The sequence below is a fragment of the Vitis riparia genome, chromosome 4 (assembly GCF_004353265.1).
Source record: "Vitis riparia cultivar Riparia Gloire de Montpellier isolate 1030 chromosome 4, EGFV_Vit.rip_1.0, whole genome shotgun sequence".
Taxonomy (NCBI): Eukaryota; Viridiplantae; Streptophyta; class Magnoliopsida; order Vitales; family Vitaceae; genus Vitis; species Vitis riparia.
The window spans coordinates 1,475,265-1,588,998 of NC_048434.1; the positions used below are offsets into that span (position 1 = coordinate 1,475,265).

At 31.2% G+C, this 113,734-nt stretch overlaps 11 protein-coding genes and 1 long non-coding RNA gene across 13 annotated transcripts in view; 7 read left to right on the forward strand and 5 right to left on the reverse strand.

Moving 5' to 3' along the window:
* Positions 1-3,509: 3,509 nt before the first annotated feature.
* On the forward strand, positions 3,510-5,008 carry LOC117912327 (protein BIG GRAIN 1-like A). Its single transcript, XM_034826879.1, has one exon. The coding sequence runs from the start codon at positions 3,681-3,683 to the stop codon at positions 4,956-4,958; it is 1,278 nt and encodes a 425-aa protein (XP_034682770.1). The 5' UTR covers positions 3,510-3,680; the 3' UTR covers positions 4,959-5,008.
* A 5,174-nt stretch (positions 5,009-10,182) lies between these two features.
* LOC117913661 (serine/threonine-protein kinase STY46-like) lies at positions 10,183-13,297 on the forward strand. Its single transcript, XM_034828699.1, has 6 exons — positions 10,183-10,398; positions 10,869-10,930; positions 11,034-11,121; positions 11,202-11,745; positions 12,784-12,926; positions 13,013-13,297. Exons 1-6 carry the CDS (start codon positions 10,183-10,185, stop codon positions 13,205-13,207), a joined length of 1,248 nt encoding a protein of 415 aa, XP_034684590.1. The 3' UTR covers positions 13,208-13,297.
* Positions 13,298-25,329: 12,032 nt separating this feature from the next.
* Positions 25,330-29,536, forward strand: LOC117912173 (mechanosensitive ion channel protein 10). Its single transcript, XM_034826666.1, is given in 6 exon segments — positions 25,330-26,316; positions 26,319-27,240; positions 27,331-27,451; positions 27,903-28,196; positions 28,283-28,485; positions 29,061-29,536. Coding segments are annotated over 6 exon segments (2,280 nt in total). The 5' UTR covers positions 25,330-25,856; the 3' UTR covers positions 29,341-29,536.
* Positions 29,537-29,831: 295 nt separating this feature from the next.
* LOC117912176 lies at positions 29,832-30,512 on the forward strand (the record flags this gene model as incomplete). Its single annotated transcript, XM_034826668.1, has 1 exon — positions 29,832-30,512. A coding segment is annotated over one exon (519 nt), but the record flags the coding sequence as incomplete, so codon positions are not given.
* Positions 30,513-30,518: 6 nt separating this feature from the next.
* LOC117912175 (thermospermine synthase ACAULIS5) lies at positions 30,519-34,991 on the reverse strand. Its single transcript, XM_034826667.1, has 10 exons — positions 34,744-34,991; positions 33,943-34,009; positions 33,764-33,858; positions 33,326-33,428; positions 33,017-33,105; positions 32,550-32,706; positions 32,319-32,394; positions 31,337-31,395; positions 31,099-31,235; positions 30,519-30,840 (listed from the first exon to the last, which is right to left on the reverse strand). The coding sequence occupies exons 1-10, from the start codon at positions 34,890-34,892 to the stop codon at positions 30,762-30,764; spliced, it is 1,011 nt and encodes a 336-aa protein (XP_034682558.1). The 5' UTR covers positions 34,893-34,991; the 3' UTR covers positions 30,519-30,761.
* A 5,683-nt stretch (positions 34,992-40,674) lies between these two features.
* On the reverse strand, positions 40,675-44,756 carry LOC117913386 (40S ribosomal protein S3-3-like). Its single transcript, XM_034828350.1, has 6 exons — positions 44,646-44,756; positions 44,199-44,346; positions 43,242-43,413; positions 41,864-41,918; positions 41,656-41,787; positions 40,675-41,545 (listed from the first exon to the last, which is right to left on the reverse strand). The coding sequence occupies exons 1-6, from the start codon at positions 44,673-44,675 to the stop codon at positions 41,375-41,377; spliced, it is 708 nt and encodes a 235-aa protein (XP_034684241.1). The 5' UTR covers positions 44,676-44,756; the 3' UTR covers positions 40,675-41,374.
* Positions 44,757-50,700: 5,944 nt separating this feature from the next.
* Positions 50,701-56,799, reverse strand: LOC117913169 (peroxisome biogenesis factor 10). Its single transcript, XM_034828115.1, has 11 exons — positions 56,498-56,799; positions 56,069-56,100; positions 55,007-55,096; positions 54,331-54,425; positions 53,990-54,200; positions 53,656-53,725; positions 53,482-53,560; positions 52,909-53,042; positions 52,308-52,399; positions 51,745-51,833; positions 50,701-51,665 (listed from the first exon to the last, which is right to left on the reverse strand). The coding sequence occupies exons 1-11, from the start codon at positions 56,703-56,705 to the stop codon at positions 51,563-51,565; spliced, it is 1,203 nt and encodes a 400-aa protein (XP_034684006.1). The 5' UTR covers positions 56,706-56,799; the 3' UTR covers positions 50,701-51,562.
* Positions 56,800-57,352: 553 nt separating this feature from the next.
* On the forward strand, positions 57,353-59,641 carry LOC117912399 (NAD(P)H-quinone oxidoreductase subunit U, chloroplastic). The gene is made up of 5 exons (XM_034826967.1): positions 57,353-57,733; positions 57,937-57,998; positions 58,072-58,161; positions 58,316-58,456; positions 59,442-59,641. The coding sequence occupies exons 1-5, from the start codon at positions 57,478-57,480 to the stop codon at positions 59,535-59,537; spliced, it is 645 nt and encodes a 214-aa protein (XP_034682858.1). The 5' UTR covers positions 57,353-57,477; the 3' UTR covers positions 59,538-59,641.
* Positions 59,642-65,781: 6,140 nt separating this feature from the next.
* LOC117912868 (E3 ubiquitin ligase PARAQUAT TOLERANCE 3-like) lies at positions 65,782-78,130 on the reverse strand. Of its 2 annotated transcripts, XR_004651050.1 has the most exons (16): positions 77,877-78,130; positions 75,894-75,981; positions 72,251-72,308; positions 71,765-71,901; positions 71,121-71,191; positions 70,952-71,030; positions 70,733-70,863; positions 69,818-69,988; positions 69,391-69,708; positions 69,122-69,169; positions 68,970-69,013; positions 68,212-68,302; positions 67,932-68,124; positions 67,711-67,842; positions 66,552-67,286; positions 65,782-66,211 (listed from the first exon to the last, which is right to left on the reverse strand). XR_004651050.1 is itself a non-coding variant. In XM_034827634.1 (15 exons), the coding sequence occupies exons 1-15, from the start codon at positions 78,043-78,045 to the stop codon at positions 66,629-66,631; spliced, it is 2,388 nt and encodes a 795-aa protein (XP_034683525.1). In that variant the 5' UTR covers positions 78,046-78,130; the 3' UTR covers positions 65,782-66,628. The 2 variants fall into 2 exon arrangements, 1 of the variants encoding a protein (XP_034683525.1); XM_034827634.1 differs by having other exon boundaries at positions 65,782-67,286.
* An 895-nt stretch (positions 78,131-79,025) lies between these two features.
* LOC117913513 lies at positions 79,026-83,365 on the forward strand. Its single transcript, XR_004651102.1, has 2 exons — positions 79,026-79,203; positions 83,104-83,365. It is a non-coding gene; the product is annotated as an uncharacterized LOC117913513 (long non-coding RNA).
* An 8,549-nt stretch (positions 83,366-91,914) lies between these two features.
* LOC117912192 (transcription factor MYB123-like) lies at positions 91,915-93,763 on the reverse strand. The gene is made up of 3 exons (XM_034826692.1): positions 93,550-93,763; positions 92,811-92,940; positions 91,915-92,685 (listed from the first exon to the last, which is right to left on the reverse strand). The coding sequence occupies exons 1-3, from the start codon at positions 93,680-93,682 to the stop codon at positions 92,151-92,153; spliced, it is 798 nt and encodes a 265-aa protein (XP_034682583.1). The 5' UTR covers positions 93,683-93,763; the 3' UTR covers positions 91,915-92,150.
* A 19,619-nt stretch (positions 93,764-113,382) lies between these two features.
* The window catches only part of LOC117912374 (transcription factor MYB1-like), a 1,173-nt gene continuing 821 nt past the window's right edge, over positions 113,383-113,734 (forward strand). Inside the window, exons 1-2 of the mRNA XM_034826938.1 lie at positions 113,383-113,579; positions 113,684-113,734. The exon at positions 113,684-113,734 is cut by the window's right edge and continues 79 nt beyond it. Of these exons, the coding sequence (XP_034682829.1) occupies positions 113,447-113,579; positions 113,684-113,734 (184 nt within the window). The 5' untranslated portion in view covers positions 113,383-113,446. The remainder of the gene's footprint in view (positions 113,580-113,683) is intronic.

The following is a 113,734-nucleotide window of genomic DNA, read 5'->3' on the forward strand; positions in this document are numbered from 1 at the left end:
CAAGTCTCGATATAGATTAGCTGTTGTTCCATTCACGTGGGACCCAACACAATTAATAGTGTCCGTACATTATTGTAATCAAAGGGTAAATAATAAAAGAAATTTAGTTGTATTTACAAGTGGGAAAGATTAAAAACAATATAATGTATATTTTTTTTTGGAATATTCAAAGTAATTTTTTGGAAGTGTACGATTATTTATTTATTTATGACATGCTCCTTGAATATTTATTATTATTATTATTATTATTTATAATTCATATTTAGTAAATTAAATGTGCTAAAACAATTTCTAAATTAAAATATTTTAACGAGAAATATTTCAATTTTTAGGGTATGTTTAATTCCCCAAAATTTGAGGGAAATAAAATATAAAGAAAAAATGAATGTTTAATGTTAATGAATTATTTTTAGATATTTCTATTAAGTGATTTCACTTTTTTTTCTTTTTCTATACAAAGATTAATAATATAAAATTTTGTTTTTCTATTAAAATATTAAAAATATATAATTTTAAAACAAATTTTAATTATTTTTTATTTTCTTTTATATTTTTTGTGATAAACCTAAAATAATAAAATTTGTCCTTCGCATTTCTTTTAATGCTTTCCTGGAATCAAATATACAACATTATACTAGTATGAAGTAGACATTACAAGTTTAATTACACATAACGACAAAAAATATCATTTGAACACCAAATTTTTAGTTAGATACATTCAATTTATATTGTATCATTACAAAAGGATGAAAACAAATAAATATCAAGATCTTTAAAGAAATCAAAATTCTTAGCTAGATACATCGGTTTCAAACTTTAAATGCATTTGGATGAATAGACCCTACTTGAATCTCAATCTCCTAAAGATCGATCAATATCAAATATGTGGAAGTACATAAATCATTTGTCTACATATCGGTGTAAGGTAGAACCCACATTGCTTGAACCCTAATATTACCTCCAAGGCCAAAGTAGGTTGAGAAGGCAATGATGGAGAGAAGATAAATGAGCTTTCAATGTCAACTTATTTTTATCAGCACTAGAGAGGGAGCAAAGAAGGTGATGTGTGAGTAATGGTATAATAAGTGATGTCCAGTGAAGTATAAGCATGATGAGAACAAATTGGAGGAAGCCATGTGACATTGGCAAGGATTATGGGGGCAAATCCCTAGCATCCTTGCACCCCCATATGCAAAGGTAGGGTTTGTTGGGTATTGGCTTCACTCCAAGGCATCCTTTTCAACTTATCTTAATGTGAGCATTAAGTTTTCTAAATGCTTTGAGAATCAAACCTTGAATTAACAATTAGGTTTGGTTCATAGAATTGATATATTCTATTATCATTCTTTCACAACTCTTCCCGAGCTTTCTTTATTTGTCAATTTCATTGGAGGCTTTAATCGAAATTGACTTGATACTCATGGTCGGGTTATTGTCCAACAATTCAAAATTTTTGCTCAAATTGATAGTTAATCGTAATATTAGTCTTATTCTATAAGATTTTTTTTTTCTTTTATCAAGCTTAGCTGAAAACCTGAAGAAAGTTGTGTAAAACTTGATATTCATTATCAGTTTTGTTGAATAACTTATTTATATGTCAATTAGCAAAAATATGCTCAAAACACATAACTTAGAATAAAAAAGATAAGATAAAAAAATCGATGTGATTGATTTTAATAATTGATTATCAAGTTACATAATAAAAATGATCTTATATACATTGACACATGGCCTCCATTAGGCCTTGGGTTTGATATGATTTATTATTATTATTATTATTATATATTTGGTGACTTTTAATATGGCATTGATGAGGGTTTAATTAAAACCTCCACATTTAAGATGAGATGGATAAACTTGAAATCAAATTGATTAAGTGGGTTGGTATGATTAAAAAAAATGATAATCTTCCATAATAATTAATGGCCTTCGAGCTCCTCCAATAAATTTCCCATGATTAAATCCTAGTTTCCATTATTAAACTTCATCTCTATCCACTTACCCATTTTCTTTTGCATTCATGAGTCTTCTCTTTTTGCTTCATGGTTTTGAAATCCCAAAAGTCAAAATACAAACGGTAAAATTCCCTAGTGTCAAACTTGAGGACCATTAATTACCTTTGAGAGAGGTTAAATGGTAAATTTTTGCACGCTCCCCCCTTAATCTTTTATGATTAAAGGTAATCTTCAAGGCTCCTCTAATTATTTTCTCATCATTAATATTTACCATATAGTTTTTACCATTTTGAAATTCAAACCCTCAAATTTTACCATGAGAATCACTGCATATAAAATTAAAAGTACGAAAAATGTGATTAAAGCATAAAAAATATGGTTGCTATGATAAGTATCCAAATAATTTGACAGTATGTAAAAATTTGATGTAATATATTATAAAATTTTATAATAAATTAATTTTTGTATTCCAATCATTTCGTGACTTGGAAGATTGAAAACGTTTTTTAAAAATATTTTTATTTTAATTAAAATTGTCCAAATTCGCACCGTGGAGTCACTCAATATCCTCTTTATAGTGGGTCAAACATGCATGTGCAATGTTTATAATTAATTGTACATTGCACAATAATCCATGTTTTGATTCCTAGCATGAAATGTATAATTTTCAATTTAAATGACAGCTTATAATGATTTGATTTGGCTGCGTTACCATATGAATAGATGCAACAAAATAAATCAAAGCAAAACCATATTATAAAAACAAAATTATTTCCCATAACCAAAAATAGAATACTAACAAGATTAAAAAGAAAAGAAAAGAATCTTATTCCTTTTTGCCCTTTTCAAATTTATTATTATGTCTTGGCCTTATTATGTTATCCTTTAATACGTATATTATAATTTTGACAGCTCATTAGTATTTCACAACCTATAAATTATTATTATTATTATTTTATGTAATAAAAATCTCGGGCCGTCCATCTGAAAGTCAATCTTGAAGGCAGATGTGATGAATGGCCAAGATGAATGATGGGTCCATGGGGTATAGGATAAAATGATGGTCATCTCCACATTGGATCAGAAATTCCAGTTCAGCCAGCCTTTAGAATTAATAATTCACCTAAATTCACTTCATCTGTTCACATTCCTTTGCTTTTCTTTCCAAAAGAAGGTACGAACACAGCAGCTAAAATGAGTAGCGGTACACTGGATCCTGCCCCACATCAGCAGGTGGACCCCTCAGATAGTTCTGCTCTAAAGGACGGTCAACATTTGACGATGACACTGTTGTGCACGGTATTTTTTATACACTTTACCATACACTAGCATCACCCATACGTTCACACCATCAAAGGCTTCAAATTCGAATTCGGGAGGTGAACGCGTAAAGGATACATGATGTCATTTGCCCGTTAAAGGAGGGGTAATTTCGGAATTGAAAAGGTCAGTCGGATGCCACGTCATCAAATGCCACGCTGTCAGCGGCTCCTATGAGGAGGGACATGCACGCGCAAGTTCCCGTTATAAAGCTTCTCCAGTCGTTTCCCTTCTCTTCAAGCTTCACGTTCAAGGCGTGTAGTTTTGCTCTCATTACTCTCTTTCTGCTTTCTTTCTCACTTCCCTGTATTCAATCTTTCTTCAATTTCAAGCAAGTTGATCTAGTTTCCGATTTATTGCTTACTTTTGATTTTTATTTATTTTTGGAATTGATCTCATTCGGAGATGAACAAGTGGGAAAAATCATTGAGAGAAGATAAATCCAGTCACGAGAGGAAGAATCCATCTTTCTCTTCGAGTCTTCTGGATGAAATTTATCGTTCGATTACCGATGGTGACGAGGATCACAAAGAACTGCATTTTTACAGAGAAACAATGGCGAAGAAGCATAGTTTGAGAGGCAGCAGAGGCGTTGGAGAGGAGGAAATGGCGAAGGTTCGTGGAGCGGGCGTGACGGACAAATGGATGGAGAAGAAAGGTAGTGAGAAGGTTGTTTCGCGACATCAACGGCGGTCGTTTCCGGAAATTGATAAAAAATGGCAGTACTATCAGGATCCTCTGTTCTTCAGCTCGAGTTCTAGCTCTTCTGATTCCAGTTATGGAGGATTTTCGTCGTCGGAGACGGAATCGATGAAGTCCTTCTTCGCTCCGCCACCAAGGCCTAGACCGATTCGAACCTCTCGTTTGGAGAGGTCGGAGCAGGCTTTGTCCTATGGACAGAGCGAATTTCACATGTTTGATGACTATCGCCATCACTCTGCGATCACAAGAGAACCGTCAAAGAGCGAAGAAGAGATTAGCAAGTCGAAATCGAGAGCTTTGAAGATGTATGGCAACCTCAAGAAGGTGAAGCAGCCAATCTCACCGGGAGGCCGACTCGCGACGTTTCTTAATTCACTTTTCACTGCAGGAAACACTAAGAAGTCCACGAAGACCACATCATCAGCGGGAGGTTGCGAGGATTGGAGTTCCGAGAGGAAGCTTAATTCGCAGCCATCAACTTGTTCTTCAGCCTCCTCATTTGCAAGATCATGTTTAAACAAGAATTCTCCTTCCGTAAAGGAGAAATCCCGCAATGACGCGAAGAGGACAGTCAGATTCTTCCCGGTTAGCATTATTGTGGACGAAGACTGTCGGCCATGTGGCCGTAAATGCGTGTATGGAGAAGAAGGCTCAACTCAAATGTCGGCATCCAGAAAAATTACCAAAAGAAATGAAGAAGACCTCAAATTCCAAGACCAAACCAGGCGAGTCGAAGCAGCTTCCAGAGAATTACACAGAAGCTTTCATCAGAAGAAAAACGATAACATTTTCAATAATTTTCATGTCAATTATGACGAAGAAGACGAAGATGATGATGCTGCAAGTTGTTCAAGCTCTGATCTATTCGAGCTCGATCACCTCGCATTAATCGGTAATGACAGGTATCAAGAAGAGCTTCCAGTGTATGAAACCACTCATATAGATACTAATCGCGCCATAGCTAATGGCTTGCTTGTGTAGTTTCCCAAAAATATTTCACCAAAAAAAAAAAAAAAAAGATTGTTATTATATATTTCCGTGAATATCATCTTTTGAATTAGTACAGTTTGTTCTTGCTTTCAGTTTCTAGACAGTTTTTTTTTTTTTTTTTTTTGCAAACGGAACAAAAAGAAGAAAAAAGTGTGAGAGAAGAGAGTGATGGCGAAAACTCTGAAAAGCATGAACCGGAGGGGTGATGATCAGATGATTTTGATTACAAGTAGGCGAAAAAAAAAAGGGGGAAAAGGAAAGAGAAGAAGGGAAAATGAAGATTCGAGATCGTAATCAGAAGCAAAATGTGAGGGTGATGGTAAAGAGAAAGGCAGATCTTCGCCCATGGGAATAGAGAAAGTGAGAGCTTTTGCTTTCTTTCACAAGAACTGGATTGGTCCTTACTTGGAGATAGCGTTATAGCATCTATCTCCAATTCCAACCCCTTCAAAGACCAAGTAAAGTGCACACTGGTTAAATTTTGGGACCTCTCCCTCCAACGCAAAGGGATGCCTAGATGCTATTGACCGCTGGACTCTGTTTGGAACTCAAGAAAGAGTGGGAAAGCAAAGGAAAGCTAAATTTATCTTTATAACAATTCATCTTTCCATTTGGTAGAAACCTTAATGGGAAAGAAAAAGAAATTAAGGAAAATCTCAAAAGTGTAAAGTTTTGGGAGAAAATAAATTTTTTTTCAATTACACCTAAAAACCTTTTCTAAGTTCCATAAAACATTTGGAATGTTGAAAGAAATTTATTTATTTTTAAATAAAAATATATAGGAATGAAAAGTTTGAAAAATGTTATATAATAAAAATTTATAATATATTTATTTATAAGAAAAATGTTATTTTTTATAGATTATATCTAATGATAGTTTAAGAAAAAATCTTACAATATTTTTTATCTTTATCCAAATTAAAAAGTAAAAAAGCTATATATTTTAAATATTCTTCACAAAATTGGCCGAAGCTTTGGCATAAAGGGCAAGTATAGTGCCCCTCAAGTAAAATTAAAAAAAATGTGACCATGACTACCGTGGTTTGCTTTTACTCATTCCTAACTAAAGGCTACCCAAATGAAAATACTTTTAGATGTGTTGGCAAATCATCCTTAAACTTTAATAGAACCATGTTCAAACTTGGGGAACTATAAGCCTACAATGGATTGAAAGACATGCCTTTAAAATATAGGACATTAACCCTTAGAATTCCAAGTTTTGGGATCATCTAAATTTTAGATAAAAGCAGGAGAAAAGTCCAGAAATCTTTATCAACACGGGCATGATGATTGAATAACCTAACCAAACAAAATAATTATATTATTATCATGATAATTATGATACACTCTTAATAAATAGTCCAATTTCGATATGTATCGAATAATGTTATTTAAAGTCTTGTTACATAACCTAGTTCTAAAATAATGTTCGAATTACCATAATGACAAAGTTTGAGTTCTAGAATATAAAATAATGATACAAGTGAAGTTCCAATAAATTTTTAAGTCTACCATTTAGAACTTAAGTGAAATACTCGAGATGTAATAATTTATAATCGATGAGAACTAGTTTTAAATTAAACATGCTCAAGTATGGATTCGTCGGTATTAGACTTAATAATGACCTACAAATATAACAGTGCTACGTAACCAACATGTCATGCAAAGGCTACTAATATGAAATCATTTGAAGTACTATTTATAGTCAAAATGTAACGTGATCATATGATTAGAAGCTAAAAACAAGATTTAAATTGTATTTGTTTAAGGAGGTAGTGGAGTTATAACTTAATCGAATAGTACACCAGGGTAGATAAATATTCCAAATTTGTAATGCCCTTTTGATGCTCAATTATTCAAAGAGGTCTGTGTTAGATAAACATGAACTCAATATTGTGGTTGGGATTAAAAATCTTGCAGGGATTATTCCTCTGATGTTTCCTTGAAGATTCCGTACAGTTGGTGGAGTGGGGAAGTTGCCAGCAATGATGAGAAGAATAATGCTTGTGGGGTGGAGGGGTTTGAAGAGACAACCTAACTTCTAGGCGTTGACCCTTCTTCACTCCTAGCTATTACCCCCATTCTTATAACAAATTCTCATCATATTCCCCACCATTTTCTTAAAAAGTATTTACCCTCTTATTATGTAAATTTTTACTCAATGATATTAACATAGAAAACTCCCAATTTTTTTTTTTTTTTTATCACATCCTTCGGTTCATAATAAGAAAAAAAATAAAAAATCCCGATGTTCCTAAAAATTGATGTTTCTGAATAAATATATTTTAAAATTATTAATATCATAAACTCGTCATGACAAATAATAGTAGAGTCGGTTCCTCAAGTATAAATAAATAATACGTCATTTATATTATTAATAATTTCTTTGATACTATACTTGTTTGATTTATAAATTCTTTTTTATTTTTAATGTGGATTTTAAGTTAGAATTAGTTCGTAAACTTACAAATTTACTCTTACAAGAACCAATACCATACCAAGAAAATCAAAACAATGAGATTATCTTCTTATTAGAATATTAATGATGGTATAATTTTTTCCTTTTACAATTATTTAATTGTTCTAATCCAGCAATTAAAATGGCACCACCAACTTCTGTTAAGAGGTGGTTACAACTTACACGTCACCTAACCAAATTCTTATCATATTCCAATCAAATTCTATAAAAGATGCCCATGGCCATGAAGCAAAAAAATAAAATTAAAAATTAAAAATTAAAAATAAAATATAAATTGTTGGTACATATCTGAATCTCTTTCAATTCCAAGTAGAACATGAAAAAGTTGGAAAAGATGGGGCCTTAAGAAATGGACCACTGCCACTATTTTTCACTTTTAATTGCTTTACAAGTGTGGGTAAAAGACAAATCTATCTCCTTGGCGATCCCGAGACAGAGAGTTTCCATCGCTGTTACAGCTTTTCTTTTCTCATATAAAGCCGAGGAGGAGGAGATCACACTCCATCCATCACATTCAAACAAAAGTAGCTATTATGCCTACGTTTCATTATGTTTTCAAAAAATGTTTTTTCACAACAGTTTTCAAAACTGTTTTCAATTACTTTCACTAAGAAAATTTTCTCTATGTTCCACTAAGGTATTGTACAGTTCAGTGCAAAGTAAAAGTTGATAAAGTATTTCTCGTGTTTTCAAATATTCTAAAAAATTTCAGAAAACTATTTCCCATGAAAAATTTTCCAATTGTGTGTTTTATGTTTTTTAACTGTTTTCAAAACACAAGCCTGTTGCTTTATTTGATTCCAATTTTTTTTAACGGTAAATGACATTACGTTATTAAATCAGTTTCAAAAAATGGTTTTTCATTACCCTTTTTAAAAATAATTTTTATTTTTAATAATAAAATTCTATTTGATAACTCAAATATAAAACAATAATTTTTTAGATTTATACTCCAAATAAAAAGTTTGTAAAATAGTTTTTATATTTTCAATTATTGCTAAAAATATTTTTTAAAAACAACCAAAAACACAAAATTTATTTTTTATCATGTATATAAATAATTCAAAATTTAAAACAAATTAAAAAAAAAAAATTGTCTTTGTTTTTGGTACATCTTCTTCTTGTTATAGTACTTTCCGTGATGAAAACTGACCTTTGTCATCACCAGTTAAGGCCATTGCATTCAATTGATACTGGTGCACATAAATTGGGAGTAAGTTAATATTGAATTCAACTACTATATTCATTTGCCCATGGTTTTCCTACACCTTCCTTTAGAGCTTGGTTGGTTCAACCACCAGCTTCATTATTGTAGAGTACCAAAATTTTCAAAGAGGCACTGCCCCAATTCAAAATGACGTACCAAATAGCTAAATGAATTCAACAAAGCAATAAAACCTTTTGACATTTCTTAGCTAAATAAATACATAAGAAATTGTACGATATGGAGTCAAAATTAAAATTCCCTTTCCAATCTATTTTACCATTGGAATAAATTTTTTTAAGAGGGACATTTCTATTATTATAAAAGGAAAAAGCTTATTATAAATTTTTTTCATAAGAAATGTATCTTCGATAATTAGATGATAGATTATTAGTTTGTTATATTGAATATTCTTATGCGATTATGTACGATAAAGAAAAAGATTTTCATTGAAACAATTAATTTTTTTTAAGTAATTACGGTTTAAGGATATAAAAATTCCAAGATTATAATACACTTCAATAATAGTGAAACCTCGTCTTAATCTCATTTGAGGTCAAATTACATAAATCATGGCGTGTTTTATTTGTTTTCATCGGTTTTTTACAACAATTTCATTTAAACTATTTATAATAAAAATAGATTAAAGGAAGCAAAACACATCCTTAAATTCCTCTTTTTTAATTGCATGAGGCTAAATAAAAGGATATTTTTGTGATTCGTGTCCAATTTCCTCACCTACTTTTAAAAAGAAGAGACCGTAATTCCTTTCGAAATGAAGGAATTGAATAAGGCCTTTCGTACACGTAAGTTGTATTCAAGAGGTCAATAAAACAATCTTAAGAGCTCCTGGAACACCTATCAAAACTTTTGAGTTCCGGGATTCTCCCCAAGCATGATAGGTAGGTCTATTCCTCTCGAATTATAGCTCGGATTGAAAATTTAACAAATAAAACAAGAAGCAATAATAGGGGGTCTAGGGGGACTCCCCTGTTCTAGGGGGGTACGGGGTAGGTGGGCGCTCCCCCGATTCATAATAAGGTCATTAGTTGGGGGGTCAGGAGTTATATATTCCAACTCTAGGGTTTTGATTTTTTTTTTTCTTTTCCCAACCTAATATCACAATTCACCCTCATTCTCATTTTCAAAATAGCTTCATGAAAACAATTTGATATGGACCATTTAAGACATTTGTGCACCATAGATTGGTACAAAACCTTGCCGCCCAATTGTCATTCTCACCTCCCACGTCCAAACCAAAGGTTTGAAAATCCATAAAACAGTCCGTCAAATCTTTTGTAAGTATAGGGTACCCCAACAAAACTACAAAGAATCTGCACGCTTGAACCCTTATGGTCACCCACATTTGATAAATAATAAGACTTGGCCTCCTCACAAGCTCCGCCCTCATCTGTCCTTTTCCCATCATACACAACAACAACAAAACATTTAAAAGCCCCTGCAGGCTTGGTATTCCTTTCCCTCCCGCCCAACTCCAATAATATAACTACTCGGGTTCCGGCCGCACCACCATGTATACTAATGGCAATACCAACAAGAAGACCGCCATTTTCAGCCCACGCATAACGTCTCCCGCGTCTGCCTCTTCCTCAGGCAAGCAAGGAAAGCATGGCACAGCCCAGGGCCAGATGTGTTGCTTTGGGAAGTGTGTGAAAATGGGTTCCAGTGTTTCACAACCCCACCAGCAAAACCAGCAGGCTACAGCCAAAGTTGAGCAGCAGCAGGAGGTAGGGCCATTGGAGTAGTTTTGCTTGGCAGATGGTTTGGGCCCTGGCTGTGAAAGAAGTGGTTCAGGGCTGGACACACATGGGTTCTAGTTGCCAGCATGCTTGGGCCTAGGCCATGTTGGGTTTCAGTTTGTCAGACCAGTTTGGCCCCCAATAGGTGTGCTTGTGGGCGTCCTGCCATGTAGGGCCTTGTGTGAGCCTTATTTCTTGGGGCAGTTGGTGCGCTTAGGCAGAGTCATTTACTACATTTTTTTAATTTTAGTTAGAAATTAAAAATAAAGTTAAAGATTTTTCTGAAGTTTTAAATTAAAATAGGGTTTGAAGGAGAAACAAATTTTTTTTCTCCAAGTCTCTTTATCACTTGTCCTACGTATCAAGTCTATTTCTACGTACATCTCCTAAAATCATACAGCAAATCATGTGGTTTTTTTTTTTTTTTTTTTTTGTGGGTTTCAAAATGGGGAATTCAGCGGCATGGAGAGCAGAGCAGCAAGAATGGGAAAAGCACGGAAAAACCTCAGAATCGTCCAAGGTAAGGTCTTGAAAATAGGATATTTCCTTTGAAATATTTGACAAGAAAAATAATTTAAGGACAATATCCACTTTCCTCCCAATAATCTCAATGTCAATGCCAGTCCTCGGACCCCCACACCTGTTCACCACCAACTAGAAACTCTCATCGATGAAGCCAAGAACAGCGGATGGTACATTGAGCCCCATGAGGTCTGCCCCAACAAATGTGTTATTGCTTATCCACTAAAGTTTTTTCACCTTGATTTTGACTGAGGCCTTGGTAAAAACAGATTGAATTTCAAGAGCTAGTAGCCGAAGGAAGCACCGCACGTGTCTACAAAGGAACATGGCGAGGCCTGGACGTTGCAGTCAAATGCATATTCCCCGAATACTTCCACAACAATGAAGGAGCTGTCCTCTTCTTCACCCAGGAGCTCGACACCTTATCGCGGCAGCGCCACAGATCCGTGCTCCAACTCATGGGCGCCTGCCTTCGTCCACCAGACCACGGGTGGCTGGTGACGGAGTTCTTGAGCACGACACTGAAGGAGTGGCTGCACGGGAGGGGGGAGAGAGGAGAAGAGAGAACAGCCCCTCTCCCACCGTTTTGGGAGAGGTTGGCGAAGGCCCTGGAGATTGCGGAAGCGATGCAGTACCTGCATGACCAAAGGCCTATGGTGATTCATCGCGATTTGAAGCCAAGTAATATATTTTTGGACGATGCCAAGCACGTAAGGGTTGCAGACTTCGGCAATGCTCGATTCCTGTGCGACGGAGAAAAGGCCCTCAGTGGTGAAACAGGCAAGAAATATTATTATTATCACACGTATAGGGGTTACAATTCGGGTTAGGGAGTCATTTTCGTGTAGTGACAAAGTCCGAGCATTCTAATACATAGCTCAATCCAAACCTAAATAATAATTATGTCAAAAAATGTAAGCTTAAATACTATTTAATTATTAAACAGGTAACATCGTGTAACTTATTTAATAATCAGATTGAGTTATCTCTTATATATATGATTAATGTATCAATCAGATATATTTATGACTCAATTAATCTATTTATTTAAAAATAAATTTAAAATAAGATTAAAAATATAATTAAGTAAATAATAGGATTATTAAATAACTCAATTTAGATCAAATTCGTATATACGCGTTAATCCAAAAATTACTTATTTATTAAATGGGTTAAACTCAAACTCATTTAGACTCGGCTCAAATCCGTAAAAATGTATTGAGTTCGTGTTATATTAATGAATCGTATCAAACTTTGTTACCTTTTAAGATATGTCTTGACTTTTTAATTATAACCCTCTATTTTTAAAACTTGCTTATACTCCATAGAATACATGAGTGGTCAATTTTTTCATTTGAGTTCAGTCACCATTTTTTTGTCTAACAAAATTATACTCGTGAAAAACTTTCTAATTTAAAGTGTTCTTTTTTCTTCATTTTTTTCCTTTATTTCCTTTTCTTTTTCTTTTAAATTTTATTTTTTTATAAAACAAAAACAAAACAGACGCTTGCATCCGACGCGACTCGCGAGCCATGCATGCCGTTACATTATTTTTGAAGGGATAGAGATGGAATTAAAGGAAGAAGAAATAAAATAAAGAAATAAGGTTAGGGTTATTGACCCAAAGATTAAAAAGGATATTTTTGTTATTTCACATTTAAAATTTATTTTAAAAATTAAAAGTAATAAAAGATTTTGACAGGTGTTTAATAATTATCTTTTTTATTTATTTATAAAAATACATTTCCTCTATCCATGCACTTAACCTTATTCATCGTCTTCTTTTTAATCCACACCTTTCCGCCCTATACCTTATTGCTTTGCTCAGTAATAATGTTTTGGTTTTTTCAGGGACTTTCGTATACATGGCACCCGAAGTGACTCGGTCTCAGCCTTACAACGAAAAGTGTGATGTGTTCAGTTTCGGGATCATCCTCAATGAGCTCATCACCGGAGAATATCCGTACGTTGAGACCGAGTACGGACCTTTCCAGGTATAAAAACTAAATCTATCTTTCAAAATGGGCATTGATCGTATTTCTAATAGATATTCAACTTTATTTTCCTGGTACCCAAACAGATCGCATCCGGGGTGTGTGGACAGGAGAAGCTAAGGCCTGCACTTCCAAAGAAAGATGGGCAAATAATGAAAGAGCTCATCCATCTCATTCTCCTTTCATGGAATGAAAATCCTTCGATTAGACCATCTTTTGCAAAAATCGCCTCCACTTTGAAGAGGATTCAGAGCAAACCCTTTGAATCCATTCCCATATGATTACTACGGAAAACCCAGTAATGGACTGATAATTAAGAGTCTTGCAAAAGAATTATGGTGAATTATTAAATTTATAGTTGTATCGTGACATCCTACATTGATTAGGGGAAGATGTTCTTATCACTATACGTGTAATAGTCTCTTATTAATTATATAAATATATTTTAAAATTATGAGAATCCTTAGAGTAAGAGTAAATCATTGTGTTTAGTTTTAACATTAAAAAAAATGAAAGAAGATCAAATATAATTAAAATTTGTTAAAAATTTATGTATTTTAAAATTACTTAATTTTTATGTAAAAATGATTAAATGAGTTTAAAATAGCATATAAAATTAATTTATTATTATTTTTTACTGTTTTCTTCAAATTTTAAGAAAAGCAAATATAAATCGAAATTTGGGATAGGTTACCTATAAAGATACCTAAAATTATTCAAAACGATGACAAAGAGTGAATAAATAAATATCTATGTGGCATTTTCTTATTTTGTTTGTATGCATCACATTTTCTCTATTCAACAAATACATCAAATATACATAATAAGGGCATGTTTGGAACATTTGCATTGCAAATGAATGAAAATAAAAAATAAATTTTATTTCTTGTTCATTCATGTGCTTTATTTATTAAAAACAAAAATAAGAATAAAACAATTTAATCTTATAAAAATTGTTCAACCCATTAAAAATGAAAGTAAATTATATAAACCAACCTATTTTATGATTTTGATTTCTATATTTCACATATTATCTTAATTCATCACTTTTCTTATTTTTACCACATTTTCTATATCTATCCATTGGGGTGTAATAATGTCGCTCTTAAACTTAAAGATGACTCACCTAAATGATGGCTCTTAGAACAGGGTTGTGACGTGTGATGTCGAATGCCATAAAAGGTTTGGTTTATTCTTATTGAATATCAATTGATTTTTAAAGGAAATGATCAAGGTTCGATCCAACAACTGGTATCAAAGCCAAAAGTCATAGGTTTGAGTTAACGATTCAAATGAATTGACAAACAATTCAAATGGTATCAACCCATTAAAAATGAAAGTAACTTATATAAACCAACTTATTTTATGATTTTGATTTTTGTATTTCACATATTATCTTAATTCATCACTTTTCTCGTATTTACAATGTTTTCTATTTCTATTCATTGGGGTGCAATAACGTCGCTTTTAAACCCAAAGATGGTTCACCCAAATAATGGCTCTTAAAACAGGGTTGTAACGTGTGATGCTGAGTGCTATAAAAGGTTTGGTTTATTCTTATTGAATATCAATTGGTTTTTAAATGAAATGATCAAAGTTGGATCCAACAAATCGGATCAAAGCCAAAGGCCATAGGTTTGAGTTACGATTCAAAAGAATTGACAAACGGGCAACGCTGATAATCTATCATGGCCTGAAAGCCCAATTATCCACTGAATTCGGGCAAAACATAGAGGTCCATGTGACAACCCAAGGCCTTCAATCTTGGGCCACAAAAGATTTTGGCCCAAATCTAAAATAAACTTGGGCCCTTGATCATGCCCCAAATCTTATAACATGGGCACCTCAGAAAATTTCTTCTGAAAATAACATATCCATTATTTCAACTGGTCAACACATAAAAATAAAGTCGAGAAGTGATGGAAGTGATAGACGGACAGCAAAAGCATTGTTAGAAATTTTTTTATAAAAAAATCGATGCATGAAAATAATGAGGTGGGTATGATTTTGAAAGCTTTGGCCTGATGCGACCGTCATAATCCTAAGATTTTTCTTACTTTGTGGAAAAGTCAAAGCACTATTGGCAATTAAAAAAGATTGAGATGCAGTGTCACACTAGTGTTTTTGGTTTATAAATAATCATCTTACATCTTTGATAAGTTTGAGCTTATATATTAATATTACTATTTTTTAAATAATCCAATTGGTTCTCATTGTACAAAAATTTAAAAAAATAGAGATTTTTTTTTTAAATTGTTTAAAATAATGTGTTAAATTAATTAGAATATGGCTTGAATTCAAAAGGGGTAAGGAAAAATTATAGAATGTGTTGTTTCGTTCATTCTCTTTAATTTATTTATTTATTTATTTTTAATAAAAATAGGTATGGTACATCTCTCATTTTTATTTAATTTTTTTATTAAAAATAAATTTTTAATAAAAAATATAATTTATAAAATCTTGTTTAGTATATAAAATTTTATTTTTTTTTATGAATATTTGATTAAAAAAGATGAAATAATTCTTAAATTGTAAATCTAACTCTTCTCATATATATTTTTTTTATTGAAAAGTAACTCAGTTTTAATATAAATATCATTTACCATTTTAAGTATTTATAAGTAAGTTTTAAAAGAGAGAGTAATTTTTACAAGAAAATAATGAGGACGTTTTTATCTAAACAAGGCCAAAAAATGGTAGAAGATCAAATTTAAAAAATTGGGTTTCCAAAAAGCCCTTTAATCAAATAACCATTTCTTAAAACAAAATTAATAGAATAATCTAAAAGTTTAGGATTAATAGATTAAAATGAATGAATAGATACCAAATTTGTAAAACCAACCTCTCTTACTTGTGAACTTAAATAGTAACCTATTTTTTTATATAACCTCCCAATATTTTCGATTTTTTATATGTGTGTTTTAAAATAAAATAATATTTTTTAAGAAAAAAGTGAGGATATATTTGTATAAAATATGTATTTTTTAGGGTAAAAAAAGAATGAAATGTTGGATTTACGTATAGAGATGATTTCATCCATTTAAATCAAATACCCTGAAAATTTATATATATTAAAACCTTTCATATCCCTTATAATCAAATAACTCGAAAGTTTATATATATTGACTCATTTTTATATAAATACCTTTTAATATTTTAAGATTATTTACATAAGTATTTTAAAAATAAATATTATTTTTATTAAAAGAAAATGAGGGTATTCTTTGGATATATAAATTGGAAATGATTTCATTCCTTTTAATTAAATAACCCAAAAATTTATATATATAGTAAATTTCACGCCCCTTTTACCTGTTACTATACAAGGTAAAGACTAGAGAAGTCTTTATTTAATATTGTCCTTCTTTATAGGACAAAGCTGGAAAGTGAGGTATCCCAATCAATCAACCAAACCCACAGTCAATAACTGCACACTACTCGAAAAAATAAATAAATAAAAGAGGAGGACGAAGAAGAAGGACGAGAGGCGGGTGGGTCTCTATTAAATAAGTTGCCTCTCCTTTTCTATCCTTCTCCATCAAACTCAAAAATGAACAAGGCAAAGGCGGCTTTAATACGAAAGCCATTTCACTTTCACATTTTCTCCATATCATTTTTTATTTTATTTTTTATTGTTTTCAAGCCTTTTGTCGGTTGTCGTTTTGTAGTTTGGTAGTGGTTCTTTGATTCCTTGTCGACCATGCTGATAAGCTTTCAAAAATTGGTTTAATTTTTTCCTTTCACGAAAAACAATAAAATATAACAAGTATAAACAAATGATATTGAAATATAAAATTGTAAAATCTAAAAATATACACGTGCCAGTGTTAATATTATCTCTATAATAATTATAAAAATTATTTTTTGATATTGCAATAAAATTCTAATTTTTATTTGTAGTAAATTGAAGTTGAAAAATTATATCAGATTTGATAGTAATTTTGGTAAAAAAAAAAAAAATTAAAATTTTTTAGTTTATGTGGAAACACATTTTATGATTTTCTCAAGCTAGTTGCAAGTTTAAATTAATTACTCTCAAGAAAGAAAATTGCAATTTACTTATTATAAATAATACTTATAATTTACTGTAATCTTTTCCCTAATTTTTCTAGACTTCGTTTGCTCTCCGAAATTTTGAAAGAAAATATAAAAAGAAAAAAAAATGAAGAGAAAAGGTAAAATGAAATTAAAAACAATAAAAAAATAAAAAATAAATTATATGCAAATATATAACTCATTTATAAGATTAAAATAATATGTAAATATATAAGTTTTCAATTAATTTTAATTATATTATTTTATGGTAAAACCAAAAAAAAAATTTATTATTAATTTTTATTTCTCTCACATTTTCCTTTAATAAAACATAAATTGGGCACATTTACTTTCTAGTAATTTAAGGAAAAGAAAATAAAGGGCAAAAGTCAATAACAGAAGAAAAGGAAAATTTTGTAAAATCTTTATCTTATTTAATTATTCATAAAAATATTGAATTCATGAAGAATGTAATTTCCATGAATTTTCCTTGCATTTTCTTAAAGAAAATTATCAAAAAAATCTTTTAATTCTTTTCTTATTATTTTGCTTAGTGGGTGTTTGGTAAATGAAGTTAATAACTTAAAGTAACTTAAAACTTAATTCAAGTTATTAAGTAAATTAAATATATTTGATAAAATAATTTAATTATATAACTTAAAATAATAATAAGTAAAAATGGTTGAGTGATTTTTAAGCTCATATCTTTATTTTACATTTTTATCTTTATTTACTTTAATTGTCTCTATGATTTTTTTTACTACTCCATAATCTCTATTGTTATTCGATTTTTTTTATCTTAATTATAATTTATAATAATAAATATGTTAATTTAATGATTTAGAATTAAGTTTTAAGTTAATTTTATCAAATAATTTTAGTACTTAAAATAAGAATTATGTAATAAGTTTTAAGTCAAAAACTTAAATTGAACTTAAGTCCTTAAATATAAAAATATTAAATTTTACCAAACAATCCTTTAGCTATTTTATTTTGATACCTTTTTTTTTTCATCATATCCAAACTATATATATACTATTATACACACACTAGAATAACACTCACAAAGTAAAATCTTCTTAGTCCCTTTTATGCGTAAAAAAAAAAAAAAAAAAAAATCTAATTAATGATGGCCAGAAAGGTAAAAGAAATGAAAAGAACATGTCGTGTCTCATCTTTCTTTCTGTATTTTCCCTATCACTGCCACATCACATGTCCAATCTCTTGATTAGTGTTCCTTTCAATTAATTACCCTCTTATTTTAAATGATATCGTAATTAAAAACTTATTCATTTTTAAATTATTAAAATAAATTTAAAGCAACGTAGAAATAACAATGTCCTTCGGTCACATTCTTTCATCCTAGTTGTACTATTGACTGAGTTGGCTGGTGGTGACCAGATAACAAAAAGAATTAAAGGGAAAGAACAAAAAAAAAATAAAAATCCTTTTATTCAGTCCTCCCTTACCATGATAAAATGAAAATTATGATAAAAATTATTAAAAAAAAAAAACGTTGTCTTTGCATAAAAGTTAAAAGGCTTGGAATGTGTTAAAAAGCATGGGACTCGGTGTCGGAGAAAAAGGAAACAAACATGGCTGAAGAGGTGTTAGAGTTTCATCTGAGAGTTGAGGTGTTAGAGTTTCTCTCTTATTTAAATGTTTAAGTAAAGTTATATTATTATTTTTATAGTTGTATTTTAGATAATTTTATATTTTTGAATTTAATTTAAAAGTAAAAATTATAATTTTTTTATAATAAAAGTTTGAATTTTTTTTTTAAAAAAACCTTCTCATATAAATTAAGAACAAAAATATCTTTTACCAAAAATAACATCATCTTAAATTTCCAATTAATTTTTTTTTAAAGACATATTATTTAATATTTAATTATTTAAGTTGATTTTAATATATTAACATGTTTATTTATGTCAATTTTCAATCATTCTTACCTTCATTAATTTTAAACAATAAATTTATTATTTGTTAAATATTTATAATACAAACCTCATAAATTCATAAAATAAAGGTAAAAAAGGGCTTTGAAATTTAGAATATTTAATCATCTTGTTTTTAAGTCATGTGATTAAATTATTTCATTAAACACCACAATATTGTTAAGATTATTGACATATGAAAAAAAAAAAAAAGGCATATTTTACTTCTCAAAAACGAATTCAAATTGGACCATATATTCTATAAACATCTATTTTTAAATTTAAATTTAAATTTAAATTTTATTTTAGTTTTCAGAGCTACTTTGGATCATCTTTCACCTTCACTTGTTTTAATTCCTTTAATTATAAGCACATGTGACTTTGATTCAATCCTGAGACAGCGGATCAACACAGGGCCCAAAGAGAGAAAGGGGCAGATGAGAGTCTTAATTTATAATTTCGTATTTTCCAATGGAGAATTGCATTGATAACAGGTATCCGCATAAGGTCTTTTATAAGACATGATTCATTGTATGATACTTATAAGTTGAAATTTGAAATTAAAGTACTACTTTATCACGGAATTGTCTAAAAGTCATCATCAATCATGTATTAATACACGTAGATATATAATCTCCTAATTTTATAACCAAATCTTATTTGTCTGTACTTTTGTAACCTAGTTTCATTTAATTGTGTTATCTTTAATAAATGAGGTTGGTCGAATACATTGAACATTGCCTCAAAATAAAAATATCAATCGGTTTAAACTACTCAATCTCCTAACGTGCTTAGCTATTAATCGTGTGTGTTCCACCAACCGATAACATTTATTAAACTAACTTTTTTTTTTGTAGTTTTTGAAGTCTAAGATAGATGATTGATATCTAAGCATTTTTCCTTAAAGTTACGAGTTGAGCCATACGATCTAAATAATGTTTTTATTCTTAAGGCAATGCTCGAGTGTGTTTCATAGACCTCATTTATTAAACCGACTTTTTTGGTAGTTTTTGAAGTGTAAGATAGACAATAATTAAAGTTTTGAGTCTTTTGTTATGGCTTCATATTTTCTAATAGAGAGTTGCATATCCATGAAAGGTCCCAACTTTTATAAGACATAATTCATTGAATATGCCACTTATACGTCAATTTAAGTTATGGTCATTGAATATGCCACTCGTATGTCAATTTAAGTTATGGTTTTACTCTATCACTGAATTTTGTGTGTGTGTGTTTGTAGGTATCATGAAGCCATCATCATCGTGCATTGCTTTATATACACTTTAGATCTCATGATTTTTAATATGAATCTCATTCTTCTATACTCTTGTACCTTGGTTCTATTTTATTGTGTTACTTTTAATAAATGAGGTCGGTGGAATACACTGGAGCGTTGCCCTAAAAATAAGAATATTATTCAATTTGGATAACTTAATAGTTTAAAGCGCTTAGATGTTGGTTGAGTGAGTTCCATTAATTTTATTTATTAAATTAACTTTTTTGATAGTCTTTAAAATTTACGATACACTATTGATACCTAAGCAATTTCCTTAAAGTTACGAGATTGAGTTATTTGAACATGTTACTATTTTTATTTTTAGGACGATGCTCAAGGGTGTTTTACTGACCTTATTTATTAAATCAACATTTTTTTCTTATAGTTTTTAAAGTCTAAAATAGAAGATGATTAAAGCTCTTTTTGAAAGAGTTGAAGTAGTCACAATGCTCCATGAGCTAAATGTTTGTATTTTTTTCATTTGCTTATTAATTAATTAGAAATTAAAATTGAGGTTTTTGAATCACCTAATATTTATCATTTTTATTGTACTTAGAATCATAAAGAAAATGATTAAAATTCATGGATTTAAGGCAAGCACATTTGGATATGGCAAATGGATCAAAGAATTTAGGAAAAAAAGCTCATGCAAATACTAGAATAATACTTGCAAAGCAAAACTTTTGAACATAAAGGGGGTTGAGACTTTTTTTTTAAATTCCTTCTTGGATTATTGAGTTAGATTATATTTTATTATCGGAAAATACTAAAGAAAGAAAAAAATATGATTTTCTCATGTTTAGTAAAAATATCAAAGAAAGTCAAATTTAATTTAAATTAGTTAAAAACTTATGTATTTTTAAATTATTTAATTTTTATATAGATAAGTTAAAATAAGTAAAATAAGTTTGAAGTAGCAAATAAAAATAATTTATCAATTTTTAATCTATTTTTTTTATTTTATTTTACTTATTATTTTCTTCCATTTTTCATTTGCATTTTCTTTCCCTTAAATTTTCCACAAGCCAAACATAGCCTAAAGGTTAATCACTTTTGAGTGAAAAATAGTCCACCATGTGCAATATTAATAGAAAATATAATAAAAATGAAATGGAAGATTTAACTAAGATATGAATTAAATAATACAAAATTCAAACATGTCTTTATCTCCTTGAATGGTTCTTGGATAATTTAAGAAAAAAATACGAAATAAATAAAATAAAAATAATAGAAATTAAAAATTATTTTTACATGTTTTTTCTTATCTCTATAAAGATTAATTAATTAATTAATTTAAAAATACCTAAGTTTAATGGAGGAAGAAGAGAATAAGAAATGGAAGTAAAATTAATTATTATATTTAGAAACTAAATTTTAAGAACATTTTCATTAAAGAGAATGGTAATATATTTTTCAAAATTTTAATAAAATAAAAATATGTTTTATAAATGATATTTGAGGGAAAGAAAAACATTTTTCTAATTCTTCATAATATAGATAAATTAGATTGAAAATTACAAGAATTATAATTGAGTTGTTTCTTTGGTAGCGTCGTAATTCTTTAACATATAGATAAATTATTTTGAAAATAGTACCACTCATAATTGAGAGTTAAGATTCTTAAAAAGTATTTTTTATTTTTAAATACTATTTTAACTATTAGAAAATAATAATTTTTCCTTTTTTAAAAGCTCTTTATTAACTTATCTAAAAAATTATTTCTCTAAGATCATGATTAACTTCAATTTCAGTTACAACTATGACAAAAGAATATAAATGAATGTTGGGAACCAAAATGTAGCTGTCTTGGGAGTGATGAAATTATCTTGTGAGAGAAATTTCCAAGCATTATCCTTGGTGAAACTCTATTATTAGAAGGCCATTATTGGACCCGTTAGTGGCAAAAACAGCTGTCATGCTTTTGGTAATCAAATATGGAATTGTCTTGTTCCTTCACTAATAGACAATTATACAATAATTTAAAAAATCATTCACTTTGAATAGCCTCTTTGCTTAGATGTTGAAATAAAATCACACTATATACTATTAATTGTTTTTTTTATTTTCTAGCTTAATTAAAAGTTAATAATTAAGTCAGTGTTAGGTCAAATCAACTTAATAACTTAAAAGTGACTTAATGACTTAATGAAATAACTTAAGGTAATAAGTAAAAAAAAATTAACTTATTCTTAAGCCTATATATTTATTTTATCTTTTTATCCATATCTATCTTAATTATCTCTATGATATTTTTTACTATTCACAATACATTTATTATTACTCGATCTTCTTTGTTGTAGTTATAACTTATGATAATAAGCATGTCAATTTAATGATTTAAAATAAAATTTAAATTAATCTTATCAAACAACCTTAACACTTAAAATAAAAATTAAGTATAAGTTTTAAGTAAATAATTTAAAGTATAATTTAATTTAAAGTCAATTTAAATTATTAAGTAATAAGTATTATGTTTTATTAAAAATATAATAATTTTTAATATATATTATTTTTAAATTTAATAATTTTCATAGCTAATCCTAAGGGGTAGCTCAGTTGATCCGGTCTTGGGTTTTCTCCCCAATGGTTGTCAGTACGAGTCCCCTTAGAGCCACTAAAGGTAACTTCAGGGCTCCGTGGATAAAAAAAAAAAAAAAATCTCCACGGCTCTATCGGTTTTCTAGAGAGTTGAGTGATGATTTTTTTTTTAATAAGATTTTAATCCACTACTGCCACGTGCCTTTTATTCATTTACTCACGAGGCAAAGGACAAGGCATTAATGCAGGTGCAGGACCCTCATAAAATAAAGCAAGCGAGACTTCGGAGCAGACTTCGGAGGTTGTTGCTGTTCATGTTCTCACGGAGAATTTTCCTTACACACAGGGATAGAGAATATAATAAAATAATAAATAAATAAAAAATAAACCTCAAAATGTAACGAAGGGTTCAAATAAGAACATGAAATAAATGACACGAGAGCATAGACCATTGTGGCCCATGAGCTTCATGCTTGTGTTTTTGTATTTGCTTATTAATTAGAAATTTCGATTATAATTTTTTTAATCACCTACCATTATCATTTTCTTGAGTCCTTTAATCATTGTCTTGTAAAATTTCTACAGGATGAGAATTTGGGAAAAGAGCTTCTGCAAATATAATACTCGAATAATCCTTAAAATGCGAGGTCTATTTGGTAACGATTTTAGATAAAATTTTCATTTTTCAAAATAAGGAATGGTATGATATGCATAATAATTAAAAAATATAAAATAATTTTTATTTTTAAAAATATAAAATATGATATTTTCAAATAATATATTTTAGTTCTTTTGATTTGTTTTTACTTATTTTTTTAAAGGATGTTTTAAAAAATAAATATAAAAATTAATTAAAAATAAAACATTATATATAAAAATAAAAGTTGCTTTTAAAATATATTTAAAAACATTATTGGAAAGTATCCCAAATTTATAGTTAATAAAGATTTCTTTTTGTAAAGAATAATATAGAGTATTTCCTAATATATTATCATAATATTAGATTTCCTTATATAATAAAGAAAGTTGTTATAAATATTTTATATTATAATGCAAAAAGTTATGAGATAGATATAAACGATAAAAACCATAATAATAGAGATATGACGAAAAACAGAAGATATCTGGTAGAGCACGAGGGTTTGTGGTGGGGTATGAATATAATAATAAGAAAACATGGGATGTTTTGAGAATTTAATAATTGTATTTGATTTTATCTTTTGTAATGTTTTCTATTATATAATCAACTGATTTTATCTTATTTATAGATATAGACATTCTTAGTCGAACCATATTAAAACCTCTTATGCTATGGTTATATTATCTTCATGTTGTATTCTTTATCTAACGTTATTTACATTAAAGTTTATGCATACACAATAAATACAGAAAACAAGTTAAAAACATTCAAAAATTTTAAATAAACTTTTGTTTTATAAAATATTATAAAATTATCTTTAAAAACACTTCTCATAATAAAATATTTTTCATATTCATACCTTAGGATTAGTGACTTCACGTGGAAAAAGACATTATATTTCAAAAAAAAAAAGAAAAAAGAAAAAAGAAAGCAAGGCATTAAAAGTAATAAAGTTGAATTCAATATCAAATTAACTTTTAACAAGTCAAAAGTTTTTAAAAAAAATAATTTTATTAAAGGCATTTTTTATTTTATTTATTTATTTATTCTAAAAAGGTGAATACGAATCTAAGATAATATTTGTTCATTTCAAAAGCTCATTGTTAACTTATATGAAAATAATATTTTGCTTCAACTTCTAAGTTTTAGAAAATACAAAAAATTAAAGAGCTACAAATGGGAACCAAATGATGGAAGAAAATGAAGGAGTTGTTGGTACTTGTAGAAGAAATTTCCAAACCTTGTCCTTAATCAAACTCAAATAATAGACTGACATTGTGGTACAAGTACTTAGCAAGGGGAAACATCTTTGGGCATGAGAAATAGAATTTTTTTTGCCTTTTATGTAAGAGATAATTGTACAATAATTTTCAAAATTATCCACTCTCAATAATCTACCTCTATATTTTTTTAAGTTAAAAGTTGAATTTTAAAAAAATAATACTTGATTAATAAAATAATTTTGAGGCTTAGCAATATTATTCACTTATATATTAATTTAATAAATATACTTTTTTTTTTGTGGGGAAATTATTTTCGAAATTCTTTTTTTTAAATAAAAAATAATTTTCTAACTTAGATGTATTAATAATATTTTTAAAATTTATTTCCAAAATATATTACTTTTAGAATAAATTTAAGGTATTTTTAATTATTTTTATATAAGATTCTAAAAATTAATTAAAAATATGAAAAATATTTTGATGATTTTTGTATTATATATAAGCATGTAACATCCAAAAAAAAATTATTTTCCATATTTAAAATTTTGAGATTGAATTTTGTTTGAGAACTAGTTTGGGAAAGGCTTGTAATTTCATTAGTCACTTTTTTTTTTTTTTAATTCATTTTTATTTTATTTTATTATTATATATATATTTTTTTTATGATCATTGCAGCTTCGGCATCTCTGTCTTTGAATGAAGCCAATGATTCAACTCATAATATAAATTAAATAACTTATGACCCAACAGCCAAACACCATAGACCATAATGCTCCATGAGCTTCACACTTCTGCTGGCCAACGTTGAAAAACCGAAGCATTGATCCTCAATACTCCCACCGCGCGTCTCACTCACCGTTCTCTTTCTCTTTCTGCCATCTTTCTTCTTCAGTATCATCGTTTTCACACGGGTATCCCCGGAATCTGGCCGGAATATTCTGTTTTTTCTTGGACAGTTGCCGGAAAACTGACGCTGTCCTACAACCTGGCGTGCTTGTCTGTACTTTCAGTGTCTTCTACTATTTTTTTTTCTCTATTTTTGTTGATTTTCTTGAAGAATCTTTCTTTCTATTTGGGGTCCCCTATTTTGTCACTTTCTTCCTACATCACCTGTTGAATATATACTGTATTTGATCTCAACTTTGCTTGAGAAGTGACTTTTCTTTTAATGTAAAAAATCGGGGTAACGTTTTTCTGCCAGGAGGGAAGTGTTTATGTGGTGTTTTTGCAGCTGGGTAGAGAAAAGAAATAGTTTTGAATGTACTAGGGTTTGGAGGCTCAATGTCGGAGAAGAAGGAAACGGGCGGAGCTGAAGTCGTCGTGACGATTTCAGCTGAGAGTAAAGAGGCTAATGCCAACACAAAAGGGTCTTCGCCTATGGATTCGGAGACTTCAGCTCCAAGACGGAGCGGTCAGGGGGTGACGGAGGCGAAAGCACAGCCTCACTGCCCTTCGCCGGAGATTGCTGGATTCACCGGGAGCCCGCACAAGCCTCCGAAAATCCCCACTTCGGAAGCCCTAGCTCGCCGGCGGTCAGTGGCAAAATCGGTGTACTCGAGGTCTAAATCGAGATTTGGAGACCCCCCAGTTGATATCAACCATTTTGAGAATAATAATGGGATACTGCAAGAACAGATTGGTGGGTCTTCGTCTTACAGGTCTTATAGGGCGTCACCCGGTAGCAAACCCGGTAGTAGAGCAGTTTCCATCAATCAGAGAACTCCGTTGATGGCGTCTCCAGGTGGGTTGAGGATGATGATGAGGAGATATACAAGAAAGTGAATAGTACTGAATGGAAAAAGGAGAAGCATAGGAGAGTGAAGGTTAAGGTTTTGGTTGAGTGGATTGCATCTTTGGTGATTTTGGGGTTCTTGGTGGCTAGTTTAACCATTGACAAGTTGGAGAAAACTATGATTTGGGGCTTGGAGCTCTGGAAATGGTGTGTGCTTGTAATGGTGATCTTCTCAGGTATGTTGGTTACCAAATGGATTATGAACTTTATTGTTTTCCTGATTGAAAGGAACTTTTTGCTGAAGAAGAAAGTTCTGTATTTTGTTCATGGTTTGAAGAAGAGTGTTCAGGTCTTTATTTGGCTGGCCTTGATTCTTGTTACATGGGTTTTGTTGTTCAATCGAGGGGTTAAACGATCATACACTACCACCAAGATTCTGAATTCTGTGACATGGACTCTAGTTACTCTGCTCATTGGGAGTTTCTTTTGGCTGCTGAAGAATCTATTGCTAAAGATATTGGCGTCTGCTTTCAATGTCACTACATTCTTCGATAGGATTCAGGTATCGGTTTTCCACCAGTATGTTCTTCAAACCCTTTCAGGGCCTCCACTTATGGAGTCAGCCCAGATGGTTGGGAGAGAACCCAGTGCTGGTCGATTGAGTTTTAGGAGTATAAAGAAAGGTAAAAAATCCAAAGAAAAAAAGTTGATTGATATGGGAGAGATTCATAGGATGAAGCGAGAAAAGGTCTCTGCTTCGGTCATGAAGGAATTGGTTGATGTGATATTGAGTTCTGGGCTTCCCACAATATCGGATACCCTTGAAAGCATTGCTAAAGAAGGTGAACGGGCGGATAAGGAGATTACTAATGAGATGGAAGCGATCGCAGCTGCATATCACATATTCAGGAATGTTTGTCAGCCTGGTTTCACGTAAGAAATTCCTCCTTTCACTCTTTTGATGTTCTGGTTATTTTTCCCCTAATGTGGCCTTTCTTGAAGCACCTTTATCTTTGTGATTAGGTACATTGAGGAGGAGGACCTTTTGAGATTCATGATTAAAGAGGAGGTGGATCATGTGTTGCCACTGTTTGAAGGAATGGAGAATGGACGAATCGAAAGAAGAGTACTCACCAACTGGGTGGTAAGGCCTGTTGAATTCCACCTTGAAATTCAATTTCTTACTGGTTTCCTCATCTCTTAACGCTATGTAATGACAAAAAATGTGTTCATTCAGCCACTGAATCCTTCCTTCTCATTTTCAGATTGACATGTAACTTAGGAAAAAAAATATTATGAATCTATGCAGTTTCTTCAGCCTTTTTTATTTATAGATGCATACATAATACTCCATTGAATTTCTGAAAAGCTAAGAAGAAACAAGATTCAGACAATTTGAACTATTTGGGAAAGTCAGAAAAGCGAATTCTTAGCTTAATCCTGTTTCAGTTCTGAGTCGTAATCATGTAGTATTTTCAGTAGTATGATATTAAATTGTTGCAGTTTTGATTCAATGAGACCACATACGGTAGAGGAAGCTTTGTTTGTGGGAGAAAGGCCCGCACCCAAAATTTATTACCTTCTTATTCCTGCAGGTGAAGGCTTACAACGACAGGAAAGCACTAGCACATGCTCTAAATGACACCAAAACAGCTGTAAAGCAATTGAACAAGGTTGTGACAGGGGTTGTAATTGTTGTCGTCCTCATTGTGTGGCTTCTTTTGATGGAAATTGCAACTACAAAAGTTCTTGTCCTCCTCTCGTCCCAGCTTGTAGTGGCTGCTTTTATGTTTGGAAACACCTGCAAGACAATTTTTGAAGCTATCATATTTGTCTTTGTGATGCATCCATTTGATGTTGGTGACCGTTGTCTCGTTGATGGTGTCCAGGTAACTCTCACAAGACATGTCTTATTTGGTATTGTTGGGGCTACTTCTTGATCATTAGCTCTGTTTGACACATTGTATCCTGACAGTTGATAGTTGATGAGATGAACATCTTAACAACAGTCTTCTTGAAAATTGATCGCGAAAAGGTGTACTATCCAAATTCTGTTTTGGCTACCAAGCCCATCAGCAACTTCTACAGAAGCTCGCCTATGGGTGATAATGTGGAGTTCTCTATTGCATTTGCGACCACAGCAGAAAAGATCGGGGCTCTAAAAGAAAGAATAGCAAAGTAAGTTGACTCGCACCATATTCATCCTTTTCTCCTATTGACTAGGGTATCAAATTTAGGTTTATTGGTATTTTTCTCTCATTCTGGGGTGTAATGCAACATGAATTTATTTATTTATTTTTTCTGATAGACGTCCTGCTAAAAAAATTGATTGAGCTAATAACTTTGAAACAACATGAGTTTTTTTTTCCCTTCCAAACAAATCAGTTCCACCACCTTCATCCAAGCTAGACCCGATATGGTTCATTCTACTTATTTGCCCTTGTATAAAATTCAAATTCGGCCTAGGGAAACTGAACTACTAACATTGTGGTTGCCCTGCTCTTTTTCTCATCTAGGAAAACATCTTTGAAAGAGGTAGTATGTCTGAAAAATCGCAAAATTTACCTTGTTTTTACAATTGAAAGATTGATCTAAGACTCTGGATACTGGCCTAGTATCCATCAAAATGAGGAATACCAGCCTTGACAGGAGCAGCCAATGGATCCACAAAAGGAGTGCTATGCATTCTGAATACATTTTGATGTAATTATACTACTCAATTTGGAAATTTTCTTATCAATTTCTTTTGCCAGGTACCTGGAGAGAAATCCCCAATACTGGTTTCCTGCCCACACTCTGGTAGTAAAGGAGATTGAGAATGTCAACAAGATCAAGATGACTCTATTTGTCAATCACACCATCAACTTCCAAGACTATCCAGAGAAGACTAATCGGAGAACCGAACTGGTGTTAGAGCTGAAGAAAATATTTGAAGACCTAGATATCACATACTACCTCCTGCCCCAAGAAATTCACATCTCTAATACCACCACGCCAGCCACAATACACGGGCATGCCACCAAACATCTGTGACCCACTGGATGATTGTTGCTCATGGCTCAATAGACTCCATTTTCCTCTTTTTTTTGGTTGCTGTTGATTAGCTACTAGTGTGTACTTCTTCCAATGTTCTCCCTCGAGACGAACTTGTATCAGACTTTCAAGTCCCTGACTAGTGTTTCCTCTCATTAAATTCTAATTTTTGTGCCTCATAAGTATTTGTTTTGCAGAGACTGGGTTTCTTTTGTGATAAACACAGGAGTCTTTATTCTTTAAGGGAACCCAGAGCAAAAACCATTTGAAAAACCCTTCTCATACTATGGATTCTTGGATTTATTATGGGATTCTAATCTTTTAGGAGCATGTCATGGGATATTACAGTGGCCAATGGGGGATGATTTGTTACCATGCGTATCCCAAAGGAGCCTATGTGGCATTTGAAGAGAGGTCCATTCAAACAAGATCAATCTACAAGGATAACCTTATCCACCAACACCGGGTCGAGAATATGCCACGTAGGATAACAGTTGGGTGACACATCAGCAGAAAATCTCTTATTTCCACCTCTCATTTCCTTCTCTCCAATCTTTGTCTATCTATCTAAGCACCAAGCCCCATTCTCTTCCCAACAGCAACCACTAGAGCATATCAACAAAGAAGAATTGGAGACAATGGCTAGTGTTTCTATGGCTATGCGACTGACTTCTGCAAGCCAGAATAGGCTGCTCCAGAGGCCAACCTCTGAAGCCTTTTTCCAGCCACTGCAAGTGAAGCCATCAAAGAAGGCTGTGGCAGTGAAGCCGAAGTCCAGGGGCAGTCGGCTTGAAGTGAAGGCTTCTCTCAAAGAGAAGGCAATCACAGGTCTGACAGCCGCCGCATTGACAGCTTCCATGGTGCTGCCTGAGGCGGCTGAAGCAGCCTCCGGCGTCTCCCCATCTCTCAAGAACTTCCTGCTCAGCATTGCGGCCGGCGGCGTCGTCCTTGGTGCAATCGTCGGAGCTGTTATCGGCGTCGCCAACTTCGATCCCGTCAAGCGAACCTGAGAAGATGAATCCCGAATTTCTGTGAATTTTCTTCTTTCTCTCTCTCATCTTGTCATTAGTTTCTGTTGCCTAATTTAGCAATCTGCAAAACTTTTACCCATATGTATATGGATCTCATGATTTGAATTCAAAGACTCGTTGTTCTTAGAACACTGCATCAAAGCCAGATTCAATGGAGGAATGCCTCATGATTTATTCACATATATAGATAAAGCTTTTCATACAGTTTTGTTATCTGGAGTCCTACAACACCCACAAGAGAAAGCTAACAACGTTTACTGTATAAAAACAAAAGCTTCTATGAATTGTTGTTTGATTGATTTTCTTCCTTTTTAACTGCTATTTTCATCTTCAACCCTTCAACATATCTTTCTGTACAGCAATTCCCCACAACCCGAAAACCTTTCTTCTTCAATCGCGGTAAGCCACCCCATGTCCATGAATGAACCTCGCATCCTCTTCAGTGTAGATATGAGTTTCATGCAACAGCCTGAAACAACAGCTGGGTTAGAAACTCAAACAACTTAAACTATGTTTGGTTCCCGGGAAAATTAAAGGGAAAATGTAAAGAAAAGACAATAGAAAACACAAGTTAAAAAGGAAAAAAATTAACAAATAAATTTAAAGTTAATAATTTGAATTTTCATTATTTTTCATATTACAATCCTTTAGTTTTTTTTTTTCCTTGATACTTTTCTAGAATCAAACATATTCCTGATCTTATAATCTGAAAGGTTTGTGAACTTACGATAAGGAAACACTCTTGTTCATGGTGGTGGAGGAGATGAAGGAGGCACCATTCAAATATAGCAATTCCCCGTCGATTCTTTTGTCGATTTTCTTGTCTATTTCATCAGCGTTTATACAGAATGGCTGGTCTGAGGCCTGAATTGATGGAAATATATGAATGAATATAATCAAATACTGATACTGACGCTGATATTCATTCAATCCAATGGATTTAAGATAAGCTTGTGTCTACTCACCATCACCCAACCCCATGTATCTGCAAAAGATGGAACATGAGCTGCATATGCAACCACATCTGCACAAACATAGAAGAACCAACCCTTTAATCTACAATTAATTTATTTAAAAAATGAAATTACCAAGAGTATTTATTTGAAATGTTTTTAACCAAAGTATTTTCTCCAAAAATATTTTTGGAAGAATCACTTATTAAATACTTATTTAAGAAACATTAAAAATTATTTTTCAAAGTTTTAAAAATATTTTCTAAATTTTGTCAAATATTTATTATTTTTGTTTTTCAAAAAACTCTTTTTTTATTATAAATGTGTTCTAAAATTATGGTCGAACAGACTTTAAGATTATGTTTGGTCCCAAAAAGTACTAAAGAGGAAAAGAGTTTAAGAAAAGATTTTCTTGTATTTGGTTGTACCATGGAAAGTATAAAAAAAAATCCAATATAATTATAATTAATAAAAAATTATATATTTTAAAATTATTTAATTTTTATATAAAAAAGTGTAAATAAATGAAATGACTTTAAAATAATATATATAAATAATTTATTAACTTTAAATTTATTTCTATTTTTTCATTTCTTTTACTTTCTTTTTCTATTTTCTTCCCATTTTCTACAACCACACATAACTTCAGGGATTTTGATTTCCATCTTCCCTTATGGGGCTTTCCATAAGAAAAATTCTAAGTTATCAACTCATTGAACTTGCAATCTCAATCATTAAAAGCATATAGTAAAATTTAAATTATTGAGCAGGCATACAAATATGTGATATTATGGCACAAATGAATGGTATCAATGTATAAAGTAATGAGACAGATTCAAAGTAATAAAATCAAATTATACATGTGGTATGTTGTGATTGGTTCGATTTCTAAGAAGTACTAATTTGGTATCGAAATGGACCCTTTCTATAGTCTAGAGCTTATCAATGACAAGACCTGAAGCTTTTGAATTTTGTGTAGAGATAAGAAACTTACACTTAAAGACCTGCTTAATTGTGTTGTATATGGATGAGAAGACCTCCTTGTGGGTAAAAATGCCTGCAGGTCCAGCCTATAAAGTGGCAAAATTCTCAGAAATTTGGTCTCAATTTTTATGAAGCAAAAGAGAAAAATATAATGTCATTATGGCCATGACAACAAGAGAAGTAGTTCTTGACGATTGGCAAAAGAAAACATGAGCAAAATAAAATGCAAAGAAAAACCCACTTGAGTAACAAAGATGCCATTGACATTGAGCTTAGGCTTGAGGATTCGCTCATAGAAGGATTTTGTATAGAGTTGATAACAAGGCCCTCCTTCAACTGGGTCTGCTAAATCTCCGACAATGATATCGAATTTCTCGCTCCTCCTTTCTAACTCGGCCCTTCATGAACAATTTCAAGTTTTATTAAAAACATGTTCAATTACAGTGATATGTCAATTACAGTATATGCTCATATGGGCCAATGGGCTTGTAATGGCCCATTTATTGATCAAAACAGCCCAACCCGCTGAAACATTAACCCAAATGGACCTACATTTGGGTTGGGCTGAGTAGGTCAATGTGCAACCTGACCTTATTAAGGTCTGGGCCATGGTGCAAATTTGATGAGTGTTTTGAACACTGATCTAAACAGGCGCAAGCCTTAGAGTTAATTAAATAGCCTTTAAAATCAAAAGGGCAAATTGCTTACTTGGCATCATTGATAACCAGATTGAGCTTCTTGTTTCGGAATGCCTCTTGATTTACTGTGAGATATCTACGGCAAAAATCAACCACCTCCTGCAATCAACGGCAAGAGATCATAACACGTGTCTCAAAAATTTTTCTGTTTCCTTCCATTCCTCAAATTTTCTCGATAACCAAACAAGACTGAGTCCTTGTGGGAAGGAGAAGATTTGTATAATCTCAGTATGAAGTTTACAATCAAAGATAAAGATAGGGGGTCAGTGTGAACAACGATGAAGATTGAACCACGTGGGCTGTGGACTATACTAATTACCTGGTCGATATCACACATAACCACTTTTTCTATGGAGTTATGCCTCAGTACTTCTCTCGCAGCAGACCCTTCACCACCTCCCATTATGAAGATAGTTTTTGGGCTGTAAATAAAAAAATAAATAATGGGATCTCAAAAATCTTAAAAGTGCTTTCAAAAAGTAAAAGGATATATTAATTTAATAGCACCCATTTATTTATTTATAAAAAAATATATGCAATGAAATTTATTGAATACTCTTTTACACAATCAAATTTATCTAACAACATAATCTCATCAGAATATTCCATCAAATCCAAATTCCATCCATTCCTCAGTTTGTCACAAAAATAATATTTTCTGAAAAAAAAATTCAGATATTTTTCTAAAATATTCACCATACTAATACTTTCTTATAATATCAAAAAAGAAAAAAAAGAAAAAAAAAGGGAAACTGACTTTGGGTGGCAAAGGAGAGCTGGATGAATCAAGCATTCATGGTAGATAAACTCGTCGACTTCAGCACTCTGCATCTTCCCATCAATCACCAGGGCCTAAATCCAAAATCCAAGAGAAATGAATATGGGAGATACTATATATAGAAAAATTAAAATAAAATAAAAAATAATAAAAATCACCTTTCCAAAGTGTTTTGTGTCCAAAAGAACTATGTCCTGGTACTGGCTTGTACCCTTATGCAGCACACTGCGGAGAGACAATGGTTATGGAGGTTTTCAGTTGATTTTCTTTCCATTATTCTTACTAAAGATGAAGGAAAACTATAAAAGAAATGGGGAAAACTCAATAAAATAAATGAAAACATGTTTTCAAAAACAAATTGTTAAACTACCAATTTTTCATTTTCCTAAATGAAAAATTCATACTACGTTTTAAACATCATCGTAGGTGCCTATAGAGAGATAGTTGATCATATGTAAATAAATGCAAATAATTTTTATTATTGTAGAAAAACAAATATGCAAATTTTGAGTAACACGTGATCTCTTATCAAAACTTTCATGTTAACATGGGTAGACGTGACCTCTCATCAAAACTCTCGTGTTAACACTAGTAGAGATAGATAGTTGATAGCCAACCAAGGGAAAACAAATGCAAATAATTTTTTTTTACCTGAGGAACAAATATGAAAATTGCGAGCAACACACGACCTCTCGTGGAAGCTCTCATGTTAAACTACCAATTTATTTATTTATTTATTCTCATGTAAATTATAAATTTTTTTAAAAGTTTAATCTTGTAAGATTTGAATTCAACATCCTATTTAGCAAAATAAAAAATAAAAATAAAAAAGGAGATGAAAAAGAACCTACAAGAACCCTTTAAGCATGCATGCATGGCCATGACAGAAGAAAGTAATATGAAGATGATGAACATGAAAGAAGAAAGTAATATGAAGATGATGAACAAGGGATACCCACCTATTCAAGGCAAAGGACCACTTGAGATTGTCGTCAATGACTTCTTCATACCAGCAACACATGTGATTTTCATCGATTTTTTTCCCGGATTCATTGAGATTAATCCCGGAGACGCCATTGGAGTGGTAGAATTCAACAGCTTCACCCATCTTCAATGAATAGAAAAAGAGAAGAGAAGAATGGAGAAGAAGAAGCAACTTTCTTTATGTGAGTAGAAGAAGAAGAAGAAGAAGAAGCAACTTTCCTTATATGAGAAGTTTGTGTTGAGCTACTTGAGCCTTTTATAGAGGTAGTCCTTTTATAGAGGTAGTCCCAACATGCGTGTTTAGTTGTAATTTTATAAAGTGTTTTTAATATCTTTAAAATATAAAGGATAAAAAATTTCAAGTGTTAAAAAAATTAAAAACACTTCATAAAATCATTATCAAACGCACTCTTATACACTTTAAGAGTGTGTTTGATAGTGATTATAAATCATATTTCTAATTTTTTTAACAGTTAAATGATAAATTTTTTTAAGCATTTAAAATGTTAAAAACGCTTTCTAAAATCGTTATAAAACGGATTCTAAATATCCTAATAAAATAATGTTATAATTTCCATGTACAAATCTTTCCACATTTTCGCATAGTTTTTATTTTATTTTTACCTTTATTAATTAAAAAAAAGTAAGATAAAAAATAATTATTGATCTTATACAATAAATTTATGTTTAAAAAACTGAATTTTAATATTTTTAAAATATTTAATTACAGAATAATATTTACAAAAGACTTTGAAAAAATAAGATATAAATTTATATTTGAAAATAATTATGATCTTAAATTTTTGGAAATATAGTATATAAATATTATATTAAGAAAAAATTATGGTATGAAAATATAAATTTTAATTAAATATGGTATTATATACTGATGAAACCTGTTGTCATACATGTCGGCACATGACATTGATTGGATAGAAATTTTAAGAGACTGTAGGTAACGCAAGGATTACCCAAGGAGCATGCGCATTTGCGTGACCTGGAAATTATGGAAGGCAATTATAAAAAATAATATAAATAAAAGGAGGGAGAACACGTGGTAGATAAAGAGTAGGTCTGGTTGGATATAACAGGGGGAAATGTTAAGATGGGGCCCACTGGCCCGACATCACAAATCAAGTTGGGCTTGGTGGAGTGGGGCCCATTACTGTGCGATGGGGCGGCCTGTCGAGCGTGGGCTGACTCCACTAGTTTGTGGAGAGCCCACTCTAACACTATACCCTCCATCATATCACCGTGCCTTTGCGTGCAGTTCATCTGTCTATTACTTGTCCAATGACCAAAATGCCCTTTTTATCTATTTATTTTTGGTTCGTAGGTTCAATGAATGCCTAAAGTTATATAATTCCCCCTTTTTTCATAATTAGAATTATGTACGAATAATAAATTGGGGATAATGAAAGACTTTGGCTTTGTCTCATTGTCATTAATGGATTAGAACATGGTCACAACAATTGGTCACTTTTTGTCAATTGTAATGAGAAGAAAAAGAATGATTTTATTCGTATATTAAATTAATATTTCAATTTGAATTATATATTTTGGTATATATTAGTATGTATAATTTTATTTTTTAGCTAAAAATTTTCTTATTTTAAAATTAAAATGGTATGTCATGTAAATATTATACACTTTAAATTCAATAAATCATCACCACATGAAAATATATTTATAAAACTAAGAAAAGTTCATCATATTTATGGTATCATAAATTTTTTCTCATAATCGATATGAAATATTACAATTCTTAATTATAACATTAAGTTCCAAACATACATGCATGTTAGAAAAATGTTTCTTCTTTTTTCTCTCTTTTTAGTATTTTTATTTTAAAATTATTTATTATATCAATGAAATTTTCAATACAAATATATTAATGTAAGAACATAAAGATTAAATAATTCACACACAAAATATAAGTGGTTCAATCAATAATGTTTACCCCATTCTTTGTATATGCTAATTGAACTGTAAATATTCTTAGTTCATCGATTATCTTTTACTGTTCTTTATAATCACCACATATATAATTTTCATAAGTTGATCCTTATTTTACAACCTTTTTTCCTTCATAACTTGTAATATTTATAAAAAATATTACCAATACTCTAATATTACAATAACATAAAATTTAGAAAATACTCTTTAAAAAAACAATTTGTATTTGAGATATTTGTCAATGATTTTATATAAAAATATCTATTTTCTATTAGTTACTTATTTTATTTATTTAATTCTTTGGATCCAATGTTTTATTTAAAATTTTTTGAATTGCATCTTACATCCAACCTCACAATTTTTGTGCTTTAGGTGTGCCCTTGCCCTTGATGATTGTTTTCCACTACAAAACAAAACCCATATATGAAAAAATAAAAATAAAAAATCTCATTGTTGAAGAGCAAATGAGTGGTCTATGTATTTGAAAAGGGCAATGTGGTAAATTAAAAGAAAAAAGTGCAGAGCACCAAGAAGAAGTGCTTAGTTGGGTTGCTAGCTTTTCTTGTAATGGGGAGACAAGGGGGTACAAGAATTCTTTTAATGAATCCACAAGCTGTTTTTTGGACATTTCCTCGATAGCAAGATCGGCTCACAAACAATCATTTTCAGGCCTTTGCAAAATTTAAAAAACCTTTTTTTCACTTTTCTCCCTAATCTCCAAGTCAATAGCTTAATAATAATCCAAAGAGGGTGACCTCCCACAACAAGTCAAAGCTTTTTCCATATCCCTTTCCAATTTTTCATTTTCCTCCTCAAAGGGTCAACCCTGACTTAGGTTTATATAGATTTCAATGGCTTATAATCATATATGATTTTATTCTATATTAACTTTTAAGCCAAATAAAAATGATTCATGAACTTAATTATTATGTGTATTCATTTATTGAAAATGTCACCGACTTTTGTGAACCGTGTTTAAAATAGTCTCATGCATATATTAAACACAACGCCTGACTTATCTACATTCATCATCTCCAAGTACATTTCATGATTAAGAACACCAAGGTTGAAAATTAAAATTAGTACATTTTTTGTTAAATTATTTTAATTAAAAAGAATGATACCCCCTTAAAAAATTTTGTGAAATTAAAAATATTTATGTAATATATTGTATTTTTACCCAAAATAATTAAAATAAATGAAGTTCATAGGAGATGAGTGTTTATGTATCAATCAAAATTTTGGACTCTACGTAGAAGTAATGAAATGTTAATTGATAGATGAATAGAGACACTTAGGTCATATAGCATATAATTGACATGTTATAGAACGTCTCATATATATATCTAATTGAGCTTAGAAAAAAAATGTTTTTTTTAATTTAAATTAAAGTTTATTTGATAATAATTTTAAAAAGCATTTTTTGTTTCGTTAATATTTGAAAAAAAAATAATTTAATTTTTTAATTGTTAAAAAAGTTATAAGCACTTCATAGAATTGGTAAGTTCTTAATAAGAAAAAATTTAAAATTTGAGTCATAAAAAGAATTAAAAAAAAAAAACTCGAAATTAGAACAAAATTATTTCATGGCAGCCCACTCATTATCATAAGATGGAGTAAATGTGGTGGGGTTGAGAAAAATGATATAAGAAGGGAGTTGGGGACAAACTCATGTCAATTTTCCCTTTATTATTATTATTATTATTGAGGGTATGTGGAGGGTGGGCTGTTGGGTGCTCAAAATCTTCTACTTTAATAGATCTCTCTCATTGTATGTGTCAAAGTGTGGGGCTGAGGAGTGACATGCCGTCAATTTGTCTGCACACGTGCTGTGAGTGCTTGGAAGATGACCAATTCCATCATCTCATACGTGATAAGGTTGGCGTCTGCATTTGCCTTTCACTTTTAAAATGTGTTTGTGATGCCATAAATCCTCCTCAACACCCCCACCCCCACATTCACATGCCCATACATCAAACTCAACCAACAAAATTTATATATGAATTCTACTGTTTTTTTTTTTTTTTTTTTGCTTTTTTTATTGTTTCTTTGAATCGGGTAAGTGGATGCGTGTACGCACAAATTTTCTCAAAAAAAAAAAAAAAAAAAAGGAAAAAGAAAAGTGTGGTCAAATTAGATTTCATTGATTTGAAAAATGGTATGAGTATAATTTCTATTTTATCATCCAATTTTCTCTTTTTGGTTATTAACCAAAAGTTTAAAATAGGTTGATTTCATATTGTTTGAACTTAATTTAGCTTTAAGTGTTAAGTCAGGATTTGTTTTTTTTTAAATTAATTTTATGAAAACCTTTTGAAGTTTAGTGTAAATACATTAAGTCGTCATAAGTTTCAAATTTTATTGGATACGTTGGATGTATTTTATATACAAATTTTATTTTTTAAAGAGTTAATTTTTAGAGAATTATTAAACATTCCAATCTTAAATATTTTTATTTGAAATCTCTTTAAAAAAATAAATATTATAAATAAAATAAATTTATAAGAGTGCTAATTGATGAAATTTAAAACCAGTGATGATGGAATGTACGTCTAACCTTAGGAAGTTTCAATGAAATTATCAATTTTTTTTTGTATGATTTAGATGTTGAAATTACTTGAATTTTATAACTTGATACAACTTGAATCTTATCTTAAAATTTAATGTGACTTGAAACTTAGTGTGACTTGAAATTTAATTTAATATGAGTTTTGATGTAACTTAAATATTAGTATAATTTGAATCTTAACATGATTTGAGTTTTGACTTGACTTATGATTTGATATGATTTAAATTTTAACAAAACTTTAGCATGAATTTTACTTGGACCTTGACGGGCTTGAGTTTTGCCTTGACTTCAACAATGCCAACTAAAGGTTGAGCAACTTGATCTATAAATTTTTCCTGTTTTAAATGTTATGAAGGAAGATTGCTTTTATCTATAGATATATTTCATATATAATTTTTTTTTTAAAATAGTTATTCTTTTTAGAGAATTTTTAAACATATCTAATTATTTTTTTTTTTTATAAATTTTATAATAACTGAAATTTAACTGTAATGGTTAAGTCAAAAAAAAATTTTCTGGAAATTTTTTATAATTTTATATGATGAACATATTATATTTTACTTTAGTACTCTATAATTCATTTAATTAATGGTACCGAGGAGTCATATGGTTGTAATAAATTAAGTTATGTTTGGTTTTTGAAAAATACGAATATATATATATATATATAAATGATTTAATATTTATAAATAAAAAATTAACTTTAAATTAAATATTTAAATATAATATTTATATGTAAAAGTCAAATAAGTAAAATATTTATATGTAATTAAAATTTAATATTTGATTTTATAATATTTGGTTTTTATAGTATTTGATTTTACTATAAAATTTTTTAATATAATTAAAATAAATAAAAAAATGATAAAATTTTAAATTATTTAATATTCATATGTAAAAATTAAATAAATAAAATAAACTTAAAATAAAATATAAAAATAATATATTAACTTTAAATTTATTATTTATTTTCCTATATTTTTTTATTTCTTCTTCTTTCACTTTTTCCTCTATATTTTCTCTCTATTATTTTCACGAACAAATACAATCATAAATTTACCCAAAAGCACTTCAAAAAGAAAAATCATTTCCTCATATTTGAGTATAACAATACCAAAAAAATAAAATATAATTAAAATTAATTAAAAACTCGTATATTTTTAAATTATTTAATTTTTACATCTAAATGTTAAAATAAACTTAAAATAACATTTAAATATAATTTATTAACCTATTTTTTATTTTTTCAACTTTTCCTCTCAAAGAAAGTCAAAAGGATTCTTATAACCACAACGTCCCACGAAAAAACATATATTAAATTCCACCTCCCATGGATTTAGTAACATAATAAACTCCATTCCAACAACCAATTCAAAAGACCTAACAGCTGTCAATAGTTCCAATACTATAATAACAGGGAAGCATTATCCCAAGAATTCATTACAATCATGTTCACCACAATAGATTGTGCGTTTACCACAAATGCGAGTCGACATCACTTCAAACGATGCCCATAACACAACTTTGTCTGGGCAACAGTCCCTTGGTGGCACCACAATACCACCAATTCAGTGGTGGGTGGGGATTGATCCTCTCAACTATTATTTTCCCTTTTACAAAGAATGAGCACATCACGCATTTTGAGCTTCATAATCGGAGCATGCACATGCAATATTGGCTGTTCAAATCGCCATATTAGAATATATATCACTGGAGCATGACTCAATGACTCAATGACTCAATGGTGATAATAAAACAACTGACAACATCCAACAATTTGCCACTTGTGTTTGATATTATAGGTAATGCAACAAGTTGTGATCAACTAACCCAGAAACCTCAGTGCTGATCGGGCACCATCAGATTCAAACCAAACATTTTTTCATCAAATTCTGTAATGTAAGAAAAAAAGAAGCTTAAATAGCATGGAGAACAAGTGATGTACTGAAGATATCCGCAAGGTTTTAAGTCTCAAAAAGGGGTGGCTATTGTTCTATTGCTCGGAAAACGGAAGGTTAGGCTACTACACTAAAAGATAAAGCAACCTATCATTCCAGACTTGAAAGAACCCAACTCAGGTTTTATACTACGATTGGGGGAACCTCAATATTGGTTGTGAGCACTGGGGGAACATACTCTTCTTCTTCCTTGGGTGTGTGAATAGTCACCAGATCAGGCAATGGTGTTGTGGGGCCCTGCTTGCCCTTGGGATCCCAGTCGAGCATGATCTTGACCTTGATACCAAGGACGCCCTATACACCATAGAAAAGGAAAATCAGCCGGGATTCAACAAATAAAATGATGAAATCAATATGTGGCAGCTAACAATTCAACCAAAACCAGGAGACATTATAGCATGTACCTGTCTGAGGAGAACATGCCTCACAGCTGAGTCAATGTAATCCTTAACAGGTTGACCAGAGGAGATCATGTACCCATCCTTAAACTTCATTGACTTGGCACGCTGAGCACGGAGCTTCCCACTCACAATAACCTGCAGAAGAGAGATTAGATTTTCAACTGCTCACATGAAATGGTAGATGAAAACATGGAAAGCTCTATAGACAAACCTCACATCCTTTCGCCCCACTTTCCATAACAAACCTCAGAACACCATAGCAAGCCCTAAAATCAGAATCAGAATGCAGTTCAAGTATTAAAACCATATTTCAAAAAGAGAAAAATAAATCTAATTGCTAACCTAAAAAATACTTCTATGGGCATATCAAGACGATTCTACTAAAATGTTAGCATGAAACAGAAAATTGTCCTCCATTGCTTGTTAACAAAGATGATATTTCAAAAAATGGACAACATAGGACCTAAAGATATATCCTAGGGATAATTCTACACATATAATGACAATAAATGCCATCATTTAACAGATACGGAAAATTGCAGATTGTTGTTTATTTTTGGAAAATATAAACCATAAACCAAACAAATATAAGGCAGAGAAGAGTAGAAAACAACCTGTCTTCAAGCAATGCCCATAGATTCTAATACATAACTACTAAAAGCAACACTAATTATTAACTAAGGGGAAGGGCAATGAATACAGAATAATTCCCCCGCTGCATGAGACAAAAGAATAAGCGCCAGGTTACATGCTGGTCAGCAGCAGTAACAGACATTTTCCATCATAACTTTTGCCACAAGGAATATGAGCATTATTCCTTTCCTTGGGCTTTGTAGCAGGGATGGAATCGATGAATATAGTCATCCTCAGACACGAGCAGGTATTTGTGAATGACCAACTCGCTGTAAAGATGACTTAAAAGAAGTCCAAGATGTCATGCTATACCAACCTTACATGGACACATCAGGTTCTAAATTTATATAACCAGATAACTACAGCATAACCAGGTATTGGTGCATCGGAACTATGAAATGTCTGGAGGAGAGTGATTATTGCTCCTGCCATTCATCTTCCTCTTCTTTCTTCTCTTGCCTACCATCTCCCTTCTTATTCTGTCCTTTCTTGCCACATATGCTACATTGCTTCTCAAAGAACTAGCCACACAAGCCAAAAGAAAAAAAGGAGAGGCTTCTATAGACTTTACACAAGTTGGGTTGGGTATGAAAAAACTTGCTGAGACTTTTCTTTAAGGGATAGTGTAGTGCGTAAGTATGCAATGGATAACAGAGCAGAACACAAAACAAGTAAAGATGATAAGGAAGATAAACTGTGAGAGCAATGATCACAATGAGAACTTAAGATAGCTTCTTATGTGACAGTAATAGTGGCCAATCTCAGGTTTGCCTGAATTCAAAGCACCAAATCATGATGGGACTTCATTTCATTTGGGTAAGCATATCAATAAAATTTTATTAGTTGCACTAGCTGCTTCATAGGTCCATTAATGATTCAAACCGATTTGAAAATACTGTATCTAGTAGCATGGTAGAGCAACCAAATTAACATCAGATAACAAGAACTTGATTTACCTCCGAACAGCAAGTCCTCCAAGAAGCTTGTATCGCAGTGACTCTGCCTGAGCAATGGCACAGAGGCCCCTATTGTTAACTTTCTCAGCATAAAGCTCCACACTGTTTTCAGGAAATTTAAACCTCTTCTGAACCACTGAAGTCAGCTCCCTGATCCTTTTTCCCTTTTCACCTGAAAAATAAAATAAAATAAAAAATAAAAAATCAACCCATTCAACCAATAAAACCCTATGGTTAACAGCATGAAACCACATTTCTTCAATGCCGAGAAACAAGTGACAAGTAAACAAAATGCAAAATTGAAGCCTACATAACTCCCCCCAAAAGAAAAAAAAGTTCAATTCCATGTTTTCTACAATGAATTTGCCTGTGTTCCGTATTCTAATTTATTTAGAAACTAATGCTCAATTTTGTTGCAAAGAAAATTGCCAGGAAGAAAAAATATGAAATTTAGATCTATATATTATGCCACTTTGGTTTCCAAACAATCACAGAACTAAAAGCAAAAGGTCCCTAAAGAAATGAAAAATCAAAAGTCAAAATTTTAATACACTCTCACTTCCTATATTTTATCAGCAACAAGTGGAGTTTGGCTAGCCGATTTTGTAAAACACTGGAAATATTTTCCCCTTTTCTGTAATTTTCTAAGCAATCAAAATCGAAGCATAATTACAGACAACAACCCAATTCTAAAATTTCTTTAACTAAACTTCAGATATGTTTTCCCCTTTGTTCCAACGTTTTCCCAGCAATCAACAAAGAATATAATAATAATAATAAATTTCTTTAACTAAACTTCAGATATGTTTTCCTCTTCGTTCCAACGTTTTCCCAGCAATGAAACAAAGAATATAATAATAATAATAATAATAATAATAATAAATTGAATAATAATAATAATAATAATAATAATAATAATAATAATAATAATAATAATAAATTGAAAAGCAAAATTACCGAGAACATTCTGAGTGCGAGTGGCACGAATGATAATCTCCGTGCGCATCGGAGTAACCCTAACTTCGACGCCCGAGTATCCATCCTCAGCAAGTTCTCTGGTCAACACCTCATTCAGCTCCGCGAAGAAGACTCCATCAGCCACAAACTGTTGAAAAAAAGTCAATGCCAAAACAGCGAGATCAAACACCTTCCAAAAATAACAATCTTTGTCCTGTTAGGCTACCGCGAAACAAACGAGGGAAAAAAAAACTTTGAATCATTAATTGCCCATCATTAACCGGATTTGGCTAGAGATGAGTTCCTCACCTCTTTAATTCAAAAGGTTTTGAATCAGATTCTTTCCATCAGTTGTAATATAAGTAAATGAGAGAGTACTCTAAAATTTTCTTCGTTTTTCTGTTCCTAGTTTTCTCGGGAACCAAATGGATGGAAATAGTTACTGACCTTTCGCTTCTTGCTCATCTGCGTCGCCATGTTTGCAGAAACTGAGCTTCGGCGCTTTGGGAGTGTTACTCACCAAACCCTAGCTCTGCGTGGTAACGTTGACGCATGATTGAAATTGTATAGAAGGAAGCGTATAAGTGAGTGCATCGGACGGTCAGAAAAATGGTATAATGTTTGGACGGATAAGATGAAGGTTTTGGAATTCTAGCGGACAACTTGGGTTAATTAAAACTTGATCGAAAATTAATTAACTATTTGTCACACTCCTTTCAAAAAATAAATTTTAACGATAGTAGTTAAAAATGGTTATTACTTATTTTTATAAATAGACTTTCATTGAAAACTTAAATGTGAAAAATAATTTTTAATTTATTTTTTTATGAAGATATTACATGTACAATATAAAATGTTTTAAAATATTATTTTAAAAATATTTGAAACATCTTAAATTTATTATAAAAAAGCTTTTATTAAAAAAAATTCTCTGAAAATTATTTGTAGTATAAATTTATTAAACATTTTTCCAAATTAATTCCCTAATACACTTTTAAAAATTAGAGACAATTATGCTTAAGGGATTGTCGGGTCTGAAAATTAGTCTCCAGATGTTACAGTTTGCATAATTAGTGTGATAAACCCTAAATGATGAATAAACGGGAGATTAGAGGTTCACAAATGTAAAACACTTTTCTTTTTGGTTTTAATGTGAGGTTAATGTGTGTTTGGTTAGCAATTTTGGGAGAACCTTTCCCTTAACTTATACACTCTGAACTAGTGATGTGTTCTTTGACATGACAAGTGATAAAGGGCAAAATTATCTCCCACTTTTTATATCCCTTCACACTGATTATTATAACCCCTTGAGACTAATTTTCAGCCAAACAACCCCTTAACCATAATTGTCCCAAAAAGCAATAAAGGAAATAGAAGAAAAAACATAACAAATTTTGCTTTGAATTTATGTTTTATGTCACGAAATATGAGATGAAAAAGAATAAGTTTTGCATATTAGATTTTTACTATACACAGTTTATATTGGAGATTACAAAAGACATAATATGAAACTAACTTATTCCTAAATCAGAAAGCTATCTAACTGAATCCCTCAATTTAAGGGATTTTAAATTAATTCTCCTATTCTATTTACAATTCAATTGCAATCTATTTACAACTCGACACTCCCCCTCAAGTTGAGGAATAAATGTCTTCCATTCCCAGCTTAAATACAAGATCGTGAAACATTGAATTGTTCAACCCTTTTGTTAGGATATCAGATAATTGATGTTCTGATGGAACATAGGACATACACACTACTCCTTCCTCCAATTTTTCTTTGATGAAATGTCTATTAATCTCAATATGTTTTGTCTTATCGTGTTGTATAGGGTTATGAGCAATATTGATAGTTGACTTGTTGTCACAATAGAGCTTCATAGAACCATCCCACTTGATTCTCAAATCATCTAAAATAATCTTCAACCAAAGTAGTTCACACAATGACCCTAAACTCTGATTCTACAGACGACCTTGCTACCACATTCTGCTTTTTACTTCTCCATGTTACTAGATTACCTCCAAGAAAAGTATAATACCCTGTAGTTGATCTTCGATCCACTAGGGAACTTGTATAGTCAACATCGGTGTATGCTTCAAGAGCAAGAGCATTGTTTTTCTTGAACAAAATTCCTTTCTCGGGATTGTCTTTCAAGTAATGCAACACCCTATAAGCAGCTTGAAGATGAGGTTATCTTGGATCATGCATGAATTGACTAATCACACTCACCGAGTAGGCGATGTTTGGCCGAGTGTGAGCAAGGTATATGAGCCTACCAACCAACCTTTGGTACATTCTTTTATCCACCACTAGTTCTTCTTTAACTTCTCCCAACTTGTGGTTTGAATCCATTAGGGTAGAGACTAGTTTACACCTAATCTTCCATGTTTTTGCCAATAAATCAGTCACATACTTTTGTTGAGAGATGAAGATCTCTTGTGTGGAATATGCCACCTCAATACCGAGGAAGTACTTCAGTTTCCCTAGTTCTTTTATCTCAAACTCTGTTGCTAATCTCTACTTCACTTCATGTTTTTCTCTCTCATCATTTCCAATCACTATGATGTCGTCAATATAGACTAGAAGAGCAGTTACTCCCCCTGCAACCGAGTGTTTAATGAAGAGAGTGTGGTCACCTTGGCTTTGTTTGTACCCAGACTCTTTCATAACTTTTGCAAATCTCCCAAACCAAGCCCTAGGAGATTGTTTTAGCCCATAAAGGGTCTTTTTCAGCTTACGCACCTTGTTACTTGTGTTTTCCTCAAATCTCGGTGGGATGTTCATGTAAATCTCTTTATCTAAATCACCATGAAGAAGTGCATTCTTAACATCATACTATAAGGGTTGCCAATTGTAGTGGGTAGCAGGTGACAACAGGATTCTTACAGTATTCATTTTTGTAATTGGAGCAAAAGTCTCCTAATAATCAACTCCATAAATTTGAGTGTACCATTTGGCTACCAATCTTGCTTTATGTCTCTCAAGAGATCCATCAGCCTTATATTTCAGTATGAAAATCCACTTGCAATCAATAATGTTTTCTCCTTTCAATCTTTCAACAATCTCCTATATTTTATTCTTTTCTAATGCACTCATCTCCTCTCTCATAGCATCATTCCACTCCCTTTTTGTCAATGCCTCAGAAATAGTGTTAGGAATGATAATGGTGTTTAGACTCACAATGAAATTCTTATGGGCTGGTGATAGGTGCTTAAGAGACACATAGTGTGATAGTGGATAGAGTGGTCGGTTAGTGCATTCTCTAGTGCCTTTTCTGACAGCAATGGGAAGGTCTAGGTCTAAGTTGTATATTGAGTTAGTGGAAGTTTCACTAGGTTGTGTATGTAAAGGTGGGTCTGATCTTACTGTAATTTCATTCTCAGGGTCTGAGTTGGATTCTTGGACATGCTTTTGTTTTGGAATGACCTTTTTCCTTGAATACACCTTAGGAAACTGTGGAAAATTGCGAGGAGTGACACTGGCTGGAACAGGGGATGACACGGTTTCAGTGGTAAAATTGGGTGACTCAGGTGTAATTGGCTCGGATGACTTAGGTTCTTCATCACCATGGATTAAGACATGAGGAAGGTCAAGAGGTTGAAATGACTCACAAGGACTATTTTTCATCATTGAAATCCCCCCCTGAAAAGAGGACTTGGGGAAAAAAGGTTTATTTTCTATGAAGGTGACATCTACAGATATGTAAAATTTTCTAGTTGAAGGATTGTAACACTTGTATCCCTTTTAAGTGGATGAGTAACCAAGAAAGACACATTTTATGGCTCGGGAGTCTAGCTTGTCTCTATGTTGGTTGTGGACATGAACAAATGCAATGCGCCCAAATACCCTAGGAGTGAACCCATTTGAGGTTCTAAAGTGTGGATAGAAACTCTTAAGTATCTCTATGGGGTTTTTGTTGTCTAACACTCATGAGGGAATTCTATTTATCATGTGTGGCAATATGAACAACTTCCCCTTATAGGACTTAGGAACATTCCCTTGAAAGAGTAAGGCTTGGGTTGTGTTGAGTAAATGCTCATTTTTCCTCTCGGCTACCCCATTTTGTTGGGGTGTGTTAACACATGATGAGTCATGGAGAATGCCCTGTGATTGAAAATAGGATGACAAAATCTGGTTGAAGTAATCTCTAGCATTGTTTGTCCTAAATTTTTTTATTTTAACCCCAAATTGGTTTTGAACCATTGAGTGGAAATTAGGTATAACAATTCTAACATCAAATTTTTGTTTAAGAAGAAAGATCTATGTAACCCGAGTGCAATCATCAATTAAGGATATAAACTAACGAGCCCTAGAAACATTAGGTATAGTCGAAGGACCCCATATGTCACTGAATAAAATGAAAATGATGAGAACTTCTTTTATTGCTAATAGGAAAAGATACATGAGTATGTTTTGTCAATTCATAAGTTTCACAATGAAACTCATAAATATCTAATCCATAGAACAAATGAGGAAACATAACCTTTAAAACCCTAAAAGATGGATGACCTAGACGTAGGTGATACAACCAAATGGTATATTTATTTGAGGAATTGAGAAAAGACAACGACAAATTATTACTAGTTTTCTGAGATGATTCAAGGTGGTAAAGATCACTCATTTCCTTAGCAAGTCCAATCCTCCTCCTCGAGCCTTGTTTCTGAAAAACACAATAAGAAGGGAAAAAATAGCATAATATTTAAGATCGTGGGTAAGTTTTTGAATGGAAACAAGGTTGGTCGACAATTTTGGTACATGGAGGACATTTTTAAAAATACGGGTAGGTATGATGTATATGTCTTCGAAACCTACAACGATAGCTAAAAAGCCATTGGCCACTGCAATTTTCTTGTTACTTGGGCTTAGGGTATAGGTATGGAAAAGTTGAGATTTGGAGGTCATATGGTCTGTGGCATCGGAGTCTATTATCCAAGAGTCATCATAAACCCTGTGTGAGACATTTATGCAAAAAGAGAATGAAGGTGTACCTGAAAGATCCAAAGAACAAGTTCCAATAGGTTTGTCAAGGGGTCCTAACAAACTTCTCAGCTTCTCCATTTCTTCACTATTGAACCCGCCTGTTGCTAAATTTTCCTCAGTTTTGGGCTGCTCTGCCATGTGTGCTTGAGGCCTTTGCTGCCCTCCACGGTTTCCTTATTCACGACTTGGTGGCTTACCATTCAACTTCCAACACTTCTTTTTTGTGTGCCTTGGTTTCTTGCAATAGGTCCACCAGAGATTGTTCTTGTTCTCCTTCCATTGATTGTCTTTACCTAAGTGTTTAGGCAAATCATTCTTTCCTTGCTCTGAATATTCTATTTTTGCAACTAGGGCTGATCCATCCAAGGTTTGTGGTTCAAGCATAACACTCTTTCGGCTTTTCTCGCCTCGAATCAGTGCTGCCACCTCATTAAAGCACGAAACCTCCTGCTTGCCAAGTATCTGGATTCTCACTTGATCAAATTATGGGTTAAGCCTAACAAGAAAATAATAGACTCTATCTTGTTCAATAAAATGCTTTAGAACAGCGGCATCCTCAGGACATTTGGTTTTTATCACCCTATAATGATCAAGTTCTTGCCACAAAGCTTACAATTGATTGACATATTCAGTAACTGTTTTACTTCCCTGTTTTGTAGCAATCATCTTCACCTTAACCTCATATGCTTAAGTCGCATCTCTAGCTTTTGAATAAGTTTATTGGATTGCGTCCCAAATATCCTTAGTTGTAGCCAAGAACATACATGTGTTGCTAATCCCAGGAGTCATAGAATTCCATAGCCATGCCATAATCATAGAATCTTTTTCATCCCATGCTTCAAAACAGGGATCTCCTGGTTTCGGCCTTGTACCCATAAGATGGTTGATCTTCCCTTTCCCTTTCAGCACAGTGCGAACAAGTTGAAACCATTTAAGGTAATTTTTTCCATCCAACCTATACACAGCTTGAATGTTTTGCAATTCCTCAAGTTGTTGAGATTGAACAATCTCCTTCGGTTGTGTTGTAGTAGTCGTCTGAAAAATCTGATCTTTTGGGAATTAAGGCAGATCGCGAAACAAAAAACCAGCAGTAATGAAGGCTGGTAAAAGAACACATGAAATACTCTGTTTTGCCTTCAAAAAATAGAGCAAAACAAAACAGAGAAAGAAAACGTGAATAAAAAAATATCTAGCTATGAAGGCCAAAAAAATGGTGATGAAAACCATAATGATACCCAAGTTTTAAAAACCTACTGCTCTAATACCATGTCACGAAATATGGGATTACAAGAGACATAATAGAAAACTAACTTATTCATAAATAAAAAAAACTATCTAACTGAATCCCTCAATTTAAGGGATTTTAAAATAATTCTCATATTCTATTTAGAGCTCAATTACAACCTATTTACAACTGGACATTTTATGACATGCATTTTAAAAATGTGTTTGTTAAAAATATGAGTAACTTTGAAATAAGACTGAGAATCAAAATCTTCTATTTTTCAAAATAGAATTTCAAAAATGCAAATCTCGAGTTTAAAAGTTCTATACAAATAGGATTTTAATGTCCAAGAAGCTTAGGGATTTAACAGAAGTCCATCCGATAAATACCCATCACTCTCGCAAGGCATAAATTCGAAAGGAGAGTCGCACAGAATGTTTGTTCAATTGCAACCCAAATGGGCATTTGACTAAGAAAATTTTCTCTTCCAGTGTGTGGACAAGCACAGAAAAAAGGATAGCTAGAACCAGGAAGGGGAAGTGGCCAAATCTATGTCAAACCTCTAGCCAAAACTTAACAGGGGAGAGTGATACAAGCTGCTCAAATCAGGAGCCCGAAGAAAAATATCTTGTAACAGGCTCGAACCCGTGGCAGAGACCATCATCAGTAACCTGTCCAGAGAACCATCCAGCAATGCACTGGATCCGAAGGGTGCCCGTAAGTTAATTATTTCACGTGGCGTAGTTGAGTTTCCAAACATCTGATGAAGATTGCCATGGATGAAATCCGAGGAGCCTGCAACAACAACGTGCTCAAGAAAGCATTGCCCAGTATGTAGACTTTGATGTGGAGTGAACTTCCACTCACCCAACCAATCATGGAAGAGGCACTCCCATTTCCCTTCCCCAGAAGCTCTAACGAAAAAATGTCTCTACCCTCCACCACTTTATGAGATCGCGATGCTTGATGATGGCTAAAACGACAATAATCATTGCCACCCTGCTGGGGATTACAGCTTCTGCTCAGCTTTATTCTGAGATGAGTAAGTGATTGCTTAAAAATGCATCATATGTTTGTACAAGAGAGGACAGCTGCGTGGCTCCAACCCTTTGCTCTCCAATTGTGCTTATTAGCTACTGAGATCGCCATGGTCAAGTACTAGAAGTCTGAATGATATAAACAAACTAGGCTTGAATGAGTCAAGGGTGTGCGGCAGAGTGGACATTCAGGCTTTTCATTGCACCATTCCATAATGCAGCTCCTACAAACAGAGCAATGTCAAACACACAAAACACAAACACACACGTGCACATATTTTTCAGGGTGTCGAGAGTTAGTACCAACAGAATACATGACCACAAGGTGTGGCTGTTGGGTGTTGGCGATTACTCAGGCAGAGCGTGCATTTGCTGACCCCACTTGCTTGAGACTGCATGAATACAATAAATACAGTTGCAAAATCAAATTAGTGGGATTCTGGTCATGTGCTCTGATAAGAATCCAGATTGCCAATCTCAATATGGACATTGAGCCATTTCTAGAATGAGCATGCATGTTTAGATAGAATGACATTTTGTGAGGCCATAAAGGTGTTGAGCATTTAAGCGAAATCGGTTTTAAGGATAGAACTTTCCTAAGTTCCCAAAACAAAAGATATCAGATTCAGGCTAGAGCTCTCAAAAGTTTCTTTGCTATGTGGAATTCATGTTTAAAAACCCGATATTCATGCCCTTTTTTTTTACTTAACTAGAAGAACTACTGCCCATGTTATTTTCAATATAGTGAAGCTTTTTGGTAATCTGCGCAAAGGGAAATGGCACTATACACCTTAATGATTGAGCAGGCACAACATAATGAAATAAAGTATATGATACAGTTTTTATGAGAGAGTTGGAAAATCTACCTCTACATATGTGGAATCAGAGACCCAACTTCCCTTATCAGCATTGGCTGCTATCAAATTGCCTTCTTCATTTAAAACAGGCAAACCTTGCCCTACAGACCAATGGATGAAAAGGCAAATTAAAATTATAGTAAAATAATGACACAATAGTACACATGCCAGGAAAATCTCCTTTGGGGCTGCAGTGCAATGAAGAGGATAGCTAACATACTTCCCAACATCCAGAACTCAAATTCTTTGTTGGCTATTTCAGGTTCTCCATTAGGCTTTGCTATAAATGTAAGAGACTTATATTTGATATTCCTAGTTGTGGTAGTGGAGCTGACATGTCTAAACTGTGAAGTTATTGTGTCAGACAACTTTTTATATGAAGTTAATGCAAAAGTACAAGGATCAGAATGAGACACTGTCATGATGAGACCGAAAATCCACAGAAGTCCATAATAATCAAAATAACAAGGGAGAACTAGTGAAGATGCACAAAAACAGAGGTTTTTTTTTCAAGAAGAAATAGCATCACTAGGGTCATTTGTATAGAAATGTGAAGTAAAACTCCAGTAAATGAAGAAGATAAAGTAAAACGAGTGTATAATCAAGAAACCTGTTGCAGTTTGGTGAGCCCCTAAGGGAGTACGATGAACTGAACTTGCAATAGAAGATAAATTCCTGCGCCGTAATCCTTCAGCGGCAATGATACATAGCTGAATTAAAAGGAATACTCCCAATATTTGATATCTGCACCCAAAGCCAATATGATAAGTTGGAATGTTTTAGTTTACAGCAGCATGGAATGTTTAGCTGCCATGGATAATTCAGTGTTTGTATAAAAATCCAGCACTTACATAATATTAATTTTTCAAACATGCAAAATAAGAGAAATCACCCAAAAAAGAGCCCAGCACAATCAACTAGATTGCACACTAGAACCTTCAACTAACACTCAATATGTTCCCACAGAGTGAAGCACAGAACATAAGACAAACTTTACATGTTCAAGTTTCCAAAGCCAAGAAAATACAACACACAGGAACAAGAAGTACTGTTGAAAGAGCTCTTCAAAAAAATGCATCAAACAAAAAACTGATGTCATTTTTCTTGCCTACTTTGGCAAAAATCTTCTATGAGAAAATTCTTAAAAATCTTATATATATAAATATAAAATTTAACTCCTTACCTAGGCCTTTGATTCAATGATTTTCCGATGAAGACGTAACGAATGCCTGCTGCACGTTTCGAGATATGATAATATAAGCCTGCAGAAATACAATGCATAAAACAATTAGAATTCTCCCAAGACCTTCACTAAAACTTCCATTGAATATATGGGTCTTTGAGGCATAGTAAGAACCTTCAAAGTAGAAGAACATTAGATTAGTACGAAGAACCAATTGCAAGAACTCGCGAGCTAAGGGAAGTACCTGAATACAACAGCAGAAATAGTACCTAAGAAATCAGGCATTTTCAGACGATAAAACAGGTAGTGAAGTGGTTACTTTAAGTTCAAATAAGAATGAAAGAAAAAGTTGAGCGCACTCTGCAAAAGTTCATAGAACTGTTAACCCAAAGCGTGAAAATATCTATGAGGTTTGTTTTGAAGGATGCTTGAAAGAAGAAATTTAAATTATAATTCAGAAAACATGACACCAAATCATATCCCCAATCCATTAGGAAGATAAGTATACCACAGGCCACCTCTGAACTGCATACAACCATGATCGATTGAATCTCTCCTTCAACCTTGAAAGAACTGAAAGAGATGCCCCTGATGCCGAAGAAGATGGAATTTCAGTAATTGCAGAAGACTGAGCTTGACTGCTCCCAGGAACATTGTTTCCATAAAGCTCATCAGCCTGTGCATCAGCAATGGCTATGCCACGGGCCGCAACTCTAGAGCTGCAAAACAAATAGTTTTGTGTTTTCCCAGTGAATAACAACCACATTGCTTCATAGATTACTGTGAAATAAAACTACATCAAAACTAGAAGTATCTAAAATGAAGAACCAAAATGAAATATCATTGAACCTGACTCTTTCTGCAATATAAGGAACTGAAGTCTGGTATAAAATGAAAAGAGCACGCCTGGCTGGTGTTGGCGAAAGTCCATAAGGTCCCGCAACCTACAAAACCCACAATGAAAACGTTGGAAATAGATCAAACAATACAATATTCATGATGGGAGTTGAAAGACTATTCATAAAGTATGATTAATATTTTTCATTCAAACAAGGATGGAAAAAAGTACATTTTTGCTCAAATTACACAAATTCCATTTAACATTTTAAGTTTTCACTAAATTGCCTATGCTTTTGAGTTCCATAGTTCAGTGCATATCACAATCGTATTTAATTGTTTGATAAGGAGCAAAAAATATAAACCTATCAAATTGTGTGTTCTAGGTCGGTGAAGTTTTACTAATTGACCCTATTTTTTTTTTTTTTTTGATAGGTTTACTCATTGACCATATAAATCACATAAGATTTCTTTAGTCATACCTGAACTAGCATTTCCAAATGAAAAAATATCTTTTGACAAGCAAATTATAAGGGATAACTATGTTATTTAATGTACAAAAATCATGGTGTTGATACGGGTTTCATTTTTTGACATTATTATAAGTCTGTGCTGTAACAACTTAAATGGATGAGCTACTCTTTAAGTCCCAAGTCATAACTGATAAAAGAAACTAAGGCTTGCATACCTGAGTGATGTCACAATATTCTTCACCCAGTGTCTGCTGCCCTGAACCTGTTGTTAAGATATAATAAAGCATCTGCCCCAAAAGTTTTGTCTGCAAAATGGTAGCCAGAAATATAATAATTGAACATCCAAATTGACAATGTATGCATGGCCTGTGGTAAAAAAAATACCGAAAATATAGACCAGAAACAGGGCTTGGTTTTAAAGTTGAAATTTTAGAAAATAAAGAATAAAAAACAAGAAATAAAAGAAAGAAAATCAGAAGAAATAGAATCACTCAAAAGCATTTATTTTCACATCACAGAAGTAATATGAATCATTTAAAAAGGACTCTCCAAGTGACGGTCTACACTTGTCTTACAGAAAATTAGCAAAGGTGCACCACAGCTAAGCAAAATGACATTCCATCATTCCTTTTTTTAGCAGTTCCTGTTTTTTTTTTTTTTCCTCATTCTTTCCAAGAACCAACCAGAAAGTGAAGGCCTCCCAGGTAGCAGAGCCCCAGAGGTGAAAATGGGCTTTACAGACATGTTTATTTTTTGAAAAATGAGAACAATAAACCTGTTCAGTTTTGCAATATTTTCAACACTTTGCAAGATGGAAGACAACACTACACTGTTTCCTGAAAATTTCATGAGACGATTTTAAAACAGTTTTTGAACTCATGTTATGAAACATTTTTCTGTCATTTTCATTTTCATCTAGACAGAAAACTGCTCTCGTTCTTGCTACCAAACAGGTCCTAAAACTTATAGTTTGTCCTATATCACCAAAATTATGATTGCAGTATTGAAGTCACTCATTTCAGGGCATGACTTCAATAATAAGATTGAACACAATACTCGCATCTCTATTTCATTTTTGTTCACCTACATACGGACAAGAGCATAACAAATGGATCTCACAAATCTAAATTTAAATTGTTAGAAGAGCTACAAACGAGTTGATAAAGATTGTAAAGTATAATGCAAATTTAAAACCCAGGAAAAAGGTAGAGGAGAAAAGGGAAATAATGTTCAATCATACATGAGGGCAAACAAAATTCCAAGTTGGAAGGACATACCTCGCTCTGGTAAGCTACAGCAACTCTTGTCCCTGAATGTAGCACAAATTAGAGAATGAGAAATTAGTTTTTCTTTTTGAAAGTTTAAAAGAAAATCCAGTGCAAGAACAAAAAATAAATAGATTATTCAATAAGTTCTGTCTGTTTGAAGGAAAAATGAAACCAAGGATAACTGAATCAATATTCTGATAAATTCTGAAAAAGGATAAAGCTTCACCGATCATAGAGATTTATCTCCAGGAAAATTTTCTCCAAGAAAAAAAATGTTCTGGAAAATCTACCTATATGGAGTCTCAAAAGTGATGAAAATATTTCCGAAATATTTCCGCGAAATAAACGGAACCAGAAAATGGAAGTGAAGTGAAAATTTAAACAAAAAAATATATATATTAAAAAAAACCCTAAATTTTGGGACTGAATAGAAGAGACCAAAGAGATGGCGAAAAGCGTCGCGACAGGCTTCGTAGACGTGGGAGGCGTACTGGTCATCCTTCTCGGCAGCTCTCATTATCTCCGGCTGAGCCGCCAGCGGGAATCGCCGTGAACCGGACGGTTCTGCGGCTGTGGTCCGGCCCACTTCTCCGGTTGTGTCTCTTGGGTCGACCGAACCGGATGTCTCGGGCCGTCCCAACCCCATCTCTGTCTCCCTTCACAACTCTACTCTCCTCACTAACTCTGGGGAAGATCGTATGAAACACAGAACTTGGAAAATAGTTTTGCGGGTGTTCAATAGATAAACCCAAACGCAAACGCAAGAAGGCATGAAATCGAGATGCAAGACGACGTCGTTTTAGAAAACTGGAATCTTCTTAAAATGATATTACCTAGTTATTGTAGCTTGGAGGCTTTAATTATGTATGTAGGAAACCAAATAACTGCGAAAAAAATAGACTTTTAGCAATTGTTTGGCACTTATCATTTTTCCCCTCATTATTGTAATGGAATGTAAGCGGTTAGAAATACGAATGATTAAAAATAAAACATTATCAATAAAATTTATTGTTAAAATATATTTAAAAATATAAAAAATAAGTTAAAAATATTTCAAGTTTTTAAATAAATTTTTATTCTACTAAACTGTTCTGAAAAACACTTATTTTGGTACTTCTTTTTCCTTTTTGTGAAAAAAGGAAAATCGTTAAGAATCACGCCTTTAATAATTGAAAATAATAATAATTAAAAAAAAAAAAAAAACAGATCCTCTGTTAATCAGTTTTTTGAAGCAAAAATAGCTTTAGATATAAAATCCTCGCTCTGGTGAGCACTTCGTTTATTGGATAACGTTCCACTGGTGAAAAAGGCTCTCCTATCTCCACCAAAGAGCCAAATGAGCCAAGTGAGAGTGCCAGACCAATAAAACCCCCCAAAACAAACTCCAAAGCTTTAACACAAACCGGTTACCAGAGCCGATGGCTGTGACTTCCACTTCCGCCACCGCCTCCCTTCTCCGGCCAAATTTCAGAACGTCGCCGCCACAACACGGCGGCCAATTCTCAAATTCAATTGCTATCGCGTTCAAGCCGCGAAGATTCCGGATAAGGAGCTCCGGTGATGCTCCGGTGGAAACTACAGATGAATCAGACTCAAACAGTCCTGTTGAGACTCCGAAGGGACCTCCGTCTTTGATCTCGGCTTTGAATGTTGAAAAAGCTCTTCGCGGCATTGGTAAGACCGAAAATTACATGAACTTCAAACTTTTGTTCCTTTTTTTCTCGTTTCCGGATCTTAAAATTTACGTTGATTCTGAATTTAATTTTTGATTTGAGTCTACAACATCTGCATCGGATTGATGGATCTGGATCGGTAGTTTCTAATCAGCCTTTTGATGATTGTGCATTTAATTGATGAAGTTTTTCTTTAGAATGCAGCGATTACTGATGCAGATCACTACGGCATGCTTGGACTTCAGAGAGAATGCTCATACGATCAAGTCAGAGCGCAAAAATTTCATATGTTGGTCTATTGTTTTGGTTCTTTCTCTCATATTGTTTTTCATTACTCAGGTTACATTTGCATATAAGAGAAAGGTTGAAGAACTGAAGAGTCAGGAATTGGATGAAGAGGAAGCTAACAACAAGCTTGGCCTCCTAAAGGTTAGTTGTAGGCTTGTGGCCTTCTAGCCTCTGTTTTTGCATAAAGCGCTATTCCTTTAACTTCTGATTTTGAAATTCGTGTAGGAAACACACAGCATTAATATTTTTTGAATTTGAATTTGTGATAAGAATAACATTTTCATTCTGTGCGTAGGAATCATATTCGATTTTGTCATCTCCGAAAGAGAGAAGATTATACGATTGGAGCTTGACCAGAAGTGAGAAACCAGACAGATATGCCTGGCCTTTCGAGGTCGAGAAAGCAACAACTCCCACAGAGGAGCCTCCTGCTCAGGTATGGCCAAAATCAATTCCTTCTCTACCTTCTTATTTATTTATTTTAATTACTATTATATTTCTTTTTAATTAGATAGCCCTAGATTTGATTTTAAATTTAAGAGAGGAATAATGTTTAGGTAATTTCTAAGTCATTTTTTTGGTTCATGTCCTGTCAATTTTTCTCTTCAAATGTTCTTCATACAATCAGGTTAGAAAAATTGGAAGTTTTAACTTTTTTCGTTGTTAAACTTTTATGCATGTCTCACATTTTAATGAAAGGAAATTTAATTGGTAATTTAAAAATTGACCTTAAAGAAATAGTGTTTTATGGTCTATTTGACAATATCTTCATCCGCAATTTTCTTAAAAATAATTTTCAACAAAAAAGAATGGCCTCAAAAAAAAAAAACATTTTTTAAGAATAATTATAAAAATGTTCTTATTTATTTTCAAAAATAATATTTTTTTAATAAAAATTTAAATATAAAAAATAAGTTGAGAAAACTTATTTTTTCACAAAAATTTTATTCACTTACAGAAAATTCTAAAACTCGAAGTATACGCAATATTTTCAATGATTCCTTGAAACAGTGTATAAAAACCAACTAAAAGTACATTAAATTTGCCCTCATAACAAATTTTTAAAATCTATTTTTTATCAAAAATTTGTCAAACCTATTTTCCAATTAAAAAACTATCTTTCTGTTTAAAATAAAATAAAACATTGTTTTCAAAAACAATTTTTATATTAGATATGTTATATAACGTTCCACTGGTGAAAAAGGCATGTTATATTTTCCAGACACTCACTAAGTTATGTTATATTAGATATATATTTTTCTACAAAACACAATTTCCCTTACATTTATCACAAATCCAATCATCCAAAATTAGGGAAATCGAAATTGAATATTAATTTATACTCAATGGAAAAACGGAAAAATAGAAAAATAGAAAACTTAGATCGAAATTCTCAAAACCTTTAATACATTTCATTGCAGGAGCCGGAAGATGTGAGGCCTACCATTTTAGTGGGATACTTCTTGTTTGCTTGGTTGATTTTATCCTTCACATTATCTATCGCTCTCAATAGATAGGAAAAATTTTAAAATGAAGATGTAAAATTCATCTCTTGGCATTACAATTTTCCATTGTTTTAATATTTAAAAACTATCCATGAAGGGCAGTTTGTAACTTAAAATCTTTCTACACTAATTCTAAAAAAATTGTAATTCTTAATATTAGTTCTTAATTATTTTAAAAAATAAAATTTTGCATAAGATGAAAAATATTTTTCTCAAATTATTCTCTATAAATATAGAGCACCTACATGCAATATATATATGTAAATGTTTATCATATTTTATATTATTACTCAAAATTATCTAAATAAATAATTAAAAATACTTCACATTTTATTGAAAAAAATAATTATTTTCAAAACAAATTCTTAAAAAACTATTTTTATTGAAAGTTTGTTAATTTTTTAAATCACAAAAAATAGTTTTCTATGGTTTTCAAGAACCATTTTTGGACAGATCCTCAGCTTAACCAAAAATTAGGAAAAAAATGACATAGTACTAATTAAAACAATTTTAAAAGATAATAAAAATTAAAAAAAAAAAAAACCATTAAAGAATTTGGTAAAATTGTTTATGACCATTGCCATCCTTTACAAACTTTTAAAAATAATACATACACAAGATAAATGCCCCAAACTCCGTGTAAGTATTTGCATTAACAAATAAAGAAAGAATTTTGATAAATTAATCATTTTTCCTCTTGAACGGTAGCAAACTGAGTCATGGCCTTAGATTGTTGTAGCAGTCGCCCTTAATTGGGCCACGTTTGGGTACAAAATGAACTGGGCTTAGAACATGTAACATGACCTGGTTGATGCTTTCAAATTACTGATTTCTAATGTCACATTTCAAGTGTGCTTATAGTAAAAATATTATCAATTATATAAAATATACCATAACATAAAAAATAAATAATTAAAAAATATTAACAAAAATGTCAAAAGATACACTTCATAAAAAATAAAAATATACAGATAATAAAAAACCCAGTTATATAAATAATAAGGGATAAAAATATTTTAGTATAAATTGTTTTTTTAAACCTAAATCTTATTTTTAAAGAATATAAAAAGTTAAAATGCTAATTTTAATTAAAATCTAAATTTTAAATAAAAATTTTTTTTTATTAATTTATCATTTGTAACAAATTTAAGCTTTACTTCTGTATTAATTTTACTTGTAATTTATTTTAATTGTCTCGTTGCATACATATTAAGTTTTAGTCCATCCTATTACTTAGTTTTATGCAAAATTTGACTGACACTCGATTTACCTCCTTCTTAGTAATAAAACTAAATTAAGTTGAGTATACAGACATTTGGTTTTTATATGAAAATAAGAATTTGGCATTTCCAACTGTATGCTTTATTGAGAAGAAACAGTACCAACGAAAATGGTTTTACAAAGAAAACCAAGTGGAATCTATTTTGACCTAACCAGAGGCTCCTTGCCCCTTTTTTAGACAAAATTCCTCAGGTGCAAAGATTGTTTGGCCTTTTCTAATTCATATACTACCTTCCTCCTCGTAATTTATCCCCATCCAAATTCTAGAAAAAACTTACTTATATATATATATAAGATATATCCAATAGTATAGTTCCAAACAAGGCACTAAAACTCTGAACATCGATTTTTTTTTTTTTTTTGTTGGTTAATTTCTTAATAATCAAAACCTCTGTTATTCACTATTTTCATGCCAAATGATCTCTAGATCAAGCTTAGATTTCTTTTAATTTAATTATATTTATATCTATATATTTTCGAAGGAATAAGAAGGAAGGAAGGAAGGAAGGAAGAAGAGGTGGAAAAGGAAATGAATATTTTAGGTATATAATATTTTGGATGGTTTAAGTTTCTTATAAGGTTTCAAATTTTCGGTGGACTGAAAAAGGAGTTTATATTACTATTTTTTTTAAATACAATAATATAAGAATAGATATAAAAAGTCATATATTTTATCCTATTAAAAAACATATTCCATATTTTTAAAGTAAAGATTATTTTTCCTCATTTAGAATTATTTTATCCATTTAATTTTTCAATTGATGTTATTTTTCACATCAAGACAAATGAACTTCCTAGAAGCCTCAAATATCCCCAAACAACTTCCCAAGGACAAAAATGCACTCACCTAAATGATGGTGGTGTTGAATTTCATAAAAAGGTTTTACTCTTATCAAGAAGGACATTAATTGATTTTAAGATGAAATGGTCAAACCCAATTCTAGAAAAACCATCTCAACCCAAAAACCTAAATACATGAATGTGATAATCCTTAGCTTGATAACACCAAAAAAAAAAAAAAAAGTAGTAATAGTAATAATAATAATATTTGAAACATGCACAATTGTGTAAAAAAAAAAAGTGGTAGGAGATTAGTCTCATAACCTTTTTCATTATATGTATAAAGCAACTAGGAAGGGGTCAGAATTTTATACCCATATTAACTTTCCTTTTGGGCTGTCACAATCAATGTTTTGAAACCCAGAATGAACCGACCGATCCTAGTTGGCCTAAGTGAATTGATTTGCCATCAAATTGGTATTGAGTCGTTCAAGCCGAATAAATCATTCAGTTCCAACAAGTCCAAAATGACTACCTACATCTTAAATAGCTTAATAATCATAATTTTTTTATAATTATTATTAATTTTATATAATATAAATCATATATTTATGATATCATTTATTCAACCGTAATTTGACCACAACCAATGAACCAATGAAGCAATAATTTTTCTAATTCAATTATTGATCTGAATATGGAAATATAGGTCATAATAGTGGCTAAACCTCCAACAACCATATACCCATATTAAGTGACCTTTTGGGTTGCCATATAGTTCCTAAACTTCCAATACCATACTTTAGATAGTTAGCCATTTATGGCTTTGTGAAAGAGACTTTGGTTCTTCAAATCCTTTTGAAAGCTTTTGTAAAACTTTTGGATTATGCTTGTTGATACAAAGTTTAAGGAATTTTTTTTAAAAAAAATTAGGAAAGAGAAATTCATATCAATAAAAAATTTAGAGAAAAAAAAATTTATTCAAGGATGCATTTTTATTAACAAATATCTCTTTCAAAGAGAACGGATTTCTATACTCACAAGTCACTATGATTTTATGCTTCTAAGACATTGACAAAGAAAAAAAATTCCAAAAAAATACTTTATTTATCATGGACTTAGTAATTTCCTAATATCGTCTATGATACTTAAATAACAAGAGCCATTTGATGTTACTAAGTCAATCTTTCCCCAAACTTAACTTGTTATACACAATAATGCCACGCAACTCAGAAGCTAGGAACATCGAAAGGATGAAAGCTTGTATTACACTAGAACACTTTACAAAGCTTAAAACCTCTCAAATGCATGGTATCTTGACTAAATGAGGTTGTTTTCTGTTTATACACTCCAGGAACTCTCCGGAATCCTAAAGTTTTTTCTATTAATTTAGAATTTTTTAGAATTCCTTACACAAATTCTATATCCAAGTCATGTCCAAGAGATTGTATACTTCACTAGAAATTTCTACATTCTCCATCTTCTTCCATTTATTTGTGAAGATGTGTGAATGTCTTCAAATTTCTCTAAAATTCTCTACACTTTTCCTCTAATAGAATTAGAGACATACAAATGACTCCAAATCTTTTAGAAGCATTTGTTCCTTATAAAGGTTCAAGTAAGTGATTATTTGAATAGATAGTGTGAGATTGTACTAAAGAAACCATTTTTATTTGAAGGAGGAAAAGATGGAGAGAAGAGTAAGAAAAAAAAAAGAAAGAACATAACCTTGGTCTACATTGACATAATCAAAAGTGAAAGGAGTACCATAAAAAGATTATTTAACTTTCTAAGTTCCTATTGAATAACATGCTTCTTTTAAAATAAACGGAGAATTAAGAATTATGTTTGTTCAGGCAGGGCTTAAAAATTATTGTAAAGGGGTTATAAGAAGTTATAAAATTAGTGTGGAAAGTTACAAGAAGTTATAAAATTGTTGTGAAGGATATAAGCCTTAGTTTATTAGTAATAAATGCCCAAAATACCCTTAAAGCATTTTCTTTAGAAAATGTGCAATTAAGTACTCATGATAATTAATATGTTAAAATTAAAAAAAAATTAAAAAATAATAAATAAAATATTTTTTTCAAAATTTATTTAATATTTATATAGTTTTTATTTTTTTTAAGTTGCAACTATTATCTTAATTTATTCTTATTAATTTAATATTTGATTATTATTATTTTTTATATTTAAATTTCATATATATATATATATATATTTGAAATGTAATTAAATAAAAATTTATAATGATTTATTTTTCATTAATATAACTTGCTTATAATTATTTTTATTTTTTATTTTTAAAATTTAATTAAATAAGAATTGTATAAAACATGTTTATATCAATTTATTTTTCATTAATTTCACGTTCACTTATTATTATTTTTTATTTAGAAATTATTTTTGAAATTTAACCAAATAACAAATGTATAAGACATGTTTATATTAATTATTTTTCATTAATTTAATGTTTAATTATTATTATTTTTTATTATGAATTTTCTTAAATTTAATTAAACAACACCTATATAACACATGTTTATGTTAATTTGTTTTTCGTTAATTTAACACTTGATTATTATTATTATTTATTTTAAATTTAATTAAATAACAACTCTATAAAACATGTTTATCTTAATTTATTTTTCATTAATGTAATGTTTGATTATTATTGTTATTATTTATTATTTATTTTTGAAATTTAATTAAATAACAATTTTATAATACACGTACTAATTTATTAATCATGAATTTATGTATATATTTTGTTTCATTTTCTTTGTTTGTTTTCCATACCAAATTACTAAAAACTTTATTTACATACATGCATAAATATTAATATAATTTTTTTTCTATATTAACACATATATAAGACATTTTCACATTTTTATTAATTTTCATAAAAACACATAAAGATATTCATGATGGACACACTTGTACAAGTTTGGTACAACTAGTACAAATACCTTGTATAATTATTACAAGTTTTTTGTATATATATATATATATATATATATATATATATATATATATATATATATATTTGATATTTATGCATACATATAAATAAAGTTTTCAATAATATGAATAATAAACAAAAAACAAAAAATAAAAAAATATCTAAATATATTCATAGTAGACTTGACTGGTAAAAGCCTTGTACGCCTAATATAATTTTTTTCTTATAGGTGGTACACCTAATATAAATGTCTTGTATGTTTAACACAAGTGTCGTACTAGTAGTACAAAAATGTAAAAATAAATAAATTATATTTGACATTTATTTATGTTTAAACAATATTTCCACTGGTTTGATATAAAAAAAAATTATAAAAATCAAGAAAAACATGTAAAAGTGCATATTTCAATATATATTCTATTTTTTTATTTTTAAAATTTTGAATTAGTTAGTGCATATTTCAATATATTTTCTATTTTTTATTTTCAAAAATAAAAATAAAAAGCCTTGTAAAAAATTATAGAACTTCTAACTACCAACAAAATTTTAAAATTTTGAAAAAGAATTTTAAGAACACAATAAATTTCTATTTTTTAAAAAAGAAAATACGACATTTTATATTGAAGTTTTTAGTTCTTAAAATAAAAAACATCTTATATTTCTATTTTTAAAATTAAATATAGTAATAATTTCTATATAAGATACAAAAATTCTTAAAATTATATTTGATTTCCAAAAAACTGAGTAAAAATATAAATAAAATAAAAGAAAATAAAAAATATATTTTAAAATATATTTTAATATATTACTTTAAATTCATTTAACTATTCAATATAAAAATTAAATAATTTTAAAATACATTAAATTTTAATTAAATTTAATTTTCTTTAATATTTTTTAGAATTATGAAAAAATCATTTTCTTTAACTTTTTTTTCTTTTCTTAATAAATTTCGAAAACCAAGATTTAAATTGAAAAAATATCATAGATATAAAATTTATTTTAAAAAACTATTCTTGAACGTGATTTTTAATGACATAAAATAAATCCATACTTTTTTATACAAAATATCCTACTTTTATTTTTTTTAATTATTTTAAAAATAAAACCAAAAAAAATTGTATGGGGCCATATAATTATTCTATTTTTATTTTTAATTTAAAGAATTTATCAAAAATTAGAAAATTTATTTCCATTTCAAAAATAAAAAATACAAATATATCACATTTGAAATGACCTTTTCAAATAAAGATAGCTTTATTTTTTAATAAAGCAACAGATCATGGAATGGAATGATTTGTGTCGGAAATCGTTTCCAAGACTCACTTTTGACATATTAAGAAGAGCGAGCAGCATTATCGTTTTTCTTACCTTCGTATCCAAAAATTTTAGGATTCAATCACTTTCAAAACCAAGCACTTTCGTGAAGGCTTGAGGGACTAAGCACACGTTACCAGTACTCTTTTGCCGGTGAAACCTCCTTGTTCTTCTGCACCCTCCTCTTTTATTTTATTTGTATTTATTTTTATTTTAAAGCATTCAGATACGCAAAAGGGAAAACATACCTTCTTCACCGGCTTTAGCAATCTCTGGGGAAAGATGCCTGTGGGCACAGCATAAAGCATCCAAGCCCTATTGTTTGGTAGCTTCCAGACTTCAAAAGCTAGAAAATGAAGAGGGGTCAGTTAAGTGGAAAACTAATAAAAAATTAATATCAATCACTTGATACGGTCCAAAAGCCCATCACTCTACTAGATCTGTATCAACAAAACCAACACAGAATTCATATTAGGAGCTGAATAAGTCTGTGTATCCAAAATTTTGTGCAAATCCTAAAAATATTTATATACCCATCACTTCTAAACTGATTAAAGATGATTAAACAGACTCTGCACATCCTAATAATATATCCATCACTTCTAAACTGATTAAAAACCAATTAAACAGACTACAAGTAATCAAACAAATTGATACAGAAAACCTAACTGGAAAAGAGACAATACCAGATGGGTCACCTATGGTCGAGATGTGACTTTTATATACACTGTTACCTCCTCAGAAGACATGCCTGTTACTTGTTTTAGTGGACTTTTTTCCGCTTATGACGAGGATGCTCGTCTCTGTGGTCGTGGTCTGAGCCAGTGGCCATCTGCCACCTGTCATGTTCATGATCGTTGTTCATGGACTTTGCATTGTGCCTATCATGTCCCAACCCGTGCCTGGAGTCTCTCTCTTTTACCTGCTTTATTTGTTGGGTGGCCGAACCTTGCTCTGAACCAGATTGTGAATGTCTGTGATGTTTCTCACTCTGTTTTTTTATGTTTCTTTCATCATCTTTTTGGTGTTTGGTATGATGGCGGCTGCGACTAGAATCGCTGCTGCACTGCCCTCTTTGGTCATTGTGTTTTTTTGAGCTTTCATGATGGTTTTTATGCCCATCTTCGCTATGCCAGCTGGAGCTATAAGGCATGTCATCTATTTCTAAGCTTGATCTCTCTGTGTGATATGGCTTCCTATCTCTTCCAACAATGGGACGAGAACTCTTCTCATGTCTTTCATCACCATAGTGGATGTCATCATCAAAGCGTTTGTCATGGCGATTTTTTCTCTTTAACCTTTGAGTAGAGCTGTCTTCAGAGTCGCTTATACTCTTTTCCCTTTCTATATGTGGTTTATGCCCATGTGACCTTTCTGCGTCATTGTACCGATACCACTTATTCAGATCCTCATCTTCATCTCTGTCAAGCAGATATTTTTGTTAGATATCTGGAGTATTACATTAAGGATTTTAAGGAACACAATCATTTTTCTAGAGATGTCAAAACAACCAAATACGAGAAAACATTTATACACCAAAATTAAATCTTTGGAAATTGTTTTTGGTTGAAGAAACCGAGTCTAAAACAACATGCCATGAAGCACAGCATTCACAGGCATCATCACCCAATTTCATATTTTTAGGCTCTAGGAAAATGTTATGGGAAAAACCCTTGATTGATTAATGGCTACAAAGTAAATGGTTGATTTATAACAACTTGAACGTAGTTGAAGCATCAGTGGGATGGCATGAGGTACTTAGCATGTGTACAAAAAATAAAAACAAAAAGCACAAACCAAGGCACCAAAATTATCAAGTAAATGCCTTCCATGCACATAAGTTACCTCTTCATATTGTGATTTAAAAGTTTCTGTTTCTTTCTACAATCGTGAAGCTCCGAAAACTCTGGATGGCTTAAGGGCCGTTCAGCACTGGTCCCTACTGGTGGTGCCAAACCTCCCATCCCCATATATCCTCTGCAAGTTAATAAACCCCCATGTATAAGGAAACTATTTGGACACAATCCATAACAAACAGCAGCTAATAAATAAGAAAACGAACTTACCCATTAACAGGCAGACCACAATACATAGATGGAACATATGCAGGAACGGCAAAAGGTGTAACCGGAACCATGGTAGCATTGAAGGCCATCATCCCTGGGTTTCCATACATATTCACAGAGGGCCTGCCATACGGTGATGGAGTCCCATTCCAGTAAGGTGATAAACCGGGCATAACTCCTGGGAACATGGCACCTGCCAAATCACAAGATTAGGTATTGTGAACAGAGCCTTCCAAAGCACATCCACTCATCAAATGCAAATGAGGATTACAATCTTTACCTGTTTGAAGCATAGCATTTTGACTGAGAGCAGCGGGGCAGTCTCTCATTAAATGGTCTGGAGAACCACAAGTGTAACAGGCCCTGTCCCCCTGAATTTTCAACGAACTAACTTAGAATAGCTAGAAGAAAAAAATTCCCTTCCAAAACTTTCTTAAAATTATTTTCATTTTTGGTTTTGCCATGTTTGACATGACCACTAATTGAAGCAAGAAAGTAACTTGATAGAACAATTTTTCAAGTTTGTGCCACTACAGGTATGATATATGACATGCAGGAGATAAACCTGAAAAATTAGGCATCATGAATTGTATGGTGCTAAACAACCATTTAAGTGCAAAATAAAAAAATAAAAAGAAATACTTAGATTTGAATTAGACTGGGGAAATTTGACATAATCAGCAACAAGAAATTTTCAATGATAATACCAGGAATAAGGAAAACATATGTAGTCTCAGGATTCAGTCCCAAAAATCCGGGTGCTTATCACAATCCTTGGAAAAGTTCTCATGTAGACATGTTCGATATCTTCTATTGGTCAAGTCCATAGAAGAAATTTTAAAAGACAATAAGGTGTTCTCCCCACATGCCTGTGCACATCCTCAGAATGCCAGCAAGGCTAATATAATAAAATGCATGCTTACAAATGTCTTAAGTAGTTGAACACCATATACTCTCTAATGATAATTATTGTATTAACATAAACTGTAACAGTAAATTTATTAGAAATATGAAAACAGACTTGGTCAAAATGTTTACCTTTTTGTTTCTACCATTATTAGGAATAACACTCTGGCCCCCACCTGGAAAATCCATCAGCATGATTAAAATGGAAAGGAGATACAGAGAGAGATGATCCCTAGAAGAAGTTTCAGCTGAAGTAATATAAAACTGAAAGATGTAGATTGTACCTGATGTATTAACCCACAATTCCTTCTTCTTCTTCAGAGTGGAATCAGCTGGAGTGACATAAGAAACAACAGAAACATTAAGGTCAGAAAATAAAAATGATGTCTACAATTAACTATAGTGATGCAGACCTTGGAACTATAGTTCCATGAGAAAGGGGTGCCCTGAATCATGCCTACAATTAACAGCTAGACCTCTTTAATGCAATCCGATACAGCCAGAGAAGAGAACCTCAATAAAAGATTACAGGCAGAGAGAAGTTACTCAATACCTTCCTCAGGCACACGACTTTTACACAAATTTGTAGGTATGTTTTCCCCTTGGAAATCATCGTTCTCACCAACTATTTGCTTGATCTTTTGTGACAAAGGAGCTGACTTCAAAGATTTACCAGCAGCTGAATCAAATCTATGAGAACCACCAATACCCATGGATGCATTATTTCTAGATGTTGAATCATAGGCAGATTCCGTCATAATATAATTGGACCCCTTCCCTGTGGCAGAGGGAGAATGAGGCAAGTCCAAATCTTTCTGAAGAATAGTCCCAGCAAAAGAAAAATCATTTGCTTGAATTCCAGATTCTCCATCTGCATTTGGGTAATTCAATTAGTCAAGCATCATGAAGAGTTTCCTTTTCTTTTTTTTTTAATTTTATTTTTTTATTTTGGACAATCAAGCACTGATTTATTCTCTCACCTGGGGCATATCTATGAAAGGCATCATCAGAACCACTCAGCAGAATTTGAGACTCAAGAAAATGGTCTATTGCTTGCCTAAGGGACAAATTTGGCAGCAGATCTTCTACTCTGCATTTTGTAGAAGAGCACTTGGGACATTGTGCCTTCTCAACCAGCACTAGATGAATGCCTGCAACAGAACTCAACCAGTAAGATATGACAATGTTAGACACAAATGGGAAACATACAGCAGTAACTGCAATTTGTGAAAATTTTGTGAAGACGAATGAACTGTAGAATTTTGTGACCATAGTGACACATCAATTATGGAACACATTAATGCAAGGTTCTATTAAACCATAGAGAAGCATATCAAGGCAGCATGGTAATCTAAGGTCCCAAGAAACTATATGTAGAGACATGATGGTAAAACCTTATATTAAGGCCAGCATCGATTAAGCAATGAGGCAGCCTAATATCCTAGGAGACCATACATCAAGGAAGAATATCTCGAGGCAACACCATATTTGAGGCCCTATCAAACATAAACTAAGATAACATAGCAGTGTATGGTCCTAGGAAATCAAGTATTAAGAAAATATATGTGGGTGTGTCACTAAAAAGTATCTCAAAGCAATGTGGTAGTTTAAGGTCATAACACACCATCTACGAAGGCAACAATTAGCTGACTCAATGTGGAAATGCCAAATTTCACAAAATCTTATAACAAGCAAGCACATATCAAGGCACCAGACCATGAATATTGAGGGAACATGCGAGGGGAACTACATATCATGTTCAATATTGTTAAATAAAATTGTATTTATGGGTGTATCCTGTAGTTATTGTGATACCTCTATCTATTTTAAGCAACCAAAACATGTACCTAATGTATCAGTGCAGAATACAGCTAACTATTGCTTTAAAAACTTACATTTCTCACAAAAGCTGTGCTGGCAGCATGGTATCATCACAGCCTTCTTGAAATATGTGTTGCAAAGAGAGCATTTCATCTCTGATGGTAAATCAACATTCTGAATGGCTTGAGGATTGGCATGAGCCACTCTTTAAATTTACATTGTAACACAAAAATAACATGTGTGAGATTAATGACTATAAAAAGAATGAAAGAAACAAACAACAAGAAACTTACTTTTCTAACTTTGTCTGTTCTTCAACTTTAGGTTTTGATTTTGTCTGAGGAGTATTCCCTTGAACTTTGTGAGTAGAACCTGACACCAAAAGCAGAGCATTGGAAGATTAGAACTATGCACCAGAATGATTAGTCAAAAACCACACATCCAATCAGCAACATTACATACCTCTTGGACTAGCCTCACTAAGGTCACTTGATTCAAGCTTTTGACATACTATCACAGGTGGCTTTGAGCATCTAAGTCAATACCAAGTATATTATTAATGTGTGCAGAAAGATTTCAACAAAGAAAGAAGAAAATCAAAGATGAACTAAACTAAAAATCCAACAGAAATTTGTGGTGTTTGTGCTATGATAATCAGATTCCAAGATACATATATATGTTTCAGATTTGGAAAATTCGGAAACAAAGATAATGAGGTTTAGCATTTTCCTCATCAAAATATTAAATCATGTCAACCACATTTAGACTAAATAATATCATGTCTTATGAAATGTGCATCATATGAATACAAAATGCCTAATGAGCTTCTTAAGGGCACACTATTATCTCAGCAACTGCATGTAGGTATGGTATAGTTCATATTGGATGTAGATCTCAATTAATAATGTCAAAATAACGAGAATTCATGACAGTTAGAAGTGTCCAATGTGTGTCTTACAAAGGAACAACACTTGCTTAAAATGTCCATGTTACAAGATCAGATATCTCAAAAAGATAAGTCCAACTGATATTTCCACTAACAAATCCTCAACACCAATTGCAACTGAGCACCCAAAGAGATCAAAATGCTGAGAAAACAATTATACCTTGGTACTGTACTTGGTTTGATCTCACTACCACTGCAATTCATCTTATCAATATCAAGATCAGAGTCACAAAAGGATGGCTGAGGAACGGGACATAAGTCAATCCCAAAGTCATCAAAGTCATCAATCTCCACATTCTGTAAAATAAGAAGGGTGACATCAAGGAGGAAAATGATAGAATGATTAGGATAAATAACAGAGTGCAAAAGTGAATCACCATTTTACCCATGACTCAACAAACTTAACAAAAATAAAAAGCAAAGGACACAGACAAGCAGGCGTTTCACAGGAGTGCAAGAGGCCTCAACATAGAATTATAGAACTAGTAGTGTTCTAATTTGAAAGAACTAGGGGCAGTGTAGAGCTATGTTATAACATCCCAAACTACTTCTCCTAGTGCCAGAATTGCACTAAAACCTTTTATCTCCAGCAAAAATCACTCATTTATTTAAGATCACATGACAAAAAAGAGGTTTTTTAACATACTTTATGAACAAGATTGGCATCCTTGCTCCCAACATGCTTAATTGAATCAATGCAAGCCCTGCACCAAAGTAACATTATATAAGAGAAATCACAAAAAGAAAAAACACTAGCTTATACCATAAAAATAACCACCCAGACAAACAAGCCTTAGATCTATGGGATAAGGCTTGTTCAGGTGGGGTTCGCTAGGCTAGTTTTCAATTCCTTGACACAGAGCAGTAATTGCACCATTGTACTAGTGACTGAAAATGAAAAGTCTTAACCATCCATGTCTCAGCATGCAAATATGATTATATGAAAAAATAGTGGAAGCCATTAAAACAGGTCATAACATATATCCACAATTATATATTTCTTTGATTTCCAAACAAAATATGATGTGCTCAAATACTGGGAAAACACCATGGTAGAAGATCCTTGCTACCGGACAATTCATAAGAAGGGAATAGACTGGTTAAATGGTGTTGGTTGCAATCAAAATGAGTGAGGTAACAGCCTTCTCATGTAGAGGCAGCACAGCGTATGGGCTTTGATCTTTTCTATTTTTCTTTGTTTCAATAAATGAGACCATGTTGATTTGACATGATATTTTAATGGGAAGTTCGAGAAGAAACTGTGGAAGACAATTGCCTTAAGCCTCTTCTGATGTTTTTTTTTTTTTTTTTTTTTTTTTTTTTTTTTTTTTTTTTTTTTTTTTTATAGGTAAAAAAGATTATATTGAATAAGAAAGAAAGTACACTTAAAGCATACAAGAGGTATACAACAATCGCCATACAAAAAGCCTCTTTTGATGTTTATGGGGGACAGAGTTCAAAGTACTGGACTCGGTCAAGTCATATCTACCTCGACTAGGTTCAAGATGATTCCGATACCTGAGTTACGATTTACAACATTGAACACCAACTCCGTGTTAACTCACCTTGAATTGTCTAGCTTGGCTGATTTTTTGGAACAAAAAAACTCATTTGACTCAAACCAAGTTTCGGATTCGACCCCAATGCCCCAAGCTATGTCACAAATCCCTCTTCTTCTTCTTCATCCATAAAATCACCCCTCTTGGTTGCCTGCTACTGCTATTGTGGCAACTGAAAGTTTAGAAGCAACGGTGATGTTCTTTCTTCCTCCAATCATCAACTTGAAATATTTTTGCTATTGGTGACATCTTGAACGGTGATGTGGATTTTTTGTTAGGGACGATGTCTTAGTGGTGAATCTGGTGATACTTCACAAACCTCGAAAGCTTGAGAACGAAGAATCACCCTTACTTAGTATTTAGATTTTGGAAAGAATGGGTATTAGATATTTTTTATTGGGTATTTTTTTTACATACCAATGATATATATGGTATTATATTATAGTATTATCTGACATTATGGATTTCTGATTATATGTATGAGCTGAAGATGGGATTTTAAAAATACATATGGAAGGTAAATGAGGATGTTTATATGGCTATGGCATAAAGGTAAAAACATACATATTTATACGATTATAAATATAAACATTTGATAAATTAATTGATTTATAATTAAGTTTATTATACTTACAAATTGAGAAAAATAATTAAAAAATGATAAAGTTCATATAAAAGAATATCATTTAATATAGTTTAATAATTAATGAATAAAAATATAATTATTTTACCATATTGATTAATTATTTTTATTTTTGAAATTTTTTGAGTTAGTAAATTAACATATTTTGTGTATCGTTCAATACTGATTTGAGTTACTGAGACCGATGTGCCTCGATACTTTCCAAGTCATGATTGATACTGCAACTTTGAACCATGATGGGAGAAGCAGAATCAAAAGGGTTTTTGAAAGGATAGGACTACCGCTTCTAAAGGAAAGCTTTCCAATGACAGAACACCACCCAAACCCCTATATAAGAAACAAAACAAACAACTAAGGGAACGATTCTTTTGGAACGATGTCCCTACATCAAATATCATCCCAAAACCTCATCTTGCACCCATTCCCTAAAGAAATACTAGTCCCCAAATAGAAGGAATCCCAAGCTTTCCAATCCCTTTTCAAAAGCACCAAACCATATGTTCTGTACTCCATAGTTTTAAAAGAGCACCAGGAGCATCTAAGGCCTAAAAATCCTTTAAGGCTTAGGTGCAAGCCACAACAAAATGTGCATGCGTAGTTGAAATGAAATGCAACCTAAGGTGCGTGTCAATTTCATAAAATATGATCCAATATTCAATCAAAACAACAAATTCAAGATTCTAGACAGTTAAAAGAATCATCCAACGAAAAAACCCCTAAAGAAAGTATATAGAATTTTAATATTCATATAGAAATTTCAAGAATAAGAATTTTATAAAAGAAAAAGAAAATGGTTGCGCCTTGGGCCTAGGCGCACTATTAATAACTATGTCATACCCTCAGTGCACCACCCACCCTCTACTTTCCCAAATTTACCAAAGATGACTCAGCTATAGAAAACCATTTCACTTAATAGAAAGCCTTCTTTAAGAAAATATTTTATTTTCTAATACCTAGTCCTTCCTTTGTCTTCTCACAAAGGATGGTCATCCACATAACCAGGTGCATCTTTCTCTCCTGGCAACCCCCATACCATAGAAATTCTCCCTAAATCTTCTCAAGACAAATCCTTACTACTCTATAAATCACAAACCCTGACATGAAATAAATAGGCAAGGTATAAAGAGTGTTTGTAATCAAAATCAGTCTTCCTTCTTTAAATACATATTACCTTTTACAACAAACAAACCTCCCACAAAACCATTGGTCAACTCAATCTTGCACCACCCTCAACTTGAATGGAGCACTCAACAACAAAACCAAATAATTAGAAGGCAAATACCCAACCCTACCTCAAGCCATGCAATATCTCTGACCAAGCTTGCATTCTTTTCTTTTTTCTATTTAGGGTTCAGGTGCTCCCTTTATGTTTTCCATACAAGGGTGTAGCCCCCCCTCTTATTAGGGCTTGTTTAATATAATTTTTATCTGCCTATCAAAAAAGGGGGAAAAATAAACAGAGAGAGATTGTAAATACCAGTCCACATAGACAGAGGGTTGCTGATTGATTACAATAAAATATGTACTTACTCCCTCCTTATCTATATAACCCTATTAGATTTTCTTCCCTACTATCTATATAACCATAGCAGATTTCTCCCTTATCTTCCAAGGAGGAAATCCATTAATACTAGCAGATTTATTTTCTTTTAAGAGGAAACTGCAATATCTATTCCAAAAAATAGTTAACATTAAAAGAGATTAATGTCACCAAAAGCATAAACTGACACTACCTTGGATGCCTCAGATAAAAAATCAGTAAATTTCCCTAGTTTGAATGGATTTGATGTAAAGCATTATATAAGAAATGATAAACAGAATATCTTTGCTAGCCTATCAATTAAAAGATATCTTTGATGGGGCAAAATATGTAGAGGATAATTGATGGTCCATTTCAAATATCTTGCCATAGTTCATTCCTACATTTTGTAATAAGGTTTCCCAATCCAAATAGCTCCACCATTCCTAAATTCATAATTCTCCTAATCATAAAATAACAAAATCTTGAATCAAAACCATCTATGAAAAATTTTCAGTAGAAAACAAATTTATTCTAAGAAATTAATTTAAAAGGTGAGAAATCTCACTTTGCTGCTGAAGGCACTGATCCCGCAGGTATTCTCTTAATAATTATACTTGAACCACTTGGAATTTGAAAATTTTCATCAACATATTCTGCATCCAAACCCAAAAAAAACATTAACAAATAACAACAACAACAACAACAACAAAGAATGCAAAAGTTACTTAGATTCAAGCGTAGCATTAATAGTCATACTCAAATCATTTTAAGTACAAAAAATTTTGTAAATTGTAATCTAAGCTTCCCTTGTCTGCTCATGGGATACAGAAAAGGAAAAAGGAAAGCAAATTTTTGAATCTTAGATTTTTCATCATTTGGAACTTGAGAAAACAAGGCTTTCACTTTATTGTGCCTATCAACCATTTGACTTCATTGAATTTGAGTTTTCTTTCATTTTTTGGTCAACCAAAATAATGTATAACTAAATTAAAAAAACAATTAAACACACACACAAAATATGCAAATAATACACATCAATCAATGGGAAATTTGTTTTATCATACTATAGCCTTTTAGTAAAGAAAATTCAAGATTTTTTTCTTTTAATACTTATCAATAGTTACAACTGCTAGTAGCATATTTGAAAATTAAATGTTTTCTTGCCATCACTAATTCCTATGCTAAAATGAAGAGAAAACAGAACAAAACAACACCTTTGCAGGAGGTCTTGACCACCTGCAAATCCAATCCATCCTTCAATTTTCCCAGCCATTACCAGTCCTGAGACAGATGCTTTGTCCATCCAACAAAGCCCACAGATACTAGCCCTTGAGGCCTGGCTCAAGTGGTAGAGGGATAAGGAGGGTTTGTGAGAGGTTCTAGGTTCAAGCCCCAATGGGGACAAAAATTTACCTATCAAAAAATAAAACTAAAAAAAAGCCCAAAGCCCACAGATACTAGTACACTGGAAATCAAGTTAAATTCAATACAAAAAGAAGCTAGTTTTTCTTTTCCCCCTTCAAACAGAAAATAAATCAACACAGAGACAGCAGGGGGACATGAAACAGGTGGTCAAGACCTCCTGCAAAGATGTTGTTTTGTTCTGTTTTTTCTTCATTTTAGCAAAGGAATTAGTGATGGCAGAAAGTCCACATATACTAGTACACCTGAAATCAAGTTAAATTCAATGCAAACAGAAGCTAGTTTTTCTTTTTCCCCCTTCAAACAGAAAATAAATCCACACATAGACAGCAAGCCGGCAAGAAAAACTAATCAAAAAACAAGGAACGCAGAGAACACAGGGCCATATTTCTCTTCTTTTTCTTTTAACATTCTTTTCCAACAGTCCCTTGGCAACCAACCAGAGCACATATTCAATTAAAAACCAACCAAATCACAAAAGAAATATGAATTAGACATTAAATTAGATAACCTAGAGCTCAAATCTTTCCTTTACCTTATTTTCCCTTCTTTCCCTACGTTTTTGGACGAAACCAAAAATTGAAACAAAAACGAAGCCAACACTTACCATATAGAACAGATGAAACTCAAAGATACAAAAAATGAACTCGAATGATTTCTCAAAACCAGCAAAATCACAAACGGAAGATGACTGAAAATTAACTATCCTAGGCAACACAGAGCTCGAATCTTTCATTTCTCAGCAAAAGCATATTTCAAGGGAGGAACAATCAAATTAGAAACCGAAATCAAATTCAAAACAAAAAGAAGAAGCAAAGCCAGAAAAACAAACTCCACGCAAAACGCAAGAAATTCAATATTGAAACAAAGACAAATCCAATGGATTCAAAACGAGCTAAAAATTCAATCAAAGGACAAGGACGAGGTAGCAAGGCATCCAAGACCGACTTCGTGCCTCTTCTTATTCTTCTTCCTATTTTCTTCTGTTTAAAAATGTAATGAGACTCAATATTGATATAAAGACGAATCCAATTGATTCCAAAACAAATAAAAATTCAATTCAAAACCAGAGAAATAAAAGAACAAAGAACAAATCACTGGCACATAAAAGAAAGGGAGAGTTGACCTTGACCGGTGACGGCATCAGAGAACACGAGATCGAAGTCATGGCAGATATTGAGATTCTTGTGGCGAACGATCTTCGACCTGAGATCTCGAACCGATATGGAGGGCCGACCTTCTATGTCGACCGAGTCGAAGCTCACAGCGCTTCTGAATTTGAAACGTACGGACATGGCTGAGTGGACTCGGTGGAGAACAGCAGGGAATTGCAGAGAGTTTCGCAGATTTTACGAAGGCTTTGTCATGAGAGGTGAAGCTACAAAGAAGAAACCTAATAACGTGGGCGTGGGATCGAAGCGGTTATAAAGGAGAAGAAAGTCACGTGTCGTGCGCGTGACGCCGATAGTTTTGGGCCGGAACTTGGACCGAAGGGTTGGACCAACAATTTTATTTTGTAGTAATAAATGTTACAAACATAGATCAACTAAACTGGTTTAGATTAATCAATTTGAAAGTTGTTTTTAAAAAATATATTTCACAATTTTTTAATTCAAGGGTTTTTTTAGAATTTAATTTAAAATAAGATAATAATTTATTCTAAATTTATTATTATTTTTGTAAAATGTTACTTGAATTGATTGATAATACGATGAATGAATCAAAGTTTTGGTATTTTAAATAAGTATATAAAGTTTTATGAAAAATAGATTAAAATTTATTTCTTATATTTAATTTGAGAAACATAATTTTACTTCCAATAGTAAGTGAGAATTATTTTTGAAAAATACTTTCACAAAGTAGTTTTTGAAAACAGTTGAGGAAACATATTTTTATAACCTTTATTTTCATAATTTGATGCTCTTCCTTAGAGTTAGAAAATAAAAAATTTAAGGAATTAGTTTTAATGGATGGATAGTTTAAAAAACGAGTAGCCAATAAAATTGGATTGTAAAAAAAATTCTAACTTTTACTCCTAACAATCATAAGTAAAAACCATAGATTATTATTTAATCATGTATTTTCCAATTAATCGTATAATTAATTAGTGGTAAATTTTGATGTTTTGAGATATTTTGAAATATGTTAAATTATTATTATTGTTTTTTTTTTAAACTATGAATTTTCAAATATTTTTATTATAACACGGTCTCCAAAAGCATGTTTTTGAGAAAGGGTGGCACAAAACGCACCGTTTTGGACGGGTCTTCGTCTTTGCTGATGAAGAACGACACCGTTTCAGTGCAAAACAGAGCTGGAAACTGCGAAGCCAGCCACTGCAACGACAGTGTACAGGTTTAAGAGAGGGCGCGAGCGGGAGAGATTGGAAGTCGAATCCCCAACTGGAGCACCCACTATGCTTCTTGTCCGATCAACGGCAGTGGTTTTCGCAGGTAAAGACTAGTTTTTCCTATCAAAGGACGAGGTTCGCTCCCAAGCTTGCTCTGTAAAGAACCAAGATCCATGTTAATTTTATAGAAAATTCGAGATGGGTCTTTGAATTTGATGCAGTTTTACACGTTGTATTAGAAAATGGAGAGTTGAATTCCGTGGGTTTTAGTTGAAATGGTGGTTTGAGAAGAACACTGACTTGAAATTTGCTCAGAAATTCATTACATCACCCACCCATTTGATGTTTTCATGAGTTTATGAGAATGAATTTGGCGTTTTAGAGATTGATGTAAATGCATTGGGTTTTGAAGTTGTCACTGCTTTTGGCTTTTTGTATATTGAATTTAATTCTCTTGCGTGTTACTTTTCTAGCTTTTAAACTGAAATTCTGAACCAAAGGAGAAGATTTCATGAAGTATAGAAATAACGAATAATGAATCATGAAAATTTTATTAAAAGGTTGGGTAAAAGGGCCACAATGGGCAATTGTAATTAGGCTGATTTGGAGAGGATATGGGGATATTAGACTTGAGTGTGTTGAGTCCTTCCAGTTGGAAAACAAGTTAAAACTATTTCCCTGAGTAGTGGTTACAAGTTATTTTATTAACAAAAATATGTATTGTTATGAGCTATATCAAGTTTCATCTCTGCTTTATGTTTTGTCAACCAAACCTTTTTAGTTCACATCTTTGTTGAAAGAATTTCTTTTGTGATTCCTTAGATAGTCATTTAGAAAATCCCGGAACTCCACCTACACAAGCAAGTTATTGATGGAACTTCGAAATGGCACCTTCTTTTGACCTAATTACTTTTTTCTCCTCATCGTACAAGAATTACAAGAAAATCTTAGGATAGCAAATATTCTCTAGAATTTCGCTTAGCTTTGAACCCGTCGCTAATGGTAGAGCTTTTATTTTTTACTCATACAAGCCCATATCTTTGCTTATCTATTGATCTATGACTGTAATTCTATTTTTCCTCCCCTATTTGAGACTATGGTGCCAGTATAGACTTTAGATTTTATGTTTATGCACTTAATGGTAAGTCTCTTTGGTTATCTCAGCAAGGTGTACACTCCCTCTAGGTTGCTTGTTATTGAAAGAAGTTGGAAAATGGATTGACTTAAGAATGCTTTTTCTCAACTGTTTGGGGTTGAGTGTACAAATTTTGTTTTTAGCCTATTTTCTCTATCTAGGCCTCTTTGGTTGAGAACATTAAGGTTGACATGGCATTTCTCATTATTCACTTGTTTCAACATCTTCAACATGAATTGGGTAGGTTGCTATATATGTTAATGGTATATGTTGCATGTGACCCAACTATCTCAACTGACATTCTTGTTAACACAAGGGTTCTGCTAATTGCGTTTTGATGATAACAAACCATGGTTAAGTGGTTAATTTGTTTGAATTATAAAGAATTTTAGGTGTTGGTTTGGAAATTCATCAAAGGATGCAATGGATGCAAGATCAAGACATTTGGAAGACCTTTAATCATAAGAAACATATGTAAGATGAATGCATGGGTGCACTTAGGATTATCGTATCTTTTCATGCATCTTTAAAAACTCGATTTATACGTTAAAGTTACATTTCCATTAAAACCCTAATTTTATCAAATGAACCTTAGGCAAATCGTTTCAAAATTGACATATTAATTTACCTAAAGACCTTGCCTAAGTGTTAGAAAAGAAAATACCAAAAAAATATAGGTTTTCGAGCCAAAAAATGCGAACCGGTCGAGGCAATGGCCAACCGGCTCAACCAGCTAGGGTACCGATCGACCGGTTACACTTTCCCGGTTGAGGTCCAATCGAGAAATGCAAAAAATCTTCTCTCTTTTCCAGTAACCTTTCTTTCCCGGTCGAGGGATATGTCTTCCCGGCCGAGGGATATGTCTTCCAGGTCGAGGGATGTCTTCCCGATCGAGGTCCGGTCGAGGCCTAACGATCGTCTGCCATGCATTTAATGCCCAACAACTAGTGAACCAATCGACCCCCACCTCGACCAGTCAAGGCTATTTTTTGGCATTTTGGCTCTCAAGGATAGAAACCCATAAATTAAGAGCTTCACTTCATTTTTGAGTAAGAGAACACCTGCATTTATTTGTTTACCTACTTGTTCTTGCCTCAAAAGCTCTCATTCTCTCTTTGGTGCATTAAACCTCTATTTGCATATTCCTTAGTGCACCCTTGTGATTCTTCCTAGCTTTTAAGTAGTATTTGAACCTTTGTTGAGCTAGGTTGAGGGATTTAAGCTTATTATTTGAGTGTTAAAAGCTTCAAGTGAGTATAGACTTAAAGGGATTGTGTAAGAGCCCATTGGAGGCGGAATCCAAGTGTAAAGGTGATTAGAAGCTTGGTTAAAGTTTCAAGTATAGTATAACCCTCACTCAGTTAGGAGCTTGAGGAGAGTGGACGTAGGCAAGGAAGTATCGAACCACTATATAATCTAAGTTTGCTTTCTCTAACCTTATCCCTTTATATTTGTGCTTTTTTTGCTTAAATTTATTGTGTTTGAAAAAGAATTTTTTAAATCCCAATTCACCCTCCCCCTCTTGGGTGTTTTTTCTATTAAGATTAGCCTTTATTTTCTCAATTCTCTTATCTTGTCCTCAATTTTGACCATAGGTTTTCCTATATGGTCGGAAAATTAGTTTATCTGGTACTGTTTTAGTGCTTCTATGAAATGTTAGTCTAAGCTCACCAGGTAAGGCAATTAATTATTTTTATTCTATGTAGAATAGTGACACTAAGCCTTCTCAAATCATGGTACAAGTTGGTTCATATTTTGGTGCATAGTTGAATGAAATTTCATTCTTTACATAAGCAGCTGACTGCACTGCATTATACAATTGAGAGTTAATTTGCCTATTAAAAAAAATTATAATTTTTGCTAACACTTGTGGATCCGTTACCAAATTTAGAAGATAATGAGAGTTCAAGATTGTAGGTCACTCAAATGTCAGTTTCCAATACAATCATTTTATTGGATATTGGATGATTGAAAATATCCTGTATATCTTCTCACATGGGATCAGTGATCAATGCAGAGCACAAATACAGCATTTGTTCATATTACCTTTTATCTGCTAGGTTAGTTCTATGATTCTGTCTATTGAGATTGTTTATTTATGAGTGTGAACCACATCTGTTTTCTGGCATTCCCTTCTAGTTTCTAACTTTCTATAATATTCTTGTTCTGGTACCATAATATTTACCGCAGTTACTCAGGTTAGAATAGTAAGAAGGCAGGGCTTGTTACCTGTGTTGGAACGCAAGCCCCCATACTGAGAGGCCGGCGCTCATTATATGAATGAACTCCTGCTCTAATAATCTACTTAACAGGAAATCTACAACTGGATATAATCCTGACCTAGCGATCTTGGTTTCAAGTGTTCAAGCATTTATAAGAACTGAAATAATTTATTCCGGTTGAATCTTGAAAAACATGGAAGGTGCACCTTCCAAGAAATGTATGTGAGTTCTATCAAATGTGGCTTTCAGATCGAGTATGGAATTCTGTCTACTCACTTTGAACTGTGTGCCCATGCCTCTGTCTCCCTTGCCATGGTTGGAAATCATCTATTTTATTTATCTTTACAATTGAATTATCATGTCTCTACAATAATGTAAAAAGGAGTGCTTCATAACATCGCTATTTGACTTGGACTTGTTCTTTGGCTATCCATTTAGCTAACGGTCCAAAATTCTGTACATTACTCTGGTTGAACAAGGGTAATTCTAAATGAAATTGCTGTGATGTTGAACGTCTTGAATGGTGAATTATATGTAATCTGTAGCTTCATTTCTATCATGTAATCATATATTTAATGTTAGAATAAAAGAAGATATTCTTATAAGAAGCTTCCCTCACTTGCTGTTCTATCCTCCTATTTTACAGGGTACTCAGGCATGAGGCGAAATGAAGTCCTTGTCCAGAAATTTGGAATGAACTACAACACACTGCCATATATCAGGGAAAGGTGCTGTTTCTCAATTAGAAGTCTGTATTTTAGAGTCTTAAGAATTAAGAATTAAGAATCATAAAGTAGAAATGGAGCAAAATTATTATATTCATACAATTTCATTTTGAATTTGGCCAACTTCCCGCCTTTGACAAGAAGTACAAGTCAGATATCTAAAAATGTCAGGTCTTACACTCTTACTAGCCTTCTTCATTCATTTTCTTCCCCCAAATAAACTTTTAGTCATCCTCCGCTGGATCATTATTGTGTTGATCTACTTAGCTCAACTGAAATCCTTCATCAGCAATGTGAATCCTATTTTCTCCTTCCAGCTCTATCCGGGGCCATGTCATACACCAAATGTTCTTTTTTGTCTGTGTTCTTCATTAAATGAAAATAATCTTTTGGAATATACCATCACTCTATGAGTGAACATAGCAGCAATAAAAACTTGCTGTTATATGTTGATACCTCATTCAGTAGATATTTTACTAAACTTGGACTGCAACTCTGGCAGTTTGGGTTGAAGGTCAGCTCACCTAACCTCAGGGTGGACGCATTTAATCCAGGTTTGGTGAGGCCGGTCTGGTTGACGTCTACTCAATTATTCTCCCAACTTATACAGTTTATATTACTTAGTGCCCCATCATGTAGTCGATTAGTCAAAATTTTATGACTTTAAATGTCGGTCAATATTTTATAACTTTGCATGTCTGCTGCAAAGTTATGTAGAAACAGCTGAAATAAATTAGAATTGGGTTTCTTACCTTGTTTATAACTATTTAAAATATTAAATAATATGGGTAATTTCTCTAATGATTATTTCCTTCTTAGTTTCTAATTAGAAATATTAATGTTTATGTAATACTCTGTATATATTAATTTGAATCATGTTGGTTCTGGTTTTCCTGATAAGTCAACCCAAGCCCAAGCCCAAGACCAAGCCCATTTTAGTTGGTTTGGGATTTGTGAAACAAAGCTTGGCCTTTTGACGGATAGTGTTGGGTTCAACACATTCAAGTTTCTGCTGTGTTTGAAACTTGACAATGGAACAAGTTGTAATATGTAATAGGTCAGGAGAGATGCCAAGGCCTTTAGTGGTGTCTAGAATTGATTATCAAAATGGAAAACATTTATTGATTATGACCATAATGTTCAGAGGCTAATGAAATGAAACTTCTTGGAAAGTTGACCATTGAAAAGGCAATTCAGAATATGGTCTGTCAGAAATAATTTATATCAAATGAAGTTTGCTGGGCTATACATCCTTCAGGTATAAATAACATAATTTCAAAGGGAATAAAGAAATATGAGGATTAAATTCTTCATCCATTTACAACCTAAGTAGCTGTGTTGCAATATATTACTTCATGACACCGAAGTACCGAACCATCTTCCTTTGGTTTTTAAATTCATAGTTAGTCGGTCGAGACTAATTTTAATTCTCAATCCTATGGAATCATTCCTTGTTTCTTGTAAATCAAGTTTGAATCTTGGATTGTGGTGTGTTTATCAAAATTTATTTGCTTAATGTAATAGATTATTTTGTCTATTTCATGATATAGTTGCACTATTTTTTTTACTTTCTGCTAGTTGATGTCGATCTTTTTTATTAACTAATCCTTCTCTCTCTCTTTCCATGTTTGTGTTCAGATGTGCGTAGGTGAGGTTGGAGATTCATTTGTGGATTTTTGATAAGAGTACGGTAGTTTTTAAAAATAATTCTTAAATTACCGTAATAGGAAAAATAATTCCAAGTCTACCATAGTTTTGTCCAATTAGGAGAGAGAAAAGAAATTGTAAGTGAGAAATCGTCTCTTCAAGAGACAATTTCAAAAAATACAAAGTGAAAAATTAAGTGAAAAATTATCTCTTAAAAAGAGACGATTTCCACAAAAAAAAAAAAAAATTAATTCTCACTTAAAATTTTTTTTTTTTAAAAAAAAAAACCACCTAAGTGGGAAATTGTCTCTTAAAGAGAAGATTTCCATAAAAAAAATTTAAAATTAAATTTTCACTATAAAATTAAATAAAAAAAGAAAAAAAAAACCATGTGGGTAAAAGAAGATTTCCACAAAAAAAAAAAAAAAAAAAAAATCTCACTTAAAAAATAAAATAAAAAACAAACCTTTAAAAATCCATTCTTTTTCGTTCTTTATTCTATTTATACAATAATACATTATTATTAATTTATTAAATAAAAAATAAAAAAACAAAAACGTCATAAACGATTTAAAAAAAAACTTTAAAAATCCATTTTTTTATTCTATATTATACTTATACAATAATACAATTAGTAAAAATATATATTATAAAATTAATTTTTTTTAATATGGAATAGAAAAATGGATTTTTAAAGTTTTTTTTTTTAAAAGAATAGTTTTTACCGTTTTTGTTTTTTTATTTTTTATTTTAAAAATTAATAACAATTTTTTTAAACTCAATTTTCACATAAAATTTATAATAGTTTTTTTTAATTCCAAAGTGAAGGAAAAAAAAAACAATATATAAATATTATTTATCTTATATTAAATTTATTATATTATTTATAAATTAAATTTAGTATATAAAATTAATTATTTTTATAATACGTATTTATAATAATTGTATTATTATATAAATAGAATAAAGAATGAAAAAAAAAATTTAAGGTTTTGTTTTTGTTTTTTTTTAAGTGAGAATGTGAACACATGTTTTTTTTTTTTTTTTTTTTTTTTTTTTTTTTAAAGTGAAAATTTACATTTTTTTTTTTTGTGTTTTTTTATAAAGTGAGAATTTTATTTATTTTTTTTGTGGAAATCGTCTCTCTAGGATTTCCCACATGGTTTTTTTTTTTTTTCTAAATTTTAAAGTGAGAATTTTTTTTATTTTTTATTTTTTGTGGAATCGTTTCTTTAAGAGACGATTTTTCACTTAATTCTCACTTTGTATTTTTTGAAATTATCTCTTGAAGAGACGACTTCTCACTTCATTTTTTTTTTGTGAAAATCGTCTCTTCAATAAACGATTTTTCACTTACAATTTCTTTTCTCTCTTTTAGCTGTTGGATAAAACTAGAGTAGACTTAAAATTATTTTTCCTACTATTGTAATTTAGGAATTATTTTTAAAAACTACCCTACTCTTATAAAAAATCCATTCATTTGTCGGAAAGAAGTGATGCCTATGGGACTCTAACCAAGTCGTTGTACAACGAAAAGCTAACCCACTTAGTGCAAATCGACTCATATTAATGTTGATCGTCTTTTATGTCTGAAACAGTTCAACTGTGCTTGTACTTAAAAGCTTTGTTGAAAATAGAAATCAAGGCTAGGAAAAGAAAAGAGCTTAGTGGGTGTTCTGTGCCATACTCTTGCGGGAAAGATGACCAGTGAAATGGAAACCTCAGAATATTAAACAAGTTAGCTCAGCTGTCCCTTCTTTCGTTATAAATGACATAATATGAAAGCCAAGTTGCAGTACTGCAGTATTACCTCATGGTACCAAACAGTCTTCCCCTTCTTTTCTAAAGTCATATTTGTTAGGTAGAGACACTAGTTTAATTCTTGACCTGATGATTAATTCTCTCTCCTCTAAACCAATTTTGTACCTTGGACTATGGTTTGTTTGCCTGAATTTCTTTGCTTTATACAATAGATTATCTCGCAAATTTCATTGTATGGTTGTACTCACTTCCTTTTTTTTGTTTTTTCATTTCATTCTTCCTGCTATTGATTTGGATCTTTCTTATTTTCTGATCTCTCTGCCCCATTTTTGTTCTGATGTCCATAAGTTTGTTCAGTGATTAATTTGTTATGAGACTCAGCCTAGTTGTTGTATGAAGAGCAGCAAGCTCACTTAACACAAACCATGTTTGATGTAACTGGAACCTTACCCTACTTGGTTGTCTTTTGTCTTAGAACTTTGTTGAAAATGAACCGAGATAAAGAAAAGAACAGGGTGTTTTGGAGACACAGTACTTCCACCATTAAATAATTGTCCGTTCACGTGGTTTGAAGCATTCTTGATGCATACCTCAGCAGTTTTAATTTTTTCTTTTTATGGTGAGATCATGAGAACCTGTATTCGATGCCAAGATATTTGCTTTTGTATTTATGTTTTCTCTCCAAGGCAAGAGGAACAGAGAGTAAATACGACATGAAGCATGTCTGTGTCATATCTGCCCTTCCATTAGTAGGAAATGCCCCCTTGCTGGCTGGAAGGTTAGGTAGTTTGGCACCTTTAGTCAAATCAATGCACTCTATTTCAATTTTCATTCTGAAGATTATTACAACTTTGCTTAAACCCTGTTTACTTTATAGAATTATAAGCTTCATGGGATTCTTCTTACTATGTCAAGCCTGATTTCCATCAAACCCGGTTTTTTGTTGCGGGTTTCATAATTTTCCAAGCATTGAATAGATACTCAACTAATTTATGCAATTATTTACTATATTTGATTTTTTTATTCTTTAGTGTTAAAACTTATTTCCAACCGTATAAATATCATCTATTTTGAGCTCACAGAGCCTTAATGGTGTTAAAAAATGTATATAGTACCAAGAAACGCTATGGGCTTTGATGCCAAGGGGCCTTCATAGCTTAAAACAAGTCTATATGGTTAAGGAAAATTCATACATATATAGTGTCAATGACTTTTTCCCCTCGTTGATGTGGAACATCACATTTAAGTCAACTATGGTATCCTGTAGTCAACTATGGTATTCTGTTGTCATGGTACATGTTCCAACTACAAATACACTCTGCTCTGTGATGGACTGTTTCCAAATCTATTTTGATGCTTTCAGGGTGTTTCAAGTATAAGCACTCTGTAACAACCCGCATTCAACCATATAGATATTGTTCGCTTTTGATCCAATGGGGCCCTCACGACTTTAAAACGCGTCTACTTGATTAAGAGGAGTCTTTACATTTATAGCGTCAGGAACTTTCTCCCTTATCCGATGTGAGACATTACAAACACCCTCTCATGCATACACAACCAAACGCGTTTTAAAGCTATAAAGGCCCCTTTGGGGCTAAAACGGACAATATCTATATGGTTGGGTGCGGATCGTTACACACTCAGTGCTAACCGACATTAGAGTTGTAATTAAATAGAAGTTGGTTTAACTTTCTTTAATCTCTAAGGCGTTTTATGCTTTGTTTTCTTGTATTTTGTTTTGTTTAATGACTAACTAACCACCCCATGAGGTCATTTGTAGGGTCCCAGAAGCTGAGAAGGGAGGAGGCACTCAGAAAAAGTCTTCCATCTAATTCTCAGTATGCTGATCAATTATTATTCAAAGCCGACACAGCCAATTATTTCTGGGGATCGTCGAAACCTTCTCGTGGCAGCACAGAAATCTGTCTGGGACAGGTGACATCGCCATCTTAGCTGTATGCCTCTGCCCTCTCTCTCCCTTATTGGTCGACCTAAATCATAGTTCAACGATCGTCTTATCATATACATAATCATTTATATTATTCGTTCTCTAGCTGAAAACTGATTGTTTGTTTCCGTGTTGTGACAAATGAAATGAAATATCATGGTGTTAGCTAGCTGCAAAGTTTGTAGGCAAAGTGAGAAAAAAAAAAATGGGTTAACTGCGAATGATTTAGCGAAAAGAAAAATGGGTCTCTATCAAATATGAACTTCACTGTCAATTTGTCACAAGCTTTCTACAAAACGTGGCTTCATCTTCTCTCAAATCTCATCATGGCTCACCAGCCCCTTTCCAGAGCGTGGAAAAAATATTCTTCCTTTCGATCTCCTCCCGTTACCCCACAAAGGGAGCCACGGAACTGACTCTCCTCATAGTCGTTTTCAAAGACTGGAAACTCTTGCTTATATAATCACTTAAGTTTTCAAAAAGAAAAAACCCATAGTATTTAAAAAAAAAAAAAAAAATTGAAAAAAAGAAAATAAAAAGGAAAAGTAGGAGGAAAAGAAAAAGATAAAAAATAAAAAATAGATTTAAAATTAATAAATTATTTTTATATATTTTTTCAAATTCATTTCACTTATGATCCTTTATTATATAAAGATTAAATAATTTTAAAATATATAAATTTTTAATTAATTTTAATTATATTTGATATTTTTTTAATATTTTTATAATAAAATCAAATAGGAAAAAATTATTATTATTATTTTTTCCTTATTATTTTTCAAGAACCAAAAGAAACCTTAGACATCAGTGGGAAGTATATCATGTTCTACTAATATAATTCACTAAATTATTTCCCAATAGAAAGTCAAAAAAGAATTGTTGATACTTGCTTCATTTTAAGCATATGGGGTTTCTCTAATCTAAAGGGCTATAAGTCGTATAGGATTCAAAGAAATATTTTTTTTATTATAGCAGTGGAAGGCAATCGGGAAGTCTTGATAGCCCTTCCACTACTAATTTGTCTATTGGCCTAATCTTGAATTGTATTGGATAACTATAGGGGTAATCTAATTAATAGTTGTGAAAATGATAGAAGATACTTCGTATACAGATTTATGAGAGTTTCTAAGTGTTCCAACATTCAATCAATATTAGATTGACTGTATAATTTCATATAAAATAGAAAAGTGCAAAAAGAAATTATTTCTTTTTGGTAATCCCTAGTTAATGATAGGCCATCTCCCGATTATCTCTATGAAATAATTGGAAGGCAATAAGGATTAGATTAAATGGGAAATGGAGGTATGTGATAGTAAATAGTGATCTATTTTGATTCTATATTTTTATGCTTTTCATTAATACTGAAAACAAAAGAGACAAAGGGCCTTATTATTATCACATGTTCATTAGTAACATTCCCTTGATACTCTCTAAGGGTGTCACTCATATTTTGTCTGTACTTAATGTTTTCTAATTCTACTAGAAATCTTATAAGAACTTATTTTATTATAAGTGGATTTATGAGATTGGTTCATCAATGATATTAGGTTTTGTTATAATTAATTTTAATTATATTTAACTATTTTTCCAATAAAATCAAGTATAATTTTTTTTTTCTTTTCTCTTTTCTTAATACCTTTTGAACCAAATAGAACGCTCCAAAGGTTCTTTTTTGAATAAAAAATTTGGAAATATAAGGTTGATCTCTGTTGTTTTTCTTTAATATTTTCCTCAAAAAAAAAACCATTTTTGGAACCAATGATAATTAAATATGTTTACATCGAACCTCATGACACATAATATTAAATCATCTCTTCTAAAAAAAGGCAAAAGCAAAAACAAAAAGGTGTTATTTTTTGCAAGTTTATGTTTAATTTCTTAGGGAAGGAATCTGTAGGAATCCGTACGGAAAATGCTTGAATTTATCGGCACAAGAGTGTACCAGAGCCAGAGGGACTGTAATCAAATTTTCCCGGACGCGTGAGTTGAATTCCACTCCAATAATCCAATTCAAAATCAGGATTTTTGGACAGCTACTGCGACAACTTCCGTGGTGGGGAATCGAAGTTAAGGTAAAGTGGGAGGGCCGATTTGTACCTACAATTCAAAGTTAGCTAAATAATTAGAAAAAATCTCTGCACATGCTTAGGGGCATCATTATTGAAAAGAAACAAGTTAGTAGCTAAGGATACCGTCCAAATTCAACCACTATTCTCTGCTGCCAATCACTTCTTGTGCCACGAAGCTTCGGCCCCAACTTTGGGTCATCAAATTAAAGCAATTCAGTCAAATGATTCAACATCTAGTCCGGGGATTTTAATTTGAAACTAAACTAAGATCCGTAGAGAAACAAACAAGAAAAGATTGGAGGAAAATCCTTGTGAAAACTAAGCATCAACCCAAAAAAAAATGGAAAATATTATCATCTATAGTTTTATTACTATTCATGTGATATGAATCGTTACGATATCTTATATTAATCTAACTAAACAATAATTTATATGAACTCGAAAAACTAAAAGTGAGAAGGGAAGGATAGGATGACATGGGCCTAAGGGAAAAATCCAAATGAAATGTCAGAATAAAATTCATAGAAAAACTAAGCATGAAGGCCAAAAAAAAGGAAGAAATTATATTATAATTGATAACTTTATAAGTGCTCATGTGCTATCTAGATGAGAATTTGGAGCTACTAATTTATAAATATTTTGGTCATATCATTGAATCTTTATGATAATTTATATTAATCTAATTAATAAAAAATTATATAAATCAAAAGCAACAGGTGAAAAGGAAGAATGGAATGAGAGAGGATGAACAAAAAGATCCAAATGAACCGTAGGAGTAGGTGAAGAACAATTACATTGAGTATAATTTCTATTATTATAAAAACATACATGTAATGATTTGAAATATGTATAAGATAGCGTATGGTACATTAACTTGTATTATTCAAGTTGATTTAAAATTTGTAAAAATCTTTGAAAAAATAAAAATATAAATATAAATTAATGTGCAATAATCTATACCATTATTAAAAGTCATGTGCTATAGTTTAACATAGTTGTAAAATATCATAATCATTATATTGTTTAAATCGCACGATGATTCAAAAATGTTTATCATCACGTTATTGAATTTTCCAACCATGCTAAATACAAGTAATATGGTTTGAAATAGTTATGAATATCACAATCATCACTTATTTGAACTACGTGATATAAATACTATTGATTTTATAAATAATTACATATCATATTATTGAATCTTCCCGAACCATGCTAGAAACCCATGATCCATATGTTAATGATTTTATAAATGTTCAGATCCTCGTATCACTCTATCTTACCAAACCACACCAAAGGCTTTTTCTCCATTGTTAGTAAGATCTAGCCATCATTATACTATAAACATACAAAATGACAAAATGTATGTCTTATTATACGCTCAACACAATACAAGTGGCAAACATATTTATAAGGCACGAGGACGTTTATAATGGATGAAACAACATTGTTTTTTTTGCACAAACTCGTGGCTTTTCTAAACTATTCACAATTTTTTTTTTCTTTTGTCGATGTCGTTGTTGATTGTTGTTGTGCCATATTCTTCTCATGGCCATTCCTCAGAGTTCAGTAAAAATGCCAAAGAGTCAAGATCCAAAGTGGCATTGTTCTCGAGACAGTCATTTGAAGCCCAATCCTCAAACTTGAAAGGAGTGACATTCTCCAGAAGGTTGCTGTAACTGTAGTCTTCATTAAAGAGATTAGAGTTTGTTGTGGTGCCATAGTCAGGAGTGAAATCGGTTGAGCCCCAAGGAGCCACCGAGTGGGTTTGTTGAGGCTGAGCCTGAAGAGGATTTTGTGGGGTGGTTGAGTCAATGGGTCGAGGCTCACTAAGTCGTGGTGGTGGGTCTGTTGGCACAAGCACCTTGGTGCATCTTGTGGCCTTGGTTCGGATCACTTGGGGCTGAGCTGGTGCAGCCTCTGGCTCGATTGTGGTGGGCTTGTGGTCGATGGGTGGCTTGCTTTTCAGCCTAGACTGGTTTGTTGGTTGAGCTCCAATTTTCTTGCCAAGAGTGGTGTTCCAGTAGTTCTTGATTTCATTGTCTGTTCGCCCCGGAAGCCTTCCGGCTATTAAAGACCATCTGCATGAAAATTTGGAGGAAAATACTTAGTGACAATCAAAGAAAAGATGGAGGGAGGGCATCTGCAGGAAAGTCAAAGAAAAATTCAGTGGGAGTGAGAGAGGGAGGGGAGGGAGAAAACCAACCTGTTACCAAGAAGTTTGTGGAGTCTGATGATGAGCTCCTCTTCGTCATGAGAGATGTTTCCTCTCTTGATATCTGGTCTCAGATAGTTCAGCCATCTCAGTCTACAACTCTTGCCACATCTCTTCAAACCTGCATTTTATCAATATGGGGTCCAATTTTAATTTAATTTTGGATATGGACAGCGGTTTCTTAGAAGTTTTAAGATTTCTTTTTCCTCTGATGAGTTCAGAGAACACAGATAAAACAGAGGAGGGTAACTGAAAGAACACAGAAGAGTTCAATTAGAACTTGGACAACACTTCCAAAACCATTTTACATTAAAAATAAGTAGAGTTAGACTTGGACAACACTTTTAGAAAGCATTTTCCCACATGGGTTGAAAGAAAACAGAGAAAACAAAAAGTGGGTAACTGAGAACACACTAAAAAACAGAAAAGTTTGGCCAGCAAGCCATCAATCTCAACTCAACTTTGGATTTGGAAAACACTTCCGGAAAGCATTTTTCTTTCATGGGTTTTGAGAAACCAGAGAAAACAGAGGTGGGGAACTGAAAGCAAACCAAAAAGATCTCACAAACCCATCAACCCCAACTCAATTTTGATTATGAAAACACTTCCAAAAAGAATTGTTCTCTAATGGGTTTTCAGAAAAGAGAGGAGATGCATACTAAAAAAAAAACAAAACAAAACAAAACAAAAAACACTAAAAGACTATGTTTTGGTCAATGCTTTCTTTTACCAGCTCTCTTGGGGAGGTTTCTCCATTTCCCTTCTCCATGGGCTTTAATGTAAGCCGTGAGTATCTTATCTTCAAGGGCCGTCCATGCTCCTCTATTGAGTCCTTCCTTGGAGCAACATGGACTCCTCCCCATCTCTCTCTCTCTCTCTCTTTGTGACTCTCTCTGTCTCTTTCCCTTTCGTTCACATTTGAGAGATCTATGGCCCTTTTTATAGGCCATCCAGTCAAATGACACAAATGCAGCGAAGAAGAAAAAGATGACTTCTATACATCTGTAGCCTTTTGTTTGGTTAGGCATTCTGTGTATGCAAGTAAAGTCCTACAAGAAAATTGTTATTATTTCAAATAGGTTGGAGAGTGTTTCATGGCTTGGAAAATACTAACTCATGCTTGATTATTGTTGTATGGTTGGGGCAATGATTTAGAACTTCTTGTCCTATACAGAAGAATTTTTTGTTTTAATCTGAAAAAAAAAATTATTTTTAGAAAATCTATTGACATTATTTTTAGGTTTTAAAAATGAAAATACTCGAAAAAAATATTTACATTCTTTCTATCATCATCGAAGAGATCCTCTAAATTTGAGCATATTTCTTAAATTATTTTACTAAAATATCAAAAGCCCTATAATTGAAAAGCTTTTATATATATATATATTCGCTTCCATTTAATTATTAGTCGAATTTACTAAAAATATCAAAAGCTTATCACAGTTCCTAAAATATTTTTCATATTTTCAGTTATTTTTTTAAATAATAATTTATATGGAACACTTGAAAACACTTCGACATTGCTTTAAAAAATAATGTTTCCAAACTAAATTTTTAAGAAAGTGTTTTCAATCAAAGAGAAGGCTATTTTCAAAATCCATTCCAAACTAAATATGAACATAATAAAATTTAAAATTCTTAATAGTATCTTTCATTTCAAAAAAATGAAACAAAAATAGTTGAATTGGAAACTTTTCTTGGTGAGGTCATGGAACATTGCAGTAATGGAGGACTTTTTCCAAGTGTGGAGTAGCTCAATGTCTTTTGCTTCAGGGTTAAGCAGCACGTTTCCCCATTGAATGGACGGTAAGCGTTTCAACTCCGGGAAATTTACTTTCCATGCATATATCATGTATGTCACTTCCGCACCAAGTGGAAACACATGTCACTTTCATTCCTCCCATTTCAAATTTTTAATTCTTCGATTCATATTAAAATTTTATGTCATTTCACATTATAGCAAAAATAAAATTAAATTAAAATATGTCATTTAATGGATGTTAATTATAATAATAATAATAATAATAATAATAATAATTATTATTATGATGGTATGGATAATAGATGGGTTAGAATCATTTTGATCATTTGAATACTGTAATTAACTGAAATTTGTCGGGTCTTGTCGTATTTTATTTAGATTTTAATTAAAAGTTAAAATTTTAAAGTTGAATTGGACTTATTATTACAAGCATTTCCTAACTTGTTTGAATTATGAAAACCGTTGTTACTTGGACAACAATTCTCCCTCCAAGCAATATCCAAAACTCCTGTGTTGGACGGACTCATCTTATGATCAATTATCTAGGCAGACACTGCTCAGGGTGGCATACTTAGCCGGGTGCCATACTAGTCAAAGCATCCATTCGAACAACTCACACTCCGGTACCCACATAAACAACAAAGAAAGGAGAAGATAGGAGGAGAAAGGAGAAGATAGGAGGACAAAATGGAAAAATAAATAAATAATAAGTTTTAATTTAATAAAATTATAATAATCCCTCTTAGTCGTATAAATATTATCCATTTTGAATTCAATCATTCAAATGATCTCACAATTTGAAGAGCTCGTATGAATAGTCTTAAAAATTTTTTTATGCAAAAGTTGAGGGAAATAAAATAATTAAAAAATATATTTTTCTTAAGGAAAATGGGAGCAAAAGTATTTCTACCTTTTTCTTCCCTTTTTTCTTAAATAATTTTTTCTTACCTATATATTTATAAAACAAACATTGTCTTAGCATTTCATGTAGAAAAAAGGGAGAGGTGAATGGAAAGAAATGCAGGTATTCTAGAAATACGACATGGTATTGTGGTAAGATGTGAACACAAGTTGGACTCTACTACGTTGTTTGATTTTTCAAACCAGTACATCTCATTTGTGTATTGAGAAGGGCATATACGGGCCCTTTAAGGCGGATTTTCTCTTTTCTTTAACGTCAATACCTACTTCTATCTTATCATCTCTCTCCACCTTAACTCTTCCAAAGTACCTAATCTTTTGTAAACAAATACATAAACCAGTGTCAACTACAAGCTGTTTCTCAGAAACCAAACACCTGTGAAATTCTCTCTAACAATCTTAACCATTCTATTAGGAAACCCAACTCAAAACATACCCAAAATAGAGGAAATACAATTGTGGCATCTCAAGATTAGCTTCTCGTATTTGTAGGTTTACTGAAATTTTCAGTTTTGGGGTAGATTGTTGAGTATGATACAATAAAAAATACTTCTAATTTCTTTTTATATATATTTTATTAAATTTCATATCTGATTGTCAAATCAATTTCCTTTCATATAAATATCAAGTGTTTTTTCAGGAAACATTATAAGTGTTTTTAAAAAAAATTTAAAATGTTATTTAAATATTATCCGAAACCTAATTTTTATTTTTATTTTTAATGAATACTTTTTAAATTAAAATATTTTCCAAAATCACTGTCGAAATCAATAATAAAAAAATTCATCCATTTTATTTCAAAGGTAGATGAACATCACAATCTTGCAAATTTCTTCCATAATTTTCTTTCTTGCCACCACTATTGCCCACACGAAAGGCTTAGCAACCATGAAAAAGCTTTAGAACTCAACTACCTTTTTTTCCTCCATCATTCCTCCAAAGAAAAGCATCTAAAGCCAAAGGCAAATAGCCATCAAAATTAACTTTGTGTGATCTCATAGTGACATTATTCCAAAGACGAAAGGGGAAAAATAAATGAAAAATGAAACTTTTACCACAAAGATCCAAACACAATGGTCTCATCTTTTTGAAATGATTAGATTATAAATAATTTTTGTCAATTCGGGATGTACAATAAAGTTTATTTTTTCATATATTAACCCTTATTCTAATTTTTTTCTCTTGTAATATTGTAAATCGGTCACAATTTCTTGATAATAATCATCATAATTTTTACCTTAGTTTAGAAAATGTCCTTTGGGTGATGGCTAAGGTTAGAATGAATCCAACTAAACAAATTTTGTGCTTTTATTTTTTACTTTTAAATAAATCATATTATATTTTAAAGTTACACCATTTTTAGTGGCATGCTTTGGTTGAACTTCACCCACTACGAGTACGGGTCCTCCCATCACTTAGATAGGCTATCTACTTCAACTTTGTGATCCAATAGCATCCAAGTTGGATTACAATCTATCCTAAGTTGAAATTTTGATTTGACCATTATTTTTTTTTGCCCATCAAATTATAATTCATAAGTGAATTTTCTTTTATTTTTATCTAATAATTTCAATTTCTTTTTCAATTTTCATTTTTAAAATTAAAATTTTGAAAATCATGTTTATCAAGGAGTTTGTTTTCTGGTATAATTTTTTTTAAATAGAGATATTTAAAAAATGTTTGATTTTCAATTTATTTATATAAATTTTCAAGAGAAATTAATACCCAATGTTCAACTTTCTCTTGTTTGTGTTTTTCAATTGTTATATAATTGTCAAATTTAAAAATTAGTAACATTAATTAAGTTTTTTTTTTTTTGAAAAATAGTCAAATTAAAAGTACATGTAGATAACACGTCATACATTGAATCCCAAATTTTATAATAATTTATAGGTATTCATGATATTTATTATTTATTTATAGGTGGTGATACATAACCATCACAAACAGTTGACGTGAAATGGAATATATTAGAGCATGCTTGGCTGCATGAAAATATACGGACACATATTATACGTGGCTGGGCGGCAAAGGCCACCTAAATTAAAGAAAATAAAAAATAAATTAAATAAACTAAAGACAAATAAGTTTTAACAAGATCATTAATGGTTTTCATGGACCACAAAGACGTGACTCCCCTCCTTTTACCCATTTATATATCATCCAGTCTCGGTTCAATGGATCTTCATAATTCATAGATTAAAAAATATGAGAAAAAAAAATCAATTTTAAAATATTTTTATGTATTATTTTAAATTCATTTTATTTATTTTAATTTTTTAATATAAATATTAAATAATTTTAAAATATATAAAATTTTAACTAATTTTAATTATATTTATTTTTTCTATTTTTAATATAATAAATATAAAAAATCATTTTTTTTTTCTTTAGCATTTCCCATACAACTTTTTTTTTTTTTTTTTTTACAAGACGCTAATGTATACTCTGAGATCAAATCAAATTTATAAATTATCAACTTTTTTTTGAGGTAGATATTGTTTATCCATTTGGAATATTCTTAGAAAGGGACCACGTTATTCTTTATGAGAGCCATCGAGTCCTCTGTCTGTGTAGTCGTTGACAGATAGTGCCAGCCGCCATGAGTTTGGCTCTATCAAGCTTGTCCGTCTTTTTCTTCTTAAAGGTTATGTGATGAATATTTTTAAAAAATAAAATAAAATATTTGATATATTTTAGGAAATATTTTTAACATTTTTAAATTTATTTTTTTTAAATCATTTATAATATTTTCTAAAAAAATATTTAATATATGATTCTCTTAAAAATATTTTTAAAAATTTTAACGTAAAAATGACACTTATATTTTGAAAAGACGGATTCAATACAAAAAATGAACCTTTTTTTTAAGAGGTAATTTTAATAAAAAAATTAATTCACTGATTCAAAATTGAATTTTTATATTTATTTTTTAAACAACTATATTTTAATAATATTTTTTTAAGGAAAAATCCAAGTTATATACCTACCACTAGTTGATTCATGCACCTTCTCTATGGCTATTGAAAAAAGCACCCTTTAATTCTGTAATAGAATCTGACACCTATCGAAAAAAATACTTGTTTGTCACGGTAAAAGATCCTATCTTATAATATGTCCAATTTTAGGATCTAAAAGCATCTTTGATGCAAAAGCCAATTTTAGTATCTAAAAGCACTTTTGATGCATCACTAAGTGAGACTATTAGAAAGAATATGACAAAAAAATACAAAGAATGTAAAAAATATTTAAAAAACTTGTCAATTTACAAAAAATATTATTGTACAAAAATGATAATTATACTATATTTGGTTCTAGAAAAATATTAAAAAAAAACTTTTTAAAAAAATTCTTATATTTTGCTTAACACAAAAAATTGTTAAAAACTTATACATATTTAAATTATTTAATATTTATACAAAAAGAAAAATAAGTGAAAATGAATAAAAAAAAACATATAAAAATAATTTATTATTTTTTCTTTTGAAACTTTTTTTTTTTCTAATTTTCTCTTCTTCTTTTTTTCTTTTGAATTTTTTTAAGAACTAAACAAGAGATTGTAATACCAATAATGCCATTAGAATATAAAATTTTGGTAGGATACTTCTTCTTCTTTTTTAATTGTAGAATTTTCCTAACATTTTCTATGTTTTTTTTTCTACTTTACCTAGAAATTGAAAGTGAAGTAAAACTTCATGAATTTTTTATGAAAATTGATACTTCTTAACTTTCATATTATTCTCCTTGTTAAGTTGAATGCTATTTTAATAAAGCTTCCTAGGCATCAAATGGGATTTTTAATTAATTAAACAATTTTAAAATATCAAAATTATTTTTTATTTTTAGTAAAAATATTTATAAAATATAATTCCCAAACACGATTTTTAATTACACAACAATCATAAATATCAAAATTGTTTAATATAACAAATTAACTTAATATTATAACTTAAAGTTATTAGTAATCTTAATAGATCAATTTCATTACTTAATTTTAAAGCAAAATTGGAGAAAAAAAATGGGAAAAAAAAAGTGAAGGTAATTGAAAAATAAAATTTAAAATTAACACATTATTTTTCTTTGTTTTTCATTTATTTTTTGATAAAAATTAAATAATGAAAAAATATGTGAATTTTTAGATTTTAATTTTTTTAATAATAAACAAAAAAAAAATCATTGTTTTAATATTTTTTTTCTCCTTTCTTAATACATTTCGAAACCAAACATGACTATAAAGCTCTTTTTGTTTTCCTTTAATTGAATTTAGAAAAAGCAGTTTGAACTTTAGTTGCCAAGAAGCCAATTCGAGCATGCCTAAGTTGGAGGGAAAGGAGTAGTTGGATGCATTATGTTTGCAAAGTGCTTTTTGGGACAGGACTTTGATTTAATATGAATTAATGAGAGCAGGTTTTCTACAAGGTAATGATTCAGGTTCAACGTCTTTTACATAATGAATCAATGGCAAAGGCTGCCGTGGAATAAATTTCTTTTGTCAGTACAACTACTGAATGGCTGCGTCTGGTAAAGTGAGCTCCAAAAAATTTGTCTCTCACCAGTCACCATTGATACGGTAACTTTTCGTGTGGAAGAAATTTCACCGCGTAGTTCCATTTTATACTTTCTGTGTCAGCTGTGAAGCACTGAAGCCTGATGCTTTTGTACAGCTCAACAGGCTTATCTACGCTTTTCTTTAAATGCTATGTAAATTTTGGCTCTTTTTTTTTCTTTAGTTTTACTTACTTGCCGTGGGCCATGCATGTTTTTCAGTGTCCCATTTTGGTTCGAATTAAAAGAAAGGAAATGCAAAAAAATAATTTAAAATCTTTTATTTAATTTGCAGTAAAAAGAGATGCAATTTAATTATAATAAAAATATAAGAGTAGCCCCCCTCTCTCTCTCTCTCTTCATTCTCTCTCCCTACGCTTTTTTCAAATGTTTGATTTCCAAATATCAGAGTTTTTTTATTTTTATTTTTTAAAAAGATATATCATTAGGTATCCTATTTAGTGATCAGATGTCCTATAGCTTATTATTGTTATTTCGTGGTGGTAGTTGATCGCACTTCATCATCTCATCAAAAAATTGACTGAGAAGCATGTAAGTATCATGTCATAAATGCGAAGATAAATATAATTATTGATAAGACTCACGAGAAAAGTAATTGTTGATGCATTGAAGTCAGATCCTCCTCTCGCTGTACCTCTCATAGCTTTTGCCCAACAATGAAGGATTGGACAAGCTTTTTTCCTGTACAAATGATGTCCAGACGGGTGGTTCGGGCACACCCCTTCAAAACTTAAGTTAAACACAAATAGGTTCAACTCTCTAGAGAGAAGAATGAGCATGTTAACATATGCGTGTACCTGGATTATGCTTCAAGATGACTTTTTTTAGTGTTCAAGAAAAAGTCACTGTAGTGTTGAATAAACACTCTACCTTCTTTGTAATGACGGTTGCCTGTAGATGACATGACAATCATTACAGTTTTGGGTGGCTGACAAGTGTCATCAAAAGTTGTGTCATGATGTTCAATTATGCAGTTGTCCGTCCTTTCAATTTGCTAGAAGTATGAGGTAATGTGTGATAATTAATTGGCATGAACGTGAGAATCGGGAGAGATCCTATCAGTCATTTTCCATGTTAGGTGTAAATGATTATCCGTAGTAAGAGGGCCTTGAAGGTTGGCTGGAAGGTGTCATCCGCTTAGGGAGTTCGGTGCCATTACCACATGCTCGTGTGGTCCGGATGAATGATCCAGATACTGTGGCACTGAGGGGAGTGACACGTGGAGAAGAGTCCCCACAATAATGTCTGAGGCCAAGTAAATTTGTGTACTTAACTCTTAAAAGACTTTATAAATGGTTTTCTACTTACATCCTACGTTTAATATGTGATTGATGGTTCCTTGTTCCATTATTAAGTATATTTAACCAAAGAATAAATAAAGTTTCAAAATATGTAATTGTTGAGATAAAAAAGAATGACTACATATTCACATCCTTCTTACTAGTTTCATGAACCAATATCATAACCTTTTAATATTAATCGGATGAAACAAGTTTTTGGTAATCTATAGATGATGAATATTTTTCTAATTATGTAAATGAGTTTGAAAATTGTAAGAATCTATTGAATTTAAAGTAGACAATATTTATACGGAATGAAGAAATCACTACAAATTATATCAAATTTAGGGTGATAATTTAAAATGAATAAATTAGAAAAAGGATGACAATAAGACAATTTTTCTTTTTTTTAGGTGTGCATCCAACCCAGTTCTTAGTAAAACGGATTTAAGATGAAAATGAACAAATTAGGAGTTGGTTTGAATTTTTTTTTAAACTTAGAGGATAGTATTATCTTATCTCGCCTCATCTCACCTTGATTATATATATTAGTATTTTTTTAAATAAGTAATAAAAATTTATAATATTTATTTATACCCAAGATATATTTTTATCTTTTAATATAATTAAAATTTTTAAAAATAAAATAAATAGGGCTAAGCCCTCCTTTGAGATTTTTTTTTTTATAAATGAGGGGTGAAGATGAAGACAACTTTTCTCAATTAATCATGTTGCCACCACTATCTGAAATAATTAAAAGTTATATAGACACTAACATGATTTGAATTAACATGACTCCTATCTCTATCTTGAATAATTAACTTTCAATCAAATCATATTTAATATTTTTATTATGAAGCATTTCAATCCAATTTCTTGATTGTGACGAAGTAACCTAGAATTGTGAAAAGAATCTAACTTTGTCAAACAGAAAATGAAAATAAAATCACTTTTGTGTTAGCTTTCAAGACCATTCCAAGATGACATTCTATCAAGCAACCAAATTTCTTTGCTTTGTTATTATCATCTTTTAACTTTCCTCCCAAACCCATTCCTCCTCCGCTGAATCTTCAAAAACCTTCATATTTAATACACCGATGTACTGGGCGAGGTGACATTGTGACAAGAGGCCAATATTTTAGGACTCTTCAGTGATCCGATGAAGAGAGACAAAATATATATGTAATGTTTAGGTGACAGTCTTAATCTCAGCTGTCAGCAGGCTATCAATTCACGTAACTCACTATTTGAATTTTGCGGTCGCTTTCATGGAGGTTTATTTTATTTTACTTTAATATTTAGTAAATATTTGATGGGTCTCAGCTAACGTTCAAGCCCAAAAGCGCTTTTGAGACTTTTATGGGGGTTAGGTGCTTCTCTCGTTCCAACAATCACGTTTCGTCTCCAACCCACCTTTTGTTTAAGCCTAAAAGCAAATGTAGGTCAGTGGCCAATGATTTTTATACTTGTTTAGCAATTCTGTGTTTGCGTCTGGGAAACAGTGACGAAAAGATGATTTCCACGATGCTAATAAATAATTTTAAAAAATAGAAACGATAATGTTTTTTTCAGCTTTCAATTATAAGCCCTTTTTGGCAAATGATACTCCATTGTTGACTTTAATTAGAAGCCCAAGTGGAGATTGAGGTGCTTATTTTTAATATTATTATCTACAATAGTGATAAATGATTAAAAAATAAAAATAATAATATCATGTTAATGGGCTTAGTTTATAATAAGACCCTGCGATAGTTTTTCTTTATGGGCTTTAATTGATGGTTGACCCAAAATTAGAGCACTAATTTTAAAAAAATAATATTAATATTATAAATATTTTTATTATATATATATATTATAATTTTGTTAAACTCTTCTTTTGAAATTATTCAAATAAATAAATAAATAATTTTAGGTTATGTTTGATTTTTAGAAAATTTGAGAAAAAACTACGAAAGAAAAAAATTAAAATTAATAAATTATTTATAATTTATTTGATTTTTAAAGTAAAAATTAAATAATTTTAAATTTATATGAAATATAAAATAATCATTTTTCTTAATATTTTTTTTCTTTTTTATCAATATCATAATGTATTTTTCCAACTGTGGCTATCAACTTATCTACCTAAAAAATTAATATTAAAATTTCAAAAAACTTATGGATCTGAAAATTTATATATTTTATTCAAATTTAAATTTATATTTCATTTCAGTGGAATGAACACTAGAGAGAAGATTTGTCCCCATTGCTACCTCTTGGTAATAAATTTGGTTAAATTAGTGGAGAAAATATTTACAATCAAATTTGTTGTTTGAATTTCATTGGGCCATAAGTTGACAATTATTTTGTACGAAACACGAGGCCACGTGGTTCGCCAGTTCTGGTTGGTGCTTCTAGATCTGAACTTGGGCCAGGCATTTATTCATGGGACTTTCAATTGATTTTTAGGCCCGACTTGTTCCCGTTCTACCTACTTGCCTTAAATTGTGTGTATCGGTTTTCTCACCCGTGTTTGGAAAATGCTCCTTCGAGCTGCGTTGAAGTTTCCCCAAAATCTGTTTGTTTTTATTTTATTTTATTTTATTTAATAATCTTTCATAAAATCTCTCAAAAATTTAATTGTACAAGAAATGGGTATTTATAAAATTTGAAATATTTATTTGTTGATTTGATTATGATAGTATAGAATTATCATTTGAATTATTTTTGGACTTTATGAAAATATGATATGGATGATTGGACTTTATGAAAACATCAAAAGGAAATTATAACAAAAGGACGTATATTAGGTCGATATCATAAAAATGAGTTGGTACGACTCTGTATGCATATTTTGATTTTTTCTAACAATTTATTATGAGTAGAATTTTTTTTTTCTAGAAGAATAATTAAATATTGATAAAACATCCATACCCTTTTTAACATCGACACAACTAAATTATCAATATATTGATGAAAGTATTAAAGAGATTTTCATTTTGCATATGATTGATATTGATTACCTAGGATTTGAAATGAGTAAAATAAAGTTTAATTTATTTTAATAATTTTTTCAAACATATCTACAAAATGTAGGTTTTTGATGGTGAAATTTAGTAAAATTTATTATTTAATAACTTAAATTAAGTTTAAGATAAATTATATTTAAATTATTGACTTAAAATTTATTATTTAATTTTTATTTTATGAATTAAGATTGTTTGATAAAATTAACTTAAAATTTATTTTAAATCATAAAATTGATATATTTATCCTTATAAATTATAATTATGATAAATGAGGTCGAATAACAATGAAAGTTGTAAAATAACAAAAAAAAGATCGTGGAAATAATTAGAACAAATGAGAAATAAAAAAATAAAATAAAAATATAGATTTCAGAATAAGTTAATTATTTTATTTATTATTTAAAATTATTTTTAATTTTAAGCCATACTATTAAATTATTTCACTAAATATAGTTAATTTACTTAACAAATTAAATTATATTATTAAATCACTTTAAATTATTAAGTTGATTTATTAAACGTTTATTTATTTTTTATGTAAAAATTCAAGAAAAACTTAATTTATTTATCTAAAAATTATATTTTACAAAAAAGAAATGCATGTCGCAAATATTAAAGTACTATTCCTTGCATTTATTTAATGGGATATTATATAAATTATTTTATTTTTAAATATTCCAACAAATGAAAATTGAATTGTTCAATTCAGATTAGTACAAAAATGCCACCAAATCAAATCATTCAAAATCAGCAACATTGACATCACAATTTTAGATTTTGTCGCATAAGATTTGTACACTTGGACCCAGATGATTAGGATATAATTAATTTCGAATAAAATATATCTCCCCAAGAAACATCTGGGAAGAGATTGTTTGGAATTTTTGTATCAGAATAGTACTAGAAATAGTTTTTTTTTTTTCTTTAAAGCAAGAAAAAAATTGTAAATCGCTTATTTGATTTATCTTGAAAAATACAAATAAAATTAATATACTAAAAATAATTTTAAATTTTATAGATTTTCAAAAATTTCATTTTCTAAACCGTGAATAAAAAAGCACATAAATTTTTAAAAATATATGAGAAATTTTTATTAAGTATAAACTTATTTTTATTTTTCTATTTTTCTATTTTTATTTATTTATATTTTTTTTCATTTTTTCCTTGTAATAAAATGAAGCCATGCTGTCAACATTTCTCTTAATTATATAATTAATTAGTAACAATCTAGTCAAATTATTAGACTGAAAAATCTGTCGGCGGATCCGCCAAAATTTTGCCTTAGTATTACTAGCTTAACGACCGTGATTTAATCAAAGTTTAGGCATATTTAACTAGAAAATAATTAAGATATTGGATTTCCCATGGCCAAATAACGATATTCAAACACATTTTAATTAATAAATAATTAAACTGTGGTTTTCAAATGGCCCACTCAGGTAACAATATTCAAACATCTTTATAAAAATATTAAATATAAAAAAATCATTTTTCTCAACATGTTTTTTTTTCCCTAATAAAATTAACCTAACAAGGATTTCACCTGGGAAGATGTGTGAGGCAAATGGGTAAGACTAGTCTATAAATGATTTTGTTGACTATATGCTATGGAGTTTGTTCTTTTATAGAGTCTATAATAGCTTTCAATTCATTTAATTGAAGTTCTAAAGCCCCTTTCACCTTGTAAGATCATGCTGTTTCATTTTTAATCAATTTATCTTCTTCCATTGAAGGTTGTCGGTTGGCAAAAGCAATGGTAGTACCATTATATAGTGAGTTGGGGATTGGTGTTCTAGTCATAATGCTCTTAAGTTGGATCCACTAATCCAATTATTTTTGTTGCTTCTCCATCTACTCTTTTAACTACTACAACATGACTCATTCTCTTTGAGAGTATCGAACATTCTTCTCTATTACAACAAACAATATTGGACTAAGAGTGATTAATTTATATACGTAGTCTTTCTCTTTGTAAAAGATGATAATATTTAAAATATGTTTAACAGTAATTTTAGAAAACACTTTTAATCTTATTAACACTTGAAAAATTTTATCATTTAAATACTAGAAAAACTAAAAACGTTGTGTAAAATCACTATCAAACACACTTTTATATACATTACGGGAAAATACCTCCAAGTTTTAATATGATTATTTTTTTAACTATTCCACTAAACTATCCCCCCTTGCACTTCTCAAGTGTATGATTATTTTTAACTATTTCATTAAATTATCTCCTATTGTTTGCACTTCTCAAATCTCTTGGAAAGCATGTTCCTTTGTGTGGTTGGCAAACTAGATGATTCAATGATCAATGAACTTACTTCACATATCAATGACACCATGGGTAGGCCCACTACAAGAATGATTGAGATTCTTTATGATGATGATGTGCCTACCAGACATGAAAATCTTTTAGTTGTAATATTTTTCTCCTTTTTTCTTTTCAAAAAATATCATTATTATTTGTTTTGCATAAAAAAGGGAAAAAAACTAAAAAAACAAAAACGAAATTAAAAAAATAAAATAAAATCAGACCAGACCAAACCACAATCATTGTTGAAAATTTTCTTTTGATATCATTGCAGATTTGAAAGGATGTAAAAGCTAAAAATAAAGTCACTTTCAATTACATGATTGAGAATTTCCACCAATCACATTTAAGATTGATTTTCACTTATTTTGATTTTGAGGTACAAGTTTTGAGGAGTAGGAGGAAAGGGGCTGCTTAATTGATTTTTAAAAATGAAAAACACAAAAAGGTTATTTGGGGAAGGGGTGTGTTTTTATTTTTTGTATTTTTCGTATTCTCAAAAATTACTTTTTTGAGAACAATAAAAACGATATTTTCATTATTTTTTCACTATTCAAATAATAAAATGTTTTTTCTGTTTTTTTTTTTTTTGTGTTTTATTAACTGTTTTTTCTGTTTTCACAAAGGTAAGCTCCATCCAATCACCACACCCCCACCCGTAAACCCTTTTTTCTTCCTTAAATTATTGAAATTAATATAATTATATATGGTTACAAATTTATTATTTATTTAAGAAAATTATAATTGGTGTAAAAATTTCAAAATGATTTTTTTTTAATTTAAATGAATTATGCATATGAAAATTATTTATAATTTATAATATAAAATTAATGGAATAAAACACTTTATTAATTAAAAAATAACTTTCAAACATGTTTTTTGTTTTATTTATTCTAAAATTTTTTTTTATTAACTCAATCAAATATGTTTTTTATAACAAAAACTATTTTCTAGAATTCAGTTCCCAAACACAATTTTTTCTTTCTTTCTAAAAACACAGAAAACTGTTCTCAAAAACTATTTTCCATAATAATTTTCAAAAATAGCAACCAAATAGGCCCTAAGTATTTCTTTCTCATATATGATTGAAAAGTCAATACTCAATTACACTAAGATGAAAACATAACTCTATCTTAGTTCCTTATTTTTTTTTTAATAAAAAAAACGTAGGATATGTTTTTAAAGTTATTCTATAATGTTTTACAAAAATAAATCTTTATTTAAAAATTTGAAATATTTTAAACTTATTTTTAATGCTTTTAAAAATAAATTTTATATCTAAGTGCTTTATTTATAATCATTTTTTTATATTTTATAAGTATTTTTTTAAATAAAAAAACAATAGAAAATACTTGAAAGATGTTATTTAAAAATATTATTTTTTAAAAAATAAAAAATAAAAAATAATTTTTTGATTATTAAATATAATTTTTCCCAATGAATAAAATATCGTCATAAAAAATAATTCATATTGTAAAATAAAGATAAATACGACACAAATAAAGTAGTATGGATAAATTATATGTTACTTTGAGAATATATATAATGGGAAGAAGATTAAGAGAATGAAAGAGAGAGAATAAGAGAAAGAGAAAAAAAATTTTCTTGCTTGGAGGTTGTAGGGATCCATCCCTGATGACACGTGGCACACATCCCCTGACGATACGTGGCACGTGATCCTACCCGGAGTATCCACATCCCGATTTCCCCAAGAGTATACGTGGCGCGCTTTCCTATCCAGACCCCTGAGATAAGGAGCACACGGAACTCGCAAAGACTTCCTATCCGGACCACCGCCATCACTCATCCGGCGACCTTTCATATTCCACCCGGATATGCTCATCCCGGACCACCGCCATTACTCATCCGACGACCTTTCATATTCCACCCGGATATGCTCATCCGGATCACTGGCCAAGCCAAGCATGCCTCACTACGTCATTCTGACATCCTGTCACAGATCATATTCCGATGCCTGCAGAGTGAAAAGACAGAAGTGACAGCAAGTCACTTCCCACGATCTCTGACAGCCGTTCGTAGGATGAGGATGTCCCTGCCACCACCTAGTGGCATCATGGTAAACCAAAAAGCCTTCCATCATTTATGGAGGAGAGAGAGTTTCTAAAGGTTATATATATGAACCTTCGCGCAAAGGGGAGGTAAGTTTCTCAATACCTAGTAAAAGGCCAACTGTGCCATCTGCTTTTATCTCTCTTTCCATGGCTGACAAAACCATCGGAGGATGTGTCCGGACACCCCGTCCGGACGCCTTTTGTAGGAACAGCTGAATCAGGGATTTACATTGGTTGAGATCGTATATCCATCCATTGGGCAACTACGTGGATCGCTGAGAATACGAGACCTCAACAAAGGTGTATATTATAAGGGATGGGAAATACTTTTACAGGCTTTTTAAATAACTTCCATTAATATTCTTATTAATGAATATTAATGGAAGTCATAAATATTATTTAATTAATATTTATTACAATTAATACGGTGAAATTCATTACTTTAGTTATAACAAATTCCAAATACGTAGCTTAATTTCTCGTAGTCCGTGCTGCTTTCTTTGATAGATAAGATTTCCAATTTCCCCCACAAACCACAAAAGCTGTCTCGTGTGTTTCCAAATGTGATATATAGTCCCTTTCGGCTTTCATTCAGAAAAAGAAAAGTTAAAAAAAAAGGGTGATGTGAAGTGAAAAGTCCACACACGTGGGTAGCTCAGATCCACCCATTACTCTCCTCCACAGTCTACAGTCTACAGTCACTGCCACACTGTCCTCTTTCAGCCATTACCTTCCTTTAAAGACACCACATTCACAACTCACACTTCACATTTCATATTTCAGGTCCCGCACGAAAAAATCCACCGTCCACTTAGTCATAAATTCTATGATTTTTCTAATCCAAACAGAGCACATGGGTCTTCTCCTTCTTCTTCTTCTCCGGCTATTCGGGTGTCAGGGTATGGGAAATGGTGTCTACTGACTTTAATTACTCTAGTTTTTACATGCCCATGCCCATGCACATGTGGGTAGTGGGTTTAGCCACTGCGCTTTGCTCCCACCATTTTACCGATGACCAAACAGGCAAGTGCAAGACGAACGAGCCTGCAGGGCTATGCAGAAACTATTACGTACTATTAAAACTGATTCTAATTGTATTAAAGAAAATTGTAATTTGTTTCAAGAAAAAAAAATGGTCTCAATTACATAATCATTTTTACTGTTGTGTTTATTATTTGATTATAATATAAGTGATAACTAAGTGTAATAAAAAGTGATCATTTCCATTTATTAAATTTAGATTTATTGACGTCTAATAATCATTTTCTGGTGAGGGTATTATCTGTATTTTCAATTATTAAGTGTGAAAATGTTTTTTTTAAAGAAATATTTTTAGAATAAGTTCTTAAAAATTAATTTCTATTGGAAGTTTGCTAAATATATATTTTTTAGTTAAAAAATTATTTTCTTTATAGAACTAGAGATTCTAACTCTACCCAAATATTAATTCTCAAATGTATGCTTGCTTACTTTACTCGGGAACTCATTGAGGACAAGATTTGAGCGGTTAATGGAAAGCACCAAACTCACGCGTTGATTTTGGGGCGAGGATCAAGGAGGCCAGATTTACCTTTACCGGCTGGCAGACAACTGGGCAATAGAAAAGGTATTCTCCCCTTTATAGGATTCAAGTGGTTAGCTTCTTTGGCATCTTAACTTTATATTAAGAGATAAATTTGGTTTGTTGGACATGATATGAAATGTTTAGTTGAAAATGAAATATGATAAGTAGAAAAAATTAGGATTAATCGACTAAAAATGATGAAAAGATTCCAAATTTGTAAAACTAATATATCCCATTTTTAAACTTGAACTGTAACCTAATTTTGATATAAATACCCTTCGACACTTTTATTATTTATATGTGTATTTTAAAATAAAATACTATTTTTGCAAGAAAAATATGAGAATATTTTTGTTCAAAATGAGTATTTTTTAGGTTGAAAAAACATGAAGGATTAGTTTTACAAAATAGGGATGATTTGATCATTTTTAATCAAATAACCTTAAAAATTACTTACCTTATTTAATCTTCAACCAAATATTAGATCATTAATAAGATATATTATCATATATTTTCCTTAACATATTTATCCATGTGATATAATAATCCGAAGTTAAGATATGAGATACACATATTCCATGAGTTACAAAATTTATTTTTATTATCAAATTTGTTTATTTTTTGAATAATTTTCTATATTGGTACTTTAATATATAATTTCCATTGCATATATAAAAATAATATTCATTGGATATCATAAAATATACATATTGATATGATATCTTAGGATATATACATATCTTATCATATCATATCCAACTAATTAAACATAATCTTTATTTATAAACAATTATGTCTAAGGTTTAGTATTGTGAAATATATGTGACATAATGAGGTAGATGAATGAGTCCCAAAACTCATATTGATCATTCTTTTTTAGCTTCTACGTGGCTAGGTCCAAGGTTTAGTAGGTGTGACGTGATGTAATAAGATGGACGAGTGACTAGTAAGGCTCATGTTGATCATTCTTTTTTCGTTTTTGACCTATGAAGATTAGTATGGGCTTGAGACATTCGTCACTACCATGTCCGCAATTACCGCATGATAATAAGATTCAAAGGAAGAAAATTTGGGGGGAGAATCCTATTGCATCTACTTGCACTTATAGAGCAAGCTCGATTGTTTAATTTTAATCAAAGTTGTACTTTGATAATTACTTTTGACAAATAGGATTTATATGATTACTTTTGACAAATAGGATTTATCTTTAGGTCATATATGATCACTTGAATATAACATATAATAAAATAAGAAATAAAATAATATATCATATAATATATTTAATTAGTATTGAATTTAATAAATTATCTCATCATTTATCATCTTTATTTTTAACCAAATATAAAAGAAAATAAGTGATGAGATTAATTATCCCGTCTCTTTTTTGCATTTCCTATCCAAGGGATATAATAATTACGAGTTGAGATATGAGATATTTCTTTCCTACTAATCATAAATTTACATTTCTCATGAATTTTCCTCTTTTTATTTTTCAATATTCTATATTGCTCATATTATAATACACATGATTTTGATTAGAAAAAGAAAAAGAGAAGATAAGTTTGTAGTTAAAAAAAAACTTGAAAATGTATAAAATATAATGTAAAATAATACTAACAAACATATTATTTAATACAATTTTAATATATACAATTTATATTCTATATCTAATAAAGCAATATAATATTTTTATTTTAAATATTTTGACCATAAATTTGTTATCATTCTATTTTTTTTAATCAAATATAATCATAACATAACATATAATATATTAGGACAATATTTCTTTAACGGGGTGTTTGGTACACAAAAATAAGAAATAGAAATAAATATTTTGTTTTCATTCTTATTTTTTTTATTAATAGAAATGAATTTGGTGATTCAATTTTTAGTATTTGAATGAACTTAAGAATTCAAGATTTGAATTATTATTTGTTTACGTTATAATGTTTGGTAATAATAGAAATGAGAATGAAAAAGAAATAAATCGATAATAATATCCTTACATATAATTTAAAATAAATTTTTTATTTTAAAAATAAACAAATTTTGAGAGTTTTTTTTATTAAATAATAAGACTAAAAAAATAGTTTTATTATGGGATGAAAAAACATCATAATACCATTTACTTACGACAAATTAAAATTCCACTTATAATTAAATGAGATTTGATTTCTATCATAATTATTTTTTATTTTATTTCTATTTTAATAAAATTTATCTAAACATAGGAAAAAGAGAGGAAAAGAATAAGATGTTTGTTCCGATTCCCGTTAAACACCCCCTAAATATAATATATGAGGATATAATATTTTTTTATTATTAAATATATGATTTTAGTGTATCATGTCATATTACAAAAATAAAGATTATCCGGGTAGCCAATCAAACTAGTCATAGGATGTAACCAGCCTTCATTGCCCGCCTGGGAGAAAAATCAAAGAATCCTGACAAATAAATTGCAGAAAGACAAAAAAGAAAAAAAAAAAAAAGGGATTTGGCCATGTGGTGATCAGTACCTGTACTTGTTAATGGGTGGTTTGGTATACCTCACTCCTTTGTTGAACTTTGAAAACCAACTTTCAAAAATTCAAAGGAAAGTTAGTTAGTCTATGAATAATTCGGAATGGTAGTTGAAGATGAACGTGTATCACAAAAAGACTATACAAAGTTATCATTACATGAACATCCAACCACATGACCACCATAATATTACAAAACCCACAACATATTTCTCCAAAAAAAAAAAAAAAAAACAAACCTCACATGTGAATCATTTCCACAAGCCTCCAAGAACTGACCCAGTTGGTAGGTAGTCATCACCACCAGCTTTGCCTGTGTGGGGGCTCCTCCCTGCTCCCATCTGAAACCAATGAAAGCACTTTGAATACTAAATCCTTTGCTTCATCAATATGGACAAAGCCCTAGGCCCCTCTACTTCACATGCAACAGGGAACAACATGAATATTCTTAATTAATATACTTATTAACCTTAAACCCTTGTTAATTCTCTAAGAATTTTTGGGTTCTTTCCCTCCTATAAGTATGTGGAACTCCCTCTCCATATGTGGGAAATTAACCATTATCTTCTACAAGAATTGAAGTGGGTGCAGTTGTAAAGAGAGTAGTGGGTGGTGAAAATGGGGAGAGGTCCTTGCTGTAGTAAGGAGGGAATGAATAAAGGAGCTTGGACGGCCATTGAAGATGAGCTTCTTGTAGAGTATATCAAGGTCCATGGTGAAGGAAAGTGGAGTGGCATTCCAAAAAAAGCAGGTAACTGTAATAAATATATTGAACAGAAAATGTATCAAAGAAATGAAGAAAAAGGTTTTAAGGAAGAAGAATTGAATTGATGTTGATGGGTTGGTTGGTTGCAGGCCTTAAAAGATGTGGTAAGAGCTGCAGATTGAGGTGGTTGAATTATCTGA

Coding starts and splice junctions, on each gene's coding strand:
- LOC117912868 (XM_034827634.1), bottom strand. CDS start 78,045: ATGTCCGTACGTTTCAAATTCAGAAGCGCTGTGAGCTTCGACTCGGTC. Junction 72,309..75,893: donor TCAGTGCCTTCAGCAGCAAA/GTGAGATTTCTC, acceptor ACTTTGGTGCAG/GGCTTGCATTGATTCAATTA. Junction 68,125..68,211: donor AAATGCTATGCTTCAAACAG/GTAAAGATTGTA, acceptor GTGATTTGGCAG/GTGCCATGTTCCCAGGAGTT.
- LOC117912399 (XM_034826967.1), top strand. CDS start 57,478: ATGGCTGTGACTTCCACTTCCGCCACCGCCTCCCTTCTCCGGCCAAAT. Junction 57,999..58,071: donor GAGAATGCTCATACGATCAA/GTCAGAGCGCAA, acceptor TTCATTACTCAG/GTTACATTTGCATATAAGAG. Junction 58,457..59,441: donor CAGAGGAGCCTCCTGCTCAG/GTATGGCCAAAA, acceptor ATTTCATTGCAG/GAGCCGGAAGATGTGAGGCC.
- LOC117913169 (XM_034828115.1), bottom strand. CDS start 56,705: ATGGGGTTGGGACGGCCCGAGACATCCGGTTCGGTCGACCCAAGAGAC. Junction 53,726..53,989: donor CAGTTCAGAGGTGGCCTGTG/GTATACTTATCT, acceptor TGTTGTATTCAG/GTACTTCCCTTAGCTCGCGA. Junction 53,043..53,481: donor TCATTGAATCAAAGGCCTAG/GTAAGGAGTTAA, acceptor CTTTGGGTGCAG/ATATCAAATATTGGGAGTAT.
- LOC117912192 (XM_034826692.1), bottom strand. CDS start 93,682: ATGGGGAGGAGTCCATGTTGCTCCAAGGAAGGACTCAATAGAGGAGCA. Junction 92,941..93,549: donor AAACCTCCCCAAGAGAGCTG/GTAAAAGAAAGC, acceptor GATAAAATGCAG/GTTTGAAGAGATGTGGCAAG. Junction 92,686..92,810: donor CACAAACTTCTTGGTAACAG/GTTGGTTTTCTC, acceptor ATTTTCATGCAG/ATGGTCTTTAATAGCCGGAA.
- LOC117913661 (XM_034828699.1), top strand. CDS start 10,183: ATGTATACTAATGGCAATACCAACAAGAAGACCGCCATTTTCAGCCCA. Junction 10,399..10,868: donor AAGTTGAGCAGCAGCAGGAG/GTAGGGCCATTG, acceptor TGGGGAATTCAG/CGGCATGGAGAGCAGAGCAG. Junction 11,746..12,783: donor TTATTATCACACGTATAGGG/GTTACAATTCGG, acceptor TGGTTTTTTCAG/GGACTTTCGTATACATGGCA.
- LOC117912175 (XM_034826667.1), bottom strand. CDS start 34,892: ATGGGTGAAGCTGTTGAATTCTACCACTCCAATGGCGTCTCCGGGATT. Junction 32,707..33,016: donor CTGGTTATCAATGATGCCAA/GTAAGCAATTTG, acceptor TTGTTCATGAAG/GGCCGAGTTAGAAAGGAGGA. Junction 31,236..31,336: donor ATACATGGGGTTGGGTGATG/GTGAGTAGACAC, acceptor CCATCAATTCAG/GCCTCAGACCAGCCATTCTG.
- LOC117912327 (XM_034826879.1), top strand. CDS start 3,681: ATGAACAAGTGGGAAAAATCATTGAGAGAAGATAAATCCAGTCACGAG.
- LOC117913386 (XM_034828350.1), bottom strand. CDS start 44,675: ATGGCGACGCAGATGAGCAAGAAGCGAAAG. Junction 41,788..41,863: donor GTGGGGCGAAAGGATGTGAG/GTTTGTCTATAG, acceptor TCTCTTCTGCAG/GTTATTGTGAGTGGGAAGCT. Junction 41,546..41,655: donor GGCATGTTCTCCTCAGACAG/GTACATGCTATA, acceptor TATGGTGTATAG/GGCGTCCTTGGTATCAAGGT.